The sequence below is a fragment of the Myotis myotis genome, unplaced genomic scaffold (genome assembly GCF_014108235.1).
Source record: "Myotis myotis isolate mMyoMyo1 unplaced genomic scaffold, mMyoMyo1.p scaffold_m19_p_9, whole genome shotgun sequence".
In the NCBI taxonomy this organism is placed as follows: Eukaryota; Metazoa; Chordata; class Mammalia; order Chiroptera; family Vespertilionidae; genus Myotis; species Myotis myotis.
In genome coordinates, this window is record NW_023416401.1 from 42001128 (window position 1) to 42144762 (window position 143635).

General features: G+C 47.5%; 1 protein-coding gene across 5 annotated transcripts; it reads left to right on the forward strand.

The window, feature by feature from the left end:
• Positions 1-15263: 15263 nt before the first annotated feature.
• ZNF516 (zinc finger protein 516) lies at positions 15264-101465 on the forward strand. Of its 5 annotated transcripts, none has more exons than XM_036322087.1 (6): positions 15264-15377; positions 54290-56184; positions 85120-86544; positions 92581-92685; positions 93509-93576; positions 98670-101465. In XM_036322087.1, exons 2-6 carry the CDS (start codon positions 54465-54467, stop codon positions 98727-98729), a joined length of 3378 nt encoding a protein of 1125 aa, XP_036177980.1. In that variant the 5' UTR covers positions 15264-15377; positions 54290-54464; the 3' UTR covers positions 98730-101465. The 5 variants fall into 5 exon arrangements, 3 of the variants coding, with proteins under 3 accessions (XP_036177980.1, XP_036177979.1, XP_036177978.1); XM_036322086.1 differs by lacking the exon at positions 15264-15377 and adding an exon at positions 15689-15782; XR_004969950.1 differs by lacking the exons at positions 15264-15377; positions 98670-101465 and adding exons at positions 18918-19015; positions 87261-87412 and having other exon boundaries at positions 93509-93525.
• The last annotated feature ends 42170 nt before the right edge of the window (positions 101466-143635 follow it).

Sequence of the window (143635 nt, forward strand, 5' to 3'; positions counted from 1 at the left end):
TTTGGTCTGTTTTTCCTTATCCAGGCACAAGCGTGGGGAAGCAAAGTTCTGGGGTGTTTCTATCTTGCAAGGGATTCCTTTACACTCCTCCGTTAGGAAAATGTGTCGATTTCTAAAATCTGAAGTCCAAACCACGATCACGGACGTGTAAATGGAAAAAGAGAGACTCTGAAAGGGCTCTCCTGGCTCTGCCTTGAAAAGAGGAAGGAGCTTTCTCAGCCAGGCTGAGTGAGGGCGCCCAGCAGAGGCAGCCAGCACTCCTGCCCCGCCTTTGGAAGGAGAGCCAGCCGGTGGGTGGGACCCGGTAAGAGGATCCTCCTCTCCCTGCCCTGAGCCCAGGCTCCCAAAGGCCTGGAAACCCAGCAGAGCTGCCCGGACAATGCAAAGTATCCCCATTGCTCCTTTATTCCTCCTCTCTCTCTCACTGTTGAGACAAGATTTCAGTGTTTTGAAAGAAACACAAATAAAGCACCAGCTCAACAATTAAAGTCTGCTGTTGCAGGCGAGAGTGCGAAGATTAATCTAAAATAGTTATGCAGCATTGTCAAAGCTCCCATGGAAATATTGAGTGTTGTTCCCAGAGAAAAGGGAGTTACTTTCTAGCGTTTTCAGAAAACGAAATTTGTATCCATTCCCCGAATGCTAGGCACATCTGCTTATCTGGACCTCTTGGGGGCTGCTGTTGTGAGGTTTGCACAACTCACTTCCTGTCCTCCCGCTTACACAACAGGACATTTAAATAACAAAGGCAACCCCTGAGAAGCCAGCCAAAAGGGGCTGCTCCTCACTTCACATGTGCCATTCTTCATTTCTTCATCCCCTCTTGATGGGTTCTGAGGTGCAGAAATAATTGGCAAACACAAGGACATTTTAGAGTACGGACAAAAACGGACCTGTGTTTATCCCGGGCCGCTGTGCGTTGCAAGGGGCTGTTTGTCTCCCAGAGGAAAAGCCACTTTGGCCCCATTGCTTGCGGTGTTCTGAGGTCCACTATGAACTCTAGATCAGTTTCCCAGTCATAATAAGCAAACACATGGAGGCACATGTGGGCAGATGTGTGATGCCTCCCCCGCAGTCCACCATGACACTCACCATATTTAACAACTTTTAGGCCTCATTCACTTCTTAAAATACACAGTGTGAGTTTTAAGCTCATAGTGATATAATGTAATTTCAAATGTACACACTCAAAATACTTGAGTTAAAGAAAACCTTTTCTATTAAATGAACATGCTTTCTGTCTCATGTGGATCATAGTTTCCTGGTTTGGAAATCTGAACTAAAAGGAGATCTTCACTGTTTTACTGCTTCCTTCATAGCAGCATGACTGCAGGTGTATTGTAAATGATTTCACCACCGCTATTGCCTTGCCATTAGTGTAAGTAACCAGGTGGTGCCTCTGAAACGATAGGATTAAGTATTTTTCTGACTATGCCCGAGGTGTCTGTGTGAATGACATTAGCCCATGCACATACTTTATGAGAATCACAGCTGTGTGCCAAGGACTATATTCAACTTGAAAACCAAGAACATGTTTACATAAAGAAAACTTAATTCTGTAGAGAAGATTTCCAACTTTGTAAACACCAAGGAGTTTCAAGTATCTTCAGTCATCACGGGAAAATTACAAATGCCTGACATCTGTATTTATAGATTTAACAGAAGTATTTCAAACAAATTATCACATTTTAACCTATGCAATACAACGGTTTGTTAAATGATGGTTTTTTTCATGTGTGAAATTAAATATGCTCTTGTGATGGAAGAAGTGAGAACTAAACGGGGGTAAAAATAAAACACTGATCCCCCATCACACAAGACAACCACGATACACATTTTGTTCCATATTTTAAAAAAATAAATAAATGCAATATTTTTTGTTTTCATAATTATTTTTATACTTACACATGATACTTTAAATCTGAATCATAGAATTCTACTGTGGGAGAATTTATTTAGTTCTGGCCTCTCATTTCTCAGATGCACTATCTAATGCTCAGAGAAGTTAAGTTACTTGTCAAAGGTCACAGAGCCACTCATGGCAAAGTTAGGGTGAGGAGCCATTCCTCCCATTTCTTTCCTCCAGATGCCATGCTGTCCCTCTTCACAACTGTGACATTGGTCCTTTCCAAATGACCAAACACCGAGGGAGCTGGGCAGGCTTGAGAAAAAATAACTTGTAATATAATTGAATACCTAGGGACAAGCATTGTCTTTCAGGCCAGTACATTCATTCCCTTTTGTGCATAACAGACAAAGACCATTGTTCATCACTGCCATTTTTAAAAACAACAGTTTTCCTGAGATATAATTTACATACCATACAACTCACCTAGCTGAACTGTACAATTTAATGGTGTTGAGCATATACACAACATTGTGCAACCATCACCTCTACTTTGTACCCAAACATTTTTATCCGTGAGCAGTCACTCCCCACTTCCCCAAGTTTTCCTGCCCCTGGCAACCACTCATCTGCTTTGTGTCTCTATAGATTTTCTGTTCTGGACATGTCATGTAAATACAATCGTACAACAGCATACTGCTCTCAGAGGCTCATCCATGCTGTAATGTGTACCAGTACGTCACCCCTCTTTAGGGCTGAATGGTTCTCCATTCACCAGTGGGTGGACGTCTGGGTGTTTCTACTTGGAGGCTCTTAGGAATAATGTTGCTATGAATATCCAAGTATAAGTTTGTATGTGGGTGTATGTTTTTACTTCTCTTGGTTGTTTACCTGGGACTGGAATTTCTTGGTCACATGGTAACTCTATGTTTAATCTTTTGAGGAGCTGCCTGTTTCCCAAAGTGGCTGCATCATTTGACATTCCCACCAGCAATGTATAAGGAGTTCACCACCTCCTTGCCAACACGTGTTATTAGCTATCTTTTGATTCTAACCATCCCAGTGGCTATGACATGGCATCTTACTGTGGTTTTGATTTGCAGTTCCCTAATGGTAAATGATGTTGAGTGTCTTTTCATGTGTTTATTGGCCATTTGCATACCTTCTTTGGATCCTTTATCTTCTAGTCATATCCTTTGCCCATTTTTAAAAGAGGGTTGTTTTTAAATTATTTGTAGGAATTGTGGAAGTTCCTTCGGTATACCAGATAGAAGTCCCTTATCAGAGATGACATATGATTTGCAAATACTTTCTCCCATTCTATGAGTCCTTTTCACTTTCTTGAAAGTGTCCTTTGAAGCACAGAAGTTTTTCATTTAGATTGGATCAAATTAATCTGCTTTATTTTGTGCTTTTGGTGTGATAGCCAAGAAGTCGCTGCCTAACCCAAGTTTGTGATGATTTGCTAATTATTTTCTTCTAAGAATTTTATATTTTGCCCTCACACTTAGGTCTGTGGTCTATTTTGAGTTGACTTTGGGGTATGTTGTGAGTTGATTTGGGGGTATGTTGTGAGGAAGGGGTCCAACTGCATTCTTATGAATGTGCAGATCCACTTGTCCCACCATCATTTGTTGAAAAGACCCCATCATTTTTAATGTGGCTTTTAGATGATTTTAACGAAGTGTAAAAGGAAGAGAATGTGGGTCAGAAGTAGGAATGGTACCACAGCTGTCACACACTATTCATGTATGAATATAGCGCAGTTTTTAAAAAAACATATATTTTATTGATTTTTTGCAGAGAGGAAGAGAGAGGGATAGAGTTAGAAACATCAATCAGCTGCACACCTCCTACTGGGGATGTCCCAGCAACCAAGATACATGCCCCTTGACCAGAATCAAACCTGGGACCTTTCAGTCTGCAGGCCGACGCTCTATCCACTGAGCCAAACCAGTTAGGGTAATATAGCTCAGTTTTAAACCCAGGCTTAGGCCCATTTCTCATTTATTTTCATTCCTAATATGTCAACTCCTTTTGCAGTGTGCTATTTTCCATTTACTGCTTTTTAAACACATTTTTGTTAGTTTTTAACAAAATTTTCTTTTTGTAATTTTTTCCCTAGTTATTACTCATGCATTTTGAACACATATATTCCTTCTGCCAATACCCAGTGTAATAAACTCCTCTCCCTTCCACCCAGCACAGCAAGAATCTGACGAGGCTTTTTGACGAGGCTTTTTCTGTCTCCTTTGGTCTTGGCATTTAGGGGGAATACTATTCCTGATAGCTATTATTAAACTTTTATGTCGGCTGGCATGGCTCAGTGGTTGAGCATCAACTTATGAACCAGGAGGTCACGGTTTAATTCCGGTCAGGACACATGCCCAGGTTGTGGGCTCGACCCCTATTGGGGGGGGTGCAGGAGGCAGCCGATCAATGATTCTCTCTTATCATTGATGTTTATATATCTCTCTCCCGGTCCCTTCCTCTCTGAAATCAACGAAAACAAAACAAAACCCAAAAAACTTTTACAACTAACCCTTATCAAAATGTAGCAATATGTTTTTCTGGTTTCTTTCGTCACCTGTTTCTTCTGTCCCTTTTCTTTTTAAATTTATTCTTTAGTTCCAATTTCTTTTAGTCTGAGGCACGGAAGAATGCCAGGCCCCAAGATTGGTGAAAATATAGAAGAAAATATAAGGTTCCAATTCTACAGTCTGAGGGGACTTCGTAAGTGAGGCAGCAGACCTAAAGCAAGATCTATTGCCTAGAATTAGCATCAGAGGACAGGAGGGCAGCTGCTGGGACAGGTCCCAATAACTTAAGACTCCCAGAGCACTCAGAATGGGCCTTGCAACCCCTGATCCAGTCCTGCTCCACTCACATGGGCTCGTGCTCCCCAAATGTCCACTAACGAGCACCCTGAGCATGAACGGATTTGTATGTTGAGCACAAAGGGCTGAGGGTGGTGTCCCAGATGATTGGTGGTCATTCCCAGCATCTTCTGTCTTTTCCATTTTGTCTGAACCCTCGAATCAGTAAACGTGCCCACCAACTCTCCTGCCTTCAAACAAACAGCAAGGACAGGAAGACCTCTCCTTTACCTGAGACCCTCCCAAGCAGGGACTGAAGCTCAGACTAGCGTCACTTTTCCCCACAGTTGATCCCCTTTTCCTCTGAAGCTTCTCTCCTGAGGTCCCACAACAGCCTGTTACTGAGTCCGATGGATGTGCAGCCGTACCTGACACCCTTGGCCACTCTGTCTTCTTCAGGTGAACTGCCCCACCTTGAAGGGGCAGAGCCCGGTTGGGCTGCCTTGCTGCCTCAGTCTCCATCGGTGCTGCCCTCCTGTCGGACCAGCCAGTGGTATGCAGGAGTCTGGTCTGCAGGCTCAGTGTACCTTCCCTCCCAGCTGATTTCTCTGCCACCACGCCCTTCTCCCACGGAACCAGAGGACTCTTCAAAAACCTATCTGAGCACGTCCTTTTCTTCCTGAAAACATTATGGTGGCTGCCAGTTGCCTTGAAATTTGATGACAGGTAGTGTGAACATCACACTGACAGAGGCAACTCCTTGTGGTACAAGGGGCCGCTGGATTTCAGGAACTATATACCCTTAGATGCACAATTCTTAAAAACACTCTGAATTCAAAATGACTCCGCTTCTCACTGACCACACCATCCAGGAAACAACTTTGCTCTGGTTTAACATTTTAAAATGGAGTTAGTAATTCTGAGCCATTTCACTTTGTGTTGTGAGCAGAACTAAAATAAAGTAAATGAGAAAGCACTTTGAGATGTAGTGTGTGTAATTATTACAATTCTACAGGACAATCCCTCTACTCCTATTTCAGAGAGGATACAATGGTCCTCTGTTCCGATCCCAGCTGGTGTGGGGACACACAGACACAAACAACTGTGCCTTGGTCACTGGGAGAGTTGACATTTCACCATTAATGCACTCATTTTAGTGTGTGTGTGTGTGTGTGTGTGTGTGTGTGTGTGTGTGTGTTTTGACATGTAAATGATCACCTATCATTGTTCCTGCCTTCATATCCATGGCATTCTCTACGTTATCTTTGACTTAGACAATAGGTTCTCCACACACAAAAGAGGGGGGCAGTTTTACGAGTGCATCCTGATCAGACGAAACTCCCATCACAGTTTGGAGAGAATTATTTGTGCCGTCTTCACAGAACAGAATTTGTTTTTTACATGGTTTCTATGTTTTCTCGGGGCATTAGATAACTCATCTTCCCCAGCCCCCTTACACAGCTGTCCACTGTTTACTCTGTTTAGTTAATCAAACCCCAGTGGCTTGGATGAGTGGGATGTTTGCACCATTAACTTCCCTGTAATTCTGCAGGGTGAGGGGGTGAAGCAGTTCTGCACAAAAATGAGGAGTTGAGGAGGGGGGAATACTCCCCCATGGAAATGATGCTGCCACAGTCCTTCCAGAGCAGAGCTCGGCCCTGAAATCCTTTCTGTGCTCTCACTGACCCCGAGAACCGCCCATCTGACATTTTAACATGAGGGTACATGTGAGCACGCCGTTGTCTTTGGAAATAAGATGGTATTTCTGGGCTTTGAAAATGTAACAGTCCTCCACATAATGCTTCACAAGTAGGGCTTTTTAAAATGGGGCTTTTGTATTGTTGCAAGGAAATGTTTCCTGCTATTACAAATATCAGTGAACTATTTCCTAACGAACATAAGGCCTAGAATGGAAACTTATCAGTTTGCCTAACAGTCACTTCTCTGCTCCATTTAGGTTAAGTTCCAAAATAAACAACTGGATAAACAGCGACTGAAATGAAAGAAAAATAAAAGAGGTGTGGGGGAGGGGACGGAAAGTGGGACTTGTTTCTCCCTCCTGCAAGTTTGGGGTGTTCATGCTGTGGGAAAAGGGGGGCATGCAGGAAACGACTTCAGTTTAAGGATTCCTTTATTTTGACCAATACCTTTCATTTACTCAGAAGCAAATTATACGAACAATATGAAGACAATATTACCGGCTCTTCCCGTGGGCCCTACTTCCACACGGAGGCCGGAGTGGCGGTTCTCTGCTCCGAATTTCCTTGCTCTCGTTCATCCATGCACTTTGTTTAAACAGAGTTTGATGCTTAATGGACGATTGTATTGCATTGTAACTTACAGTGTAACACAGCCTTTCTGTATTTATTTCACAGAACGACTTTCTACAAAGCCAAAGGGTTTGAACCATAGGAAATAAAGAAGTAGAAATGGCCGTCTCGAACCTCTGAGGTTGGTGTCTCTAGGACACCTCGCCGTCCACACACCAGAAGTTTCTGCAGACCCAGGCTATCGGAGGTCTCACCGGTGGCAGGAGGCTGGTTAGCTTTGCAGTTTCTCAGGGCAAAACAGGTGCTGACCCAACCCGGACCGGGAGGGTCAGTGACCTGAGAATGGAGCTGAATCACAGTGACCGTTCACATCGGCACTGGGAACACAGATGGGGTCTTGAATGCAGCTCTGACACCTGTGATTTTGGGGTGTGACCACGAGATATGACAAGGTGGACCATGCCAATGGCATCCCATGTAAACAAACACATTTCTTCAAACCAATGACAAAAATATGAATGGTTCTAGAAATGTCCTCATTTTAAGAGCGCCAATACAAATTGGGATAACATTTCTGATGCCTTCAGATATTTTTAAACAATGTATTAAATTAACACATCATTTTATAATTTGATTACATCAGCAATTATATGGCGAGGGAGAACCTGTATATTAAGAAAAGAACTTACAAGGCCCTGGCTGGGTAGCTCAGTTGGTTAGAGTGTCGTATGCCAAGGTTGTGGGTTCGATATCCAGTAGGGCACACACAGAATCTATCAATGAATGCATAAATAAATGGAACAATAAATCAATGTTTTTTTCCCTCTCTCTCTCAAATCAATCAATAAAAAAGTACTTTGTTTTCCCATACAAAAAATACTATTAAAACAATTTTAAGTAATTCCACCTTTTCATTTTTCTTGTTCATAACAACTGTGATTCCTACTTTGTAGATATGGTAATTAATATAAATGCTTAGTAAATTCTAGGCTGATAGTTTGCCTCTAAATCACAGTGAGGTATACTGTTTGAATATGTTTGTTTGGTAAAAATATTGTTGGGAATATAATGCATTACTTTCCACAGTCTCCCCCCCCCCCTTTTTTTTTAGAAATTATAGGAGAAATTTCACTTAGATAGCAATACTGGGACATCATGCTTTTCTTTGGAAGGATGCACTTCTCATTTTATAGATAGAGCAAAGCCGGTAAAGAATAGTTTCCCTCTTTGCTTTGGATGCTAGGAAGCTCAGAGGAAATTCCAGCACCTCTAACAACACAGCACCACTGGCTGTGCATCAGTGTGCACTTGTCTCAAACGTCTTCGTGACCCTGACTTCTTTACTTTCTTCTCTTACTTTTTCTGAGTAATTCCTCCCACTGCTGTGCTGTCCTTTTGTATTTTATATGTTTTTAAAACCAGTTCAAATCCTTTGAGAAAGTAAAAAAAGATATTCATAAAGATTCTCTAGCCATCAGTTAGCAGGGTTCCCTGCACAAATATGTACCACATATCATGGGGACAGAAAACCAACAGTGCTTTGTGGTAAGTGACAAATGTGAAAGTCGGAGGATGTGACTTGCCCAGGGAAGACCAACACCACACAGATGATAACTGGATGCAGGAGTTCACGTTCCTGGACCTGTTATGAGAAAACTCGGACTAGGCTTTTTGTCCGTGTATAAAATCATCTTCATTCAACTGAGGCTGTGGTGTTCTGGGCTGGCGATGTGGTCCAGGGGGTTGCACCCCGGGCTGCTGGCTTCACACCCTGCCCCTGGCACGTGCCTGCCTTACTTTTAAAATTAGCACTTAACCTAGGGCCTGGTGTGGAGCAGTATATGTGGAATGAATGAACGAATGAGGCATAGGTATGAAATATTAGAATTTTAAAATTTGGTTAGCTTTAAATAGTGACTGCCTATGTGAAATATTTAAATTTTTTCATTCTATTGAATGTTTTTGCAATCTAATATTGTTTTCCCACATTCCCCACTTGTCACAATTACATACCCCCTGCCCCCCCCCCCAAAAAAAAAAAAGAAAAGAAAAAAGGGAACTCATGGAAATGGACAACAGTATGGTGATTGTAGGTGTGTGTGTGTTGGCTGGGAGGGCGGGTGGAGGTAGAAGAGGGAATAGAGGGGATAAATGGTCATGGAAAAAATCAAATCAAATCAAATAATTTTTCTAAATAAAAAAAGTAGCAATAAAAATGGCATTGTTTTCTATTTGCAAAGCTCCTTCATATCTGGCTTTAAAAATACAAAGCAAAACAAAAGCACACACAAGTGCACCTTTTAGGGGTTCGGCAGCTCAAACTGTTTGTCTTTCTCAGAAATCCCATCATGGCCCACCGAAAATGGAATTTTTGAAAGAGACAACCAGTTTGACATCTCTTTATAAACCCCCTCCATCCATTCTACAATTGAAGGCCTGCCCATAGCACAGCAGTGGGGTCCCAGGGACGCACACCTGTGCTAGTTCTGTCCCCAGGAAGGTAAATTCTCTTAACCAGGGCTTTTTCCACGGGCCAGAAGCGTGGGGTCATCTGAGTGCCCAGCCACATGAATTAACCCACCTTATGAGGTTCATACATCCAATTCCCCATGCCTTTTTATTTATTTCAATTTTTATTTTTCTGATTTTAATATGTTTTTTCCAATGTTGGGGGAAACAGTCTGGTTAAAAGTCATAAATAAGCTATGAAAATACTGGCCAGAGAGTACTTCATTCAAACGCAGCTTCTGGTCTGCTCCCTGCCATCTTGCTGCCCTGGTCTCCTTTTGGGAAGATGGGCTTTCTTCATTTTCTTCTGAAACTTATTTATATGGAGGCAGGGACAAGCAAAGACAGCCGGGTAACAAGATCATCCTAGGTAACAGAAGACAAATTCTTGAGGTTGTTTTCGTTGAGATTACACTCACATCCTTAATTTATTTGGCAAAGTTATTGCCTCCATTATCTATAACCTCGAGGCCAAATCAAACCTCACTACACACTCCAGCAGGGGTGAACTTGGAAAACATGCTGAGTGAAATGAGCAGACACAACAGGACAACTACTGTCTGATCCCACTTATACGTGTTCCCTGGAGCAAACTCATAAAGACAGAGGCAGAGGGTGCTGGCCTGGGGCTGGGAGAAAGGGAATGGAGTTCAATAGGTATGAGTTCAGTTCTACAGGTTGGAAAGACTTTGGGGATAGTGGTGATAATGGTTGCACAACACTGAATATACTTAACATTACGGAACTATATGTTTAAAATTATAAAAATAGCCAATTTCATGTTATGAATATTTTACCACAATAAAGATGTCACCAAAAAAAGTACCTACTCTCCCTCAAGCAAACATCTTGACTCCTTAATTATGACAACCACTTCCTCATATCCTGATCATGTCTTTCCCTACTGTTCTGATTCTGACACCATAGAAACTTCTAAATGCCAAATTCTGCTTCCAATGGTACTAAGTGATGTTCAAGTTTGACCTCACAAAAAGGTCTTTGAGTGTCCCCCCTGCCCCTGTCCTCAGTTTCATTACTAATGTGTCCCACCCACCCACAGGGAAGGAGGTATTTGCTGGTTCCCTAATTTTAATTTCTGTTCTGTTAGCAAAGTTAGCATTGTCTGCACAGGTCACCAATTGGTTATGCATGGTGAAACAGCATGAGATTTGGGGGCAGAAAAAGTCAATGGTTTTGCTGCTGTGAGAACATGGGATGTTAATAGGTCACAACTCAATGATTAAGTAATTAGCATACTGTAGGATTGTAGGAAAAGGTAGTAAACAGACCCCCCTCTTCCCTCCTGGGGAAATCTTTCAAATACAGTTCCTTGTTGAATGTGTTTCTCCTTAAATGAATTCTGTTCTACAGCCTCGTTCCTTTATTCTTCTGACCAGAATGAACACATCTGTGGAATTCGCTGTGAGCTATTCTGCAGCCAGCTGTTGCTAAGACTTTTATTCCGGTTGAAATTAAGAACAGATCCAAGGACCCTCTACCTACTGTGAAGGTCTGATGGAGTTACCTAAAACTGCAAATGGTGAGACAATGTGGACTGTTCATATAGTTTCTACAACACGAATCTACACTTACTCCGTTATCTTTGCTACTAATCAAAAATAGAAGCAGAGCCATCAGTGAAAGAAAATTTGTGTACATTGCCATAATAATGTACTGCGGGTCCTCGTGGAGGTGTCCTCTGGGCAGAAAGCAAGGACAATTGTTAAAAAGGCTGGTTTCCTGGGAAAGTTGTTCAATTTTCGGCCATGAGGGAAAATGAGTAAGGCATTCTCTTGTGTCACACTCGTGGGTATGTTTGCACGCGATCTTGAAGGGATGCTTTGCTGATTATTGAACTGTTTAAAAATTGAGGTACAGCTGCCTGTTGAAGCATCTTCAAACTCAGACACCGTGGAGAGAAGAAATCTTCATAAAAGTGTTTCGAGCAACATGGAGGTCCTCACCATGACCAAACAAGCCTAAAGCTCAGCCAATTTGACCTTAAATTATCCTACATGGAAGAGAGTTGCCGGGTCAGACATGGGAGAACCTGGGTGCAGAGCCCACTAGAGCAGCGGTTCTCAACCTGTGGGTCGCCTAAGACCATCGGAAAACACATATATAATTACATATTGTTTTTGTGATTAATCACTATGCTTTAATTATGTTCAATTTGTAACAATGAAATTGGGGGTCACCACAACATGAGGAACTGTATTAAAGGGTCGCAGCATTAGGAAGGTTGAGAACCACTGCACTAGAGCTAAGCATGTGTGCCTGTGTTTATAAGAAAATGTATATTACCTACTTCATGACTAGAGTACTCATCACCCTCAACAGAATGAAAATTTAGGAAACAGAGCTGAGAGAGTTTCCTACACTGAGATTAAGAACATCCTATTAGTGAAATTCAGATTCAAGCAGTCTTGAAACTGTTTTGTAGAGGACTATTTGAAATATAACCACAACTTTGTCTCCTGTCTTCTCAGGGGATTTTTATGTTGAAAATGTACTGTGTCCCTTCCTCCATCATCTCAATACAGCGTATTCTCTGAGTGTCCAAATTCTGTGAAAAGGAAGGATTTTAGGGAAGGACAGCACATTAGCATTGGGGTAATATTTTTGAAACCGTTAGTGATGAAACAGCCAGTTTCCATGTCATAGTGGCATGGTTACTTACACTAAACAATGGAAAGGCAGTCAGCAGCTGTACTGCTCCTACAAAACTCTTTACCTAGAAAAACAGGTTGACCGTTTAAATCAAATTTGTCCCTAATCCACTCTGAAATCTATAATTTAAGTTAGTTCAGGGAGCTAAAGATTATTCCTAGACTTAGCAAATATCATTCTCCTTTCTCAGGTATAATTTAGAAAATCCTCATATTTATATGGAGATAGAATTAACATTAAATATTTACTAATCAGTAGTGCACTTACATTTTTGAGCATGCATATTTAATTAATATGCTTTAGTTTGTCTTGGAGTTCATACTATAGTTCAGAAAGTTTCACTTCCAGCTTTCAGAAAGAACAGGCCTTTATTTTTGAGGGAGGATTCTTCTTGTTTGCTTTTTACTGTAGCTATTCTTGAAAGGAACCTCTTAAGAACCTTTCTTATCTAAACGGCCACCCATCACACTACCGCCTAAGTTATACAGACAGGCCACTGAACACTGTTTCACTAAAAGGCCATTTTCCTTAGCTCGAACAAGCAGAGTCTCAAATGCTGAACAAAGAATTCATTAGACAATAACAAGGGGATATGTGTTTTCTTCTCCATCTGTTTCATGAACCAGAATTATTGTAAAATTATAAATTTATAAACAGCCAAATATTTATTCAACCATTAATCCATTAATATTGCTGACTTTTCTCCACCCAAATATTGTAATTTACCTAAATATTTCAAAATAGGAGAACCTCTGGGAGGTTTCAGGAATTTGTCATTTGTCTAGAAAGTGTCCTTAATCTTGAGTGGTTACTTTAAACGTCTGAAGATATTAAGCAGTTGAAATTTTGGCAAGGATAAATATAATACAGGAATAGTATGGGAACCCTTTTACATATTTTGTTTTTATATCAATTTTCCCCTGGAACATGCTACGGATGGTGCACTGACAAGTGAACAATGAGCAGTGACTTTGTGTACAAACAATGTTCAGCACATTTTGCTTGTCATGAAAGGTGCTCTCTCCTCAATAACAAAGCCGGCTGGCCCTGCAGCTGCCATTTTCCAGAATGTAACTCTTGCCCATCTCTCATATTACCTTCTCAGATTCTGTATGCATCGTAGAGAACCATGGGAGGAAGGAAATTTTCTAAAAGCACAATATTACTGTAGAAGAGCCATAGCCCTGAGTGAAATCACATGTGGGTGATTCAAAGCCTGGAGAAAGGAGGCAAGTCACAGAAATCACCATTTTATATGGAGGAGTTTGGAAGTTGCTCGCCCTTTTGTTGATCTAACTTGTCAATGTTCAACACATGAAAGTTACTCATGCAATACTGTAGTTTTCAATAGACCCAAGTATGCAAATGAGTATAGATTTTTACCATAAACTCAAATCCACTTGAAAATACTAAAAAAGCTATTAACATGTCAAGTATTCCAATTTTAATTTCTGTGGTTGATAACATAATATATCTATGTCTATATATACCATTTATATACTTGTGGTTAGTTGAATTAGAGGATACTTTTATTTGTGTATTTGTACTGTGCATTGTAATAAATTGTGGGCACTTGAATACATTACTGTGAATCAGACTTAAATCTGATTGTTCAAGAATACATCCACTGCGGGGGGGGGGGGCGTTGGGGAAGGAATACATCTACTGAGGTGGTCACACTGGAATCAGCAACAATTGTCCAAGGCAAGCCGGCTCTCCAGAGCAGTGCAGATCACGGATCACCAAGAGAGCTTACGAGTTAGGATTCTGGATCTTTCTCTCCAAGGTTCTCCTCCCTCTTGCCCCCTCCCTCATTGAAACACACACATCACAAGCATGCACGCGCGCGCACACAGTACAGACGCAGAATGGCCCTTGTGTCTGAGTCCGGCTCTGCAGGAACAAGCTCCTCCCTGTGAGCTGTCTGTAGTAGTTTCTGTTGTAAATGCCCTAAGTTGGAGAGGCCCTGAGCTGCAGCTGCAGTGAGTGTTAGCGCACATTAGGGCACGGAGAAATGCCACCGCGGAAGGTAACACATGGGCTGCAGCGCGGCTGGTGGAGCAGGGCGAAGTCGGTGTCTTGGACGGAATCCATCTCCACTGCGGAGTTATCACGAGGGGAGAACAATATGGCCAGGAGCGGTGGGAGAGGACGCCCCCCCCCCCCGCCCCGCCCCGGCTATAGCTCCACGCTGCACCACCACTGAGGCGGGGCGCTCCCCTCACTCCCCCTCCCTAACCCCCCGCGTACCAATAATGCTATTTTTTGGGAGTCAAATTGGGATTTTTGTTCCCAGACTCAACTTATTGCAATTAAGTACCGGCCCAGGGAGAGTAGTTGGTGTGAAGAAACGAAGTTTGAAAAACAGAAAAATTAGAGAACTTTTCAAGTATAATCAAACAAACAAAACACATAGTCATTTTAAAATTGCCTTACAGCAGAATCCGCGTCCTGAAGTCTTTCCAGACTGACCCTTTGATGTTGGTTCAGGACTTAATGCATTGATACTCAGCGTCTGAATGCCCCCAAAAGCATTTGCCAGGAAGTTGAGTAAACGCACCGCCCCCGCCCCCGGCCCCAGGCTGTTTGTAATGCACATGCACTGAGACCTCCCGAAGGAGCCCCAAGAATCGCTCTGGACTCGAGGCTCAGCGCTCAGGTGCTCAAGCCAGCTGAGATGCATCCCCGACACGTCTGCACGTATGGATGCGTGCGTGTATGCGGATCTGTGTGTGCGCGTAAACAGCTTCTCATAACTGGAGCTGCGGCAGCGGAGTCCTTGGAAGGAAGGGGCGACGACGAGCCGTTGGAATCGTGATTCAGGACTATTAGGGAAAGAATGAGCTGCTTCTGAGTCATCGCGAGCCTCCAGACTTTCCCCGCAGTGTGGCAGAACTTTGTGCTGATGAGACAATAGTGAAGCGTGTGCGTTTCCTACAGGGCAGACCATTCCGGGGCTGGGGGAAGCCTGGGGCCTGCGCCGGGCCGCGGGGGCCTGGCCTCCTCCCCGCGCCGCGCAGCTCCCCGAGCCCGGCGGGTTTCGGAGTCCCCGCTGGGCGGGCGCGTCCGGGGCGCGAACGGGCAGCGCGGGGAGGAGGACGGGCGCGTGGCGGGCACCGCGCGCCCTCGCGTGTCCCCCGCGCCCGGGCGCAGCTGGCGCGGTCGGTCTAGTGCAGCGCTCGGCTCCGCGCCTCGGGCGCTCGGCTTCACCTTCAGAGGCGCGGAGCGTGCGCGTCCTCCTCCCCGGGCCGCCGCCTCCCCGCCAAGGTAGGGACCGCGGTGGGGGCGCCGCGGGCCCGCGGGGGCGGGAGGCGCAGGGCCGGGGCCTGGGAGCTCCTGGGACCTCTGTGTGCGCCGCTGTTGGGGGGCGCCGGGGAGGGGCTCCCGGGAGCTGAGAGGGCGGCTAGGCTTTCCCTGCTGGTAGTTGCTGGGCTCCGCAATTCCAGGAGAGGGAAGATGCAACTTCAGGCGGCGAGGCGAGCGCCGGGAGGTGGTTTTTACCGCAGTGGAGGGGCGGGGTGGGGGCCGGGGTGGGAGCGCGGAAGAGGCTCTGGCTTTGTACATTTCGTCAAAGGCGACGCGGGAGGAGGGGAGCTCGGATGCGCTCTCCATCCATTAGGAGACAAAGAGCAAATTGCCTTACTTTAAAGTAAAACGCTCTGGTTAATGAAGGTGAGTGATGGGGCTGCGGGGCCCGAGGAGCCGCTTCAATTATTAAGGGTTTGGCTGATGGGATCGATGCGGTGGGTACCGAGCGCTGCTGCCTTGGGGAAGTGTTAGCGTGAGGGGGGGTTGTTTGCCCTCTCCCCTGCCCTGTTTGCCTGCCCATTAGCTGGGAGCATATAAGTGATCCTAACATTAAAGAAGTGAGAGCCTGATAGGGAAGTTAGGGCAGGGGTGGGGGCGGGAGTGGGGGCGAGGGTTCCCGCACTGACTCGGACAGGGGTGGGAAGAGAGGTCCGGATGGCTAGGACTCCTCGGAGAGGCACCCAGCCAGGCTGGGGCAGGGACTATGGTGGTGGTGGTGGTTGGGGGCGGGGGGCGGGGGGCGGTGAGGGTGAGGGTGGGGAAGTTACTTATCTCAATGTATACATACCCGGGTATATCCAAGAAAAGAATGCTGTGGATGTGTGTGTGTTGTGTGTGTGTGTGTGTGTGGGGGGGGGGGGGGGGTTGGAAAAGCGCTTAGTCTGCTATTTCCAGAGAGAACTAGCATACTGAATAGCTACGACCAGTGTTTTTAGATTAAACCGTCTCGTTAAGTTTTAAAGAAACTTTGTATGGATAAGTTCCCTAAAAGCCAGAGCGTTGGTTATTTAAAACAGGAGGAAGGTTGGTGCGGTGACAATCAGCCCCAGTGGGCTGGGAAGGCAGTAGACCCTGCGGTTAGGAACCAGCGAGACCCAGCCTTTTACCAGAAAATGTGGGTCTGTAAGTCAGCCCCATTTATTATCAGCCTTAATAAGCTCCCTGCAGCAGACGGGAGCTTCTGGGCTGTTTGTATGTTACTCATTCCGCTGGGCTTGTTGGTAAAGAATTACTTGGTCTCCGGGTGTGCAAAGATTAACTTGCTGAGGCCCCTTTTAAAATATATTCATTCTGTGCCTTATTTAATCCAGATGCACAAAAAGCCATTTGCTGCTTCATTGTTGGTTTACATTTTTTTTTGAAAAGGCGACTGGTGTAACCTGTGGAATTTGAAATGCAAATAAAAGCCTGTGGGAGTTGAGGCAGAACAAATCGGCGTTTATAAAGTGAAAAAGATTTAATGTCTTTGAAATCATTGCAGAGGAAAAAAAAAAAAAACACGGGAGAGGGGGAGTCATTTTTCAGGGAGTGAATTGTGACGTCAGGTCTTTTTGGAAAAGATATTTTTAAGGTCTGAAACCCGGGTATGTAAAGTGCTTACAGGAAAAACAGATTACAAGATTAACATCTGTTAACATGATCATTTATCTCCAGCCAAAAATAGGTCAGTTCTTAAGGAAACACGATTGCTGGCGCATACTTAAATAAAATTAAAAGAATGAATTCTTAAATTAGGACCAGTGTTTTTTATAATCTGACCTATGAAAAGACATTTTTTATTTCGAGATCAGTGAAAGGTCAAAGTTCCTTTTGAATGTTGAGAACAGCTCTTCATCCTGCGTCCACCCCTCCCGGAGGACCCCCCTTTCTCCTTACTCTGAGCTCTCTCTTCGCCCCCTCCCGGGATTGCTAATTTCCCTTTTCATCCATTGTGGAAGTACAAAATATACTTAAGTGGATATTGTCTGATGCCCCCTCGTTAAAGAAGGAAAACTCTCCCCACAGATGGCTAACTTTCAGAGCTCTGCTGTTCTTTTACCATTAAATGAAATGCGGGGGTGGGGGGTGGGGGGAAGGAAACAGCCTTGTAAAGTTTCCCTGCCCCTGAGTGAGAATGACGGCTCTGTTGGCCAATCCGTAGCGGCTTTTTCCATCCCGGAGGTAATTTGGGGTGTGAGTGTGTGTGTGCGCGCGCGCGTGCATGCGCCCATGTGTCTGCACACTGTTAAGTCCCACTTAGCCCCGCGCATCCGCAGGCTCCTGATTTGCACAGCTGTGTGCTGTAGACGTGGACACACTTTCATTCTAGTCTGTGCAGCTAAATGGGCACACTGCAGTTCAAATGGAGACCCTGCCTCCTCTGAGTGTCCTTCTGTAAAGAATGGACATAAGAAGCGCTTTCGGATTCCAGTCGAAACCTGGAGAAGGGGAAAGAAAAGAGGAGTGATGTGATTATGCTTCTCAAAAACTGGGGAATCGGCTCCTTTGGTCTCGTTCCCACGCGGCAGGCGCGCCCCAGCGCTCTTGGGGTGCGGGTGATGGAGCCCACTCGCCCGGCTCAAAGTGCAGAGAACGAGAATTGTTGAAACTGCTGCTAACTCCGCACTAAAATGAAGGCAGCATGTACCTTTCGACTTCAAATTTTATTTCTGGAAGTTGATACTTGGTCCTTGGCAAATTCTAGAATGTGATCTGCTCATGTTCAGTGAAAGTTCTGTGGCTCGCCGCGTTATGAGTGCGGAGCACGGGCGATGGGCGCATTCACGGGCGGAGAGCGTCACGGGCAGCCCCACGCTGCGTATGGGCATGATCTGGCACCAGCTTCCCTGGGAATGTTGGCAGTGATGTGTGTGGAAGCGTGTGGACCAGACCTGGTCTTGTAGCATCTGTCACTGTTGGAGTTGCTGGGCTGCCTCACTTCTGGATGGATGGTGATGTTGCAGTGCAGGGGTTAAGGACCCATGTGTGCCCCCTCCCTGCCCAGAGACCCCTGCTGGGAGATTCCTGGGAGAGACCCGTGTCCCGGCTGCCGGGCCGGACCGAGGTCACCCCGAGGGCCTACGGGCGACCCCAGGCGACCTTTGTTCTCCCCCTGCAAGAACCTAACTCGGTTAAGAGGCGGTGTCCAGCCCCGCGCCTCCAACTCGGGCCATTTCCGCCCCCCAAGGCGGAGCTGGATCCGATTCTGCCTCCCGCCCTCCCAGTGAGCTCGCGGGTTGAGGAATGGGCAGCAAGGGGGAGGTGTCGCGGGATTAAATCATTCCTATTTCTGTATCTCTAAGCGTTTCGGCGCTGGGTCTGGGGCGCCGCTGGGGAGGCTGGGGGCGGGGCGGGGGCGGGGGGATTTACCTGCCCGCCCCGGGGGCGGTGGCGGTGGCGGTGGCGGCTTGTTGCTGGGCTTCCTGGGGGCGGGCCGTGGGCGGGGCGGCTGGGATAGAGGTGGGGGGAGGGCCCGGCCCGCGCCCCCGCCCCCCGGCGCCCGCCCCCCGCCCCCCGCCCCCGTCATGTGGAGCGGACGTCACACGCCTGCACTGTAACCCAAGAAGTGAAAGAGACGGGGACCCACGGCCCAACTTCGCACCGTAACAAAGACGGGGGTCCGTGCGGGTCGGAGGGGGACCAGCTGGGGAGGGAGAAGGCTGGAGGATGGGGGGAGGGGCAGGGGTCAGGGAGTGGGACGGCTGGGGAGTGGGGGCCTGTGGGGGCGGGGTGGGGGTCTTCGCGGGGCTGGGGAGTCGAGGCCAGCCCTGGCTCGGGGTCCGTTGCGGGGGGGGGAGGGCGGGGTTCTGCGCCAGGCCCGGGGGTTTGCGCGGCTGCAGGGACCGCGCTCCGGGGCCCAGGCGCCAGGGAGACCAGGTAATTGGTTTCTATTTTAAACTTCACTTTGTTCTGGCGGAGGTGGGGCGGTGGGAAAGGCGTGGCCCCCAGGACGATTACATAAGTGTTCACACCTGATTTGGTCTGGGGCCCGGGACCCCGCTCAGGTTTGGGTGGAAGGCGCTGGGGCTCACCGACCCGGGCACCCGGAGAGGGGCCATTGCGCGTGGGTGTGTGTCCTGCCGGGCGACCTGACCCAGCGGGGCGCTCGAGAAGCCGGGTGGACCAGGGACCGCCTTGGAAGCCCAGATGTGCCCGATGTGCCCGTGGGCGTGGGCCGAGCCTGCCAGCGGGGTCCACCGAGTAACAAAGGGCAGGGCTTCGGGACCCCGTGCTGACCTAACAGCAAGTCACAAAAGGAACTTTAGACAGTGGTCTTAATTAAACATTAGTTTCCCCCCGTGAACCTGCCATTAAGTCTCCAGTCCTGATTAAAGATGATTTAAAAATGGATGTATCTTCACGCCGTGGCTGTGTAGTAAATACCCTTAAAGAACTGACCAACGTCGAAGCAGGGCTGGCTTTTCCCCCAACAGGATCTTCTCCAGATTATTTTCCAAGCCGCCCCCGGAATATGATTTGGGTATTTTGGTTGAGGAATGTAAGTGCTACTTTAAGGAAGGAGGCATGTGTACTATTCAATAGGCTACTTTCTCCTGCCGCGTTAAAAGCTCATTTTATCATTTGTTTGTTCCTCCTTCATTTTCTCTTGCATTCTTTGTGGCATCGAAATCACTTGTTATTTATATTTACATAGACCAGCCAGAATTAAACATACCACATACCACATGCTACTGCTGCGTGTGAATGGAGAGTTTTCCCCTCTTGGTAAAATTGGAGAGAGTTGAGCGGAGCGGGGGGGTGGTGCCTGGGTCTGAGAGTTGGATTACAGGGAGGACATCTTTGGTTTCACAAGAGAGCCGGCCATGCCATCTTGAATGGGCCCTGGGAGAAACTGAGCTCTGGGCAAGGCTCAAGTCTTTGGGGAATGGAATTAGAATTTGGATGTGCTGAGATGCAAACAGTGTGACTCACATTTTTCTTAGTTCATTTCTAGGACTTTGTTTTCTTAAACTTGCTAATTTGCATACGCTGAAACATTCAGGGCACTTTAACATTCTAAACAAATAATAATCCCCTGGGTGTGTGATAGAGCTAACCAGGAGGCCTGGGAGTGCCTCTCCGAAGTGAAACCAAACAGCTAAATGCATATTTGGTAGGGACAGGATTCAACAGTCCAAAGGCAGGCATTTTGCTTGTTTCTGTTTCTGAGTCATCTTCCCAAAGACTTACTGTACTGAAATGCACTGGCTCAAGAACTTTAACTTTGGAATGTGTCACTGATGATCTGGGAATACTTTATACGACAGGAGTTAATCCCACTTATTTGTAAACAACTTTTAAAGTTGCCTGACTAATTTAGAGATTAATCAGTCTGAAGGCCTGCGTTTCTAACTTTACAAGATGTTGTCCCAGAAACCAGCCTTCAGTGAATAGAATAAGAGATGGTTGTGGAAAGAGGTCAATGTTGAAAGTATGTTGTCTCCACGTCTACAAATTCAGTTGCACCTTTATTTACCTGACTTGTTCCTACTTTTGGATATTTGAGTCTTGTAGGTAAAGCATTTGATGTTAAGATTAACTGAACAGGGAAAGGAGGCTTCTTAAAAAGAATGCCTCAAAATGAGGTGTACTTTAACAGATGGTTTTCGGCCTTACCAAATGAATGATAATGTGACCTGCAAATGTAAGTAGGGCTTAGTCATGGATTGTTCTTGAAAAACCAGTACTCAATTTATTGGGTTGTTGTGGATTTTTATTTATTTGATTTCAGGATATATATTGCTCTTATTTATATGTTATCAGAAGGAATCTTTTTAAAATTGGGAGGGAGTGGCTGCAAGTCTGACTGGAGGTTGTGTTTAGAGTTTCAGCGGCATTATACCTTAATGCCATGGAAATAGGAAACTGAAATATAAGCTGATTACGTTCAGCAGGAAGGAGCTTGTCCAAACCAGTGCGCTTTCCTGATATAATATGCTTGCTTTAAATGTTCAGGACAGTACTCTGTTTTGGTTTTTATTCTATTTTCATTGGCGAAAAGGGCATGTGTTAATTATATTATTAAAAATGGAATTTTGCTTATAGTGTAACTAGATTTCTGAGTGAATAAGGCTTCTCTATTGCACGGGAAGGAAACAAACAACTTTTTCATTGGCACTTGAAGTCCAGTTCAGCTGGAGACATCTACACTAGGTGATAGGCATAGATTTAAGCAGAAGTCATAGAACTAATGGAAGAAAGCAGAAGAATGTTAAATTTATTTGATGAGATATTTGCATTATAAATACTTAAATGCAGAAGTAGCATTCCTTCTTCAAAGGCAGACATCTTACTGTTGTAAGTGTGTAAACATTTACAGCAGTAAATGTGTATAGAGCTAATCTGACACAATTAGTCCTTTCAAAAATGCATCTTTTGGCTTTCCTGACCCCTCTTCCTCAAGAGTCCTGGAGGCTGTGGGAGAGTCTGATGAGCCCTCCTCTTAGTGAATATAGTCCAGACAATACCTTTGGGCCCTTGGGCACCCTGGGGGGCCTGGTGTGTGCTGGTCCGGCCCCAAAGCATGCTTCTCCTTCAGTGTGGGCTCACCTGCTGCCCAACTAGCACCCATCACTTAGAGCTGCCTGGGCTGGCTTACCACGTGGCACCTTTGATCGCTTCCAGAATTATTAATATCTAAATGTGAATAATTAATTGCATTACTGTCTTTAGCTCCCAGACCCGTACTCTGGTGGAAACTGCATGTCATGTGGGTTTGCATTTTTCAAGTGAATTGCAGTGTTGGGATGTGGGTGTGTTCTGAAGCCTGACCAGGAGCTGGTTGGAAGATATGTCCATGTGGTATGGAGACGGATGACGGGATGCAGCTTCTAGGAGGGAGATGGAAGTGTGGACGACTGATTTGAATCCACGAGCTTTGTGCACTTCGCCAGAAAGTTTGGGGAGCAGCAGTTAGTTGACTTCTTTCTGTGTTGGGCTTGGTGCTAACTGGGAGCAGGAGCTAACCCAAGTGACTGTGGTCCTCTTCTCCCTCCTCCCCTCCCTGGGGCTCTCACCCCCCAACCTTTCTATCTAATGGCCAACAGCGAGTGTGTTGGCAGCAGCCTGTTAAGGACTGAATGTGTCTTGGGAGTGACAGCATTTTCCAGAATCAGGCCTTGACCTCAGTCTTTTTTGGCCTCAAGGACAAGTGAGTTTGGGGTGCAGGAGGTGGACAGTTCTCTTTGATGGAGGGATGACCTCTGCCCTGAGTAAGGTGAGATCATACCCCCTCCCCACTCCCAGAGGTGGGGGAGTGATTTACAGGGGGAGTCCTCTTTATCACTGGACTCTAGCTATGAATTATCTTAGAGTTTTCAGGAATATTGGCAAATTGTCAAAAAACCATTTTAAGGAAGGAATCACATCAAATGTTTATGAAGAATTTCTTAAAATTAACCTTATGAGAAGACTGAGGAAAAACTTTATGCATTTGAAATCTCATCTACTTCTTTAAAAAGCATCTTTATTTAGAATTAATTTTTTTCAGCAGAGGACCATTTTAGGGGCATGACGTGGCTGTAGGAAGGGTACCTATAAGGGCGCCGCGAATGCACTGCTTGTGTTTGAGATCCGAGAGCGGCTCAGGCCTATCAAGTGTGTCTGAGCGGGGAAAGGGGCAGTTGTAACTGTCCATTTGTGCAGTCTTTGTCCCTCGAATCTGGCTACACGTGATTTGAGCAGCTGAAGCGTTTCTTTCCGAAGCTCGCCTGGCTGTCATATTTATGTACAGAATGAGATGTTTTCTAGTGGCCTGCATTCGAGTGGTAAGGCAGTGTGATTCGATGGCTCTGCACTTCTCTTAAAAGTCATTTTTCAAAAAAGATGGGGCGTTTAGACTTCACTTCCAAAGGCACTGAAAATGACAAAGCAGCAATAATTAGACATGCAGCTGTTTTCAGCATGCACACATATGAATATCTGTAATGAGCAGAACACTACACAGGGGAATAGAAAAATAAATAGTTTAAAAAGCAGCTATGTCAGATATAGATACATTTTTCTGTTTACTTCATTCTGGTTGATTTTTTCCTCTGGTGTGTGTGTGTGTGTGTGTGTGTGTGTGTTCAGCAATTTAGTTGCTAAGTTCTCAAACCCACTTTAAGAAAAAGATATTATACAGAGTGGGGCAAAAATAGGTTTACAGTTGTGAGTACACAAAACACAGTTTATTCTTGGCTTATTATGTGCTATTATTTTCCCTCCAAACAATTGTAAACCTATTTTTGCCCCACTCTGTACATGATGGTGAAGTTTAGATAGTTCCTGGATGGAGTGGTGAGAATAGGGTGAGATATTAGTATGTTTTCAAGACAGAATGAATCTGGTGTTCTATTCCTTCAGAAGCAGGTAGACTTGTCTCTCACCGTGTGGCACCCCAGGGAATTGCTGATGTCAGCTCAGCCCTGGGGTACAGCTGTCCTCCTATTTTCTTGCTCATTTAGGGGATAGTGAGTGCAGGCGACATGTGGTGTTGGCTTTCAGCGCCCCGTGAAAGGGAGACTTAGAAATTTAGGCTGTATGTTAAAACGCTGTAGTTTTTTCTTAATGGCTAAGAATTAGTAAATTTTTTTTCAACATTATTTAGTAACCCTTGACAAACCCTTTCCTCTTCACTCTTCTCTGTCAAAGGAAAGGGTGTTTGTTTAGGAATTTTTCCCTTTGTTTCAGAAAAGGGCAACATGTGTCTGTCTCTGCCATATGGCACTATTTAACCTACGTGGCTCAGGCTGACTCGGCACTGCGCTTGCCTTGATTTATTTCAGCATTTGAGAATGTTCTTTGAAATGTACAGCGCAGGGTGCATCGAAAGTTGTGTGAGAGGCTGTTCCTGGCTTTAGCAGTTTCTTTAGCTGATATTCAGGGGTAGTGAGCTGGTCTCACTGTTTTTGTTCCTGCATTAATTTTTGTGGGAAATAGTTGAACATTAAATGTTGACTGAGTTAATTCTGGAAAGCATGGAGCCCAATGTGAGTTAAAATTTGCAATCTGCTGATTGCAAATAGGCTGAGGCTGGGTTGGTAAGGAGGGACCTTCAATAACTACTTCCTTCCTGATTACTCCAATGATTTTAACCTAGAGCTTAAAAATACGTGTGTTTTTTTCCTTAAAGACATGGCTATTTTTTTTTAAATGGATGGATGAGTCAGTGAGCAGATCCTATTTCATAGTTTTTAATCTTTTATTTTTCAGTTATAGGTGACATACAATATTATATTAATGTCAGGTGTACAACCCAGCGATTAGACATTATATAACTTACTAAGTGATCATCCTGATATGTCTTGTGCCCATCTGACACCATACCAGTTGTTTCAATATTACTGACTATATTCCCTGTGCGGTACTCTACATCCTGTGACTATTCTGTAACTGCGATCCTGTTTCATAGTGTAAACTTTTGTGGTGCTGTTCTGGAACTATCTAGAGCAGCGGTTGCCAACCAGTGGTCTGCGGACCACTGGTGGTCCATGAGGTCCAAAAGGTTGGCAACCGCTGATCTGGAGGCAGATCTGTAATGTGTCCACTTAGGGATTCTTTTTGTTCACACATGGTATTCCGTTTGCTTTTTGGATTGACTTGTATTTAATTCACAAGGGGGGGCTTCTTCAGCCCTATCTTGGGAATCAGTGAATACAGAGCATTGTAGAAGATTCCGCCTTCATTTTTAACATCCTGCAGGACTGTGGCCTTGCTACCCGTGCTAACACATGCCAACCCATACGAACCCATGCTAACACATGTCAATACATGCTAACAATGCTAACACATGCTCATGTGCCTCTAGGCATCTCTCTTGTTATCTTTAATTGTGCCATTTTAAGGAAAAAAAGTAAACATATTTGTACTCATCCCTGTGAGTGCCCACAGCAGGGCCTCCATGCACAGAAAGGGGGGCTTGGGTGGCACAGAGAACTGCAGCCATGGGCAGGAGCACTGCTTTTGTTGATGCATAATTTATATTGACATTATCAGTGACTCAGAGAGAACACTTTTGTGCCATTTGAGAAAATATCACCATTGACATTGGTAATTATATCCCGGCAGATTTAGATTCATCACACCAAAGCTTTCTCTGTAGTTAGTGTGACCATTAGCATAATGGTGATAATTTGTCCCTTTGTAACGCCAAGCATCGTTAGATTCCCATGATTGTGGTTAAGTAGTACAGCATGGCCCAGGTGCTCACATGGCTTTCTTGTTCCAAAAATGGCTTTTTAAAGTAAGAGGCAAGAAAGATGATCTCATTCCTGAAGCCAGCTTAGAGAATATGACCCTTAATAAGTGAATCTTGAATGTGAAAGTACTTGCCATAGCCATGTAAACTTGGGGACAATTCTGTGGAGTCCTGGGATTTGTGGTAGGATTAAAATTGTCCCCAGTAAATTATCCTGGTGACAAAAAAGCAGAATCTATTGATGGTTTTATGGGAAGATTGGCTGATCAGTTATTTTCTAGGTTGATGAAAGATTATGACTTGCTTAGAATTTGAACTTTAGATGGGAAGGTTAATTTTCCTAGCTACACATTTTTCAATATCTGTAGGAATTGGTTAAAAAGGGAATTTATTGCAGTAAGAATTTGAAATTTTATGTGCCTGTGGGAGACGATTTACAGCCTGTGAAGGGACAGGTGCCAGTGTGCATTTCAGGCTGTCTTTATGGTAGGTCTACCAACTGTCCCTGGAAATTGTCAACCATTTAGGAAAATGCATTAGATCCTTTGGGCCGCACAAGCACCTTTTGGATGGTTCCAAAGTGGTGGCTTACATTACCCTTTGCCCGGATCAGAGTACATGTGGCCCAGATATAGATTTCATATCGGTTAGGAGTATTAAATAGATTCTGTGGAGCGACTGACTGTGGATTTCATATCGATTAGGATTATTATATTGATTCTGTGGAACGACTGGGAAGGAAAACATTGACTTTCATGATTATTTACCTTTCTTTGTGAATTTAAGTTATTTCAATTAGGGTTTGTTTTATTTTTAAAATATATTTTTATTGATTTCAGAGAGGAAGGGAGAGGGGGAGAGAGATAGAAACATGAGAGAGAATCTTTGATTGGCTGTCTCTTGCACGCCCCCTACTGGGGATCGAGCCTGCAACCCCAGCTTGTGCCCTTGACCGGAATGGAACCTGGGACCCTTCAGTCCGCAGGCTGACGCTCTATCCACTGAGCTAAACTGGCTAGGGCCGATTTGGGTTTGTTTTAGAACAGCGGTTTTCAACCTGTGGGTCGCGACCCCTTTGGGGGTCGAACGACCCTTTTACAGGGGTCGCCTAAGACCATCAGAAAACACATATATAATTACATATTGTTTTTGTGATTAATCACTATGCTTTAATTATGTTCAATTTGTAACAATGAAAATACATCCTGCATATCAGATATTTACATTACGACTCATAACAGTAGCAAAATTACAGTTATGAAGTAGCAACGAAAATAATTTTATGGTTGGGGGGTCACCACAACATGAGGAACTGTATTAACACCTTTCGTACCGCATAGAAATCTCTAAGACATATGCCAGGGACCGCACGTTTTTGGGCAAACTGCAGGTTATTTAAATGATCATAACTACAAATCATAATGCACTTTAGGTGTTGTTTTTCAATAATTATAACATTTTTATTTACAAAAACAATTAAACAAACAACTAAAGTTCCTAGTACTTTTTTAACGTATGGTACTGCGTAAAACATTTTCTAAAAGCGCCAGAAACTTGAAGACGAAGACTATTTGAATGACCAAAATACAATGTAACTGCAATGCTTTATGGGTTTGTGCAATTATATAGTTTTTCCTAGATTGACCTGCACGGTTTCCACCAATGAGATCGCTTCATTCGATGTGGACAAGACAGTGTGTTGACATAACAGATGGCGCGTGAAACACGAGAAAGCTCGTGAGCGGTACGAAAGGTGTTAAAGGGTCGCGGCATTAGGAAGGTTTGAGAACCACTGTTTTAGAAGCTTAATATTGAGTTCTATATATATGTTATAATGGGCAGGAAACTGAGAGTTGGTTTTTGGGTGAATCCTGACATTTTACAGGTACTGAAATAAAGGATTTAGTGACTCAGTGATGGACAGGGCTCCAAGCCAGCTTTCTTGATTCCCCCAAAGTTTACACTAGGCTGAACACACAAAGTCAGGTGAGGTAACAGTCCACATTCAAGACCAGGTTGTTGCCCTGGCTGGGTAGCTCCGTTGGTTAGATCATCGTCCTGATATGCCAAGGTTGTGTGTTCGATCCCCAGTTAGGGCACATACAAGAATCAACCAATGAATGCATAAGTAAGCAGAACAACAAACTGATGTTTCTCTCTCTCTCTCTCTCCTTCCTTCCCTCTTGCTCTCTAAAATCAATGAGTTAAAAAAAAATGAGCTTGTTAAGAGCTGGTCATTTTGTAGTATGCAGACCTGGCCAGTGATCAGGCATTTAGAAAGGAGACATTGTACTGTCCCCATATCTATTTCACTTCTAATGCTTAGCTAGAGCTCCAGAGAGGAGAAATGTTGACTAAAGTTTTGCATCTCTCAACGAGGATATCGTGTCCGCGTGAAAACTGGACGTATGGTCCCATTCGAAGGAGACTGCAAGGGCAGACCAGGTCACCAAAGACCCCGAAGCTGTTTGCACGGCGCTCTAGCTCAGCAGGGGGCTAGGATACAAGTTTTCTTGGGAAACCCTGCGCTGGCTGATTGGCATCTGGTCTGCTCCTGGTTGCTGGATGGACTCTGGCAGACAGACAGTCCCCTCAGCTGGCTCCCGGGGCATGGAGCCGGGCCAGGTGCAGTGAGGTTTTCTTCATTCAGCCAGAGGCCCAGAGAAAACCTGTCTCCTTTTGCATTCTCCGTGTGAGCAAACGTGGCTGACGTTCTAGGTTTTCTCTGAAGAGGAAAAACTAGTAAGCTGAGACCCAAATTTAGAATGCTTTCCCCTTTCTGAAGAAGCTAGTACGGAGAACGTTTTCATTATTTATCTGAAATTACATCCTAGGTAGTTTGCTACCTTTCCAGAAATTTCTCAAAATCATGGATGACCAAGTGTAAGCTAAGAATTGCCCGGATTGGTGCCATCAGTGTAAGACTCTGGCCTTCATCCTGTGTGAGAATGATGTGTGTGAGGGTTTTCGCAGGCTCATTTGAGTTCTGGGAATTGAAATCTTGCTATTTGCATGTGGTCGCAGCAGTTGGCTTCTGCGTACCGGTCTCATTCCATAAAGGACATGAGGTGCAGAGGTTACACGTTAAATAGACAGTAAAACAAAAATGAAAACCAAGAAGAAAATGGACTAACAGGTCACAACAGAGGGAAAATAGGACATATCCAGATCATAATGTCCCCTTCTACTTGAACCAAAATTTGGAATCTGAATTTCTGGCAATTAAAGCAAGAGTGAAACATGACCATTTATATGCTGCACTGATGAGAAGGGTAAAACTCACCAGTGATCCCATGAAAGAAAAGCCTTTTATAAGCTTGTAACCATAAGGAAACTTTTTACATTGATTTTTATACTGGCTGATTTTATACATATTTTTATATAGACAACGTCTTCAACAGTATTCTCAAGTCCCATGACACAGCAGCCTTTCAAAAGGTGGCAATTTGGATACAAAGAACCACCGGCAAACGAGCAAAATACGAGACATGGAGAGCTAGTTTTTGACTCTCCATGGCAGTATGACCCAAGTTATTGAGCATGACAGTTTCCCATTATGTTACAGGTTTAACTTTTTTTACTGATGACTTACTATAGGACTCAACCTTGGCGAATGCCTCAATAGCTAGTCCCACATGACTCTGTGAAGCTCACTCCCTGTCCACAAACACTGGTCAGATGCCTGCCTTTCTTTATGTTCCCTGTTTTTGGGCATCATTCCAGTTAAGAGGGTAGGGAGTCACATTAGTCCCTCTCGCCCATGGGGACACTGGGAACCCACACAGTTCAGCAACCTGGTCACAGTGCCATAGCTGGGTTGCCTGAGTGGCCCGTTCTTTGGGCAGTCGCCCTGAATTTGTGGTCTTCCTCACGCTTGTTCAAACGTGTCGAGTTATTTGTGTCTCGGTCTGAGCCACCTGGCATTGTATCACATGATGGAAGACCAGTGTCCCCTCTCTTGCCCCTTCCTCGCTAGGCGGCTGGGATCCCGCTGAATCACCCTGGAGGAGCTGGGAGCTGGTGTGTAGTGTTCCCTGAGCTGGGACGCAATCAGTATATGGCCATGTCTGCTCTGAAGATAAGCCAAGGTTTTGAGTAATCCATCAAGAAAGAGAGATGTTGAGGGTGGGGGGGTGGGAGGGGGAGTCTGAGAGTTTGAAGCAGGGAACCATCTAGCCTTCCAGCCCACTGGAGGGACTTGGCCCTACCCTGGTTCCCTGACCCTCTGCCTCTTTCTCCTGGTCACTTAGGGAGGGTCCACTCTCTAGGATCCTGAACCCGGGGTCTGTATTTCTAAAACTCTAGGGCAGGGGTCACAGACTTTTCCTGTAAGGGGCCTGAGAGTATTTGGGCCTTGCGAGTCCTCGTCTCTGTAGGCACCACCTATCTGTGGCTTGTAGCTCAGGAGGAGCAGCCCGACCCAACAGCAGCAACTAGATGCACTGCATTTATGGACTCAAACTTGAATTTCATATTATTTCACGTGTCGCAAAATATTGTTCTTTCGATTTGTTCCAACCACTTAAGAATGTACAAACCATTTGTAGCTGACAAGCTTTACAGAGACAGGTGTCGGGCAGGGTTTGGCCCACAGCTGCAGTTTGCTGACCCTCTGGGGCTGTGCTGCCCCATGGAAATATGAGGCACCTGTCATGGGAGATTTTTTCAGTGACCATGTGAAAAAAGTTAAAGAAATGGGTAAAAGTGATGCTAATATGTTTTATTTAACCCAATAGATCCAAAATTTTACTGGCACATGTAGATGACATGCCAATTATTACCAAGAAATCTCCATTCCCCAAGTTCAGCTATTTTTAAACAAGGATTTTGAGGGAAGAAATGTTACTTTGGAGCTATCTCAGTCGAATCCTAGCAATTAAAGGGAAAAAGTTCCTTTTACCACTCTGAGGTCTGTGCCAGGAGCCCGTGGTGGCAGTGTGGGGCACTGGGCAGGAGGCTGGGGTCCACTCTTAGCACGTCTGCCCCTGGGAGACCCAGGTAGGTTGACCGAGGGTGCTCTTAGATAAAAGACCCGTCCTGTCTAGGATTTTCTCTGAGTTCCCCGAGGCCAGACCCGCCTCCAATACAGCACCCGGTAATGAGCCTAACTCTGGGCCTGGGGTAGGCAGAGAGGAACTGAGTGAGGTGGAACCCAGCCTGCAGTCATGGTGCTTCTGGGCATGTCCTGGAGTCCGTGCCCTTCACCCCTTCCTGTAGAAATGGGCCAGGCCTTCCCTGAGGGCCAGTGATGGTGGCAAGAGTGCTCCGGGGGAACGGAACCAGAGTTCTTCACAACTAACTAGTTACAGACAGAGGCCCTTACCCCGAGAGTTTCGGAAAACAAAGTCGGATGGTTTGAGTTTATTCTGTCTCATCCAGTGATCATTCTAACATCCAGAATCAAAATTTGGTTATTTCTAATTTTTGCAAGTTAAAAAATATCATCTTGTTTGTTTTAGGAGAGATGAGGATTGTGATCTAATTGAATGAGCTAGATGTTATTTATAGTTTGGTTCACCTCACGGTGTAAAAAGCCAATTGACAGAATGTAGGCGCTGTTCAGTTGGCTTGGGTGTAAGGTATACGCCGGGAGAGCCAGGCAGACCTGACTTCTTGTTTTGTACGTGGTGGTTGTGGTGGCGGGATAGTAACTGAGGACTTGAGTGAGATGGTGGAGGCTGGGGTCCACCTCCCACATTCATGGATGAATGTGCCGCTGGCGTTTCTCCACTCAGGTCCCAGAGATCTGAGACGTGGGGGTCGTAGTTCGCTTCCAACTCTGAGTGACAGCCCAGGAAGGGCTTGCGGTTGGGGTTTTTACTTAGGAGGGCAGCGTGGAAGGCAAAACTGCCCCTCCTCAGAAAGGATCTGGGACAGATGTGTTCCATCAGGCCTTTCTAAGTAGGTCATTTAAATATAATAACAGGAATAATAACAAAAATGAAGATCCCCCCCCCCCCCCACACACACACAATGGGTAACGGTAATGGCTCAGAAAAGCTGTTTCTCAGAAGGGAGGGAAGTTAGTAACTTTGCCAAAGCAAACATACCTCCTTTGAGAGGATGCTTCTTTTTTAAAAAATATTTTTATTGATTTTAGAGAGGAAGGGAGAGTGGGAGAGAGAGAAACATCAATGATGAGAGAGAATCATTGATTGGGTGCCACCTGCATGCCCCTTCCTGGGGATCAAGCCCGAAACCTGGGCATGTGCCCTGCAGGGAATTAACGGTGATCTCATGGCTCGTAGGTCTGCTCAACCACTGAGCCACTCCAGCTGGGCAAGAGGATGCTTATTTTAAGGAGATGAGGGCTGAATGCATTGTAGTGAGTTTTTGTTCACATCCACAGTATTTTTTGTGTATGATTCCTGTATTGTTCCTGGGCTGCTAGGTATTATAGTGAGATACACAGAGGAACGTAATGGGTTCTGCCTCAAGGGCGTAACAGTGGACTATTTTGTGGGTGCTGGGAGTGTGTTTAGGGTGGCCTGGAAGCCAGGTGGAAGGGAAAAGATTCATTAGTGTAAAATTGTAAGAGAAGCATGTTGTGTTGGTATATTTAATATGTGCCTCAAGGTAGGCACCACACGCTGCCCTGGTTTTTAGGAGACAGAGCTAAGCTGGTCTTTGTCCTCATGTGGCTCAGGGCTGTTGGTGTGTTTGGTGGTTCGGTTTTGTCCCATTTTCAAGGTGAGACACAGTTAAGCTGCTTCCTCATTCGGGGGCTGGTTCTGTTCTTTGTGGCAACGCTGTGGCTCACCTATTCTTCCTGCCTGTAAATCTAGACGTTCAGCTCAACATGTTTATTATTGTGATTGAGGGTCAAGTTCAAGTTCCATTTCTTACCCTGAAATGTTCCTTCTGATAGTGGACTGGTGTTGAAACCGACCAGAATTCTGTTTACTGTCTTGCCTGTGGAATTGCCATATCAATGTTCACAGGAAACTTATCAGATTTTTATTTTTTAATAAGATCGACCAGCGTTCAGGTGTAATAGCAAAGTCCAAATCGGCATTGTTCAGCTGTGATAAAGAGTGCTGCTTATCCTTGAAAGTTTCAGTGGCTCAGCAAAGGGTGCTTTGGACGTGTGCGAACACAGGCAAATGGATATTTATGTTTGAAGGAGAAATGCGAGCCTTCGATGTAGGGATCGTGGTTAGTGTGTGACCTAAAATTCTTCGGAGAGTTTTGCAAATCCTACTTGTCTCACCCAATTAGATTCCATAAGTGGGCCTTTATCTTGAACATGATTTAAGCCTCCATCGCCAGTTACCCCCTATTGGCCATCCATGGGGGCGGGAGGAGGGGAACTTAGGTTTCTACCCCGTCATGTGAAATTTATAGGTGTTCAGTTGCCTGAGGTTCTGCTTGTCGGATGGCACTTGGGTATCACAGTAAATTAAAGTGTCCTGGTGAAAACAACCTTTTTTTACACAGACCTTGGCTGGTTTTGGAGGTTCGTGGAAAAGAGACACGGAACTGCAGGTTTACATTGAGTCACCCTGGTCAGAATTTATTTCTTTCATATTCATTTGAAAGTCACTTTGCTTAATTCACTTTGAGATGTCTAAAGTCCATGCTAATAATATGGGTGGTGTCCTGGTTTTAAATGACAGGAATCTTAGTGCTGAAACAAGCCAGCTCCTTCCCCCACCCCTGTGATGTCTACTTTGTTTTTTTCTGTGGAACTCTGTTTGCTGGCAAGGAGTTGAGCCAAATGTCATTATTCCAGGGAATTATGGGAAGCTATACAGTGTAATTATTGAATCAGAATTAAACATTGACAACAGGTACCCGATGTCTTCCATTGTCTGTTTCTCTTGTGGCAGGGGATAAAGACAGGCACGAGTATTACCTTGTAAGACATATACACAGGTTTTCAAAAGTAAGTTCTGTAGAAGTTCACAAACAGTCTAAGATACCACACTTCACCTTTAGGATCACAAAGGGGGCTGGGGAGGGTGGGTGGAACAGTAAGTGACGGATGCATCACTTCATTTTCACCAGTGTTTGTCTGAGTAATGTAGGTATAGCCAAATACTTCGGGGAGTTTGCCTGAATTGAACTCTCTTTTCAGATAATTATACAGAAGGCATAGTTCATGGACTATAGAGTCTTCATCATTGCCATAAAGATATTTACAATCTAAAGAGGAAATTGCATTTTGGAATCAAAGAACTTTTTTGACATTTCACAACATGGATTAGTTTTATTTTATGCAAGCTACTGTGTATTGAGTGCCTGCTATATGCGAATCACCATATTAGACATTTAAATACATTAACTTAATGACTACTACTAAGATTTTCAATATATATAAAGTTTAAAAAATAAAAATGTTTATGCACTTTAAAAAATGAAAGGCTCATGTGTCATGCCATCACAACTTACTCTCTTTTTTGAAAATATGTTTTTATTGTTTTCAGAGAGAGAAAGGGAGAGGGAGAGAGATAGAAACATCAATGGTGAGAGAGAATCATCAATCAGCTGCCTCCTGCATGCTATCTACTGGGGATTGAGCCCACAACCCAGGTGTGTGCCCTAATGGGGAATAGAACTGGTGACCTCTTGGTTCATGGGTCGACACTCAACCATTGAGCCACACTGGCCAAGCACAACTTACTCTCTTTAAGGGATGTGTTGAGGGCACTTGCTTGCACACAGCCTCAGTGTGGCCCAGTTCCAATGCATCAGGAAAATTTTGGCTGTGAGCAGCCAGCAGGGGAGTGGGCCAGCACCCTGGAGCTGACATCGACCAGAGGAAGCTGCCCTGTATTTATTCTGCCCCGTTAGGGGGTTGGGGGACATTTATCTTGTTAGCAGTTGTCCTTGTGTGCAGAAGGCATAGTTCATGGACTGTGATACAATATTGTGCTCTTGTGGGAATATTTCTTTAGGAGAAATTGAATTTTTGGAATGAAGGGGCATTTTAATTGATAATTCTTGTCAAATTTCCCAACTAAGATATCAAAATGACATTTTACAAACCCAGCAACAGTCCATGTGAGTGATGGCCTTGTTTTTGTCACCACTTGGTGTTATTAGACTCTTACGACTTAGCGAGCTTGAGCGGGAAACTACCTCACTGTATTTAAAAATCTTCAAGTGGTGTCGATCAATTCTTATGTTTCCTGATCATTTTATTTTTCTGGTGAATCACCTGCTCATTTATTTGGTCAACTTTTCTACTCAGTTTTTCTTGATTTGTTGCTTTTTAAAAATATTTGGTTTATTAGGATAATTGCCTTGCATTTTATGTTTGTTGCCTTATGTTTATCGTTTTGTATCTTATGTCATATGTAAATTGTTTGTGCTCCAGAAATACTCAGACTGCCTATATCTGAGCCGTTTCTCAAAAGGTGTCTGAATGTCAGTGATCTTTGTGCATTTGAGCGGGTGGAGGCATGTATAATAGTTCTCTCCATTTCTCACAGGCTTCTTGGTCTGCTTACTTTTTCTGTCAATTCCTGAGTAAATTTGGGACATTTATATTTTACCAGAAAATCAGTCATTTCTTTCATCCATATTATCCAATTTCTTAACCCAAAGTTTTGAAAAATATATTCTTTTAATTTTCCTTCTGTAGGTGGTCAGTAAATCTAATTTCCCGCCATCTGTGCTTTTTTTTTCATCAGGTCAGCTATTTATCTCATTGAGTTATCAAAGAACTAGTTACTGATTTTATTAATCGGTTTGTTTGTTTTTTCTGATGACCTTTTCAAGAGGCTATCATTGTGGTCGTTGCCCAGTTTGGGGGTTTGATACTTAGCTGTGACATAAACCTCCCTTTTTAATTCGAGTCTTCTCCTATACTTTTGCCTTTTTAATTTCTCAGGTTTGAGGGAGGTGTTTCGCTTCTCCCAGGCCATTTCCTCTCTGCTGATCTTTCCATGTGGTCACTGGTTTGCTTGTTTTATGGATTTTATTCTGCGTTATTGGACATAAAGGTTTAAGACAATTAACCTTATTTGTGATTTCTCCTTTTTACCCTTAATAATTACACTGTGTAATTTTAATGCCTTTTAAAAACCATGCATTAAACTGTTAATGGTATTTTTACTTTCACTATTGCTTTTATTAATATTTTCCTGCTTTATTTTGTCTGCAGGTCCAGCTTTTCTGAGTTCCTTAGTTTTAGGTATCTTTTGTAGAAAAGACATAGTTGGATTTAGTTTTTACCCTATCACAGAGTCTCTTTTAATAAATAAATAAATAAATATAGTCAATTTATATTAATGCTAAAAGACTTATTTTGTCTTCTTTTCTAATTAAAAAACACACCTTTTATCTTTTTTTACTCTTTCTCCCTTTTCCCCCCTACTTATAAGTCTCTGACTTGCCTCCTCTCTTTTAATTTTTGAAATCAGAAGGTCCGTAGACAGTCTAATGTTTATAGTTCCTCTAGTGACTATATTTATAACTTTTGCTTAAACTGTGTTTCACAATTTATCAACTTCGGTAACTCTAAGCCAGCTTCCTCTTTAAGGAAGATGAAGAAATTAGTGCCCTTCTGTTACCATCTTCTTCTGTCTTCATCTGTCTCCTCTCCCCGCATTCAACTGTAATTCCTTTTTTGAAGGTTGTTTTAGCCTCCTATGGTTAAATTATTATTTTACATTATAGATATTTCCTTACAAGAACTGTGATAATATGTTTATTTTACATGTACATCACGGGTATGTGGATTTTACTCAGTTTATGCTTACTTTGTTTACTGGGTTTAATGATTGTTGCCAGATGCTTACATTTTTACTTTTTTGCTGTGCTTTCTTTGAGCCCTCTTGCGGTGACCTGATGACCTTTTCACATAGATTGGGAGGATGGAAGGATGAGTGCGTGAGGACACTAGTCATGTGGACAGTCAGCCCCCTGAGCCGGGAGGTTCTGCGCAAGCATCTGGGTGATGGAAATGGTCCCAGCCCAAGAGCAGAAGTTTGGTGTGTGTGTGTGTGTGTGTGTGTGTGTGTGTGTGTGTGTGTGCAGGGTGGCAGGCAGGTGAGGGCTGATGTCTGTGAGGTCACCAGGACAGGTCATCAGGACTGTAGATGTGGTAAGGACTCCGGGTGGGATATTCTCTCAGCAGAGTTGAGGTGCATGTTCTGGGGTCCCTTCAGGGTCTACAGTGGGGGCTCCCAGTGAGTGACTGAGAAGAGGCTGTTCAGGGGAGGTGGCCCATGGGGAGGGTGGTGCTTGCCCCTGGATGAGTGGCCATGAGACAGGAGAAGGGGGACCGGGGGCTGGGTCACATGGAAAGGTGATGTCCTAGACACGGTGAGAGATGGAGGGGTCCAGTGTGGTGTCGTGTCCCTGCGAGGGGCTGCAGGTTGTGGGACATAGGCCAAGGGCTGAGGGCAGGCGCATGTGGACATGGTGAGTGTGGGGCCACCAGGCAGAGGTGCCACCAAGACCCGGATGTGCTTCGAGAGCAGCAGTGTCACCCAGCCAGCTGTCACCAGGGCTGAACCAGGATCTCAGAGCGTCTGCTAGGGGTGGGATCTCCTGTCAAAGACATAACACAATCCAGTGAGGCCGCCGACTCGTGCAAAGAGGCCTGACCACCTGGCGTGGAATGTTCCAGCCTTGGTGGCCCAGGCCTCCTGGGCCCCAGCAACACTTGGTGTGGCTCCCATGGAACTGTGGTTGTGGGAAGGGACAGGTCCTTTCTGGCTGCCCAGAACAGGCACTTGGGTCTCACCTGGAAAAGTCAGGGGAAAAGAATTCAGCCTGCAGAGTTGCGGCCCCTCCTGTAGTTCAGGGAACAGGGCGAGGCTGGGAAGCGCCCTGTGTGAGGGTGTCGGGGGCACGTGGAAGCAGCTCAGCCTTGTCACCTTTCGGGGGGCGGGGACCCGAGTGGCAGTGCCCTCCTGAGTTCAGAAGGTTGAGGGTTTGCTAAATGTCGTAACCCGTGAACTGATGATCCATCCTGCGTATTGATAAAATTGTTCTTTACATGTTTTTAATAGTAATATATTTCTAACTCTGTTTCCTTTTTCTTCTGGCCAATGGATATGGTGAGGAATAATGGAAATCAGCATCTTTGATGTGAGTAGAATAAAACATTTGAAAGGTGTCTCTTAACTAAGCGGCTTACAAAAATACGTTTAAGGAAGGAAGACTGCTTAGGAGGAGAAAGGAATATGGAAGGAATTTTAAAAATCAGTTTTCTTGAACTTGATGGAAACATTTTCAAGGCCAGGGTAAGCCTTGCAAGAGGAGGGGCTTACAGAAAAATCACAGATCAGACAACCTTAATATGAATTAGGTCAGAATTCCCTGCGTTTGGCCCGAGAGTGGTTGTAAAATGAAATGGATTAAAAGTCTCAGGATACACCAGAGAGCACAGTGGGGTTGGTGTGGGATTCCCAGCCGGGAAGCAATGGGGTGTTCCAGGGCTGGGTTATAAAAGAAAGGGCTCCTTGGAGCCCACACCACAGTGTCACGTAAACGCTGCATCTAAAATAACTTGAAGTTGGAATTTGTGGAGCAGCTAGTGCGAAAGGAGGAACCCTGTTAAGCAGGTTTGTGCTGGACAGAAATGTACCCTTTCTGGACCTCTTCCTTACAGCTACGGGTTAGAATCATATTCTCCAAACTTTTGATTTGGATCAAGAGCTAAGTGAAATGTTGGGGGGTGGGGTAGCACAGAAAGGGACATTTTCTGTAAGTTTTTTGGCCCAGAGAACTCATAGCAGAGAACGCGAAGTGGAACAAGGTAATCCACCAACAGGCTGCTCTGAATTTGGCACAAGAAAATTGGCTGCCTCATCTAGAGAAGAAAATTTTTTTTAACGGTTTCGGATTCCAGTGATGGCCTTGGTCACATCGAAGTCTAACAGCCGCATTTGGGTTATACTGTTTGATGAGTAACATATTTCACTCGGCTGGTGTGCTTCAGTGGTTGAGCGTTGACCCATGAACCAAGAGGTCACCAGTTCGATTCCCCGTCAGGGCATGTGCCCAGGTTGCGGGCTCAATGTTTCTCTCCCTCTCTCTCTCTCCCTCTCCCCCCCCTCCCCCTTAAAAAAAAATAGAGTAACGTATATCATGTACTTTTCATAATGGGTTATTTACCTAATGAAGCCTGTAAATAGTATTCATTTATATTTTGTGTTATGACTTTTTTTTTTAAAGGTGGTACAGTGTTAAAGTATTTGAAATGATTGCAAACATTTAAAACCTATAGAATTTTACTTTGAATTTTTATTGAGGTAAAAAATATCCAACATAAAATTTGCCATTGTGACGATTTTTAAGTGTATAAGTCAGTGCCTATGTTGGTGTTTATAATGAATGAACATTCGTTGAGAGAAACATTGGGCAGCTGTCTGAGGTTCTGAGTACAGTGTGACTTAACCTTTCAGAGTTCTGGGCTGGGAATGGCACAAGGTAAAAATATCAAGTGAAGGCTCTGTTTAATCCCAACATGAAATTTTATGTTAAAACATATTAGAGTTTCTGTCTGGTCAGGAGACTAAAGTTACCATAATCCCTTTTATCCACAGTGTGGATCTCCTCCCTTGGCCTTGCCCAGGAATTTTACTGAATTTCTTCTTACACTGAAAGAAGGCACTCTCCCCTCGATGCAGTCGTGGAAACTCTGACAAGGGTCTTGGTTATTTCAATGCAGAAGGGAAAACATGTGATCTAACATCATGAGTACTTTCTTTTAACTGTCCACTCTGTATAACACATGCATTCATAGACCTTTACTACAACTTACTTTTAAAAAGCCCACTAAATATAAAGATATAATGAGTTTTCTTATATATATATAAAACAGGACAGTAGGTCCTTAATAATAATAAGTTTGGGTATAATTTTGGGCTGGTGACTTCAGCCCTGCACCATGGTTGCTAATTTTACGTTTTGCTGGGAGAAGGGAAAGGCTGTCTTCCAGCCAGGGCAGCATTAGCACACCCTAATTTGACATGTTATTTATATTCAGGCATACGGGATGAAACATGTGGAAACGCTAAAACTTCATTTAAAAGAACACACAAAACTATTCAAGAATGGACTTTAACTGCCGTTAAAATCAGCCTAGGAAGTCGGTGATGTGACTGCGCTTCCCGACCTCAAGACCCTTCCAATACATGTTCTTTGTCAGTGCTGCATGTCCACGGTTCCGGATCTCTCTGATTCAGAGGCACGTGGATGTGTGCAGCGGCGAGAAGACAGTCTGTATACCCAGGGCTCTCCTTTGATTTGAGGGCTCACCCATAGCATTAATGGGAGCATTGTCCACCTTGCTATTTGTGCTCCTGTGAACGTTTTTGCTGCAAAAACAGCTCCGGTGATGGATGGTTTTCCCAGTCAGTGGGCCTGGGTCTGCCCAGATCACCAGCGTGGAAGGGCATGGCCATTCCTCATTTTGGTATCTCTAGTTTCAGATAAAGCAGCACATTTCTGTGAAAGTGGGAAGCGGGTTCCCTGTCTCTGTCAACCTTTCGGTCCATCAGAGCCAGCTCCGGCTTTCCCGTTGTCACATGCAGATCCGGGACCTCCCCTTCATGGGGAACACCTGGTGTCTGCGGACACTTCAGGGTCTGTTGGCAGGTGCATGTGGGCTGGGGTTCAGCATCACTGCAGGAGTTCTCGTCCCCACGCGGGGCTGTGGGCTGTGCTGCAGTCACCCTCGAGGGCGGGCTGAGGACCGGGAGGGGGAGAGACCAGGTGGAGAAGCAGGCCACGCTCTCCAGTGATGACTTGGTACTTACGTCGCTGCCTCCAGAGTCTGTGCTGCTGTTGGCTGTCACTCACAGATAGGACGAGAAGCCCCTGTCTGCAGGCACTAACTCTAGGTTTTTGCTCGTAGCTGTCCTCTGGGCGCTTCTATTTATTCTGAAGACATCTCGACTTTGGGTGGTGGGCACACAATGCGATAGACAGACCATGTATCATAGAATGCACACTTGAAACCTATATGATCTTATTAACCAATGTGACCCCCCCATAAATTTAATAAAGAAACCAACCAACCAACCAACCAACCAAAAAAACAACAACACAAAACAAAATGTAAAACATCTCCATAGCCCCAGAAAGGCCTGGTGCATTCGCATCCATTTGCTTTTTTCTTAAAGGAAAATAATTAGCAAACTTTTCTTGAAAAAGTGATTACTTAAATATGAACTTTGCTCATTTCAGACTTGGGTGGGGTGGGGTGGAGTGGGGTGGGTGGAGTTCTCCCTGGTCCTGAGCGTAGCAGCTTTGAGGGGGACAAACCTGGAGGGTCTTGTTACTCATTTACACGTTCACCGGAAGGTCAGGTCAGGTTCCATGAGAACGCCTTCCTGTTAGTATTGCAGACCTGGGGTGGAAGCATCGAGTTAAAACAGTTTTCCCTTGACCTTGGGGCAGGGTCGCTTTTCCAGGCATAGCTGGAGAAGGGTTTTGTGGAGATGGATGATGAATAGAAAAAAAACTGAACAAGAACATTCGTTGTGAGGCCTCCTGTTCCCCCTTTTCATGAGCTCCCAGGGTCATGGAGGGAATTAGAGCCAGCTCCTTGGAACTTTCCCCTGAGAGACGAGACGGCTGTGTCAGCAGATCTGAGCTTGCACTTTCATTTTTATTATCTGGGAAGGAGCTGGTGGAAGGGTATGAGTTTGCATATAAGTAAAACTAATGCTGTTGTCCCCCCCCCCCCCCCCCCCCACACACACACATACTCCCGCCCGCCTCTGTAGTGATTTTGGGCAGAGGGCTGCAGAGATGCAGGGAGCACCCTGTCCCTTCTGGATGGAGGTGCTGCCTGGGGACAGGGCCCATGGATCACAAACCTTTGAGTGTTCCCTCCTTCTTGTGTGTGTGTGTGTGTGTGTGTGTCTCTCTGTGTGGGTAGAGGGGCAGAGGGAAAGGTTTTGGTGTGTGTTGGGCAGGTCTTTCAGGAGCGAGGTCACTAGCCTGTCTGCATACCGCGTATTGCCAGTTGTGTGTGGCTTCTGAGTTCCTGCCTCAGTGGACATTCTGGAAGCTTAAGCGTGTTGGGCTCGCAGCTCCTTATAAGGAGAGGAACGGTGGTGCAGCCTCCTCCTGCAGTGGTGTGCATTGTCATTCGATTACAGTGGTGGGATGGTTTGACTTGCGTTGGAAGGAAGGAGTCTCTGAGCTAGAGAAACGGCCGGTGGCCTTGCTGTATGTGTGGCCCCTCCCAGCACCCGGCCTGGGCAGGTCATGGTGGTCACGTCATGTGGAAAACTGTTCCTTTGTGACAAAAACACGTTCAAAACAAATATAGAAACCGGAAGGAAAACATTAAATTTGATACTAATGTGAAAGCTATTTTGATGCTAACTAGGGTCAAAAAAGAAAGCTTATATATTTCATCTCCAAATTGGGTGACAATCACTTGACTTTAGTGTCAGACCAATAGGGACAGAGAATCACCTGCAGGGATGAAGTTGGCACCTGCATTTGCAGGTGCAGGTGCCCAGGTGAGCCCACTGGGAACTCGCCACATTACATGGGGTGACCTCGGGCTTCTCAGAGGAGGTGTGGCCCAGGCATCGGGGCCACTGGCCCCTTGGTCCTCTTTGTGGTGAGAAGGCCTCAGCAGCCTTGTCCACTCGCCCACGCGTGCCACATGGATGGTCCTTTTTTTAATGGACAGAGAGGTGGGAAAGCACAGCATGTTCCCTGGAGGATGCTGTCCCGTTGATGTTGGGGACTGGGTCCCCTTAGAAACGCAGCCTGTGCCTGGTTCTGTGGTCCTCGTGAACCATCACTGGCGCATCAAGTTCAGTAGGTTGTAAAGTCAATTCTTGCCTCTTTGTTACTTTCAGAAAAACACAAGAATAAACATCCCTGGTGAACAAGCAGACACATGGGCTTGTGGTTGGGGACGTGTGTCTCTTTCTTTCCCTGTAGCTTTTTTTAGAGATCTCTTTCTTGGGCTGTGCTCAGACACGGTAGATTGGTTATGCAAATCTGGAAACTCTCGCCCCGAGTAATAACGGTGACCGTCCACTGTGTTTCATGAGCTCTGCTAGGCTTATTCAAAGGAGAGGAAAGCAGTCCATCCGATCGGGCCCCAGTTTTTGTTACTGGCTAGCAGCCGACCTGCCCAGCTGCCAGAAACCTTGCCTCCCATTTCAGGATATGGATTTGGGCTCCAGAGGGTCATGGTCCTCCCTGCTTGGCTGATGGCGATGTTCTGATCACACTTGTGGCCCCGATGTGATCTTGTACTTAGGGTGCAGCCCTTTTACTGGGAGGTCGCAGTGTAGTTGGTAACTTCTAAATGGAAGTTCAACGTCATTCAACATTTGGGCGCAGTTTGCCACCTGCTTTCTAGGAGGGTCATGTTCACGGCCCGTGTGACCTGCACAGAAGCTCAGGGTGGCTTTATCTGGGTATTATCACCTCACAGTTGTTAGTGGACTCGTTCTTTGCCTTACACTGATCGTCGTGAACAGAGGAGGCTCTAGTGATTTGGACGTGATTTCATTTTTGGGGACTGGTGGCAGGGCCCCCTTCCCCATGTCTTTATTCACTCGAATGTGGTCATCTGCTGGGGTCTCGGCACTTTGCTCCCACCATCCTCATCTTAGACAACACAGGACTGCAGTTGCCAGGACCTCCCTGTTCGATACAGCCCCTGCCCTCTGAGAAAACTGTTGCTGTCCCACACAGCGTCCAGCCCTGGTTGGTGTTCTGCAGCCATGCGAAGCCAGGTTGTTCCCCAGTGGCATCCTCTCAGCCTGAGGCCAGAATGCTGTAGAGCAGTGGTTCTCAACCTGTGGGTCACGACCCTTTTGGGGGATTGAACGACCCTTTTACAGGGGTCGCCTAAGACCATCAGAAAACACATATATAATTACATATTGTTTTTGTGATTAATCACTATGCTTTAATTATGTTCAATTTGTAACAATGAAAATACATCCTGCATATCAGATATTTACATTACGACTCATAACAGTAGCAAAATTACAGTTATGAAGTAGCAACGAAAATAATTTTATGGTTGGGGGTCACCACAACATGAGCAACTGTATTAAAGGGTCGCGGCATTGGGAAGGTTGAGAACCACTGCTGTAGAGGGCAGCGACAGGTCGTGTGTGTGGAGCGTCCTGACGGTGTTATTTCAGACCCGAGGGAAGTCAGTGCCGGAACATGCTGAGGGAGGGCGGAAGGTGGTTTTGCCCGTTAGGTCCCCGAGACTGTGCAGACAAAAGGGAGGGTCCCGAGTGGGGCAGATGGGCTGCTATTTCTAGGGGTCACCAGCTTGACCTGCAGGCCCTTCCTGAGCTGGTTCATGGGGTGCCTGTGTGCATTATTGGTGGCGAGTGACCCCGTGTCTGGAAGGGTGGACAGCTGTCCTTAGACAATACGGTGGACACCATCAGTCCTGGCTGGGTTCAGCAAGGTGCTCCGAGCATGCTCTGAGTCCACAATGGGCAGGTCATGGGCAGGGATGCTGTATGCGGGGCCCAGAGGGCCAGTGGCCCACGTACTGGAACATTTAGGAAGCCGGTGTTTCTGGGAGGAGGGTGTGTTTTATCAGGGGTGGTGTTGGAACTGGACACAGTGCTCCCTTCCATGTGTGGTGTGTTTCTGAGCGAGTGGGTTTTTGGGTTATACAGCCGTGGGCAAACTATGGCCCGCGGGCCGGATCCGGCCCGTTTGAAATGAATAAAACTAAAAAAAAAAAAAGACCGTACCCTTTTATGTAATGATGTTTACTTTGAATTTATATTAGTTCACACAAACACTCCATCCATGCTTTTGTTCCGGCCCTTTGGTCCAGTTTAAGAACCCATTGTGGCCCTCGAGTCAAAAAGTTTGCCCACTCCTGGGTTATGCACATGCCTGTACATGCACACATGTGCACAAGCACTGCCGCCCTTGGGAACCGCCCTCTGCCTGCCCGCAGTGCCTGGCAATCTGCTCCCTGCATTTGCCTTGAACAAACCTGGGAAAGGGGACCTGGATTTGGATGTGTGCTGTGTGCTTGTGGGGGGGGGGGGGCGTATGAGAAGAGTGAGAGCAAGGAAAGGGACAGCAGTGACAGAGTGAACCCCTAGGTGCATACCCACCACCATTCCGACTCTGATCGTCAGTATGGACGTAGCTGGAACTGAACGGATGACGCAGAGGTAGTTGCTCGATCCGGGCCATGGTCTTCGGGTCTTTGGAAAATGTTTGCAGCACCTGGCGTGGCTGCTGCTGCTCTCACTCTGGTGGCCACCGGACGTGCTGAGCTCGTTAAGCGCACACTCTGTCCCCAGACAGTCCAGCCTGGGCTGGCTGGCAGATTGGAAGCTTCAGGGTCCTTACTTGTCCTCTTCGAGGACCAGGGGTGGGGTGGAAGCTTTGAAATTCAACAACGTGCCTCATTGTATTTTATGTTTACTTTTACCAGAAGCTGTTGCTGGGTAAGATGCTTTCGCTTAGGAAAAGTCCCTTCTCGTTTCTGCAGGATCACTTCCGGTGTAGTAGCATTATCTTAACGTGGATGGCTGAGTAACGCAAAACCATGACTATAGGGAATGAGAGTGGAATTTTGCTTGTTGATTCTGTTTTGTTCCTTCGGAGAAAAGTATAGGCGGTCTGTTATCTTCAGAAGTCAGGACTGGCAGCGATGGGCCACTGACGGTGTCTGAAAATACATTGTTAGACAGCCAGGCCACATAAATCCTGGGGCAACGTGACATCGTGTTCTGTGAGGAGCTGCTCTTCGTAAACAGGCTCTGATAGATCACTGTCCTTCGGAGGCGCACAGCCCAGCGGCTTTCACAGGTGCTGCGTGCATTAGTGATAACCTGGGTCACGTTGCAGTGGTCACTGGCGGTAGTGGGTCTAGAAAATTTAAACTGGCTAAAGTGTATGCATGCTGTACACTTTGTATGAAGGAAGGCATCTGGGGAAGGTTTGTGACCTTGTATGCTTTTGATCATCTGAAAGTATTGTTTGGTGTTTGTACAGTGGCAAACAACATCTTGAATAATTTCTTGCACGGTTTGCCTTTCAATGAAAATAGACTCAATTCAGGGTGTCTTTACAGAAAGCGTGTATGAGCTGTTGGTTAGACTTCAGCGAGATTGGTTATTGATGTGTTTGCGTTTCCCCTGCGTGCTCCTGATGAAGGGGTCTTGGGGGCCGAGTTCTGCGCCAAACAGTGTACTGGGGAGGTAATGTTTAACAACGGTTTATGGCTTCCTGCACATAATTATCTCTCTCCGTATTCGCAGGCACAATTCTTTCTTTCATTTGATGGTGGGGACTTCTAGGCTCTTTCACAAAACGCACAGAAGAAAGAGATAATGTGAGATTGGTATTAATTGCAGCCTGTTTTCTTATACTGGGAGAGAAACGTTGGTTTTGGGTAAGAGGCTGGAAAATAGGTCAGCGTGCCTGTGTGAGGGGCCAGTACAGCCTTTTGCTTTGTTTACATGGAATAAAATACAGTTTACTTATAGAAAGAAATTTCAGTTAAAATATGTTTTGCAGTCAGCTAATGGGAATTTCAAAAAGATTTGTCCAGTAGACCAGGAAGTGTTGCATAGTGAGGAAATATAGTGAGTGTCTCCATACATGATTGATTGTTTTCACTGCTGGTAATTTAAGAAATTAAAAAAAAATTATATTAGATACTGAATTGGTGATAGTTTCAGCACTTTTGGGTTTAGGGCCAGAAAAAACCTCTCAGCCACTGTTCAATGGGATTTCCCCCCCTGAAGCTTATCTGAGGCCTCTGGCCTTCCATGCTTGTTTTTAAAAATAGAAATTTACCCACCTTCGTTTTCACTGGTGTCCCCCAAATTTTCAGTCGGAATGTGGCTGGTGGCTGTCATCATCTTGGTGCAGGACGTAAAAGAGTCAAAACTAGAAACTCGCTGCTTTTGTGGTTCATGGAGGGAGCAGCCAGGGATGTGTTCTCTGTTCGTGTGAAAAGCTGAACAGCCAGCCTCCATGACGACAGTCTTCGTTGGAGCTGCCCAGTTTTGGGGAGATGCAGTGGTAAGCTTCTGGGAAATGGGGCTTTTAATAGGACCGTTGCCAATATCATAGCACTAGCCCTGCCTTCCCTCCAGGGAGCAGGTGTCCCACCAGGTGCCAGCTCTCCTGGCCGGCCAGGGTGCCCTAACAGGACAGTTGCTGCAGAACATGAGGAAGTAAGCTCTGGATCCTTCCCTTTTGTGATAAAGTCGCTGCTTAATAGGATGGGAAATAGCGAAAAGTAGGTGACCTGAGGCATTAATTTTGAAGAGCAAAAGAAAAGCAAGTACAAGGACACTCCTTTTGATATAAAAATCCCCTCCTTTATTTTCACATGGACAGCTCTTTATTAAAGTCTCCCTAATTCCATAACGGGATTTTTCAGGATGTTGTTAATATCTGGGGAAAGCGTATTCCCACATCCTCCCTGGTTTGTTCTTGGACTTTCTGAAAGTGAATAGTAACTATATTGTGCACTCACCTGCCTTTTTTTTTTCTCCGTTAAGGTCAGACTGGACTGCCAGTCTTTGTATTTAATAAAAGGGCATTAGGACAGCTGCTGTGTGAATGCTCATTTATATTTTCCTTTGGAAATATATTGGTCTACCTTCTTCTTGTCCATAAACGTCCTTCTGTTTGTACCTTCTATCTGGAGGTGAAGATGGAGCCTTTCTCTTCTGAGCCAGGAATTTCTTTGGGTTCTTGACAGACGGTGGTCAACAGCTTCATAAAGGGTAGCCCGCCTGCAGGATCACGTTGAGGTCACCCAGGCGTGTTTGCTGATAAGTGAGCGCTGAGTCCAAAGCTGTGGTCTGAGGCTCGCAGCACCGAGGCCAGTCTTGCGTACGTGGTCAGGGAGTTTGGGTAATCAAACCTGATGGTGGACAGGAGTCACCGTTATACTTGGGGACTAATGTGAGGTTTGCTCTGATTTACTTGGCAGTGTTCAATAATTAAAGGAGACCTTTTGTTTGAGAAAATGGAACTTTGTCACCGTCCTGTCCATGGTTCCTTCCCAGTACCTCTTGTCCTGAACAAAAAGTGTGCGAGACTCACCCTTACAGTGTTTTTGGCAGAAATGCGGAGCACGTTGTTCCCTGGGAGCTGGGAGGTGAGGCCGTTCTGGGCAGTGTGTGTCCTTGGGCCCCGGGATAGTGGGTTTGTGTCCTTTTCTTTTCTGGGGGAGGTGAATGCGGGGGAATCTGGTAGCCTTTTATTCATTTCTTCTTATTAGAGTGGAAATGTAGTTTGCTCATAATGGATTATTGATTGGTCTGAGCGAGGCGGCCTCAAGGCCCTGTCATCAGGGTCCTTACTCTCCGGGCAGTGAAAGCCTCACTTCATGGAGCCACTGGGACCCTGGTCTGGGGACTATAAGCCTGGAATTGTTAATCTCGGGCAGATTGGTGTGTGGGGAGAGGAACTCCTCATTGTTGTTCTGGAATTTCTCCCCATTTGTTCAGAGAATAGGCTTTTTGTCTCAGCAGTTGATAAGCTGGTGCAGGATGTTAATGATGTATTTTAATTCATGGCTCATAATACTACAGTGTAACCAGTAAAGCTCGCTTCATTGTCTGCAGAAGAACAAACGCCCAGTATACTAAGCACACTGGGCCCCCAGCACTGGGCATGCCCTGTGGCCAAAGTCCCCTTCAGAAATGCACCAGGCCGAGCTGGAGACTTCTCTTTTTATTCTGTGGCTTGCCTTTGCAGCCATAACACCCCTGTCCATGTCCTGAGCCGTCTGCCTGTCTGCTGCGAGCAGTTTTCTCTATAAGGGCATCACTGTCCCTTCCTCCCCCATTCCCTGCATTTCACAAATGCTCCTATTACCAGTGCTCTGGAGAGGACAGGTCCCCAGGCCCACTGCCTCTGGCTCAGACTTTGCCAAGTCTGCCCATTGTCCCCCAGCAGGTGACCAGAGGGGGAGAGAAGGGAAGTGACCACACAGCTTCGAGGAAACCCAAACTATTTCTTACTATCATGCTATGGTTAATTAATGAACTGGAACTAAAAAATGCCCACCTGGAGAGCTCTTTGAAAAACCACACGAGCTTCGGGTTTGCTCCCTAAACTGAAAAGTAGTGAACTTGGTGCAGAACTGTGCCATCCCCTGTTCCGACGGACCCCTCCTGCCCGCACCCCCCCCCCCCCCCCCCCCCGCTGTGTCTACTAGTTCTGCTTGGGTTGCTTTCAGGAAACTTGCAGAGTGGCTTTGCAATGAAAATTACTCTGAATGTTAGAGGTTATTTGAAAATCAGCCTTCTGGTTCCCTGGATAACATTTTGATAGAATTGGCTTTGATAGTTTTGGGGAAATCAGTACAAAATCCGTCGGCTTTGGCTTTGTGTTGGTTTAGTTTACAGAGCAGAAGATGGCAAGATTTTGTGTAGATTCAAAAATATGCTTACTGTTTAAAAATAGAGGATATTTACCTTGTCTTCTGATAATATCATATTTAACTGGTTGGAAAATGGTGGTTTAAAATATGGAAGAAAACCCTCAACAGCATTGCTGGTTTTTGCCTTGGGAAGCTATGAAAGGGATCCCAGTGAAGGCCCCTGTGAGCATGGCTGGTCCAGTTTGGCTGGTGGTAGTCACACTGCGCTGTCTGCAGCTCTGGAGCTCGGGGTGGCTTCCTTGATGTCTCTGGGCGAGCCTGAGACATCAGCAAGCAATCTCTTAAAATAAAATCCTGCTTTGCTTTTAAACAGTTACTTATTACTCAGATGCTTTTACTTTCTTTGAATTTCACACACTCCAATGAACAGAAGGTACTTTCTAACTGCATTGCTTAGAGCCCTCTGAGCTTCCTGGGGGCCTCTGAAGGGAGAGGGGGAAGTGGGTGTGGGAGGGATGGGGGAGTGGTGGAGGAGGGGTAGGACAAGTTGGGGAGGGATGAGAGAGGGGTGGAGGAGGGGAAGGGGTGGGGGTGGGGGGGAGTGGTGTAAGTTGGGGAGGGGTTAGGGGTGCTGTAGAGGTGGTGGAGGGGGAGAGGTGGGAGAAGGGGCCCACAGGGGTTCTCAATTGTGTTACTCGATTGTGTTACTGGGGTCCCAAATGTGAGTCATTTTGTGTGTGTGTGTGTGTGTGTGTGTGTGTGTGTGTGTGTGTGAAAAATGTTAAAAACAATCTGCAGAGTAAAATAGAAAGAGTAATAGACATGTACACCCCTGACCGGGAGAGGCAGCAATTTGCTTTCTCTCTTTTGATGAACTGTCTGTAAAGTACTTCATCACAGGCCTCCAAAAAACGAGCCCATTTTCCCACATTAGCGACCTGGCATGAGACCGGACAGAAGGCATGGTAGCTCTCAGTATCGTCTGCTGTCCCATCCAGTCCACGGTGAGGTTAGTTTTTCTGCAGGTTCTGGAGCTGGGCCTGCTGTGATGACTGCAGCTGCTGGTGGAAGACTTGGTCCTTGTGTTGAAACCATTTGTGAAGCTGTGGGCCCAGGTGTTACTGGAGAGTGTTTCTGTGCTCGCTTCCTAAGCTCTTAGTTTGCCCTTTTGAATTGATCAAATCAAATATTGTCATTGCCAGTGACAATGTATCTTTGGGTACTGAATTGACATTTCATTCATTTATCTACAATTATTAACTAATTATAATACCTGGAACATTTACTGTGTGTTAAACACTCTACCTTGCTTGCATTAATTTAAACCTCACAAAATACTATAATATGGATACCATGACCATCATTTCCATTTAAAGATGAAGAAATGGGCTGGGGAGCAGAGAGGTTAAGACACTTGTTCAAGGTCACACAGTTGATCCAAGTGAGTGGCAGAATGGGATTCCAGCTCAGTGTGTCTGACCTTGAAGCTCAAGGTCGAGACCTTCTTTCCCAGCACTGAGGCCCACTGTGTGATTGGTTCTGTGCTAGGGTATGGGATTTAGTGGGGAGAAAGCTCGATATTTTGTGGGCCTGCCCTCACAAAATATATTGTCTCACATACGAGTGTGTGAGGGATTAAAGAAGTGGGAATAGTAATGTGTCCAGATGTGTGTTGAGATAGGGCTAGACCAGGGGTGGGCAAACTTTTTGACTCGAGGGCCACAATGGGTTCTTAAACTGGACCAGAGGGCCGGAACAAAAGCATGGATGGAGTGTTTGTGTGAACTAATATAAATTCAAAGTAAACATCATTACATAAAAGGGTACGGTCTTTTTTTTTTTTTTAGTTTTATTCATTTCAAACAGGCCGGATCCGGCCCGCAGGCCGTAGTTTGCCCACGGCTGGGCTAGACCCTGCAGAGTGCTGGGAAGGGCCACTCCAGGGGCCCGACTCAGTCTCATGCTAAAGGGGCTCAAGTGAGGCCCCTGAGAAGGTCAGTGACTGATGTGTGGCAGGGCCCAGAGGTACTGTGAGTGTGTGTTCTGCTGGGGTGTGGGCAGGACACGAGGTCACGAACTGGGGGGCCAGGGGACATGTGTCCTCGGTGCAGGATACAGCCCTTTAAGCCCAGGTGGGGAGTGTGGCCTCATCCGAAGGGTGTGAACACCTGTGCAGGTTGCTGTCTCAGGCTGTCCAGACGTGCATTCTGGAACTGTAGTTTTGGCTGAGATGGGAGGGGGTGTGGATTCAAGGCTGAATTGGAGATACAGCGAACAGGATGAACATTATTATGGGATGCTGGGAGACAGAGGTTAGGGCTGGGGAAGACCTCGAGTGTTTGGGGTTGGGTCCTTGGGACTGGGCAGTCCTTCTCACCCCTAAAGTTTAGCTGAGACCATCTATTCCTAGACTCCCCTGGACTCCCCTGAGAGGACCAGCCAGGCTTTGCCAATGCAGGTCATCACTTCCCTCTCTACCCTTCCGGAAACTTCCACTTGCCCAGCTGGGGCACCGCCAGTATCCTTTTTTCCCCACTGTGTGTCCTTTCTGACTTTTGGGTTCCTCGAAGCTAAGCCTGTTTCTTAGTCACCGTTGGTTGTTAAATTCCCAGACGTCACCTGTCGCACAGTAGGCCCTCAGGGATTGTGATGAACCCTGTTGTTCAGTGTGAGGCTGCAGGCAGCACTGGGCCTCGGGTCCTGTGGGGATCAGACGTTGATAGAGGCTGCGTAGGGTTCCTTATAGGCCCTCTGGCTACGTTGCAGTGCTTCTCCCTGTGGTGTGTGTCTCAGGTCTTAGCTTTTCGGGACTGGCTCTCACAGGAGTTCCTAGGACAGGTGTGGGAAGCAGTCCCCGTGCAGTGGGTCACCAGGGCGTGCTGCTGCAGGAAGTGACCTCTCTGGGCTGAGGCCGAAGATGCTGTTCCCAGAAGGGTTTTTTGGTTTTTTTTTTTAGTTGAAACAGTTACCCACAGATTAAATTTACCTACATTAAGTGTTAGCAGTCTTGGGAAAGTCTCTTTATTTCAATTGTGCTCTGCAGTCCAAGAAGGTAAGTCTCCAGGTAGGGCGGCAGCCTGACATATGCACGCGGACCTGCCGCTGCCTTTCTTTGTGCACTCACATGCTGATTTCTTAAACATGTTATTTTCATGACTTCTATGTTCTGTCCCCCGAAACCCCTCCCCATGCCCATTAGAATGCATTCTTATGTTATGAACACACATAACATTCTTATGTTATGTTTTTAGTTTCTTTAGTAAACATTTTAATTTTTTCAATTTTTATAAATATTAAATTAACTTTTTCAAAATAAAATCTATTTTGAAAATTACATAAGGCATTTTCAAAAAGTAGCTTCCAACTCTTTATTCATCTCTAGAGAAACACACACACACACAGGAACATCCATTGGAAATCTATTTTAAAACCCTAATCAGCAAGCCATTTTTATGCCTAAACAATGAAATTACAGTCTCGTCTGGCAAGTTCCCAGTGACAGCCTTGGGAAGAGTGTGTCAGACAGTAACAACAGAACTCTGATTCATTATGGGCAAAATATGTGGTCAGCGGGGCTGTGCTTTGTGCTTTGCGCATGTCTGTGGTGACTTGTCACATGTCAGCTAAGACACATGGACGTGCATTGGCTCTCTACCCCCACCCCTCCTCGTAGTGTCTGTGTTACCTGAAGGTTTGGGAGTGCGAGTCACACCTCACAGGGGCCACGGTAAATGGGGAGAAAGCATTTGAGACCTCTCCTCCCCCCGGCTCCCAGAGGCTGAGGGGCTTAGAAAAATAGGACAGCAAAGCCCTTAGTGCCAGGAGGACTGATAATGTCCCCATAACCCTGTCACTGGGGTGGCTGCCCCGGGCCCATGTTTAAGTGCAAAGTTCCGAGGACAGTGTTCTTGTTCTTTTTTGGAAAAGAAAGGATGACTGTGTCTTAAATGGCAGTTTTTGCTGACAACTAAAAGAATGGCCACAGAGGTCTGTTGATTTGGCCACTGAAGTGAGCCAGCGGCAGAGAATTACGTTTTAACTGATTGCTAAAAGGTTTGCAAAAAACATCATCAGTGGACTGTGTGCATCGGGAGGGGCTGCTGAGTGGGCCTCCTTCAATGCAGGAGGAGAACCAGCCCTGTTCCAGGGGAGCCAGGTGGGCCCTCCGTCCCTAGCTAACCTGTCAGAACTCTGTCCTGAAACATGCGGTATCTCCCACGTGCATTCTAATTGGCGCATTATTTCTCTGTATTCTGCTTATCACAACTCAGAAGGAAATTCCTGTTTTTATGGCACATGGTTGCTTTTCAGTGTGGACTGTCTTGGGCCCATTGGTGGTGTACAGGTGTTTGGTTGGGTTTCCCACAGTGTAGAGGCTTGCCCACTGTGCGCCTTGGATTGTGCACAGGGTGCTGGACACGCCCAGGTGCCTGGAGGAGCGGCTCAGACCAGGGCCTGTCCGTCATTCTCTGGAAGGCAGATGGGCATGAAGGTGACAGTGATGATACATCTGCTGTCACCAGGGAGAGGTGGACCTGGCCTCCCCGGGAGGGCACTGTGGGGTCTGACTGTGGAGAAGAGGGGATGCTGCCCAACCTCCTGGAGTCAGCAGGGTTTTCTGCACCTAGGACTCAGCCCTGTGGCCAGAGTTTCAGGTGGTTTTGCAGATACAGCGGGGGTAGGAGTGCAGGGGAAAAAGGACAGGACCAGGATGGCAAGAACTTTGTAAGGTGGGCCAAAGAGTTTGGGCTTTTAAGAGGCGGCAAGGACCGAATGTTGCTCTGGAAATGCTCTTGTGGTCACACACACCGGGGGTGGTATCCGTGGGGTAGCCAGCATCGGCCACCCAGTCCTGGGGTAGTTGGTTCAGGGCACAGACCTTGAAGCAGCTGAGGGTTCCCTTTCTGCACTGCGTTGCTTCTCTTTTACTCTATCATCCAAGTTCTTAACTGAAGACTCGTTTCCTTACTGTCTGCACACCTTTGTAAGTGCTGTTCACAGCTGCACGGCCCAGCGGGAGCTCTGCCTCCCATCTTTGCCATCGTTCCCCCCTCATTTCACTTTGCTCCTTATTCCCACGCTCTCTTCTTTTATCGCTGTGTCTCACGCCCACAAACTCTCACCAGTCTTTTCTTAAAGATTTTATACCTTTCTGATAAAAATTATTTTAGTGCATAATCATTTACATTGGTTTGTTTTAATTATTTAACACGATCATTATCAATAATTAATTGCTTGATTGTTGATCTTTGAAAGGAGAGTAGCTGCTTATACATCTGTTTGAATTTTTGTTGGTGCCTCATTTCTTTAATTTGGATTGGATTGATGTTTTTAAGGAGGACCGTGTGGATCCATTGGTGGATGTGACCGGGTCTCTGTTCCCCTGCACACCTCCTTCCTAAGCTCTTCGCTGTGTCTTTTCTGTTCCAGGTGCTCGCTGCCCTCCACCATGTGCTCCAGGTAGGACACGCACATTGTGGTGGCAGGCGCAGCTGCAGCTGGGAAGCAGGAGGCTCCTCTGAACATGGAGAGATAAGACCTTGTCCTGCGGGCCTGCCTGACAGAGAGCCCTGCCACCCTGGCTGAGCTTGCCTGTGTCCTTGAGATGGATCGTCACCAGGAGGCCGAGATGGAGCTGCGCAGGGGCCCCGAGGTGGCCGGGGATAAGGCCCTGAGCCACAGCTGCTGCATTTGCGGCAAAAGCTTTCCCTTCCAGAGCTCCCTGTCGCAGCACATGCGCAAGCACACGGGTGAGAAGCCCTACAAGTGCCCCTACTGTGACCACAGGGCTTCCCAGAAGGGCAACCTCAAGATCCACATTCGCAGCCACCGCACGGGGACTCTGATCCAGGGCCACGAGCCCGAGGCCGGCGAGACGCGTGTGTCCGAGGGCCTGGACGGCTGCACCAGCCCCACGAAAAGCACTTCGGCCTGCAACAGGATCCTGAATGGCGCCACGCAGCTGGACAACAGCAAGATCCTGCTGAGGAGCAGCAGGAAGGAGGCGGAGGGGGCCGCGTGCTCTGCGGAGGACGGCGGCGCAGCGGCTCAGTGCTCCTTCTGCAAGAGCAAGTTCGAGCGCAAGAAGGACCTGGAGCGTCACGTGCACCGGGCACACAAGCCCTTTAAGTGCCGGCTGTGCAGCTACGTGACGCTGAGGGAGGAGTCGCTGCTGAGCCACATCGAGAAGGACCACATCACCGCGCAGGTGCCCAGTGGGGAGGCCTGCGTGGTGAACGGCAAGCCGGAGCTGCCGCCTGGGGAGTTCCCGTGCGAGGTGTGCGGCCAGGCCTTTAGCCAGACCTGGTTCCTGAAGGCGCACATGAAGAAGCACAGGGGCTCCTTCGACCACGGCTGCCACATCTGTGGCCGGAGGTTCAAAGAGCCGTGGTTCCTGAAAAACCACATGAAGGCGCATGGCCCCAAGGCGGGGAGCAAGAACAGGCCCAAGAGCGAGCTGGACCCCATCGCCACCATCAACAACGTGGTGCAGGAGGAGGCCATCGTGGCCGGCCTGGCCCTCTATGAAGTCTGCACCAAGTGCGGGAACCTGTTTACAAACCTGGACAGCTTGAATGCCCACAACGCAGTCCACCGCAGGGTGGAGGCGGGCAGAACTCGGGCCCTGAGCGGGGAGGGCGAACTCGGCCCTGCGGACTCCCAGCAGCTCTTCCTCCAGTGCCTGAACTTGTGCCCCGTTGGGACCGGTGCACCAGCCCACGGACAGACCGGGCAGCGGGTGGCCGAGCTGGACCCGGTCAACAGCTACCAGGCCTGGCAGCTGGCCACCCGGGGCAAGGTGGTCGAGCCGGCCGAGTACCTCAAGTACGGGACGTGGGACGAGGCACTGGCTGGGGATGTGGCCTTTGACAAGGAGCGGCGCGAGTACATCCTGGTGAGCCAGGAGAAGCGCAAGCGTGAGCTGGAGCCTGGTGCGCAGGGCCCCCCACGAAAGAGGGCAGGCGCACCAGGGGACCTTGCACCCGGGTCCCTGGACCCTAGGCCCGCCTCACGCCCCAGCCGCCGGGCTACCACCCCAGCCGGCCAAGGCAAGTCCTCTGAGTGCTTCGAGTGCGGCAAGATCTTCCGCACCTACCACCAGATGGTGCTGCACTCTCGGGTGCACCGCCGCGCCCGCAGGGAACAGGAGGGCACAGGGGACCGCGTGCCCCGCACCCGCTGCGGCTCACTCAGCGAGGGCGATTCGGTCTCACAGCCCAGCAGCCCTGGATCAGCCTGCGCAGCCACTGACTCCCCAGGCTCTGGCCTGGCAGAGGAGGGTGCTGATGAGAGCGGAGAGGAGGGTGCCGCAGACCCTGCACCAGGTGAGTGGATGCGCCTGTGCTGCCAGGTTTTCCCATGCCCAGGTAGTCTCGGCTCAGGTAGTCCTGCACCCAGGTGGCTCAGGCCCAGTATTCCTAGCTCAGGTAACCCCATACCCATGTGATGTGTACCTAGGTGGCCCCTTGCCCAGGTGACCCCATCCCAGGTATCTCTGAGCCCAGATATGCCTGGCCCAGTGTTTTGTACCCAGATAGCCCTGTGCCCCAATAGTTCTTCCCAAGGTATTTCTGAACCCAGGAGGTCCAGGCCTCGTAGCCATGTAGCCAGGGGGCTCAGGCTCAGGTAGTTCAGGAGCCCAGATAGACCTGATGCCCAAGTATCCATGCCAATATGTTTGGGGTTTAGATAGCTCTGAACCCAGGTGTCCCAGGCCCAGCAGCCCCAGAGCCAGGTAGTTCAATGTCCTGCACTAAAAACCTTGTGCCCAGGTAGCCCTTTACCAGGCACCTCATGCACAGGTAGTCTGGGCTCAGGTAGGCCAGCAGGGTGTCCCTGAACTCTGGCTGATGGTGCAGATGCAGGTGCCTGGTGCTCCCCTTCTGACTCCTTTTTGCTCATTGCCCATATGTGTTTGCATAAATGAACACCTTTGACCCGCTGCGTTGATAGTCTCTCTGGGACCTCAGTCATTTGACAGACCACAAGTGGCAGGCTACTCAGAGAGCGTGCTCTTTTCTCCCTGTGCAATCCCAGACCTAGTTCGCTCACCACAGTGTGCATATGGGAGCGAGCACACAGGAGCAGGCACAGAAGGCCCACCCGTGGGTGCACACACATGCATGCACACACATGTTCTGCCACGCCTCTTCTTCCCTGCACCAGGCAGCCAAGTAAAAGAGTAACTTCAAATCAGTTTACAGTTATAATTAATCTCCCTGGATTCAGGTAACCCTATGGGTTCAGAGGCAGCTAATTGGCAAGGCTTACTTTCCAAATAGCAGCTATGTAAACATTTAAAGATGCTTGGCTAACTTTGTTTTCATCATTTTTCTACTTTTTATAAATCTTAAAAGTTTTGATACTTTCTTCATTATTTGTGTTTTGGGTAATTTTTACAAGTTCCAGAACTTGCCACTTTCTAAAGATAGCCAGGAATGGTTTTTTTTCCTTCTCCCTGAAAACTGGTTAATGGATGTTGCCTTTACCTGAAAGGTCAGGGATGATGGAAACCTGGTTGCTTCCACAGGGCTATTTATGTTTTGTAGGGAGGAAAACACCATTTATAAGTGTATATACAGGTAAGTGGATAATAAAACATTATGCATTGACCCACATTTCCCACTCACTGCTTAGTCATTAGCCCTGGAAGGAGCAGGAGAATACATTGTTCTCTGAAAATGTGTTGCTTGTTTCCTGAGATTTTTTTTTTTAATTCTTCTATCAGTTACACACACACACAAAACACACAAAACAATAGAAAACTGGTGAACCCAATTGTGACCCCTGGGTGGCATTTTAATTTGTGGTGTTCCCTTTTTAAAATTTTTACAACTAGAGGTTTTACTTGGTCACATTCTAGTAATAATACTATGACTACTTTTTGGAGCATGGGTAAAATATTAGGCTAGACTTAAATCTTATTTATTTTTTACTTTGAAGACAGATATTTTGAATGCTTGGAAAGCTTTTAGGCCTGATCCCCACCTGTTATGATAGCAGTTAAATAATTAATCATAAGCTAATTCGGTAGTGCTTTTAGGAGCAAGATGTTGGAAAGGTCAAGTTATTTTCACTATTAGAAATGATTCTTTTTCTCTGGTTCACTAAATTTTAAAGATTATCATTTGCTTCTTACTAAGATGATATATATTTTCTCTGTACATAATCTATTTTTTGAGACATTTGATTCTATAACGAGATTGTAGATGGTAGTTGAATTTAACATGTTGACAGTAGAATGAACAGAATATTGTAGCTTATTGAGAGCTTGAAAAAAAAAATTTATGGCATGACAGAGGCATAAAATGGTGAAGAAGAGTGCAGGTCTGCATGTAACCCCAGAGGACAGTATCTCTCCTCCTAAAACCACCAACTTTTCAATCCTGGTGTCCTTTGATGGTTGAGTATAGCATTAAATTGCTGATTTGTGGATGCCCTTAAGGAGAGAGATGTGTGCTATGTGGACTTAATACTCACCAGACCTTCTCACTTGCAGAGTTTGGCTCAGGCTTCTGAAGAAGCTACTCTGAAAAAGGAGATGGGTATTTTGGATTCTCTATTATGATCTGTAGTTTGTGTTTGTTTGTTTTTTTTCTAAAAAAAGGCAAATAACTTTGGGAAATGCTCTTCTTTCCTGTTACTAAAAGATCACTTAGATTTTAAAACATCTCAGTGACTTTAAATTCTCATAGAACTTTGATGGGACGACTGGTTAAGATTGTTAGAGCGAACATGGAGAAATGGAGAGCCAAGATCACAGTGGTCTTCATAGGAGTGAGCCTGGCCAGTGGGGGCAACAGAGTTGACATCGGCATTCTGATCTTTGCAAGCCTTCCAGGGATCCCCATGGTGCGTTGTGCCATGCTTTTACCCAGAGATTTTTTTTTTTGACATCCAGGAATGGATTGGAATATTGCCTTTGCATCTGGGGCTAATTTTCTCTATTAGAGTGATTAAAAGAAACATATTTTTCCATGAGATATTCCCCATCTGTTGAGTGTTACTGCCTAGACCTTCTGAGAGCTCCCATTGTCACATTGCTTTTGTGTTCACTTAAGACTGGTCCCAGCAGTTCTCATCACTAAGTTCTAATAAGAAGAGCAAAGTTGGGAATGAACTAGAACATGTTATTGTAATGAACTAGAACTAGTTCAATGAACATGTTATTGAACTAGATTGAAATACTCCATTGAGAAAATGGCCGGGCCCAGGTAGAAAGTATACTTTTGGAGTTCACACAAATTAATTTTGTTCATTAGGGAAGAGGAGCATTTGCGAAGGCATATAATTTAAGTTTATAAAAATCAACATTTTCAAACAGAGCAGAATCACGTTCTTAGCGGTCATTGCTAGGGACAGTGACTGTTCCATCAGGCCCAGAAAGCATGGGGATGGATGATTTAGGGACGATGGAAGGCCACCTCACGCGGAACCTGTGCCCTTAGAGTTGGTGCCATGGTGAGAAGCACCTTCCAACGGCCCTGCCTGGTGCTGGGGGCCATCATAGGTGTTGAACCTGTATCAATGCAAAACTCCCAAGAGCCCGTCTCTACGATTTAGTTGCCTATCATTTCTGCTAAAATTTATGTGAATACCCCAGGTTTGCACCATTTCTTATTATTCTAACCTCTCCTATCCCATCGAATTCATACTCTATTGAGTTCGCCTCTGTATATATCTTTTTATAATCACCGTTACTTAATTGATAGTAAACCCCAAAGTTTTAGATGACATCGTGTGACTGTTTTCGACCGAACAAGATGCCAAGCTAGATGGCTCAATAGAACTAGGGCCACAGTACAAATGCAGTTGGAGCAATGAAGGAGATAGTTTCAGAAATAGACAGTATGTCAAGGGAAGGAAAGATAATTAAAGGGAGAAATGAGGTTACTGCATTTTCCTATTTCTCTGCCAGCTGCCTCCCTCCAGGCTACACTCCTGCACCATCTTAACTGAAAGAAGATCCAGTCTTTGGTTATAAAATGTTAGCTGAGTACATGCTCTATGACTGGCCACTTGTCCCCAATTGTGCGCTGGCCAGTGGGGAGGACCAGGGTGGGTCATGCAGCCAGCACAGAGGTTGAACAGCTACTGTTGTTTATCTCTGTGTAGCATGGACAGTCACCAGAACAGCTTAGGGGACATGTTTCTGTATGTCCACCCATTGTAAGAGGATTTAGAATGAATCTAGCTAAAAGTAGTAACTGGTGACGACAGTGTTCATGGTTTCACACTTCCCTGAAAACTGAGGAACTGATTTTGTTGGGAATAGATGAAGTAAGAGTAGAAAACCTTTATATTTAATTCTTATTCATTATCAAATGCAGAGAAGTTTCTTAAGAAAAACACTCAGATGTACTTGACTGTGGAGTGCAGAATGCCCGGTGGTTTAGTCGGCATCTTAGCAACCAGAAATGGCTCTCTGTCAGCATCGTAAGCGCACAGGCCCGGTGACGACTGTTTATGTGGCGCTGCCATAGCCTGGATGCTCTGAATTACCGAGGAAAATTGAGTTATGATGGGAACAGTGTGCTTCACTGTATCCCGATTCTCCAATGCTGATCATCTATGCATGGCCTGCAATCTAGTATTTGCTTGAACAGAGCACCATGTTCCCTGCCATTCCAGAATGAATTTATTCTGTGAAAGACATCAGACTCTAGAGATTATGCTTTGGGATTTTTCTCCCTGTCACCAGGAGGCACATATGGGATGTGCGCACTCAGAACTGTAAAACAAACACCATGCAAACATTTGGGTGTGTTAGCAAAATTCAAACACTTCATTTATTTTTTTCTCTCTCTCTTGTAATTTTTGTTGTTGTTAATCCTCACGCAAGGATATTTTTTCCATTGATTTTTAGAGAGTGGGAGGGAGAGGGAGAGACAGAGAGAAACATTGATATGAGAGAAACACATCCATTCTTTGCCTCCCACATGTGCCCTTACTGGGCCTGGGGATTGAGTCTGCAACTGAAGTACGTGCCCTTGACTGGAATCGAACCTGCAACCCTCCAGTTCACTGGGCTCTAACCACTGAGCAACTGGCTAGGGCTCTTGTAATTTTTTTGACACAATATAGTAGAATCATAGAATATTTAATGTGGGAGATGCAAACTCCAAGATGTTTGTTATGCCCCTCCCATTTTACCAGTGAGGAAACTGAGGCACAGGGAAACCTTATAATTTGCCCAAAAGCGAGTGGTGTATTTATTTCCGAAGGACAGTGTGGTTGGTGGAAGGCACGTGAGCGTGGATGCCTAGGTTGTAATTCTTTTTTTTTTTTTTTTTTTTTTTTGCAGTGAGTCTTCAGTAAGTCCTTCAGCCCTGTGAGTGTCCAGTTGCCATGGTGACAGTGTGGGGGGCATGGTGCTCATTGAAGGGGTTGTTGTTAACGTGTTCCTGTGTGTGCCTGGCATCCTGGGCATCCAGTAGGCACTCTTTCTGACACTAGAGTTAGAACCAGAACAGGTCCACAGGGCCCAATTCCCGGCCTGGGAAAGGGCTCCTGTACCCGTTTGTCACTGGAGGGTAGAGGCATATGGTCACAGGCTGGCCCAGCTCTGTCCAGGGTCCAGATCCCGTTTGCTCTCATGCTATCCACGGGCAGGATGGGATGGAGGCAGCTCAGCTTGCTCTGCAAAAGCTGGTCTTCTGCGTGGTGGGTACTGGTGTCATCCTGTCCCAGGAGGCTGCTTGTGGGAAACTCCGAGTGGCCATTCTCTAAAGGTGAAATTAATGGTTTTCCTGGATTCCAATAAAACACGTGTGCTGTGTTGACAGAGCCTTATTTGATGTGACAACGTTCCCGCCTTTGCTCACATACAGAATTCCTTTGTGTCCGTCTCCATGCCCTGCTAGACTTCGTCTTCCCCAGTGTGCAGTATGGGTGATGGGGCCGTGATTTTAGCTCCTTCCCTGAGTGTCACCTTTAAGTGTCACCTTTGCTATTATGTATGGAGAGGAGCACTTGACCTTCTCCAGTTCGGACTTGAACTTGTTACTCCTGACATGGAATGTCAGGACTCCTCTTTGTAGATTTTATCCATCAATAGTGAATAGAAAGAGCTGAGTTTGGGTCTTTCACCCCAGTCCCAAGAGGAGTGACCTTACCCGTGAAGGGGCGGATTGCGCCCGGTCAGGGGGTGTCTGCAGAGCGAGTTGCTCTGATCTCGCTTTTGAACCACGGGGTGTGAGGGGGGTTGAGGGTCAGCCCTGGAGGAAGAGGAGACCCTGCAGGGGACGTGGGCTCACGTCTGGTCAATGCAGCTGGGGCCCCTCCCGGTGCATTGCCCCTAAGATGATGCCTTGTCTCAGAGCTGTTCTGGACGGACACATGTCACTCTCACCCATATTCCCACCACTGCCCTGTCTGTGATTCTGTCTGTTCCTCTGTACCTGGGATGTGGCACATCTGGCTGCATCTGCTTCAGGCCATGACAGTATTGTTGAAGCCCAGACACTGTCAGGCTGCAAGAGAGAGTTCTGGCTCCTTACAGGGGCCCTTCTAGGAACACAGCCAGGGCCCTGATACCCCTCCCACCTCCCCTGCGGCACCTTCACTGTCCTCCAGTATCCCCTCTGGAATGCTCCACTTGCCCTCTGTGTGACCTGAGCATCCTGTCTCCATGGCACACATACTGGACACCTCTCCCGCCGTCTTGGCCGATCCTTTCCTCTGCCTTGTCACCCTAGAGCAGTGGTCGGCAAACCGCGGCTGGCGAGCCACATGTGGATCTTTGGCCCCTTGAGTGTGGCTCTTCCACAAAATACCATGTGCGGGCGCGCACGTACAGTGCGATTGAAACTTCGTGGCCCATTTGCAGAAGTCGGTTTTCAGAAAGGAGATAGACGAAACAAGTGTACAAGACGAGTGTGGATGGGAGAGTTGGAAGGGGTCGACCTCGGCGAACGTACCTCAATCAGATTGAGGACGTTTTTAGCAGCCCTCTCTGTTCCTGGGACATGTATGTCTGTTGCAGTTTTTGGGCATTTGTCTTGTGCCACGTCACCAGGGGGCCCTCGGATTGTCCTCTCCAGAGGGAGACCTTCTGTGCAGTGGGGAGAAACTGCAGAGACCCTTCCAGCCCCTGGCCCAGGTGACCTGTGGCCTGGAACTGAATTCTCAGGCTGCTGGGAAAACAGGCCCCCGTCCCTACCAGGGCCGAGCCCACTGCGAGTGGGAGTGCAGGGTCCAGGCCCAGGAACTCGGAAGGAAACCCGCCCCTCCGCTCTCGAGTTGGGATGCCCACCCACAAGCCTGGTGTTCTGGGGTCAGAGGCTCTGCTCAGTGGGCTGCTGTTTCATTTGCCTCCACCGTGGCCTGCTTGCTCCCAGGGGGTGCACTGAATTATTTAGTAAGTTTAGACTCTTCAAGCACTTAGGTTTTATTAGCTGAGTGTTTTTGTTGTGTATGCATCTCTGGCACATGTTTTAAATTTTTCACTTGGAAGTCTAGGGTTATTTTCTTTTTTGGTTCTTAATGTCCTGTGTACTGGACAGAATCTGAGGCTAGTTTTTCATGAAACCTCTGTAGGCTATCGCTGGAGCCAGTATTTGCATACAATTTGCATAAGCTCTGCATGTTAAAAGTGATTGTGGTTTTAGGTTCAGATTTCACTAGCAGTGAAAAGGCAAGAGGTGTATTCTTCTCTGGGTTAAAAATTAGAAGGCCATACTTCCCACTGCTGCCAGATTCCGTGTGCATGGTCAGCACAGTGGTGTCCAGTATCCTGGTGTATTCACACAGGCAGCCTTTGATTTGAGGGAAGAATTCTCACAGATTAGTAAGACATTTGGGCTGACTGCTAGCTGCCAAATATGTTCCCGTAAAAATGTGCAGATCAGAGTATTACTCATGTTCTTTCTCCTGACTGCAGAATAATGACTTTCAGCACAGTGAACAAACTGCATTCCAAATGTACTAGAAGTACTGTGTTCATCTAAAAATGCAGTTGGCTATTGAAATGTATAATTTGAAACAATAATTCAGCGGGACCCTCCGATGCCTTGACCATCCTCTAGAAAATTCCCTGCGTGCCTGCCTCTCATATCTGAAACCTGCTAGAGAATGGTGCCTCCATAATCGTTACCCAGTCCAGTGACCGAGTCCAATGTTAGCATTATTGGAGCAATTCATTCACTGGACTGACTGTTGGAGAACATCATGTTTGATTCCTAAATGATGGTCAGGTTTCCAACATGATGTCTAGTTACTGTGGTTCCCTTGATTTAAAACTCGCCTGTATTATTATTATTATTATTATTATTATTGTTGTTGTTGGTTAAGCAATGATTGATGCATGATTCATGAGATAGGATTTATACAGACTATTTTGGTATTAGACTAGCCGGGGGGGAGGGGGGGTAGATTGAAAATTTCTAAGAAATGTTCCTGGGCACTGTTTTCTTGTTTTTTGAGAAATGATGATGTTTGGTAGGACAGAGCAGAGCTATGGAGATTGGAAACAAGGCACAAACCCCTAAAACCTTCTCGACTGACAGAGCAGGGTCAGCAGTATCCCCAAAAATGCAGTTAAATAGATGTCATCTGAAGATGACTTGCAAAGTTCTTGAATGCCGGGGTGAGGGACTCCGTCACAGAGTTCTGACTTGGGAAGTTTGGAGGCTGAACCGGAAGCTTCTGCACAGGTTGTGCTGCACCAGGAGGAAGAGTCTGCAGTTTCCACGGTGATCGCCCACACGCCACCGAGAATCAGATTCCTGAGATTGTTTAGGAGCCCCAGTGACGAAAGGGCATGTGCTTAAAAGTTAGGAAGAGAGAAGATCGCCCAGGCTGGACTGCTTTCCCATTCTGGGTCAGAATTCCATGATTTTTTTTCTTAAGTTAAAGATCTTTCTCTTAGAACTTAAAGATCTGCTCTTTGGGGAGGAGGGTGTATTGCTGTAGATGTTTGTCATTTTCAGAGCTGTGCCACACACCTGTGAGCTACCTGTGCACGGCTACAGTGGAGATGAGGGCCTGGTCTTTTCCTTCCTGCCGTCTGTCCCAAGGCCAGAGACAGAATCTCAGACCGAGGCCCCTGGACCCAGGAGCACCAGGAAGGGTCACCTGAAGTTGCCATTGTCATCCTCACAGCCCTGTGCCCTGTCACTTCTCAGTTCCTTTGTTTGACATAATTCATCCAAATAATGTGTTTATTTTAGTTGAGAACAAGTTATAGGGTTGCCCGATTTGGTAAATAACAGTACAGGATTCCTGTCAAATGAGTAAACAATGAGTCCTGTTTCTTTTTTTATTTTTATTTAATTAATTAATTTATTTTTTACATTTTATTTTTTAATTTTATTGGGGTGACATCACTCAGCATGAACATACAGGTTTCATGTGTGGATTACTAATTTGCAACATCTGTATATAAGGACCACGTGCCCACCACCCAAAGTCAAATCTCTTGTCACCTCATATTAGGACCCCTTTCTTCCCCCACCCTCCCTCCCTCTGGCAACCACTATACTGCTGTTTGTGTTCATAAGTTTCAGTTTTATATTCCACATATGAGTGAAATCATATAGCTCTTAGCTTTTTCTGTTTGACTTATTTCACTTCGCATAATGTTCTCAAGGTCCATCCATGTTGTTGTAAATGACGCCATTTCATCCTTTCTTATGGCCGTGTAGTACTCCATTGTGTATATGAACCACATCTTCTTTCTCTAGCCTTCTATGATTGGGCACTTTGGCTGCTCCCAACTACTCTTGGCCACCGTGAATAATGCTGCAATGAACATAGGGGTGTGTATATCTTTGTGTATAAATAATACAAGTATGTCTCGTAATATTTGAGACATACTTATGCCCCCAAAATTATTTGTGATGCTTCTGAAATTCAGATCACCTGGCTATCCTATATTTTCTCAGGGAAGTGTTTCGGTGGTTAGGCCTCTGTGGGAAGCTTATATCACTTCAGGCACGTGGAAGTGTCTGGTCTTGTTGCCTGTCTATGGTTGGATGATTATAGCCTGTTGAGCAGTCCTTGGTGTGTTTACTGCCTACGGGAGACTCTGGTCCTCTCACACTGTGAGCGTTACAAGAACAATTAGCTGAGGAAGAAAAGGGGGAACTTTTGGTGGAGTGTCTTTTTTTCTAGTTTTATTTGCTAAAACTTGAAGTCCATATATAGACTCTGTTGAGGGTCAGTGCTGTGGAAAAAGAGATTCAGAAGAATAAAAAACTACCTTCAGTTTGGTTGCTCGATTAAAAAATAACTCAGCGTTTTCTAACAGTTGTACACAGTGTATCAGGGTGGTGTGAGATATCTGAGTGCTCTGTACAGCACCGAGGACCTTGACCTTGACGTTTCCTTTCGGTCTCTGAAGCGGGTCCTGGAGGATGATGCTATAGGGATGGCCTCCCGGACACAGATAACAGTCACTGGAGAGGAAAGGCCTGTCTTGTGCAAAATGTTTTAGGAATTGTTAATGAGTAACTTAAACTTGGTAAATGAACACAATTATTGTGTTAACTTTGATGCTTGAACTAACTACATGCCATCATTTCAGCTGATACAGATTTTATTTTTTAATATTTTACTTTCCAACTACAGTTGACATTCAGTATTATTTTATACTAGAGGCCCGGTGCAGGAAAATTCGTGCATTCCAGGGGGTCCCTCAGCCTGGCCTGTGCCCTCTTGCAGTTCGGGACCCCTCAGGGGATGTCCACCTGCCGGCTTAGGCCTGCTCCCTGGGGGATCAGGCCTAAACTGGCAGTCAGACATCCCTCTGGCAGCCCAGGAGCCCTTGGGGGATGTGTGACTAACACAGGGATGGGCAAACTTTTTGAATCGAGGGCCACAATGGGTTCTTAAACTGGACTAGAGGGCCGGAACAAAAGCATGGATGGAGTGTTTGTGTGAACTCATATAAATTCAAAGTAAACATCATTATATAAAAGGGTACGGTCTTTTTTTTTTTAGTTTTATTCATTTCAAACGGGCCGGATCCGGCCTGCGGGCCGTAGTTTGCCCACGGCTGGACTAACAGCTTAGTTGGACATTCTTAGGGCTGCTGCAGAGGTGGGAGAGGCTCCCGCCACCATCGCTTTGCTGGCCAGCCATGAGCTGGCTTCTGGCTGAGCAGCACTCCCCCTGTGGAAGCTCACTGACCACCAGGGGGCAGCTCCTGCATTGAGCATCTGCCCCCTGGTGGTCAGTGCATGTCATAGCAACCAGTTGTTCTGACGTTAAGGTCAATTTGCACATTACCCTTTTATTATATAGGATTAGCTTCAGAATAGTCATGGAGATGTAAAGTTCAGCATAGGGAATATAATCAATAATCCTATATAATAAAAGTTTAATGCTAAGTGTCTGTTCGACCATTCGACCAGTCGCTATGATGCGCACTGACCACCAGGGGGCAGACGCTCTGACCGGTGGTTAGCTTGCTGCTGGGGTCTGGCCGATTGGGACTGGGCGAGATGGGCCGAATACACCCTGGAGCCCTTCCAAGGTCCCTCCCCGGCCCTGATTGTGCACTGGTGGGGTCCCTCGGCCTGGCCTGCGCCCTCTTGCAATCTGGGACCCCTTGGGGGATTTTGGAGAGCTGGTTTTGGCCCGATCCCCACAGGCCAGGCCGAAGGACCCCACCGGTTCATGGATGCACCAGGCCTCTAGTATAATAACTATGCAAGGTGCTAGGAGATCGCTTTGGAAAGTTCTGTCTTGTTTGGAGTTCTGTGGGTGGCGTTTCTGAGTGGAGGCTGTTGGCCTCCCTTAGGTTGGTGTTGTTCTGTGCTGGATGCCAGTGTCCCTGGTATTTCAGAGGGCCACAGTTTCTCCCTGATATTTGGGACATTGGCAAATGCCCCCCCGAGTCAGGTAAGAGTTAAGGTGTGAATGAAAGACTCCAGTCCTAACCACTGAAATTATGTCACATGCATAGACCTCGCTCCTTAATCCAAATTAAAAAAAGTCCCAGGAATCGTACTTGACATATGGGCTGCCCAGACATAGAGACAGGTTTTGTGATCTCAGTGGTACATCCTCTATCTGTGGCTGAGGTTTTCTAGGACTTGTTCTGCCCACCCTCCCTCCCCTAGCAGTCTGAGGAAATCAGTGGCCCTATTTCTTCTGGTTCTAAATTGATTTTGCCTCTGGATGGCATATCCTTATGTAGTTTTGGTTTAAAAAACTGCTAAGCAAATATGTGCGAAAAAAATCCATGGCAAATCACTGTTCTCTTGGGAATCTTTGTCCCGTGCTTGAACTGTTGAAGAATTACTGACGTATTAGTCGTGGATTCCACCATGCAGACAGAAAAGTCATAAAAAAAGTGGCTCCTCCCACTCCCCCAGCCTGAAAACATGCAACCAGATCTCAAGTTTGCTGGCATGGATTGGTCTGTAATTGGAACAGGTTCTGCATCCTGGGGTCACTGGGAGATGCGGTCTTGGTGCGTCGGTTGAAGGTCCCAGCTTCACCTGGAAGTGGTCTGGAGGCGAGCCACCTCTGCCAAGGTACTTTCTGACAAGTCTTGTTGCTCCCCTGTTGTTTGGGGCCAATTTCCGTCAGTCAAGGCTAGTTAGCACCCGTGGAAATGTGCGACCTGCGTTTTACAGTGATGGTTCTTTTTCTTGTAGCTTAGCACTCACTGCCTTATAGATTCCCAAAGGGGAGAGGGAGGTTAATTACATTAAATGAAGTTCTTGCTAGAAGATTTGGTTTCTACCCTTCTTTTGTCACATGTAAGGATAATCCAAGAAACAGTCTTTTTTATCCTCTTTTTAAAAAAATATCTTAGGCCAGTGAATGTCAGGTAGAGATCTGGGTGACTTCTAGTGAGAGACGTTGTCCCCAGCAGCGATACAGTGTGTTGGGGACTCCTACAGCATTGGGAAAGAGCAGTTTAAAAATACTGTGATCTTACCGACACATTTATTTCACCAACAAACTGCTCATCCTTTGATTCGAAAAGGGCGCAGTTGTATTCGACCACTAGACTGAGGAACCTTTGCCACTTGGTAACTGGCAAAACTATGGGAGTTCACATTTAATAGGTAAGCCCTCCTTTGATTATTTAAATATCACTCTCTTCAGAGGTTGAGATGATGTAAATAAAGTTAGAAATTTCCAAAACTTATGCAGAACCTCACCCAGCAGTAATTCCATAATGGACTATGTATTTCTGGTATTAGGAATAATAAAATCTTCGATGCAGTATTTTCTCTAATTGAAAGCTCCCATGTTCATATAATTAATTACATCCAAAAAGGAAGGGGGGAAAAAAATCCTTTCTAGTTTTATTACTTCTTGGCTTTAAGTAGCAAAGCTTTAGCAGATGTAAATTCTAAGGCAGGTTTTTATGGAGGATTACTTCATGTGATAGGGTAAGGTAGTAAAAAATGGTCCTTGGATCTGGCACCTATTTGCATATTTTAACAAAGCAAGTGTTCCAGAAATTGATGCTCTGCTTGCAAATACCCTGATCAGGACAGAATGTCATGCATGTTTTCAAATCTGGTCAAGGCAGAAGTGTTTTCAGATTTTGAAAGTTTCTCCAGGTTCCCGGAGTCCTCCTTCGGGCTTCGGTTTCTGCGTTTTCCTGGGTTAATTAAATGCCGAGAGTGCCGGGAGGCACAGAGAGTGAACAGTTGAGGCTGGGTTGGGTCCCGGTCTCCGCCTGGCTGGGCTGAGAGCCTGCCCTTTGAAGTTGGGGACCAGGGACCGGATGAGCCGTCAGTAGTTGTTATGAGTGGAAGCCCGCGAGTTCAAAGCAGCTCCCAGAGAGCGCGGCCAAGTCGAATCTTGGAGCTCCATGGCAGCCTTCAACGGCTGCGCGCTGAGGAGATCGCAGAGTCTGTTTATTTCTGTGTCCTGGACCGGCCTGACCCCATATTCTCCGTTATTTATGGAGGTCTTTCGGGCCACGTCTGCCAAGCATGAGAACGGCTCGATATTCCTGCCTTTCTTTCCTCTTGGTTTGATTATTAACAACAGCTGTAATTTGGAATGAAAGCTCTTCTCCCCCTTTAATTTGGAGGCAGAGAGTGGAAAAATGAGGGAGTATGTGTTCTTTTATCTAGAACAGTGATGGCGAACCTATGACACGCGTGTCAGAGGTGACACGTGAACTCATTTTTTTGGTTGATTTTTCTTTGTTAAATGGCATTTAAATATATAAAATAAATATCAAAAATATAAATCTTTGTTTTACTATGGTTGCAAATATCAAAAAATTTCTATACGTGACACGGCACCAGAGTTAAGTTAGGGCTTTTCAAAATGCTGACACGCCGAGCTCAAAAGGTTCTCCATCACTGATCTAGAACCAACCCAGGAGGTAGGCAGTATATATATATATATATATATATATATATATATATATATATTTTTTTTTTTTTTTTTGCCAAACTCAAGACTCAGAGTTATACTTCAGCTGAGACTTTAAACCTTGGTCTCAGTGATTGTGGCGGTTCAGGTGTGTGGTTGTACTCAAGAAAGATGACCTTCCATTTACTACTCAGATGCTGCAGGTGAAGTCTGAGTGGTGAGTATTGTGAGAACTGCTGGTGTCTGTTTCTTGAACCTACAATGTCCTGATCTGGCCTTTGGGCTTGGATCAAGTTTTAGGGTTTGAAACTGGATCAGCTCTCTGAGTATAAGCCAAAAAGCCCAAAGCAGCAAGTGTGGATAACTTGTGGACCTTCTATTGGGGTTATTAATGGGAAAATTCATGGCTTTTGACGTTGGATAAAGCACGTTCAACGTTCCCCCGTCGGCTGTGCCCGAGGACATGTCGTGACATGGAGACGGATCTGGGGAGCGTCAGCAGCTTCTGTAAGGGAGAGCGCGTGGCCTGAGTGTGACAGTGCTGGAGTGTGACGCAAGAGCGACCGTGCTTCCTGTGGACGGGCTCCTCCAGGAGCGCCCCGTCCCGGCTCTGGAGCTTTTACCACTTTATAGAAAGCTGCTGCGTGGAGGCTTCATTCCTAAGTGACCGTTGCTCTTTGCTGAGTCTTCCCGCCCTCCAGTGAGATTGAGTGGCTCCATGTGCAGGCCGGCCTCTGGCCGTGTCTTCAGAACAGCGTGCATTTTGTGGGGAAGGACGGGCCGTTCGCGGCTGTTCCTGTGAGTTGGCCGGTTTCCTTCCCAGTGACTGAGGACAGTGGCTGCCAGGATCTGGACTCATTTGCAAACAGAGCTCATTGGATGTTGGAGCCGACGTGACTGTGTGAAGCTGCTCCTCTTCGGTGGGGTGGGTGCGAACTTTCGAGGAAGCGCCTTGTGAAGGGTCAGCCTTCCTTCCGTGCCCGCCTGGGAGCGGAGTGTGGGGACTGAGCGGAGGCAGGAGCTCTGCAGTGAACTCCCCTCAGGACGTGTTACTCACACCCCTGGCGCTGTCCCCACGGTTCTCTGTGCGGGTGAAATGACAGGTGTGGTTTCCCGTGAGTCTGTGGGAACGCTCTTCCCTGGGCGGCGGAGGGCCCGGCACACGGTTCCCTCCCCAGCGGCAGGTTCCTGAGAGCTTGGGGCCCGGCCTCAGCTTCAGAAACCACGGGGGCACGGAGCTGGGGGGCCTGCCTCATGGACCAGACGGATGGACGGACCTCCACTTCCCCCGACCTTGGCCATCTCACGCTGTAGTCCCTCGATGATGAAGCCTACTGGCTGTTGTCTAGGGCAGTGGTCGCCAACCGGTGGTCCGCGAGGTCCGAAAGGTTGGCGGCTGCTGGTTTAAGGAAACTTTTGGAGCCGCGGTCGCCAACCGGTGGTCCATGGACCTCTGGTGGTCCGTGAGGTTTGAAAGGTTGGCGACCGCTCGTCTAGGGTGATGGTGCAGAAAAGGGCTCTGGGTGGTGGGAAATGGACACGTAGTGGGCGTGGCTAGGTGCCCACGCCAGAGCGCGGGCTGCTGTATTGCATCAGGGTTAAGTGGCCAGCATGTGGATACCTGGGCTCATGTAACTGTACTGCGTCACACATGCCTTCGTATTCTCCCTCAGCTTTGCCTCGTTAGAGGCCAGCCCTCGCCCTGGTGACCTGATCCTCTACCGAGCGGACCTGTGTGATTCCTGCCCAGGGCTGGGCTCTGTGTGGGGTCTGGGATGCTGGGCAGAGCTCGCAGGGTGTGGTGTGCCAGACGTGGCCGAGCAGGAGCGGTTGGCGCTTGCAGAGAGCCGCTCGTCCTCTGCCTGTGTCCTCTCAGCGGAGCTGTGGTGTGGAAGTCACGGTGACTATTGCGTGTGACTAATACAGTTTTTCCCAGATTCTAAAAATAATAACCATTTCATTTTTGCAGCTACATGTAGATTTGGTGTGTGTGTGTTATATAATCATACAGTCCATAGAAGTCTGAATACAGGAAAAGATGGGACCCGTGTGTGTGCTGCTTGGCACATGTGGCCTGTAAGATTTGTCACTTTTAAGGGTATGGACGGATGCCCTCAGCTTTTAAAAATAGCCTTAACACACACACACACACACACACACACAAACACACACACTTTTCTCCTTCTAAAGGACGGTGTATTCCTTTGGTTGACATTCTGGACTTTGAAATTGGCTGTGGGAGAGTGAGCGAGTTCTCAGGACTCTGGGTCATGTGTGTAATTATCTGGCTGGACACTACTGATCCCACGGTCCTCCCTGTCTAAATCCTGGGGCTCTCTTGTGGGAAATTGTCTGTGTGCATGACTGTGTGTGCAAAACGGGTGTGCACCCATGCGACTTCCTGTGTGTGACTGCATTGAGATAACACACGTGGGACTGTGTGTGCACACATGTGCACACGTGTCTGTGTGTGTGAGGAGAGAAGCATCAGGACAGACAGGCAGACTTGGACAGTGAGGGGGATGAGATGCCGCAGGTTGGCGTGGCCAGTGAGCGTGGCCGTGATGTCCAGGTGGTGGCAGGATGACTCAGCAGCGTGGATCGCCGACGTTGTGAGCACAGTCTGTTTTCAGATGTGGTTTACGACTCTCCGCCCTGTGGTGCAACTCGGCCACCACAGCCAGCAGACCTGCTGTCCAGTCCTGTGTGCAGTCGTGAGCTGCCAGCATGTGTGGGAAATGAAGGAGGACAGGGACGCAGCAGCCTGATCCAGGTGTTTTTTTGGTTGGAGAGAAGACAGTGTAAGATGTCAGAGTCGCTAAGTGGTTGCTGTTCTTGAAATTGAGTTTAGGGAACAGCAGCTGCGGCTTTTGCAGGCACCTCCGGTTCTGCAGTTGTGCCTCTTGCTTGTTGCCTTAGCGACCTCAGTGTGCTCAGAGGAGCCGGGCCCCTGTCCCTGAAGGCACTGTCCCCTCACGTGGGGGCACAGGCAGAGCTCAGATCACACGGGTCGCGGGGAGGTATCCTGGATGTGGACGGTGGAGCAGGCAGAGCGAGGCAGTGTGGCGGAACCTTCTGGTAGGCACTGGGCCTGCTGCCTTCGTCTCTGGGAGGTCACGTTTGTTCTTGGTTATTTGATTAGCACCCGTCTCCCCCTGCGAGAACAGTCGTGTGTGCTTTGCTCACTGAAGTCAGCAGGAGGCGTTGCCCTGCCTTGAAAGGTTTTATTTAAAGAGCGAATTAATTAATTAGTATCAAACATGATGGCATCCTTAGCAAGTAGAAGATGGGGCTGAGATGTCCTGTGCCCTCAAAATATGTCCTCAGAGAGCCGCCCCACCCCCTGGGAGGGCCGCCGTCATCTCCCCCGCATGTATGTATCCACATATGCACCCTGGCACACGCACAGGCCCTGTGATGTCCTCGCTGTCCAGGAATCGCCTCTCAGTCAGCCTCAGAAATGCTGGTTTTCTTTGTCACTCTTCATACTCGGCCATGTTGACCCGTTGTTTCCTGGCCCCCGTGGTCCTCACCTTTGCCCCAGATAGCTCCAGCCCTGAGTTATTTCGGGCTGGCCGGCCAGCTGCAGGGCCTTCTTAGACAGCCAGGGAAGGGACGCCAGGCCAGAGGGGGCAGAGGGACCGGGCTGAGGGCACTTCCTTTTCAGTCCAGCTAATAGGATTTGTTGGAAAACCCTTCACATAGCTTTACAAACCTCTAATTCATAGATGCAGAGCTCCTGCTTAGCCAAGGCCTCCTGGAAAACAGTCACAGAAATAAGATTTTGCAACTCCTTCTCAAAATAGAACTATGACTCAGTGATTGAGAAAACCCACGTCAGTAGCTGGGGCTTTCCAGAGATGCTCCGAGCCTCCGAATGGCATTGTGGCCTCAGGGCTTGTGATTTTTCTGTCTTGACTTTCAAAACTGCATAAATTGGAGGGGAGCTACAAATTAGGGGCGAAACTGAAGATACACAGCAAAGGGGATACATGTATTGTCTCTTTAGATAAAGAGAGAAAACTAAGGGATGAAGACATTCACATACGAGAATGTATACTGGTATATGCTTGTTTTTTTGCGTTGAATAAAGAACACTGTAATTATAATCCTTTCAGCATAGTATGTGGCTTAGGCAGCCTGCCTGAGGTTACAGAAACATTTAGTGATGGAGTTGGAGAAGAGTTGCTTAAATTATTAAGTAAAATATATAAAGCAGTTCTTTCCACTAAGTGTCTCTGATGAAGTGGAACGTTTGAGATTTAATATTTCTATAATAGTTTGAACTTACCATGTTGGAGAGACAGAAAATCTACATATTTTATTCTCATTTATACGTTTACACCCATAAAAGGCTGTAACATACCTGTGCCTGGCCTCCTTTTGTGGGAGAGATTACTGGCCAGATATGTGGTGGCCAACCTGGCTCACAAGGCCCCACAGCCACTGCTCTGCTGACGGCTCTGCAGTGCTGGGCTGGGACCAGCCATGCTCTCCCCGCAGGGAGCTCTGACAGAGGGAGAGGCTGTCGGATGAGGCAAGGTGGGATGCTCCTTTGATCTAATTTAGCTCTGTTAAATAATAGTTTTCACTTTGTGGGCATGGGGTTAGCAAGTTCTGGCGAATGCTCAGAAGGGCTGTGGCTAGCACATCCAGTCCGCTTGATAGAAGATACACGTGAAAATACTCAAGGAATGAAAATAATTTCAGTTTTGACAAAGTTGTGTTTGTGAAGGGATGTAAACACCACACCTCACACGCCGTGTCTCGTGCACCCTGTGAAGTGCCCCGTCTGTGTTGTCTGTCACCGGGCAGACTGGAGGGAAGAGCCAGCTGGAGAAATGGCTTCCCTTTCCCTCCCTCCTCCTCACACACGGTCTTAAGTTATTACTCCTGGTTTTCTGCCTCGAAGCCCCGGGAGGGCTAGTAATGTGCATCGCTGGAACCGGGCAGAGTGTCGGGCACACGGGGGCAGCCCTCACTCGTCGAATGAAGGGACGCTCCCCCCGCTGGCATAACTGGATGAGGTGATTTCCCATGGTGGACTTGGGATCAGACGTGGCCCTGGAACTAGGACTCAGACCTACAGACTTGAGTCTCCCCATGACAGTGTTCTTTAATTAAACGAGTCTGCCTTCTTAGACTGGACACGGTGTCCACACCCCTGGAACATACCTGTTTTAACTTTGAGAGGAACTACTTTGAAGCCAATGTAAAAATACCTACTGGAAAACATGTTAAAGTTAGTTATTACTAAGTCACTAAAATGCTTTCAGGCAGTGACTAGAGTACTAAATTGAATAAATTTTCGCAGCTTTGCACTTTTGGAGGTACTATAATGCCGGTCCCCAAAGTCTAATGCATATGAATGTGTTATTTTTACCTAAACGGATTTTTGCCAGATAATTCCAGTACAGTGTATATCATTAATTTAAAGCTCTCCATGTTTTAATCCTCTTAAAATATTGATGAAGGAACATAAGACTCTCTGATGAACCGCCATTCTGATGATGCATGGCCTGAAGCTGTGTTTCAAAAGAAATACGCACGATTGTATTAATGGGTCGTAAAGCAAGTTCTTGGTGCCTGTCTTTCACTAATAAATACCTGTTGTTTAAAAGTAGATGCCTCTTCCATCCCCTTTCTGGAATCCAGGACCACCCACATAGCTCCAGGCAGGAGTGGGTTATACATTGTGCGCAGGCGCCACCTAGTGGCCGAGGCTAAGTATGGCGCCGGCGCCAGTGCCGCTGGGCTGGAGGCCTGCTGCCCTCAAGCTGAGCACAGACCCGTCCTTATGAAATGGCCTTTGTTCTGCAAGTCAGACACGTGCCTGACTTTAAATCTGAAGACTGTACTAGTAAGTCATCTTTTTTTTTTTTAAGGATCATTATAATTTCCATGTACATGCACAGAATTCGGGTTTTGTATTTTCGGATAATTAAGCAAGCAGAAAAACTTTGAAACCACAGATGGCTGGCTGTGTTGTGTGTGAACTCATCGTTGTCATGCTGGAGACTTACTGTGTTAACTTCTCTTCCAAAGTCTTTCTGGGCCCCTGGTCTCTTAAGGTCTGACTGCTCTCTCTACCTGTGCAAACTGGAACTGCCCCTCCTTCAAAGCATGGTTTGAAAATTTTTCCTTTTCTTTTCACATGTCTTTGCATTTTTTTCCCCCCCAAACAGCCAAGTTACAGTTTGCTATTAGATTTTGGGGGTGAAGGAGTGTGTATAAAACATTACAGCCGCGTTCAAAGTAGACTTGCGTTCCTTCACTCAGCCTGGGTTAGAGTTGGAAAACAACCCCGACAGCCCCGGTGATGTGGTTTTATGGTCCAGTCAATGAGGAAGCAATTAGTAAGTTCTAGGCTTCTAGAATGTGACTGTGTTTGATGGCGGGCGAACTACTGTTTAGTAACTGAGAGCTGTGAGTAGAACTGGGTATTTGATTAAACCTTTAAAAATGTTGATTTTGTAGTCACCGAAAAATGTCTTTCCCGGATTTTAAATTTTAGGTTTCCTTGTGTAACAAGGTTACTTTGTTTAGTTAGAAATTCAGTATTTAATTTGTAACTTTTTTCTTGAGAAATCAAAATATGACTTCCAAATTGATGAAATACTCATAAAGGTTTCTATGAATGTAAGTACTTGTATACTGTATTCTATTATACACAAGAAATAGCCGGAACAACTTGGGGAACAAAATACTCATTCATGTGTAAGCATTTTAATGTAGGATGACTCAGTTTTCACAGTGTGCTGATCCCATCATTTTTCTTATGACTTAGACTTTTCTCTTGTTGTTACTGTGGTTCACGTTGCTTGTGTTGTGCATGGAATGGTATATATCGTCACCTAAGCCAGGGAGCTTCGTTTCCTCATCGCTCAGACTTGATCCGCATTATTTTTGTAGTTTCCATTGCATGCAGAAGTGAGGGAACTTTAACACACTCCTTTAAGAGGAATTTTTCTGACCATAGGGCTGAACTATGGTACTGGATTATGAGAAGCAATTATTTTTCCATCCTCCCTGGAGACCAAAGCTGTCCTTTGCTGACCCTGCTGCTAGTTTCACTTTGGTGGCAGTGGGGCCTGGTCTGGGAGCCTCAGACTTCTTGTCTGCTGGAACCCCTGGGACCAGGAGCCCCTGAACGTAGGTCCCTGGGGAGCACGCTTCCCGGGGCAGCCCTCTGTGTAAATAGGGCAGATACCGAGTTTGGCTGGTTCCTTTTATTTCCAGGAGGGGAGCGTCCAGATGCAGCCAGCCCGGGGCGGGCAGTGTGGTTCAGCGTGAACTGTGTTTCTCCTGCACAGGAAGCTTTTACATCACATTAGTTAATGGAAAAGTCACCTGGATATCGAAGCCGAAACTTTTGCTGAACTAAATCTTGATGCCTATTGTTCTCATTTCTCTCGAGACATCAGACCTTTATTCTGGCCTGTACCTTTTGGTTACCAGTCACCCCTTCTAAGACAGCTGAAAAATTACAAAGGAAGGCTTTTCAGAGAAACACTACTTAAAGCTGTAATGTTCTCGCTGTCATGTCAAGCTTTGATAACAGGACATATTTGACATGAGTGGCTAGAAATTCACAATTACCAGAATTAACTGCTGACATCTCAAATTTCTCTTTAATCCCGTAGCTGCTAATTACGAGAGTTTTTTAGGTAGGGAGTTCATCTGGTAGACCTTTCTCAGAGAGTAGGAATGGTGTGAAGATGCCCAGTAGTTACAGCTCCTCTGGCTGGAGAACCGAGTACCCGAACGTGGGTTTGCTGTGAGCCCTGAGCCAGCTGTCGCCCGGGTCATCAGTGCGAAGGGTCCCTGGGGACGTGAATGGAGAGAGTAGGCCGCTAATGGAAGCTGCCCTGTGTCAGGAGGGCTTGGGGGAAGCATCACTTCCGACTCCACCTGCAGCCCAGCGGGGTCAGTGGCAGCGGCAGGAGGAAGGGGAAGCAGCGAGGGCCTGTCTCTGAAACGTGGGCCGCAGGAGGTGGTGGGTGGCCCTCCCCATCTGCTGCAGCGTGACCAGGGGAACCGTCCCTTTGCCAGTGTCCCCCGAGTTCCCCCAAGTTTCCTACAGTTCAGCCTGCAGGAAGCCTGGTGTTGGCGATGCCATGTGGGGTCAGCACTCTCCTGACGCCTCCTCCTCACCTCCTCGCCTCTCCCTCCAAGCCTTCCTCTGTGCTCTGAACCCGCTTCAGTGCCTCCCAGGAGAGCGTTTCCTTGCGTGACCTGGAGCATCCTTTCAGCCTCCGAATGCCACGTCCTGGGTGAAGAGTCATCGTCGCCAACCCCAGGGCCTTGTTGGCTGAGTCCACTTTGCCACACTGTTTGCACCTCATCTGGAAACCAGCTCTTTGTCCTTATATGCTGCTCTTTCCCTTTCTGACCTGTCTCCTCATTCTGCTGGGGACTGAGAACAAAGGGTGAACCTCACCTTTGTTGCACTGTGGGTCTCTGTGCAGAGGTGTCATATCTGAGCCCTCAGCTGACTTTTTGGGTCAAAATATAATTGTTTGGGGGGTTGAGTGGCATGCTCCCAACCAAGAGAGCGGGGAAAGCATGTGTTTTCCATGGTCCCTGGTTGCTCACTGTTTGCCCTTTGGGTTCAGCACACTGACCTTTGGCCCCACACTCACCACCTGTCCCTGTCCTGCCCTCCCCTGCGGCCTTCCCGGTCATTGTGTTGGAGTCATGGTGGCAGGCCCAGCTCCTGTGAGGTGAGGCTCGAGTTCACGTCAGAATTCATCACGTGTGTTAACAACCCTGGGTAAGGGATGGGGAACCTGGGGCAGGAGACGTCAGTCTCTGCAGAACTTCTGCGAACAGTGGACACAGAGCTGCTATGGACCACAGGGTGAACGTAAAGGGCCTACTGAGGGTGTTTGGAGACGGGAAGACCCACTGCCAGATAAAGGTTCATGGCTGTGTGCTCGGTGTGCTGCATTCGTGAGAAGTTCCTTTCTGCTTTTAGTTTCTATGTTTTAACCGAAAGACTGGGAATCTATGAAAGCATAATAAACACTAGAGGCCCGATGCACAAATTTTGTGCAAGAGTAGGCCTTCCTTTCCCCGGCTGTCGGCACCGGCTTTGCTCTGGCACCTGGGACCGGGCTTCTCTCTGGCCACCAGCAGGCACCTGGGACCCAGGCTTCTCTCACAGCCCCGGCTTCCTCAGGAAGACGTCCGGTCTAATTAGCATATTACGCTTTTTTTATTATAGATAAAAAGGAGACAAACAACTGTAGCAATATAATAATCGATAGACAAACTGAAGTGCGCTAGCTGGTTGTCCGGAGTGAGGTCGTGACAAGCGAGGAGTAGGAATGAGGCTCTTCTTACCCAAATGCCTCTTCCCACCCGGAACCGCCTGCAGCCTGTGCGCCTGGCCACGCAGCGACTGCTGCAGCTGCAGAGGGCTCCTCACAGTGAAGCAATGACAGAGCACTTTTAGAAAAAGTGTTTCCACCTCCCATCCCTCTCGCCTACCTGCAACACCACTGACGCATAGCCAATTGCACAGGAGAGAAATGACGGCATTGCAGGCGTCGTGTGCAACCCCGGGTTGTGGGGTCACTTCTCTGCTCATTCTCAGGCCATAGCGATGGAGGACTGAGACCACCTCACGCAGCGACGTGGACGGTCGGCCCTGTTCCTGGGGCTGATGCCCATTTCCCCGTGCCGCTCGGTGACAAGGGCTCGCTGGCTCTGCCGCAGTGCTTCCTCCTGGCAGCCTCGCCAGAAACCTGATCTCGGTGACTCTAGTTACTAGTATTTGTCCTGTAGCGACCCCAGCACCCCTCAGTCTTGGCCACAAGTAGAATTGCCCAGAGGTTTTTTAGAAAAGTCGAGTGAGCAGGCGTCTCCCCCAAAGGCTGGTTCTTGGTCTAGGCACCGATTTTGGAAATTCTTGTCGTTGATGGTTCATGCTCTTTCCAGATGACTCTGGTGTGCAGCCAGGTGCTGCCCTCCAGGAACCACTCATTTATTCTTCCGTCCACCCATCCACCTACCCATCCTTCCCTCCTGTCCTGAGTGAAAGGCAAAGTTTATGGCAGTCCAGCCCCCTTTATAGAGGAAAGTTCAAGTCCCTGCAGTCATTCTTCATATTTTTTTAAAATATATCTTTATTGATTTCAGAGAGGAAGGGAGAGGGAGAAAGAGATAAAAACATCAATGAGATATAATCGTCAGTCGGCTGCCTCCTGCACGTCCCACATTGGGGATCAAGCCCACAACCCGGGCATGTGCCCTGACTGGGAATTGAACTGTGACCTCTTGGTTCATAGGTTAATGCTCAACCACTGAGCCACACTGGCCAGGCCATTCTTCATATTACTTGGTTTCCAGAAATGCCCCCCCCCCCACCCCCCGGGGCAACCTGTTCCACACACCCTGCCCCTCATCTCTCCTGTCCTCAATGTGTGTGTGTCTCAGAGCTGCGTCTGGGCTCTTCTGACTACGTATGCTCATGGGTGCTCTTGCTTCCCTGGCTGTGGCTAAGGATGCTTTCTTTGGTTCCATTTAAAACCCTGGGCTGCGGCAGCTCCCTCTGAGCTTGTGGTCCCCTAGGAACCTAGAGCAGTGGTCGGCAAACTGCGGCCCCTTGAGTGTGGCTCTTCCACAAAATACCACGTGCGGTTGCGATTGAAACTTCGTGGCCACACTCAAGGGGCCATAGAGCCGCATGTGACTCGCGAGCTGCAGTTTGCCAACCACTGGCCTAGAGTCTTTTTCAAGCACAGCTTTAATGCATACCTTTCTCTTCCTGTACTTTCTGTTCTCCCTTATCTTGTTAGTTTTGAGCCTTTGTTCCCTGTTGAAAACTTTGATCTTTGATGAAGGTTTGGCTGTCCCTCTGAGCTGAGTGTCAGTTCTGGGTCCGAGTAGCTCGTCCAGTCCCAGTTTTTCCTCGAGGCCACTGATAAAAATGATGGCGGGCTGTGGGAGGACAGACCGTGTGGCACCCTTCAATCCATCCTGGGCGGGCCCTGGCTCAGCTCCCAGTTCTCCTCGGTGTTCCAAATCCAGCCATGTCCCGTCTTGTCCCCAAGGCGGTCAGAAGGTCCCCTGAAGGACCCTTTCAATAAATGGAATCACACTGTACGATGAGGGACTTTTGTACTGCTCTTAGGTTCCTCCCCGCCCCCCCCCCCCAAACCTGGGATAAAATATTTTGAAACTATTCTTAGTTTATAAACCAGAACACCGAGACATGGAATTGATCTAATCTGCTTCCCCAGCAGGTCAGTGACAAAATATGTTTTGACTTGTGTTACAGTTTCTGCAAGCTACTTGTCTTGCTATTCAGTGCGACTTAAGTGCCCAGTGCGGTGGTGAAAAGTGCAGGAAGGAGGTAGCCCTCTCACGCGGGCGTGCCAGCCTGCCCTCTGGTGTGGTGCACAGCCAGCTGCATGGCTCCATGTTCTGTTACGCGATGAAGGGCCTGGAGGAAAAAGACACGTGTTTGACCTGCGCTTACTGGGCGGTGGTAGAGGGGGTGTGGGCAGGTCTTGCTGTGTCTCCTTGGGTTCCCTGGCTGTTCATGTCCCCACGTCCCTCTGCGTCCTCTGAGCAGGACCCTGGCCAGGCGGTATTCCCAGGGGTGCGGGGGGCAGTCCTGGGGGCTCTGTGCTCACGGGTAGCCTGGGAGGTGAGTCCCTGGAGAATCCGAGTCACTGGGTCCAGCCCCCCACCCCCTCCTGCCACCTCCTTCATGCTTCATCACAATAAAAAAAGTTAATAAAAATTGAAAGGGGAGTGATTTTTCCCCCTGCCAGGTGCCGTAATCACCCTATCAGTATCTCTGGGGCAGCACTGTGCTTGTGCATTGGAGATGCTGCCTCCGGGGTTCCAAACATTGAAAGCTCCTAACTCACCCCCGAACCTCCGGGGCTGGTGGGGGTTCCAACGTGAGATGCGTGTGCAAGGTGAGCCCGGCACCCCCAGCCTTGGGATGTGGGTCTGGTCAGTGCTAAAACCACATCCAGGAAGGTCCTATTTAGAAAGAAATGGAGTAATGTAAGGTGTGTGTGTGAGTCACAGAAACTATTGGGCCAAAGAGAGAGCAGCCATGGAAAAACGACTGTGTGTGCGAGTGTGCATGTGATGTGCACGTATGTGATGCATGCGTATGGGGTCACACACACGCGTGCTTCCTGCAGGCTTGGCACCTGCTTCAGCACCTGGACAGCAGTGCAGGTCCTCTAGGTGCCCTGTGCCCACAGTGACTTGCGGGGCTTCCTGAGCCTCTGTTCTTAGGGTGTCACTCAGCCTCCCGGTGAAGATCAAGTGCATTGTCTGATCACAAGGAAGACGGCTCAAACTCCTAGCCGTCTTCCTTGTGATCTAATAAAGTGTTTGCTGCATGCCGCCTCTGAGGCAGCTGTGTGTTCGTGGAGCTTGGTGACCAGCATGAAGGGCTGGATGGCGGTGGGGGCTGGGATCCTGCAGGGAGGGGACCCTTCTGTGCTGGTGGGTGGGGGCCTGGCCTGCTTTTCGGTGGTGATAGTGGTGGTACGGAGTTCTTTGGGAAGTCCACCTTGCAGATGAAATGACCGTGAATAAAACTGGAAATGGCACGGAAGAACCTGGAGCAGCGGCCCTGAATCCTGTGAATCCTGTCCCCTGGGGGCCAGCAGGGCAGCACTCCTCTCCGCCTGCCCGGACCTGACGGTGCCAAGGGCAGCCCTTCGCAGCCCTTCTCAGCCCCTCACTTGTGGGTTTATTCCAGTGCCTTAGGGGCTGCTGGCTCGCAGATGTCGGGGGTAGGGGGAGAGCAGAGGGCAGGCCTTGAGTGCTTCTCTGAGCTGACCAGAGTCCGCTATTGAGGTCAGGTTCACCAGCCCTGTTGACCAGAGAACCTCCATGAGAAAGGGCCCTGGGAGTGGTAAGCGGGCCGCCTTGTATGAAGAAGCACATAGCTACCCCATGCCGTCCCCTCTCGCTCATTCTGACCTCAGATTACCCATCGTCCCCATTCCTGATTGTCCCCCTGGAGGTAGCTGGCCACTGGGGAGTAGTCTTTCTTCGGGTGACCAGTTTCCTTAGGTAACAGTCTGCCTAGCCTCGCGGGGGACTTGGCGTGTTACGTCTGTTATTTGCTGTCCGTTTCTTCCTCCGTGTCTCCATCAGAGGCACTGGGAGTTCGCCTGTGAGGTTTGATGATACTTTCTGGGAGCATGATGCTTGGGACTTGGGAGGAGCTTTGCAGACCCCCCAGAAGTGCACTGTCAGATGGCACAGGCCTCACTGCTCAATTTGGAGGCTCCACCAACAGCCCTCCCGTGAGTCCATGGTCCTTCCGTATGGGAAACACCAGCTTCCCAGCCCCAGACGCTGCTCTGTGAACATTTAAAAGTGAATTTGACACAACAGGCAGCAGCCTGAGTTAATCCAAGGCCAGCATGGTCCCCCCTTTAGTTCCAGGTGGAGGCCCCTTCTATCAGTAGGGCTTGCCAGGGCTGCCCACCTTCTGAGTGGTCACGGGTACCACTTGTGACAGACGAGCGCACTTGACTTTACTGTGAGCTTTTTGGAGCCGCAGAAAGCATCCCTCCTTGATTTGGCTCCTCGCCATTTCTGCTGATGACAACATACAGGTAACACTATGTTTTACGTGGACATAATCCTTTCGAATTGCTTGCGAGTGGCTCGCTACTTACCTCCTGGTTGGAAATGAGCCTCAGCTCCCAGGGCACGGCCTCTGAGAAGGGTGCTCTCCTGAGGATCCCTTCTGAAGAGCGTGGGGTTCCCACATCTCAACTCCAAGAATATACTCAGATACTTAAAGAGCATTCTGTGTAAGCAGACCCCTACATTCCAAGAGAGTGTTAAAATCTCCCAAACAGCCTGTGTCACAACTGACAGTACTGGGCTTCTCACGAGAGAACGCCTGATCTTAACCCATCCCCGTCCCACTGGCAGCAACAAGATGACATTCTTCCCAGGGAGGAAGAATGGAGGTTTAAGGGACCCAACATTTCTTACACCTTCTAAATGTTGACTCCTAGAGTTAAATAAACCCAGGGCACCAGTGCAAACTTAAGACGGGATTTTTCTCAAGTCCCGTTAAATCTACTTGCTCATTGTCAAGTCCGATGTTGCAGAAATTTTAAAACTTCAGCTTTGAAGCCAGACCAGCCACGCTCGTTCGTGATCTCGCAGTGTGTAGCATCCACCTGGGGAGAGACGAGGTTGGTCACACCAAGTCCTCGCGCAGAGGCAGGCGGTCCACGTGCGCTCAGGCAGGACCCTCCAGGTGCAGAGAGCTGGGACGTGTGCAGGTGTCTCCCCAGAAGGGTGGGGATGAGTGGCTTGACTTGCCCCTTTCCTTCATGCCTGTGCAGGAGAGCTTTGGTGTCGAGGTTTTGGACTTGAACATCGGACCATACAGGAGAGAGTTCTAGAGATCCTTTTGGGATCGGGCCAGGTTGTCCTGGCCCGATTTCGGAGGCAGCCAGGACCCCTTGGGCAGACGAAGCTGTTTTCCGGCTGTGCAGCGTGGCCATGGATTGCATATTGGCCTCTCTGAGTTTTCTTACCTTAACACAGCTGGCTGGGGGTGATCCTGCAGCCCCCCAGTAGCCCCAGTTCGGAGAGCCTGGGAAGTCTGTGTGTAAGAAAGTGCATTTCCTGGTGTTGGATGAACTAGTCACCCTGTTAACCAGTGACTCTGTTGTTACAGGTAACTAAATATCCAGCTATTTTATTTTCCTCTACAGTCGCCTAAATCATTTAAATCAATTGAAAAAAAGACGCCCCGCCCCAAACGTCACCTCGCCCTTGGTGGTGGCCAGCTCCTTGGCTCCTTGCAGAGTGCGGTGGGGAGCCAGCCAGACTCTGGAGCGCTCTGATTCCAGCCGGGCACCCTCTGATTCCGCACCCAGCGCCTGGTTGTGCTTCTGTACCTTGTTCTGTTCTGATGAGAAATGGTAACTTCACGTTTTACATTTGATCCTCAGGGGCAAAGCCACACAGCCGCCGCTTTTCCGAAGACGTGGCTCAGCTCCTGCTCTCCAATGGAGGCCAGAGTCACAGCCTTGGACGCACCCTGCCAGGACAGGACCCCGGCGGGCCCCGCGCGGAAACGGCAGCCCCCGTGTCCGCACGTGAGGACCGCAGCAGGGAGACCTCCAGGAGACCGGAGCTGCCTCGGTTTTCTGTGGACTTGAAGATGCCTGCGTGCCACCCCAAGCAGGAGGTCTGCGGCTTTAGGGACGCCGTAGACTTCCCTTCGAATGCAGGTCAGGCTTTTCCAGAAGGCGCGGCCCTGCAGCTATCCTCGGAGAGCCCGGCTGGCCACCCCAAAGAGAAGCCCTGTGACCTGCACAATAAGGAGCATTCTGGGGGCAGGAGGGCGCTGGCCCCAGACCTGATCCCGCTGGACCTGAGCGAGAGGTCGACCCGGGACGACCCCAGCCACAAGGAGCTGGCCTCCTCGCTGCAGGCGGCGCTGGCCGTGTACCCGTGTCCCTACTGCAGCCACAAGACCTACTACCCCGAGGTGCTGTGGATGCACAAGCGGATCTGGCACCGCGTCAGCTGCAGCTCCATGGCCCCCCAGTGGACGCAGCCCAACGGCTACAAGAGCATCAGAAACAACTTGGTTTTCCTCGTCCGGAGTGGACGCACAGGCCCCCCGCCTGCCCTTGGGGGCAAAGACTGCCAGCCTCTGCCCATTGCTAGGTTCACGCGCACCCAGGTCCCGGGTGGCGCTCCAGGGCCCAAAGGCAGCTCCTTGCCCCTGGGTGGGACCCCAAAGGCCACCGGCATGCCTAAGAGCCGGGAGGGCCATCTGGGGGGCCCCTGCGCTCTCTGGGCAGCTGGCTCCGAGGGGCCTCGGCAGACCAAACCAGGCCATGGCCCAGAGCAGCACAGCGCCCTGGCCCAGCCACCTCCACCCAGGCCGAAGCAGGAGGCCGGCCCCAGACCCGGGCCTGCGGCGGGTGGTGGCTTTAGCAGAAGTGCCACCCCCACACCCACTGTCATTGCCCGGGTGGGCTCCCAGCCCCCGGCCACCAGCAGGCTGGGGGACAAGCATGTCATTGCCCCTCTGGGGGCTGGCCTGGGCCCCCCAAATAAGCACAGTGCCCCGGACCCACCGAAAGCCAAATTGAGCCCTCAGCCTCAGGGTCAGCTGCAGGTGAAAGACGACGGGGGCCCTGCTCTACCTCCCCGAGAGCCCCCCTCCAAGGCCAGCCAGGGCTCCAGAGGGAACACAGCCCCGCAGGCCCAGCCCACCCCGCAGGCCGTCAAGCAGGAGCCGGCGCCCGAGGGCCATGAGAAGCGTCTAGACATCCTCAATATCTTTAAGACCTACATTCCAAAGGACTTGGCCACGCTCTGCCAGAGCTGGGGGGCCAGCGGCCCTGCGCCCGAGCACAGAGGTAAGCTGTGCTGTCCCTCCCTTCGTCCCAGCTGTGGCCCCAGCTGGCTCCCCCCGCCCTCCGGCTGGGAGTGCCCCTCTGGCTGGGAGTGCCGCCTGCTGCGGCGCCTAAGCTGTGGCCCTGGGGCTGCCTCCTGGGATGCTCGTTTGGAAACAGTTCCACCTCCTCCACGCTGATGTTGACAGGAGCAGGCCGCCTCCATGGCACTTCACCTCTTTGATATTTTAAGCAAAGTTTCAACAGATGCTCATTGTCCCTTGTTAAGTTTTATTATACGTATACAGTGGACCCTCGGTTCTCAGACTTAATTCATTCTGGAAGGCTGTTCAAGAAGCAATTTGTTCAAAACCAAATCATTTTTTTCCCCCATTGGAAATAATGTAAATTAAATTAATCTGTTCCAGACCCCTAAATGATTCCCTGTTTTAACCTTTCTTATTTCTATTACTCTGGAAAATTAGCTTCTATCATACTTTGCAATTATTTCTCTTTGAAGCTCTATCACTGTTTTCACAACTTTTATTTTCCCTTTGCTGCTATCACTAACCTTGTTAGGACCCACAGTGACTTCCTGTATATATTTAATAATAATAATGAGCAGCCACAAAAGCAAAAATACCCTGAAAATATTTCACAGCACAATTTCCTGAGATGCTAATAACGTGAGGTGTAGCGGTAAATTGACTCAACTTGTGCATTCTCTCCTTTGTTTGTAGCTTGAGAGACACGTGACTGATCATACAGGTATTAGCATGAAAGGGTTGTTGGGTCGAGAACCGAAGTTTTGTTCAACAGCCGAGACATTTTCCCCGTGAACAACTTGGTCGAGAACCGAATTGTTCAAGATGGGAGACATTCGAGAACCGAGGTTTGACTGTATATAATTAAAAAATATATATATATATCTCTATACATCAGTGTGCCAGCATTAGTAAGCAAAGCCTCTGTAGACTAGAAATGTTCCATGTAAAGTTTGGGGAATGGACTTTCGCTAGTTCTGGAAAAAATATTCCTTAAATGCCCGTTTCCTTCCCTGCCAGTCCCTCAGTGTGGACACCTAGCAGTAATAACAAGGAATCGCCAGCAGGTTTTCACGTGCCCCATTGGGTATGATGCCCTTGATCGTCAGTTGAAGGTCACGCTCACTGCGCACCAAGCACCCTGGGAAATCTGAGTGTTTCCCGTGTAAAACCACCCAGACAAACCCAGCCCTGTGGAGTCTGTCCCTGAGTTCTCACCTTGGGCGGTCCTCACCGGCTTGGACAGAAGTGTCCATCTGGCACCTGCACTTTCTCTTTTTACACCTGCACTTTCTTAAAGCAGATTCCTGAGTACTGTGACCTTTGAGAACTGGCCCCTCAGCACCCATTAAGCTGGAAGCACTTTGGGGGATGGGGCTCAGGGTTGGTGAGGTCATGTCAGCAGAGAGGCACCCCGAATCCACTGTGTGATGGTGCTGGGCAGACACGTGCCAGTTTAAGTTCCTGCTCTTCTCCTGTGACTTTGGGACCAGCCCCGGTCCACAGGCACCTGAGCCACCTCGGTCTGGCCGGTGATGCTTTACTTCACGTTGACCCTTAGAGAAAACATGGGGTGTTTCTCGACTAGGTGAAAACTAGGGCGTTGCACAGCCTTGGAGACTGTCTGGTGGAGCTTGCATTGCATTCAGCCTCGGCTCCCATTCTGAAAAGTATTGAGCCATGTGGGTCCTGCTCACATCACAGTCAGCACTCCCTGTGAACTTTGCGGAGTGGAGTCGAGGGCCTGGGCGCCCAGAGGAGTTGCGAGGCTTTATGCTGAGTGTTCGTAAGAAGCAGTGAGACCCCGTGGGTCCTGGTTAAGGTTCTCACCCTGTCTCCTGGCAGAGGTGCTCTGTGCCCAACACGTGCCTGGGCATAAGCCTCCTGGTAGGTGGTGAAACAGCGTCCACACAGCTCAGTGTTGCACTTTTTCCGGTCTCAGTTCCATCGAGCGAGCTTGACACAGTCAGCCATAGTTTCCACTCGTGCAGGTTATTTGCTGTGTAATGGATCAGAAGTACACAGGTCAGACTTTGGGATCTGATACTGGCCTCAGTTCTTTAGATACAAATTTTCTTGGACCCGAAAGTGAGACGCTCTGGACCCAGGTGACAGGTGACAGTCGGCGGGTGCCGGCCCAGTCCTTCCCCTACTGCACCCTCACGGCGTGTGAGCGACACGTTTGCAGTGTTTCAGTGACCTCTGCCCCGTAACCCGACCTGCAGTTGAGTTAGTTCCAGCCCCACGGCTGCACGGGTGACCCAGACCCACACCAATACACCACACCCACCCTCAGGTCTCCGGTGCTGCCCGGCGGCCTGCTTGTGGCTTTTATTGTTTCCCCCCAAAAAAGAAGTGAGTTTGAAGTCAAGGTTTTAAGAATTTCAAATGACAGAGATAGAAATACAAAGGAGCTTGACATAGTTTCCTTTCTCCTTAAAATTTAAAAATATAATTGGTCCTAAGGCTTAAAAAAAAAAGAAATTAAGTATTTACTTTTTAAATGTGAAAAGTGCTCAACCTTCCGTGAAGCACCTGTGCTCTCCTGGACGATCACCCTTCTCACATTCACACTGACATAGGCAGGACTGAGTGTTCCCCTTCGCTCTTACGGGGGTCGCTCAGGGGAGGTGTTTTCACCTCTTGAGTGCTTCTCCACTAACAAGTGCAGTTGTAGCATCAGAGCTTCCTGAGCGTGGGGAGGGGCCGAGATCCACTTCTGCAGGCTGCCATGTGAGCAGCCGCGCGGTAAGGAGGGACCCGCCTCCCCCAGGTGACCTTTTCCTCTGCTGGGCCCTGGCCTCAACTCGGGGGCAGATGAGAACCCGCCTGAACCCTTCCCATGGTAGTGCGCCGCCTCCTGCCACGGCTCTCAGCCTCTCCTGGGGCCCCGCTCCCGCCCAAGCACCCTAAGCTGGACCGGTTCCCACAGTCTGACCTATGTACTTCGCTGATTCCTTTTCCTCCTTTGCAAGTGTGTTTAGGAAGCTCTGGAGGTGTTTGTTGCTGCAGAAGGCAGCCCAGAGCCTGGGTGTGGTCTGACTGAGAGGTGAGAGGTCCCTGGGGTGACCAGCGTGTGAATGTCCTTGTTAGGGAGACTGCCTGTTGCTGCAGCTCGGGCAGGGGCGTCATCATAGACATGTCGCTTCACGTGCCAGTAACCGCCCCTTCTGAGGTTTGCTGTCCACTGTGGCTGTGCCCGCTCCTCCTCGACCTTGTGGGCAGTGGACCCTTGCATCCTGAATCTGGGTTCTCTCCTAATTCATCTCGAGTCCAAATCACGTTTATTCTCTGAGTCTGTGGGCACTCTGGCTCTTATTTTGTCGTCTGATGCATTCACTTTATGTCTCCTCCTGGGGTGTCATCTGCGAGTGAAGGTCACCCCTTGGCGTGCTGGCCATCGATTACACCTGTAGTGTCGCCTGCAGCCAGGGAAGAGAAAGCCTCGGGAGAGAATCTTCCAGGGGAGGAGAACTGCATTGTTGTGTCTGTGATGCAGTTGGCGCTGCCAGTGAGATTCTGTGATTTTTTTTTTCAGTGACGTTTCCATTCACACAGCACCTTGCTCTCAGGCGGGGTCTCGAAGACATCAGGTGTTTTCAGGAGGGAAGAAAGTTCTCAGAGACCTTTCCCCACACATGTTTCAGGTGGAAGATGCTTGTGAAGAAATGATAGTCTGGAAGTGCTGCCAAAAGAGGAAGGCGTTATGAGGAAGTGACGCTGTCCCTTCCCTTGGGCTCGCCGACTCACCTTTTACGAACGGAAAAAACATTGTTCCACAGAGTGGCTGCCAAGTCTGGAAACGTGACTATAACATGAATGGTTTCTTGATAGAATAGTAATAAAATAACAAATCATCTGTGTTTCCAGACTTGTGGCTAGCCAATGGTATATGATAGTATGGGTTTTAGAATAAAAAAACTAAAGCTAACGGGAATGACATAGTGCTGGATAGAATACTATGTAAGGTCTTTCTTATTGGCCCTTAAAAATGATCCCTTCTACCAGGGACGCAGTAATATGATGATTTGAAAGACTGTGCTTCCTTGGCCTGAATCTTTCAGACAAGGGTGAGCATCTGACGAGGGTTAGCGTCCCTGGAAGGCTGGCCAGGCCGCTTCCTCCCTTCTGACTCCACTTTGCACACCTCTGGTTTCGGGGTTAGAGTGTTAGCGCTGCCGCTCACCAGGTGGGCTTCAATTCTAACGAAGTTCATAACCTTTTGATTAACTCAGAATTTTGCAGTAGCTTTGGCATAATAATATTGACCACAAAGGGCAAGGGTCCTTTCTTTTACGAAGTAAAGATAAAATGCTCTGGCAGAATGCGCAGGGAAGTGTGTGTGTGTGCGTGTGTGTATGTGTGTGCACGTATGCTGATGCATCCTTAATTGAGGATGTAAGAATGGTGAGTAGAGTAGTAGTTTGGATAGGAAGTAGCCAGCTGAGAGATTTCCTCAGGGAAAAAGCGTTATAATGACTTGTGTTTGAATGTGACTTCAGACACAAGTGCCGTGCTGTCTGTCACCATCGTTAGCAGGTGTCTCGTGTAGGCAGGGACTGTGCATGGGAAGCAGTCTGATTGTACCTGGAAAAATGGGACAGCCACGGTGGCCGTCAGAGGAGGTTTCCATGGGAGCACCTCTGGGTGGTGGAAGGGAGTGGGGAACAGAGTGCTTTTTGAGCTGAGAGTTTCCTGGACCCAAATAAGGAAGGAAAGGAGTCCCTGAACACAAAGCCAGCGGTGTAGCCATTTTCACACTGGATGTGTGTACTCAGACTCAGTGGAGACATGGGGGTGTGGGTGCCAGCCCCTGCAGGAGGGCCTCACTCAGAAGGGACAGCCCTCCTGAGCTTTCCCTCCACCCATGCGCTTGCTGAAAACTCTTGGGAAGAGGAGCCCGCGGGTGACAGCTGAAGTTGCTGAGTCATGCTTTTCTTGTTGTACGTTGCACGGGCCCCTTGCCAACATTAGTGAGTGGTTTTCCATTAATGACAGTGGGACAAGTGTTGGTTATGATGTGTCTTATGCTTTTTGCGTTCCTGAACTGAGAACTGGGTGGGAAAGTTCTTGAATTTCTCTGAGGCTCGGGTTAATGACTTGTCAACGTGAAAAATCAGACAGGTCTGCCTGCCGGTTCGTGCCTGTCTTTGCTTCTTCTCTCCATGAACACTACCTGTAACGTATCAACGATTGTGTGTTGTTTTATCTGTGGAGGCATCTGATTTGGGAATCGTGACGTGGGTTCTGCTGATTTGACTGAGACCCTTTCACGCTAAAATATCACACTTTCAGTCCATAAACAGCTCACTGAGCTTCATTTAAAAATGTGTTGCTTCAGAGGTAACTCTAGTGAGTAGTTCCGTGTCTTGTTCCTCCATTGAGTTGAGTTACCATTGAGCTCAGGGAAGTCTCTGTGGAGCCACCATGCTGTGAAAATTAGCCTTTTCTTCAAGACACCGTAACAGGAAAGGTATTCAGATGAGTGAGCATATTGGCCTCCCTTTTCTGAGCAAAGCTGACTGCATTTAGGATCAGAAGGGAACTTGAGGCCAGTGCTTCGGCCCAGGGCCTCATTCCCAGGTGTTCCCTGTGGGCTCCGTGGGGACAGCGTGGGACACACAGGTGCGGGCCCAGTGGGTGAGGTGTTGATGGCTCGCCCCTGGCCCGTGGCCCAGCATATCGACCGGGGCCGGGGCCGGCCTTGCTGCCTCCGAGTTCTGGCGCCGGTCTGGCCACCCATGTCACTCCGATTTGCTTGGTGTGCCGCTGACAGAGCCAGAAGGCTGGGCGAGCATCCAGCTGCTCGGAGCCGCACACCTGACAGCCGCCGGTTCGGGCTCATCACGGGAGTGAGTTTAATTCGCTGTAATTCATGCTCGCTCGGGGCCCTGCCTGTGCCTGGCTCTGTCAGAGGAGCCTCAAGGAAGGTAGCTCCCCTCAGGTCGCATCAGACAGACTAATGATGGTTTCTTCTCCCCTTCCGCATCTGCACCCCTTGGCCACTGCCACCCAGGGACGCCCCGGACGCAGGCCCGCCAAGGAGACTTCGTCTGTGTGGAGTGCGGGAAGTGCTTCCACCAGCCCAGCCACCTGCGGGCACACATGAGGGCTCACTCAGGTACGGCTCGCCCTGTCCCTCCGTCCCTCTGTCCCTCCACCCCTCCTTTCCTTGTCCCCGTGGGGTGTGGGTGTCCTCTGCAGGGGATCATCGCCCCCCCCCCCCCCCGCCCACGTCATTGATATGTGGACACCTAGGTCCTTGTGGGGGGCGGGGAGAGGGTGACGCATCCCCTTCTGTGACTGTGCGCCAGACTCTCCTGAAACAGATTTTTCTTTGCATCAAGTGCCATGTGGTTTAATTTGAGATCAGCCTGTTTGCAAATGTTTCATTTTAATTAGAGAGTAGACTCCCCAGAAATGAATATGCGAATGAGCTATGCTGCCACCAGCACTCATGGAAATCAAAGCCGCTGTCAGTGTGACAGGCGCTGGGCCCCTACGGTGTGGCCGGGACCCTCCGGAGGCACCCGGGAGGGATGCGGACCCCGGGCCCATAGGAACGCGCGGCCCCGAGACCGTGTCAGGCTGAGAAGCCGTGTGTCACCCACCGGGAGCGGGAGGCTGGAGGGTCCGTTCTCAGAAGTGTGAAGGATCACAGTAAGCCGGTCTGATGTGAAATGACAGGGGCCAAATGGCAAGTGAGGCAGGAGGAGGGTCCCTTCCCACAGGCTGGTAATTAACGTTGTCAGTGAGGCTTTCTTCAGCAGCCGCGTCCGAATTAAAAAGGGCAGTGGCCCCGGGCGGCAGCATCACAGTCCCTTCGGAAGTGTGATGGTAAATCGGTGTTTCCCAGCCCTGGGCTCGGCGCTGGTGTCTTTTTGTGTGGAGCGCTTGATCTGTAATGGCCCCGATTGCCGCTAACACTCCCCTTGTTCCCACAGTGGTGTTTGAGTCCAACGGCCTCCGAGGTGCTGACGTCCACGCCACCTCCACGGATGCCCCCAAACAAGTAGGTCTCCCGACGAGCGTGACGGGAGGTTTGGGTTGCAGCACGGTCACCGGAGCATGAGCTGAGGTGCTCTCTCGGGACAGACGTGCAGACACCTGCTGGGCTTGGATGTGGAGCCTAGGCCTGCAGGACAGCCCAGCGCAGGGGACTGGAAACTGGGAGTGTCATTCCAGCCGCTCAGGGTCTTGTTGGGGCTGTGGGAACTGGGAGAGACTGGTGGGGCCCAAGACCTTTGACATTCGCACTCTCTCACCCCGGCTGCTTTTATATGTTTTCTTGAGAAGAAATTATGCTTAGCCTCCTCTCTCAAGACCCATATTTTTGTGTTACTCTGTGTCCTCCACATCACGCACTCTACCGCACGGCCGTGGTGTGTAAAAACATCCGTGTCCATGCATGTGTGACCATGCTCCTGTGGCTTTTGTATGCGAACCACTCGGTGTCTGCACAGCATGGCGGAACTCTAGGAACCAGCGGTGATGGGACTGTGTGCCTTGCTCTGCAGTGGGGACGCGCTCGACATCGTCATCGGTGGTCCCCTGTGCCATCCTGGGCTGAGAGCACGTGGTTTTGAAGCTCTCCTTCCTTGTTGTCCTCCTACAGAAAGTCACTGCCTCCCTCTTGTTCTCCCACCAGCATTTTCTGTGTAACATTCTTGCCTTAGGACGTTCTGAAACTGCAGACGCTCCCGTTGTGAATGCACAAGAGTGTGTTTGCCATCAGATAAACATCAAGCCCCATCAGGTGGTGAGAGGGAGGAAGGTTGCCCTGCCCCTGCCCTGGCAAACCCAATCATTGGAGGCATCCTGCTTGCTGACGATGAGGGGGATGGGATGTCAGAGGGACTGCAGGTATCCTCTAGTCTACTTCACTGGAAGAGAATGGCAAGAGGTGACAGGACCTCACCAGAACCTTCTGTGAATGAGGGATGACCTGCCCAGGGACTCCCGTTTTTAAATTTATTTCTGCAGTTTTAGAATTCCTATTGTTGTTCAAAGCCTGTCTTCCCATGTCATTGACAAAATGCCTTCCCGTTTGTTACCATGTTTTACTAAGTGACTTTTCTCTCTTTAATAAAACTATAGTTTTAGAATGTCAAGCAGTTATTTCATGATGCTGTGACAACTTATGAAATAAATAACAGCTTGCAGAATGCCGAATGAGAAGATTTCCCAACACATGTGACCTCGGCTCGAAGCACTGTCCTTTTTAACAGAAATCAGCCCTGGTGACAAGAGGCACCGTTGCGTCTGTGGCTGCGTCTCAGCGAGGTCATGCCATAATTGGAGAATTACATATTGAGATGACACCCTGAGTCAGTCCAGAGGGTTCCTGCATGCACAGACGACCCATTAAATCCACCCGAGACGTGGCTTTTCGATGCGTGTTTGACAGGGGTGGGAGCCCAGGCAGATAGGAGTAACACAGCGAGTCTCCGGGAACACACATCCATTTATTTGCTGCCTATTAATTCTGCGGGAGCCTCTTTAAAATGCTTCTGTCATGGGGAGAAGTAGCTCAGTAAAGCCAACCACCCGGCCTGTGTTTTAAATCATTTCTGTGTTGCTTATAGTTATGCTGAGAATTCTTAGCGGCGTTAGTCACCCTGGACTCTGACGGAGAAAAGATGCGTTTACATTGTCTCTATAAACTCCGTTCTGCTATTTTATACTTACTCCCCACTGACCTCCCGGTTCCTGCCCACAGTGACGCAGGGACTGTTGGTGGGAGGCTCTCATGATCAGCTGTCCTCCTCAGGCTCAGGACAGGGGCAGCTCAGGCTGGCGATGGGAAGGCCGAGCCGGGTTCACGTGCCCCTCCCATGCGGGCAGCTCTCTGGCTCATTGCCACATTCGAGATCCCGGCTCTGAGAGCACTTCGGGTCCTTGTGTGTGAAGTAGCTTTTGTTGGCTAATCACTGCCTGTTCTGGTCCTTTAGGGAAATTCCATTTTCCTTAACCTGCTTTGGAACTGAAGTGTCTGCCAGGATTGAAGTGTCACCCGAGAGATGGGGTGATGGCAGGGTCGGCCCTAACTCCGACCTTCTGCCTGTTAACTTCGCCCGAGTCTGCCATCTATAAAATAAGGACCACAGGGACACTTCCTGTATTCTTACTGTGAAAAGCAACATAGAAAGTGGGCTGTGCCCGGCACACTTCAGTTGTAGCTCTCGTCAGTTATTCTGAAAACGAATGACCGTCCTTACTAACGGGGGAGACTTGTGTGCAGGGTGAGTCCTTGGGGGCTGCGCATGTGGGTGAACAGGGGGACGCACACCTTTCCCTCTGGATGCGTGCCCGTCGCTGCTGCCGGACGAGCTGGGACTCCCCTCCATGCCGCTGTGCTTTACTGGGTGTCCTCGCTTGTCAGAACCTAGCAGCAGGCTTGGTCTTGTTTTGTTTTGCAGGCTGTAAGCTAGTTGCCCCTTATTGGAAGGGGACAGTGAAAGATTAGTTTGGGAACAGTGTTGTCAGCTTAGACGTCGTTTCCTTGCGTGGCTCTCTGTTCAGAAGACCGCATGTCGGTGGAGACGTCATCATTACATGGGCACCCAGAGGACAGCTGCCTTTGCCCTGTTAACACCTGAGTCTTCTGTGCTGGATAATTGAGACGGGTCCTCACACACCTGCACCTCAGTGAGACGGGTCCTGGCAGGAGGTCCAGGCACATGGGCAGAAACTGACAGAAGTCAGTCAGGTCAGAATGAACACGAGCTCTGAGGAGAGGTGAAGGGACTCCCTTTGGATGTGGTTTCCCCTGTGATTTCTCTTCTGTACGTCCTCTGGTTAAGCCTCTGCTGGGTTACAAGCACGCCCTTGGTGTGGGGCTCCCAGAAGTGTAGTCATTGCTTCATAACACACTCCTCTGATGGACAGTGTGGGAGGGTCACTGAGACGGAAGTTCAAGTTGTGGATTCAGTAGTGGGGCTGCCGGTGGATGGTTAGTAGGCACACTGTCTGTTCTCTGGGCATCATCCTTTTGCTCTGTTGTGAGAGGGCTTGGGCACTGGAGGGGAGGAGCTGTCTTTATGGCGAAGCATCCATAGCTGTGGGGATAATTCTTCCAGTTCTTGGGCATGAAGCCACTCACTGTGCTTGTGTTTTGATGATAATTCTTTTCACAAAGGTAGTCAAGAGTTCAAGCACACTTCTAAATGGGGGAGCAGTTTATGCCTGTTGTCACTTTGAAGATGCGTTGACATATGTTTAGCATGATTAATTTCTCATAATCACCAATAGTCATCATTAGAAAGAACCTTTGTGAAAATAATATGCTGCAAAGCGGGTATCATTGTCCTATGATGTTAGAAAAAAAAAACACAACTAAGGGTTTCTCAGTGTTGTGGAGAAATGGTTTTTTCATTATAACTGGTTGTGAAACATTGAAAGTTAAAGTTTAAAACCAAGAAAAAAATTAACCCTCTCTCCCCAACCTCCTGGGTTGGGGGTTTAAAAGACCAGACTGGTTTTTGCTAAAATGTGAAAACTGGAGTTTTGATTGGTTTAGATTCTTTGCTAAAGTTTAAAGACTATGATTAATACATGATTTCTTATTATTCTAAGTGTTATTTTAAAACAGTTAAGCTGGGGAAATAATTTCATTAATCAAAATAACAGGAAATGAGAAAACAATGGCAACCTAATTTGTCTTGTTTTCAGCGGCGGGTATTATAATGTGGACGATGGGACTCACGTAGGTTGGAGTGTTTGGACGTAGGCACAGTCTCTTTTCAGTATCACTGTTGGATTCTCAGATCCAATTCCAGAATTCAGTTCATTTGTCTTTGCAGTTTTCTTCGTCATAAAACCCAACAAACATCTTGAAACACACGGGCCGTTTTTCTCTAAGAATGACAAACTGCAAACGTCACGACGGTCACTGCTGAGTCATCCAAGGTGGCCCACAGTGACAGGAGCCCTGCCTGTGTCTGGCTTGTTGGGTCCGTGGTGCTGCGTGCAGACTCGTTAGGCAGCCTGACACCACCTGTGCCAATGGGCGCCTCTTCTGAAGGCCGACCGCCCTCTGAGGGCTGAGGGGTCCCTGTGTGTGCTGGGGGACAGGCTTTCTTGTACGCGTGCTGTCAACCCCCGACGTGAGCACAGACAGGGTCCCTTCCTTATAAAGACAGAAGGGGAGGAGCAGACCTCACAGAGCTCCAGAAGTCAGCATCCATCCCTAGAACATTAAAATGCCTCAGAGAAAGGTCGTATTTCTTTCAACAACACTGCAAAGACCACACACTGCAAAAGAGAAACACCTGCTTCTCTAGAAGCACTCTTCTCGTTCTCTGATGACTGTTTATAGGAGGGAAAAAACCCAAAACTATGTGTGCGTGCTCAGAATGCCCTGTGTCCTCTTTGTGCCTGCGTTTCTGACTCCTGACCCACAGCTGTGTTTCCCCCTTTGCCTGATTTCTCAGGTGAATTCCATCCATGCCTTAAAAACCCTGTAGGACTGCAATGTTCAGTAGTAAAGTGTCAGTTTTTGGGAATCAACATGTGAAAACGACTTTCTCAAACAATGAGATGCTATTTGAACACCTCCCTTCAATTATAAAGAGAAATGGGCACCTGTGCATCTAGATTTGGGGGCTAAATTTAACAGCCTCATTCCTCAGCTTACCTAGGTTCTGCAGTCTTCCTAAACCAAATGTTTGTAGCCCTGGCTGGTGTGGCTCAGTTGGTTGAGCATTGTCCTGTGCACTGCAAGGTTGCCGGTTTCATTCCTGATCAGGGCACATACCTGGGTTTTGGGTTCGATTCGTGGTCAGGGCACATGCCGGAGTTTTGGGCTCTGTGCCCAGTAGGGGGCATGCAGGAGGCAGCCTATAGATGTTTCTCATCAATGTCTCTTTCCCTTCCCCCCTCACTTCCTCTCTCTCTAAAGATCAGTGAAGACATATTTTAAAATGCATCCTTCTGGTGTGCAGGGAGCTACAGCTAAAGTCAGGGTCTTTGCCGACCCACCGAGGTTGCTCCGCGAAAGTCATGGTTTATGTTCTTGGGTGTGGGTAAGAAGATCCATGGGAAATACGCACTCAGAAACCCAAAGGGCAGAAATGAGCTGTTCTGTTGTCTCCTTTTCTCATCCAGGGGAGAGACCTTTCTAACCCAGATGCCGTCCAGACAGTGCCTCTCAGAAAGGGCACCTAAAGCGAACCCCGTCTCCAGCGAACCCCGGTGCCCATGACAGCCGTTCGCAGTCCCCTCCTGGATATCCCAGCTGCCTCCCAGCAGAGACCCTGACCGCCCGCGCGAGGAAGAGTGGCCGCCCTCCCCACCCGCCACCCCTCATCTTAGACCGCTGTGCTGGCCCGGAAGCTGCAGGGCCAGGCCTCTCCTGGCCGGACGTTGAAGAATAAATAAAGACGCTGAACTCTAGAACTCCATGCAGATGTTCCGAACGCGTATGCGTGCTCGTCGACCATGGTCCCACGCTTCCTGTGATAGACGATGGCGTTGGCAGGCACAGCGGGAGCACACGTCTGTGCTGCTCACAACGAGTGGAGACACTGGAAAAGAGCTGCACGCGCGTGTGGGACCGAGTGAAGCCGTGTGTGCAGGACTGGGGCGATGGCGGGGCTGGGGTTGAGCTGACAGTGTTACTGCTATGGCCTCTCCCCTCTTAGTGGGTATTTATGTGGTGAATGAGACAGGAAGGAGGGGGCGTGCAGGTGCTGTGCGTACCAGGCTGGGTGGGCTGGGGTGGTGGCAAACTCCCCCTGTCCCACCGTTAGGTTAGGCTGCCTCCCCGGGGCCCTCTGCATCCCCATTGCTCCTTTCCTTTCCCCCACGTCTGTGCTCAGCGTGTGGGTGGGGACATGGCCATGGGGATGTTTCTGTTCTGCTTCTGGAACAGAGCGAGTTGAACACTAAGAAAAGCAGGCTTCTTTGTTTATTCTCAGGACCTCTTGTAACAGGGCTACATTCTGCAAACTGCTCACAAAGGAAGGCTGCCCGTCTTAACGCCATCCAGGTCTGGACCATTTTGGTCGTGCAGGAGAGCCCTGGGAGACTTGGGGGCCCATCACCCTGAGCTGGTGCTCTGGAACCTTCTGCTCTCTCTCCCTGCCCCACCCCAGCAAGTAGACCTGTTTCTCCGCGGGCCTGGTGCCCTCCTGGTGCCCCCCACAGGGTGAGCGAGCATCCTCGTGCCCAGAGCATGGAGGTCCCCAGGCCCCTGGGTGGGGTGGGCGGCTCTATATACCTCTTCCTCAGTCAGGCAAATGTAAGTTTTCGTGGTGGGGTTAAGGCCCCCAGCAGAGGATCTTAAATCCTGCAGTGTACGCAGTGAAGATCCTAGTCCACAGATACAAATAGTTGCTTTCCTTGGTACCGTGACACTTGGGTGATGACGGTAACCTTTCTGAGAGTTTCAGACGTTTGCACATAGGATTTTATGCATTATCAAAAGTTACTGCTGCCTTGAATGAAAATGTTCTGTGAAATTTTTTGCAAAAGCTTTACTAGGTTTTTTTTAATTGTGACATTTTGTAAAGGCAGGAAGTGGATTAAAATGAGCATGCTACATATATTTTTCAAAAAAGCAATAATTTTACATGTACAGAAATTATCCTTAACCTTTAATACTGGTGAGAGCGACAGTTTACTTCATACCGTAATGGGTTAGCGCAGTTTTTGTAGAAAATGGGCTTCTGATACAAAGAGTTGTTTAAACACACACAAACACACACACACACACATACATACCCTAAAGTGTGGTTTTTTTTTTTGTTCTAATGATTTGTTGAATTATTATATTATTATTATTGTTGTTATTGTTATTAGTTAGTGTTTGGTTCTGGATTCTACTTGTTACTGAATTTAAATTACTTGACGGTTCAGGTTACTTTGCAACACTTGGAAACGATGCAATGTAACTGGCTAGTTTATATATATATATGTATATGTGCATATATATGCACATATATACAGCACATACACATATGTATATGTGTGTATGTATATCTAATTTTTTACTTGGTTTTCCTGATATTCTTACACCAGATATGTACCAGAATGACCTGTCTTGTCGGTGTAATTGGGAATGTCCTTGCAAATACGGTTAAGCGACTGTGACTGACTGTTCTGTAAAGTTATTTTGAGCAGATACATTCCTCTGTTCACCTTAGAAACCACCATGCCTTCTGTTGACTTATGTTGGATCATTTCGATACTTTTCCCAAAGTGATCATTTCTGCATTTTCTGGCTTTTTGTTTCTTGGCTGAAAGTGAAAGATGACAGTTTAGGAACACACAGGGGCTAGTGACTTAGTCCTGGTCTGTTTCTCTGAGTTTTAGTTATTAAAGAAAGTCTGTACCCAAAGTGACACGGAGGCGTCGTGTCCCTTCTTACTGTTGGAAAGCAGCACCCAGGAGCCCAGCTGGCACTCCGAGCGGGGCATGTCTTCACGGAGACTCCTCTCTGGGGAGCCTGGCGGGCTGAGGGGTGGGCGTCGGCAGAGGGTGAAACCATAGTCAGGGCAAATAATTGTGAGCTGCAAGGAGTCCAGAAATGAGGTTTCTACTTAATGACAGAGACGGGAGGGGACCCCCGAGGACGCCCGCCTCTGAGACACACCGTTTCCAGCCTGACTGTGGTTCCTTCTTCCACTGATCATCAGTATTGTATTGGTTTGTGAATGCCTTCCTGTCAGCCCTGCCGTAGTATTTAATATGATTTATGTTTTCTTATTTATTTAGCCAATGTGTTTCAATTTGCTTTCCTTCGAACGATGATTTCCGCGTGATCTCTCCTGTAAGTCACCTCTGACTGTTCCAGCCTTTTCTACTACCTCTACCGATCTGCTGTTTCCTCGATTCTTCACAGGATTTTACAGTGTTGGCGTCTAATGTGACTTGGACAATAAAGGGTTTGGTTGTCTACTTGCAGCTTCTCCGTGTGTGTCCCCGGCGCCACCAGTGGCTCCTGGCGTGGCTGCCACTCGCTCTGCTTCTCCCATTCATGTCTCCTACTCATTGTCGCCTTCAGATAACACACAGATGATGAGCTGATAGAGATCTTTCAGGTTACTCACTCGTACTCCTTAATTTGAAGAATGAACATTTCAGTTGCCCGAAGAATTGGCTTTTGGACAGGTCCACGGCTCGGTCACTTTTCCGCCTGCTTCCCGGGCGTGCGTAGAGCAATCTTAGGTGGACAGCTTCCACATTGGTCAAAACACAACACGCATTTTCAGGCCCACGTGGTTTTTGGCCATTTTGGTTTTGGAAAGCATTAAGTGCTTTAAGGGGTCCCCCCAATAGTTATTTATTTTTTGAACCAAGAGAGACACTGGTTTCCTGAGAAGAAGGTTTTCACAGAGATTGCACTGGGAATCCACCTGTGGCCACCTGGAGACAGAAGGAAGGTGGATCTTGCCCAGCTCGGCCGCTCTGCCACAGGGCCTCCGACGTCCCACAGACAGCCATGCCAAGGCAGGTGGGCCTACTAACTCAGCAGGGAGCAGGTGGCACCTCCCTAGGGTGCCGGCCGGCTCTGGGAGTGTTCCTTCTTCCAACCAAGAGAGAGTGTGGCTCTGAGGATGAGTGTGGGCCGCATCACAGAAGGGACCGCAGCCTGTCGGAGCACTTCCCGCACTTTCACAGACACATTCCTTCTTGAAAACAAAGCCCCTCCCACTTCCGCTGCCCCCACCACAGAGGTTTCAGGCGTGTGCCCAGGAGAGGGACCCTGTCTTTGAACCAGTCTACCTTCCCCTCTGAAGGTGTCTACCTGCAGGGAGCGCACGTGCTGCTTTGCTGATTTTGCCTTTGCCGAGTTCTAATTGCAGAATATTTCCTTCACTGAGCAAAGAAAGGAAACAGCAACAGGCCAGGGCGTCAAGGGAGGGTCCCCGCACACCCAGAGCCCCGCGTGCCCGTGGGCAGTGACGGGGAGAATGTTCATTCTTCATCAGTCTTGCTAATGATACTTTGAGGCAGTAAAATGCAAAAGACCATAGAATTTGTATTTCTTTTTTTAAAGACAATTTATAACATTATATTTTGTACTCTTTATATTAGAATTTGTAACTAGATTGATGTATTTAACTATTTCTGAAAAAAAAAGTTCAATGTTTCAGTTGTGTGATAAAATATTTAGATAAAACATATTCTATTGGAATTTGAAATCAATAAAAACATCTTGGAGTTCTTGAGACTTGTTAGACCTTTTTCCCCTACTTTAGGAGGTGGCTTAACTCCTCTGTGGTTTTGTTGTTGTTGTTGTTGGCTGAACATGCACTGAAGGGATAGTGGTCTTCCTTTAGGCAGATGCCTTTTCAGGATGACTCACAGACTAGTTCATCGAGAAGAATGCCAAGGTGGCCGGAGCACTTTCTTCAAGTCTTCTGTGGACTCCAGGATAGACACACGCTTAAACAGAGTTTTTGGAGGGCGACTCTGTGTTTCTCATTTTCCCCAGGCCATCTTATACCCCACACAAAGCCCGCACACGGCTCTTACACTGAATCCAAGGAAAAAGTACCAAAACCTTGGGGCGGGGCTGGGCTGGGGTTGCTAGGGTTCTCTGAGTAGAGAGCAGTAACAGGACTTGGAGGCCTCAGGTGAACTAACCGAATTTTCATTTAAATAGATAAAATGCATTTAAAAGGTATTATCTCTGTCTCAACTGGCAGAGAAGAGAAGGGCAAAGGTAAGTACTGGGATGGGGCTTCCACGGTGTCTGGGGAGGAAGCGGAGGGCTTGGTGTGGATAGCAGCCAGGCCTGTGCCCCAGTCTGCTCCTGTGCTGGCCGGTGCACTGAGCTCACCTCCACTCTCCACAGTGCGCATGCCTGAAGGCCTGCCACCGTGGGAAACGCAGAACCAGCTGTCCTCGTCGGGAGAGAGGCTACTTCTCCTGGGACTGAGAGCCTCTCTCCCAAGGAGGAAGTGGAGACACCGCGCCCTTTGTCTGAAACCCTGATCGCATGTGGGTGACAAAACAGAATCCCTGCCCAAATCGCCGTGTGTCACCTGACGCGGGGCATTGCTCTCAGGTGACGTGGGCCCATGATGGTCGTGTGTTCAAGCCCCAGCAGACACCTCCCCCAGTCCCTGGGGTCCTACAAGCACCATGCCCCTCCTTCAAGAAGGCAGTTTCCTTCCTCCCTGTGCCCCCTGGCCCCATGGTGAGCACATGATGCGTGGCCAGGCCCTGAGGGCCCCTGGCTGTTGGGAAGTAGGAGGAGGCGGCGCTGAGAGCTCCCTGTGTCTGTGATGTCAGGGACGGTGCTGGGTGCAAGCGTGGGCGTGGCCGTGGCCTGATGCACACAAACCTCAGGCCTGCACGCATGGGAGTCAGTCCACACAGCCCTGCCTTTCCCCTCCGCTGTCTTGTTGGAAAACAACAGTGGCATTTCTCATCTGTTCTAATGTGTGCATCCATCTTACCTTTCTAAAAGGAGGCTTGTTATTCAAGAGATAAGCACAATCATTGAAAGAAAAGGTGATGTGCCCTGGCCTCTGCCTGTGTGAGGAGTCCCTGTCCCTCCCCCACGGCCAGAGGGTGCCCTGGCCAAGTGGGCTCTTGGGTTGGGGATCCCCTGCTCCAGTCACACAGCCCTCCACTCGTGTCCTTGACCTGAAGAGTTAAGGCGGAGTGAAATGAGGATTTCGGGGAGAGGGCTCTCTGCTTTCCCCACATTTTCAAGAGAAGATCTTACAGAGAGGCTCCTCCAAGCCGCCGCTTCATGGGGCGTCTGCTGAGAGTCAGGCATCGGAACAATCCCCTGGCTTGGGAGCCAACAGTTTCAGCTTTTATTTTAAAAAAATTGTTTATTTATTTAAGAGAGAGGAAGGGAGCAGAGAGAGAGAGAGAGAGAGAGAGAGAGATTTGTTCCACATATTTATGCATTCATTGGTTTTATGTATGTGCCCTGACCGGGCATCGAACCCGAAACCTTGGTGTATGGGGATGACACTCTAATCAACTACCTGGCCAGGGAAGATCCAGATTTTAAAGGGCCAGAGGACTCTCACTTTTTTTGTACCCAGGCTTGTTAATATTCAGGTCACAACAGCCACGTCCATTTCTCTTTGTGCCTCACCATCTCCTATGTCATGTTCTGCCTGGCCCTGGAATTACATTGAAAGAGGGGCCAGAACAAATGAGAACGTTCCCAGGACAGGGTGCTGGGCATGGAAAGGGGGTCCTTTTAGGGAAGAGAGGCCCCGCACGGGCCAGGCGAGCAGGTGGGTATTTGCAGGTCTACCAGAAGCAGCAGCAAGTGGAAACTTGTGGAGGTTTGCATCACAGAACTGCGGCTGGTGGGTGGAAGGCACAGCTGTCTTGGGCTTAACACACAGAATTAGTGAGGACCAGGCCAGGCAACAATGGGAGGAGCTGCCCGTGGAACTGACCGGCTCCCTGCACCTGGGGAGGCCCACAGAAGCTCAAGCTCATTTTAGAGGAAATCGGTATCAGGGTCCTTGCCCGTGGGGGCCATTAGGAACCAGAGGAGCATGCAGGTCTCATCTGATCAAAGATTTCAGGCTTCTCTGAATTGTAGAAATTGTACAGAAGGTTTCTGACATTATTCGTTCATTCAACAAGTTCTGGGTGCCCGCCTTGGCTGAGTATGGCCCTGGGTCCTGGGATAGAAAGAGGACAGACTTCTGGAACCTGCTCTTTGTGCTCTCACCGTGGAGGAGCAAGGCAGACATCACAATGAGTTCCCGTTCAGATGGATGCAGGCTGCAGGGATGTGGCTGGAGGAGGGATCGTGCCCACTGGGGAGAGAGGTAAGGGATGCAATGACATCACCCAAGTGCCCAGCGTCACCAAGACCAGGTGCCACCTGCCTGAAACTTTTGAAACACTTTTATTTTATAAAATGATTTGGGTAAATACTTGCAATTAAAATAAAATTTGTACCTGATAACAAACCTTGCTTGGCTTAGATATTCTATAAGATCTTGATTTGGGTGAGAAAACTGACGTGCATTTCAGTGAGGAAAAGCCTGAGGAAATGTATTTTGGGAAACCCCTAGGGCACGTTTAGAACATATTTTGAGTTGTCACATCTGACAGAAGAAAGGGACCGAGATCATGATCAATTATTCCTTGATGACACTAACTCAAAGTGAGGCTTCAGGCAGAGAGGCCAACAGTGAGTATCAACAGGCAAGATAGAGTGAGAAAGCTCCGCATCTGCCCAGTGGCTAAATTGTGGAGAGGTGTGTGCACCTGCCTGAGCTGTGGTGTGCCCTGTCCTCACAGAGCCAGAGGCAAGCCGGAGGGGAGAGCCCAGGGGTGAGAGGGAACCTTTTAGTTAAGGCAGACAGGAAGGGCATGGTCATACAGAGGATCTGTACAGTGAAGTGTCTTATGTTTTTTACATTTTTAAAACTTGATTTCAGAGAGGAAGGGAGAGGGAGAGAGAGAGAATCATCAATGATGAGAATCATAAATCAGCTGCTTCCTGCACGCCCCCTAGTGGGGATCGAGCCCACAACCCTGGCATATGCTCTTGACCAGAATCAAACCCGGGACCCTTCAGTCTGCAGGCCGATGCTCTATCCACTGAGCCAAACCCACCAGGGCTAAGTGTCTTACTCTAGATCCGTGGTCGGCAAACCGCGGCTCGTGAGCCACATGCGGCTCTTTGGCCCCTTGAGTGTGGCTCTTCCACAAAATACCACGTGCGGGTGCACACATACAGTGCAATTGAAACTTCGTGGCCCATGCGCAGAAGTCGGTATTTTGTGGAAGAGCCACACTCAAGGGGCCAAAGAACCGCATGTGGCTTTCGAGCTGCGGTTTGCCGACCACTGCTCTAGATCAGTGGTTCTCAACCTTGGTTGCACATTAGAATCACCTGGGAATCTATTTAAAATCCTGATTTCTGGGCCTCATCCTCTGGAAATTCTGTTTCTTTCTTATGGGGTGGGGCCACATTAATAACAAAGAAACAGAATTTCCGGAGGATGAGGCCCAGAAATTAGGATTTTAAAAAGATTCCCAGGTGATTCTAATGTGCAGCCAAGGTTGAGCACCACTGATCTAGATCCAGTCTTGAGAGGTGAATTTGGAACAACCACAGGAAGCTAAGGGCTGCCTGGGTGCCAGGAACGGGGGTAGAGGTTCTCAGCTGTTTTATCCCTCACGCCTCACAGCACTCTTCAAAGGAGGCTTGTTAACTCACATCACAGGTGAAAAGTATAGAAGGTGAGGGCAGGGCTGCTCACCCAAAGGGACACAGCCAGTAACTTGCAGGCACACCACTGGAATTGAGGGTGCTGGGATTGCACCCCCTGCTCTTGTTCTGCTTTGAAACAGGGCCAGCAGGTCAGTAGCCATGGTGGTCTCTGGGTGACATGTTATGCTTCCAGAATGCCTGGACATCCATTACCCTGTGGATCACAGCAGAGGCCTGTGGGGTGAGGGGTGTAGATGCTGCCGCCCCTGCCCAAGAGATGGGCAGGGACCACCACTGCGTCAGGAGACGACTGGGACTTCTGAGCCCTGTGTCAGAGGGATCAGCGTTTCGCTTGGCTGACCTTCTGTAAGTTAGGAAGTAACATACTGGTTGGGATTCCTGAAGACCTGGGTGTGAGTTCCAGGCATGTCGCAACCTGAACGCATGGGTCCCTGAGCCAGTTTCTCCAGATTCCTTCTCTGTTTGGTCCTTTCTTTCATGCTTGAGACGTCCTCGTCCCCAAAACGCCGCCATGGACACACCTTCCTTGGGTCCTCTGATGCCTCCCATCAGTGTGTCCCATCCTTTGGTCCAAAGTCAACCTTCCTGAAAGAGTGGCCCACCATTGCTTTCTCCCTCCCCAGGCAGCTTTGCAGACCACCACCTACTTCATGGAAATGTCTCGTGTTAAGGTTAGCAAGAACCTATAGTTGAATATCATTATTTTTTCCTTTTATTCTACATTTTATTCTAACTTTTTTTCTATGGAAAATTTCCTCTCTCTCTCTCTCTCTCTCTCTCTCTCTCTCTCTCTCTCTCTCTCTCTCTCTTCATCCAGATTCAACAATTACAGTTTGCCACATTTGTTGTTACTTTCACTTTGTTGTTATGATTGTTTTGAGTTGGAATATTTTAAGTAATTCCAGACATGACATTTCAATGTAAATACTCCATATGCAATCTCTGAGTGTTATATATATTTAAAAACATAACAGGCATGTAGCATCCCTTATGTTCCTTGATCCTCCAATGGCAAGCAAGAAAACAAGGAAAAATCTAGAAGTTGCATACCTGCCATGAAATGTACATCGAGGTTTTGTCTAGCAATTTACTTATGTTCGTTTTAAAATCAGACAGATACAAAACTTGAAGGCTGGAAAACCCCCGAGAGACCACGCCCTCCAACATTCTCCTTATATGGAGGGAAACTATGGCCTGGAGAGGTCCGAGTCCCTTCCACAGGTCACAAGCACTTGGTGACTGTCTGCAGCTTTACTGTATTTTTTTTTTTTACTGTATTTTTATAATATTACCCAGTAAGTGTTACATCTGTCTTTCAGGTTTTGTACTTTGGGCATCTTTGCCACTTCTAGTGCATTCTCTTCACCTTTTCCCTCAGTTGCACACTCTTCATTTTTCTTAGTTCACTCCAACTTTCCCCAAATTATCCCTGGGTTTCTTTCCTAAGGAAATATGAAACACGCTGACCCTAGATCCTTGTTAAAGCTTCTGTGTGTGTCTGGCCCCTGACAAAGTCAGAAGCAAAGTCCTAAGATTGTCCCCTGAAGTGTGGACGCGACCAGGAGTGCACAGTCCTCAGGCGTGTGCAGTCCTTGGCACAGGACAGGGGATGGCATTCCTCCCTCCTGGACCTGAGGCCCAAAAGCTCACCCTCATATTTCACACCACGGTTTCTCTTCCATTCATCCCCTTTAACTCCCCAATAACGTGCAAGCTCTGGCCACACAGTGGTGGTCTCAGAACTCCCACTGCAGGAAGCAGCCTGGAGGTGAAGGACCCAGCCTACCTCCTGGGCTCTGATGAGCTTTGTCCCTGATGTCTCCTTCAGAATCTTCCCATCCTGAACTTGCTCTCTCCCGCCACTAGATGGCAGACAGTGGCCAGACGTGAATGCAGAGTGACTCCAATTTTGAATTCACTCACCTCATTCATTACTTTTGTCAGTAAACATGTATTGAGCACCTGCTGCATGCCGGGCAGTGCGGGCTTGCTTCCAGCCGGGGACTACCAAGGTAAAGACATGGGAAGGCGTGGGAAGGGTGTGGAGTCCTTGACATGGGACCGGGGATGGCATTCCTCCCTCCATGGACGTGAGGCCACACAGCAGTGGGGAGCAGGCTTGCCGGGTTCAGGCTAGGGGCTCCATCTTCAAACACAGTTACACTGAGGATTATAGCTTGAGGATACAGATTTGGGGGGACACAATCCAGTCCATGATGATGAGTATCTCCTTGAGAGGAGGCTAGAGAGTCTGGGAGGGGCAGACACTGGAAGAGGAGCGGGTGGCCCACTGAGACATGGCCCAGGGACAGTGTGAAGGGAAATGGAGGCAGGCAGAGGCACTGCCTTCCCTTGGCCTGGGGTTTGCTCTCTGAAGACCAGCCTTGACAAAAGCTGGGCCCAGCAGGTCCAGGCCGGGAGGCAGTGCTCCAGGCCCCCCGTCCCTGGCTTTGAATGACAGCGTGCAGGGGGCTGGGTTAGCATCCCCTCCACTGGGTGCAGAGTTGGTGTTGGCTTGACAGGGGCCAGGGGCCAGAGGGGGCAACTGACAGGCTTGTCTCGAGGCTTTGGGGCTCATCCCATCATAGTCACTCTAGAAATGTTTCATGGGGAATGTGTGAGTTCATGAATTGCATTATAGGAGGGGAGATGAGAATTGACTGTTGTGAATCAGATCTCCGGCACCAGGCAGGAGTGTGAGGCCCCAGCTTGTCTGCTCTTCCTGCAGGGCCAAGAGCGTGCGGCACATGAACTCAGACCCTTCCTGATGGGCCTGCCACTCAGCTCTGGTCAGCGACCTGGGACCAGTCGGGGCAGACTAGGTGAGAGCTTATAAGTCTCTCAGTACTTGGCCAAGGTAAGGCAGGAAGGACAGTTGGCATCCCAGGGCCACAATCCAGACATGTGGTGGAAGGTCCGGGGGGCAGGACACAGCCCCCTCCTCTGAGCAAGCCCATTCATCTGTTGTGAATGACGCCAGACACCGTGGGTTTTCTCCACTTTATTACATAATAAAATAATGAGAAGATTCTGGAAAACAGCTCTTGAAGAACAAGTCAAATGTAGGTGAGTAAGCTATATGGGCTTCCTAGATTTTCAAATTTAAGTATTTTTCTAGATTAAAGCTTGACAGTGACTCCATCTACAAATACAATTAATTTCACTTGTGCTAGAACTAGTGCTCATTTTGGGAAAGACATCTACTATTTTTGGTTATCACTTGAAAATATTGCTGAAGCCTCATTAAATCCTGTATTTTTCTCTATTCTGGTAAAAAAATATGCAGCATCATCAATGTCCTGGGCAGTGGGCTCTGTACTGTGGTGGATAAAATATTATCCTTGACCAGACGTTTGTGCCTCTTGGACTGTCTTTCCTAGATCTTTGCTCGGTTTGTTCTCCCGTTTCACTCAGCTCTCAGCTCAAATGCCTGCCTCTGAGGGGCCTCCCCACACTGTCTTATCTAAAATGGAGCCAGCCCTCATTCTCTAGAGCAGCGGTTCTCAACCTGTGGGTTGCGACCCCTTTGGGGGTCGAACGACCCTTTCACAGGGGTCGCCTAAGACCATCCTGCATATCAGATATTTACATTACGATTCATAACAGTAACAACATTATAGTTATGAAGTAGCAACGGAAATAATTTTATGGTTGGGTCACAACATGTGGAACTGTATTTAAAGAGCCAGAAGGTTGAGAACCACTGATCTAGAGTATCCCTATTCACTCACCTGCTCTGTTTTTCTCCATAGTGCTTACCACTATATATCATATATGTATACATATTTATATATGCATGCATATGTGTATATGCATACATTTATTGTTTATTGTATTTGTTTTCCACTAGGGTATCTATATCTTTTTATTTTTCATGGATCTGCAAATTTATTAGAGTAGGTTTGTCCTTTTTTTCTCTCTCTAAATTATCTCCTCTATGACCATCTTCTCCAGAGGCAGGGATTCTGTCCAGGAGGGGGTAAGGCCCTGATGATTTCACTATCACTATCATCACCATCACCAGTACCATCACCATCATCATCACATCACCATCATCATTACCACCACCATCACCACCACTATCACCATCACCACCACCAGCATCTCCAATCATCACCACCACCACCATCATCATCACCATCATCACCACCTCCATCACCATCACCACCATCACCACCATCACCATCGCCCTGGTGGCAAACAATTTGAGGACAAAACACCTTGCTCTTGGCCCTTTGCTGGCTCATCCAAAGGCAAATTTCCAAGTGGGATCTTCTCTGACTTCCAGCCCCTGTCTCCATCCCATAAATGTCACCTTAGTGCTCTGTAATGGAGAAGGAAAGAAAAGAAAATGGAAAGAAAAGAAGCCTTGGTTTCTGTTATTGCTCACACCAAGAGTTTCACCCTAATGTAGGAGGACCCATGGCACTGGCTGAACAACCCAGGTGTTTGTTAGGGGCAGGCCAGTGGGACTTCCAGAGGGTGAAGTTTCATTAAGGGGAGGATCTCCAGAGCTTTCCATCTTCCAATGTCATGGCACATGGGCATTCGTGTGGACACATGGAGATGGAGCTACTACATTGAGTGTTTTCTGGCACTCACTACACACTCTTCACTAAGCTCTCACCTGGATTGTTGCAAGGCCTCCGGGAGGTGCGGCAGTGGAATATTCTATCTGTCTTATGGCTTTGAAAACTGGACACGTGGGGACGGGGGCTTTGCTGACACAGCTCCTTGACCTGGAGCAGGGCTGGCAGGTTCCCTTGTTCTCTTCTCTCAAGTTTCTGCTCTGATATCACCTTTAAACCTCAGCTATGCCACTTTCCCGATGGATTGGCAGGTGCTGTTGGTTCTAGGGACCCATGCATAGCCAGCACCCAAGATTCAGTGAAGAGGGTAACTCATTGTCTGCACACCTCACTGAGGAGATGGACATGTTACATTGTGCATAGTTTGACATTCATGTCCATATCTCCCATCCTCCACCTATAGGGAAGGAAACTGTTTTGACTAAATGCTATGGGTGATGTGTATGACTCTTTTGAGATAGTGTGTCCTTGTGAAGCATTCACCTGAACTCAACCTGAAATAACCAAGAAGTAAGTGTGTAGCTGAGGCCATTGGTGCAACCCTCGGACCTTGGGATGAAAACCATGTGTGTCCTTCACATGTTGTCATACGTTCTCTGTTTTTCTCCCACGTGAGAGTGATTTGGTGCCATGATTGGAGCAGGACATCTCTCTGGAACTGGGCTAATGCTTTTAGGGGTTGGGATTGTCAGCTAACACACACAAGAACACACAAGTGGTGCAGACAGCAACACAAAGAAAGGCACCATCCCCACAAGGGGATCTAGGTCAGAGCTGCCCTCAGGTCTGCAGTGGGCGGGCAGGCTCAGGAGGAGTTCCCCGGGAAGAAACCCATGTCACTGGTATAGAGTTCAACCCTTTTCTCTCTTGAAAAATGATTCTTTTATAGGTTTGTCTTGGCAGCAACACTCAAACTGTGCAAGTGATTTTGGAAAAAAAGAAAAAGTGGGCATTTCCAGTAATCTGGTTCGGAGAAGCAAGATGACACCCGGCTGCTTTCAATTGACTCAACTTCACCATAGAAATGAGGTTAATGAAAGAAAGACTTTCACATGGGGAGATGTCATCAAAATGGCCTTAATATTGATGAGGTATAAGAGTGATGAGAGGAAGCTCGCCAGGCAGCCGAGTTCTCGGAGCGGAGCTGCTGTCACCAGCCCCTGCCCGCATGGCCGGAACCTTTGCTTGTCCTCACCTGCTACGTCAGGGTTCCCGGAAGAGGAACACCTCTCACACTGGGGAGGGGCCCCATCTTCAAGCACCACCCCGGCCCCGGGGAAGTCACTCAGTGTCCTGAGTGGATAAAGCACCTGGCATCACTTACCCAAGCATCTCCATTGTCCCGCCAGAAACAGCATAATCATGAACCCTTATGTGGTGGTTTTGGCGTCTCACACCCATGTTTACCTTAAAGCCATGTCGCCATGGTGAATGCTAGCCTGTCTAATGAATTACTGTGGTATAGGCGGTTGCCTAGTTTTAGATTAACACTGTTCTTTTAAATGAAGTGGTGGGAAAGAAACAATGGGAGAGTGTTCTGTGTGCTGTGTCTCTAGCTAACGACGGACAGTTCAACCCTCTCAATGTGCCTCTGGAAGTGGAGCAGCTCTGCATCCCTGTGGCCGCTTCGGCACCGCGTTTCCTATGAAGTTTGGAAACAGAGAAGGAGGCTGTGGCCAGGGCTGGCTCTGCACATTGGAAACACATGAACAGGCTGATCACCGATAGAAGGAAGGGAGCCCGTCCACAGCCACAGCCACAGCCACAGCTGCAGCCGCAGCCACAGCCACAGCCACAGCCGCAGCCACAGCCACAGCCACAGCCACAGCCGCAGCCGCAGCCGCCGCCTTTCTGCCTCTGGCCTCCTTTGCTCTGAGTTTGGGGCTCTCCTTAGTGTTTTCTCTCTTCTTTTTCAGTTTGCACTAGTGTCTTTATTTATTTTTATTACAAATAACTTTCCTTTAATATTAGACTAAACATGTTAGTTTTTTTTAAAAAAAGGTAATAAAGGAAGGCAAGCAAAAAGAAAAGTAGTAGTCTGAATCTGTAATCCCAACTGAAGGGGTAATTGTGAGCATTTCAGGACTCTAACTCCAAAGGGTTTTTATATGTAACGGGATGTGTTATATCCTCTGAAGGGTTCCATTTGGCACACCGTTTTATACTGTTTTTAAATCTATTGTGTGAGCATCTTCCATGCCAACCCATGCTCCCCTGCAGTGCCTGTGCAGTGTTGCAGAGCCTTCTGGGTGTGGGTGTGTCCTTTACGTAACCTGCTCTGTTTGGATGGGCCTAGAGGTTATTTTCCATTGGAAAATAATACGGTTTATATTTCATCCCTTCTTCGGTCTGTACCTGAATTTGAAACGGCCACCCTTTAAAAGGCAGTTGAGCCCCTGTCCACTGGCCCCTGAGAAAGGCTCTGTTCACCAGCCTCTGCTCTGGCTGAGGGTGGTGGCCCCATTTGCTCTCCTAAATGTCTCCCCAAACATTTCATGCATTTCCTTTTAAAGCAGGTTCTTTTTTCTGGGTTAACCCTCACCTGAGGATATTTTTTCCATTGATTTTTTTAGAGGGAGTGGAAAGGAGGGAGGGGAGAGAGAGGGAGAGGGAGAGAGAAACATCGATATGAGAGAGACACATCAATTGATTGGTTGCCTTCTGCATTCACCCCAACTGGGACCGGGGATCAAAACTGCAACCCTGGTATGTGCCCTTGACTGGGAATTGAACCCGAGACCCTTTGGTATGCGGCTGACACTCTCACCACTGGGCATGTCGGCCAGAGCAGAGCAGGCCTCTTCTTTTAAATTTTGTTTTTATTGATGATATCACGTATTGTTTATTTGCTGTTCTGGTTTTGGGCCATTCTCTCATCTCTGGTTAAAAACAAGAAGGTAACAGCTTGGAATGTAAACCAATGTGTGCGTTTTAGTGACCTTGAATGAGCCCAGCCCAGGAGCCCTCGAATGAGCTCCTTTCTATATCTCTGTCGCACCTTGGATCTGGGTAACCAAGGAGCAAGGAGCACATGGTCCTGTCTGCCGTCTCCTACCCTTCCACCCTTCACAGAGCCTTTCATTGTGCTCAGTTAAGTGTTCCTCAGTGCCTGCAAGTTTCCACTCTTTTCTCCAGGTATCAAATGCCCATGGCGCTGGCGATCTGAGCCTCTCCCTGTAATTTGTTTAGTGTTCTCTGCAATAGATTTCATTGGGAAAAAAAAGGTTTATTTGTTTTGACAAGCCCCGGTGCCACCATCATGTTGTGCCATGTCATAATATAAAATAGTCCCTGCAATTAGCTCAGTGGTACTATGACTTGGGAAATGACTGCTTTATAATTTTTGACAATTTGAAATTCAACCAAGTGCTCCCTACCAACACCCTCGTTTATGAGATGATGTTTCTTTGGTTTCAATAGGGCAGGAGCCAAGATAAACCTCCGTCTCTACCCATCACAGGCAGCAATGTAGAGAGCACCCCTGCAGGGGTTGGACACAGAACGTCCTCAGAAAGGATGGTGGGGTAGAAGGAGACTGCCCTGCTCAGCATTCTGATGCCTTATCTGGTGCTACTGCCCAAGAGGGACACCAGGAACCAGCCGTTGAAGTCCTGCCTCTTCCGTCTCTCAGCCCAGATTTGGACTTAGGTCTGAAATATATACGTACGAGGATTTCTAGTAATTTCTTTGAGAATAGTAATTATTTTGTGTATTTCTTGACATTTCTGGCGCCATTTTAGCAATCAGATGTTTTAAGAAAAAAATGTTAAGTTATGGGATAAAGATATAGGCAACAGCACATCTTCTCTTTTTTCTAACACTCCCCCAGGACTTTTGGAGGATGCATGTGATAACTTTGCAAACATAAATCACCTGCATCAGGAAGGAGAGGGAACAGCAACACGATTCTGCATTTGTTCTCAACCCCACAGAAACTCCGTGCTCTGTCAGACCACTAGGAGGCTTGCTTTACTTCTTTGCAATTGTTAAGTAAAAATAGAGGCCATGTATTGTCTGTGTTCGGTACATGTCTTCCTCACTTAACATGCTTGTAAATAAAAGCATTAACAATAGAGCAGCTGCATCGCGAAATGGCTTCTGACCGTTTCTCTCCCACCGAGTTCGAAGCTGGCTTTTCCTCCCTCCTCCCCCACTTGCTCTTTTCTTTTGTGGCATTTCAATGACTTATTTTAGCCTAAACCCTATTGTTGCGTTCTTCATAGACACATCTTCTTTATATCTACCAACAACCTTGGCAGCATGACGGTATTATTTGCACTTTGGAGATTTGGAGATATTAACATCTCCACTCTGAGGCTGAGAGAAGTTAACTTATCAGATGTCACCCAATTAAGAAGTGGCAGAACCGGGATTTGAACTTGGGTCTGTCTGGTCCTGGAGTCTGCTGTTCTAACGCTCTGGGTGCATCAGACTCCACAACTGGGACAGCTGGGCAGTCACAGGTCAGATCTCAGACAACGCGAATACTGCGAATGAGAAAGGTCCTTGCTAATAGATGCCGCCACAGAAGCCTTGCCCACTTTGCCATTTATTTTGCAGGCAAGTTCAATGAGCACCCACCACATGCCAGTCCTTGTGTGGGGACAGGGCGTCAGGCACCTGTAGGTAGTGGTGGCCCCATCCCTTCATTAAGAGACTGCATACATGAAGGTAAGAAAGATGCTTTTCTGACTCAGGGAGCCAAGGCTGCCGGTGGACAAACGGGCTTGCAATTAGTACAGGTTGGGATGTGTGGATGGGAGGGTAGGAGGTGGTGGGTTACTAGAATCAGCAAACCTCTCCAGGAAGTCTTCCCCAGAAAGGCTAACTGGTCAGGGGTGTGGAAGGGTGAGGGTTGAGCAAAGGTCAGCCATGGTGAAGGGGGACAGGTGGTGTCCCATTCTCTCTAACTAGTCTGCGGTCGTAAGAACACCGCAGGCCTCCAGGGCAGCCCAGCAGTCCAATGAGGTGGGCCCAAGCTTCTGATGAAGCAGGTTTTGAAAATCATAAGCCAGGGCACAAATGTCAAGTTGTTTCCTCTCATCATTACTCAGTGTAGCCATTTGAAAGCTTCAATAGTTGGATTTTGAGGAGTCCGTACACCCAAGAAGTTAGTCTAACAGTTCGAGCCTTTAGAAAATATCCATCAAAGATTTTGAGCAAAGCTCTGACTTCTAACATCTTTTTTTTCTTTGTTTGGTAGATTGTTTTCTGTAAAGAAGAAATAAACTCTTCTTCAAGCCCAAATACATCTTGGTACCCTGGTCGGCCCACTGGAGTCAGTCTAGGAACCTGTGACTGGACCTGTGTTGATTACCTTTATCTCACACAGGTGAGGGAGAAGATCCCATTCCAAGGATACTTTAGAATGTAGAACATATTCACACAAACTTCCAAGTAATTTCCAACTCAAACTGCTCGGCACAATTTTGCTGCACTTCCCTCCAATGCCACGGCCGCTGGCGCAGCTCCCTGAGGTGGGCGGAGAGCGCTGAGCACAGAGTGCGGATCAGGAAAGGATTATCCTCTTCCCTCGACTGGAGGCAGAGCTTCCTCTGATTGTTACTGTAGTTTTTTCGTATTTAATAAACAGGAATTTGACAAAGCACTACAGTATAATCATCTCATAATATCCACTTCACCCCATAAAATTATTATATGCAGTCTGAAAATGTTGAATATGTCACTATTAGAAGAGAGTAACATAAAACTCAGTGTATAATATTAAACCTCACGACGTGACACAATGTGATCAATCACACTCCTGGCGATATTAAACTTTCCCCGTTTTTCTTTAATTTTGCATTTTTAGTGTAACGGAACGAGATGAAAGCAGCAGGCTTTTGTTCACCATCTCCTGGCCGAGAGTGGCAGAGAAGTTACAAGTCGAGTGATGACACACACATCACGTGAAGCCCTAATATTTCATTACGTTTCAAGTGGACGCCTGAGATTTGAGGTCCTGAGCGGTATCAGCCTGGGATCAGTGAGGCTGGTCCGGTAATTCCAGAGCCTGTGCATGAAACCACCATGGAATCGATGGAAATGATTAAAAAAAGGCTTGAGTTAAACTGGAAGAAACTGAGATATTCCTCTTGGAAGTTTCAGTTTCTCTCTGTGGTTTTTTATGAACTCTCTGAACATTACATTTTAAAGGCAGAGCAACCTGTTAAATAGGAAACTATTTTTTAGAAAGCGTGTCCTGCACTTTTCTCGTGGAAGGTGGATCCCCTGTTCATGATTTGGCGTGGAGGGGGTAGCTTAAAGAAAAAATTAACATGCCATTTCTCCATTGAACCCTCCCACCCCCCCTCCAGCAAACGTATTGTAAATGATGCTCAAAGTTTCAGGATCCTTGGATTCTCTGGCAGAGGAATTCCAGTGAGGAGTCTGCAGTCTGCTCTTTGGTGGACCTCTGCCATAGTGACAGACACCTTTTCTAGCTTCAATTTTATACCTAAAAAATTCCCTCTGCAAACTGGCATCGAGATGACAGACCTGTTGGGCCACATGTGAATGCTGAAGGATGACAGCCTGGGGCAATCTACCCACTTGGCTAATGCACAGGCCAGGTGAGGACTCTGCCTACACCCCAGGCAGTGGGACAATGTCATTTGGCAAATTATAAAGAGATACTCATGCAAAATGGAGACTCCCGTGGCTGGTGGCCTGCTCCTAGAAGGGGACGATGCAGTAATTCAGCGTGTCCTTCCCAGTTCCAGTAAATTTCCACCACTTCACGTCCTACTGAGGCCATTCGATCAAGGCTGACTGAACGGGAATAGTTCCCTTACACAGGGACATATATGTGGGGTCAGATGGCCGAGGTAGCTTGGGTAAGTGGCCGCTATTAATGTTATTGGAAAGGTCCCCCTTGATTACTGTCCCTCGTGTGAAAGCCTCGCCCATCGGTAAAGGGTTAACTGGCCTCCCATGAATGGGACACTATCACCAACAAAGTAATATTGTTCAATGCACCGTGCTTTGAATTCAGAGTTCAGGCAGAGTCTAAAGGCCAAACAAATTTACAAAACCTCATGCGTCCTATGCAGGAGCATTTTAATGGAAGGATATGTAAATATGGCACTAATCAGAGGTTCTGGAATTCCAAATGCCATAAAAGGTTATGATCGGAAGCCCTATTAATATACGAGTGAGGGCGTAGACGAACTCCTTTTGAATGACAGCTAACATGGGGTGTTTTGCATAAAAAATAACCTCTAATAAGTGACCTCTGCTTTTTTCCTTTCAAATGGGTGACAGTAATGAGTGGGAAAGGGGGAGCTGCCTGCACCCCGTTGCTATTTACACCTTAAGCAGAGGAAGGCCTTCCTGAGGTTGGCTTCCGCTCAGGGAGATGGAGAGTAGAGGATTCATCGCAGGGAACAGTTTTTTCTTTTCCATTGTTTTCTTTTTTGGGGGGAGGGGGACGGGGCTTCCCAATGAGCTCCAAGTGGAAGAGACAGAAACTCAAACATGTGCAACGCCGTTAAAGGGGGTGTTTCATTTCCTAAAGCACCCACCCCATTCCGTGGCAGGGAGTGTGGACTCCCCGGGAACGCCGGGACCACCTCTCCCGCTCGGTCCATGACCTCTCGCCTGTCAGGTCTGTGTCTCTTCAGGGGACGGGATGTTTCAGCGGCTCAGAAGCCCTGCCAGGAGATCCTGTTTTCCTGGAGGCTGCTTTTCATGCACAGAAAGTTCTGGTATTTTCGCAGGTTTCAGCTGGATCAAAAAAACAACATTAAATAACGGAGATCTCCCCTCCTCTTCCCCCATCACGCGACTGTCTTTCATAGTTTTTTCTTAAAAAAATCAGAGTAAGCTCAGCTTGCCTTAGTAAAGGGTCCATCCTCTTTGCCTCTTGTTGCTCAGAGCATTTGACCTGAGCTTGCTTTGGTCTCACGCACCAGATTTAAGGGCAAGACACTCTCCTGGGTCCTGGTTGTGTCCGGAGGTTTCTGATGAACTATCTCGTGGTGATTGGTCAGAAAGTTTTTCTATACAAAATTTAAATCAGACCGCTACGAGTTATATCCCTTTTAATTTTATTTCTCGAGTTCTCTCCAAATCCAGTGTTTGTCCTGTGTCAATGTGTGTGATGTGTGTGTGTCTCCACATTTTCATTACCCCCCCCCCCCCCCCCAGACGCTTCTCTGTTCTGAGCGCCTGGCTTTTCCGGGCACCTCCTCCCGCTGCTGACATTGTCCGCATGCTTCCCACATTGGTGCTCGGGTTCTGGATGATGACAGTCGGCCTCTCAGATTTAAATTGTGACCTAAGCCCAACCGGCATGGCTCAGTGGTTGAGTGTCAACCCATGAACCAGGAGGTCACGGGTTCGATTCCCAGTCAGGGCACATGCCTGGGTTTCAGGCTCGATCCCCAGAGTGGGGCATGCAGGAGGCAGCTGATCAATGATTCTCTCTCATCATTGATGTTTCTATCTCTCTCTCCCTCTCCTTTTCTCTCTCTTAAATAAAAAAAATAAAGATAAAAATAAATTATGATCTAAGACCTGGGAGAGGGCGGGGAGGGCTGAGAGGGGAGAGTGGGAGACACTGTGTCCCGAAGTCCCGGCGTCACAAGTTTGTGGAGGAACACAGATTACTGTGGAGGCAAAACCGATGTGCGCACTCTCAGCTGGAAGAGCACGTTTCCTTCCCTGGGACCGGCACCTGGCTTATTGCTGCGGAGCATCCTGTGTCTTTCGGCTTACCCCATTGCCTCTCGGGCCCCAGGCTTCCGGGCCATTGCCACGCCTGGGAGATGGCCTGTGATCCTCCCACCTTTCAAAGCAAATTAGGGTGGGGTTTCTCTCTGCCTGTTTTTCTCAGCAACTAGATCCCCCAACAATGTAAACAAAAATAAACCTTTTCATCACCTCAATTTATTTGACTTGTAGTGTTTGATTCTGAGGCCTCTGAAGATTTTCCCAGCATAAGCCGGTCGAGTGGGACAGAAAGTAACTATGACAACAAGCACAAAGATCGCAGCTTCTATTCTCATCCCAATTTCCACAGATGAGATGGTGCTTTAAGTATTTGAGTGAATTTGAGCCCCACGCTGAAACCTGACTTTTCCCTTCGGGGCCAATCGACTTCCACACAGGTAAGGGAGGCATGGGGACGGTTTCCTCCAGTCAGGTTCGGAGCGGCAGAAGCATCTCTGTGTTGTTCCTCCATGTTTCAGAGACAGGACTGTCAGACTTCTGGCTGAAAAGCCAGTGGCCGCGCTGGCTTCCGTCATCGGCGACCCGTTCCTCAGGGAGAAGGGAACAGCCGCCTTGTTCTATTTGTTCCAATTTTTAAAACTTACTGGCCTTTATTGCTAGTACATCATCCCACGTAACATGCGAAACTTACCATTTGAGACTTACATTTTCAAGTCTGTCCGTTTTGAGAAAATAGATGACAATCGAATCCTCCGTCTGCAGGTGGGTGAGCTTTCTGTGGATGCTCCGCAGTGTGGCGACTGTTCCAGCCTCAGGCTTCCTCTTCTGGAAGACGGCAGTGTTTGCTTTGGACTAATATCTGCCAATTTTACCATTAGCGTCAGCAAAACTTCACTTCAATGATACGACTGCTGCAGAATCAGTACACCGTCATCTCAGGACAGAGAATCTGTGATTCTGCACGTTACCACTCTCCCATGTGAAAATTATTTCCCTTTCTCCAGGCCTTGAGGGTGCTTTCCTCTGTTTGCTTCTAGAAACTTCATACTTTAGCTTTTATGATTAGGTAGATGCTGCACAAGTTAATTTTTATGATGTAAAGTAGAGGTTGAGAGTCCTTATTTTTTACATATGTATATCCAACTTCTGCCAAACTGCTAAAAAAGAGGACTACGGTTTTCCATCTAATTGCTCTGATGTCTTTCTCAAAATTACTTACTCACACAAGTGTGGGTATATTTCTGGAGCCAATATCCTTTAATGTGATAGAGGAGGAGAGCATCAGAATTGGATTAACCTAGCTGGTGTCACAGAAGTGCTTGTTGTGGGAACCCCGTACACCTGATGCTGAAAGTGCTGTGATGTGGTTGTGGGCTGAGAGTAGGCAAAGACAGAGTTTTTCCTATCAACAATGAATTACATTTTTTTATACATGTACGTCTATCAGATGTTTGATTTCATTTGTGTTAGTTTGGGTAAATTGTGTTGTCCAGGACTTTGTTCAGTTCACCTAAGTTGTCTAATTTCACGGGTAGGAAGTTTTTTACTTTGAAACCTTCTTTAATTGTGATGAGGATAACATTTTAACACGTTGTATTTTTAGAGCCATTTTAGGTTCACAGCAGGATTGAATCTTACTTATTTTATGTTTAATTTGCTCTTCCTTTTATAGATTCTGAAGGTGAAATCTTAGGTCATTTATTTTTAAACCTTTCTTTTTTTCCAAGAAAAACTTTTAAATCTATCAGTTTTCCTCTAAGCACTGCTTTAAATTCATCTAACAATTTTTGATCTGTTGTATTTTTTATCATACCCTTGAAAATATCTTCTAATTTCTTTTTATATTTACATTTAGTCCTATTGGTGTTCTCCAGAGAAACAGAACCAGTAGAGAATAGAGAGTCTATTATTAAGTGAGTAGTTTTCACTAAACTGGGAAATTTTCACACATTATTTCTTACTCCCCCCCCCCCCTTTTCTTTCTGGGAATCCAAGTACATGTATTTTGAACCACTTGAACTTCTCCTTCATGTCTTTGAAATCCTATCTCTCTGTTCTCCTTTTCTATTACTCAGATTGCATTATTATGTCAAGCTGTTTTTAGTGTACTGAACCTTTTCTCTGCTCTCTAATCATATTCAGTCAATTTTTATTTTGGTTACTGTAGTTTTTAGTACTATGATTATTTTAATAATATCCCTTTCTATGCAGTGTTTCCCCATTTTTATCCATTCATTATGACCATTTTTGTAATATCTGATTTAAAATTGTTTTCTGCTCATGCAAACATTTAGGTCACCTGAAAGCTGATTTTTATTAACTGCTTTTTCCCTTGACTGTGGTCACATTTTTATGTCTTGTCCTATTCTACTATCAATTTTAAATTCTCTTAGGCTATCAATAGAGATTTTATGGAATTCATTAATTCAAGTGGAAAAAATAGCTAAGTGATTTCGCTTGGTCATCCAATTGATTTTTGCTGAGTCATCCAATTGATTTTGCTGAGTCATCCAGAAATGCACATAAGGAGAGAATTAATAAATCATTCAGGACAGAGGTGATAAATTGGAAAAATTTCAAGAGTTTTCCTAATAAATTATAATACAGAATTTTTCCCCTACTCTACATTAAATGATAGAAATTATATCTGGAGCAAAAATCGAAGGAATTTTTAAAAACCAGATTTACATAGGAACCACTATTAAAGAAACACCTGACCTAACAGGTTTCCTGGTACTGGGGAAGAGCCGTGACCAAGTTTACTAAAGGAATTCTGGATCCTCTTGGAGCGTCAGTTTCATTTAGTCCTTTTATATTTTTATTTTTTGAGCTCCCCAGCATCATGAATTTTGATTAGAGAAAGCCTCACTGTGTGTGGCTGCCAATTAAATAATGTGATTAAACTCTCAAAATGTTTGGCAAAAGTTCTGAGGTTAGAGCCTAGCTGATGTGGCTCAGTAGTTGAGTGTTGACCCATGAATCAAGAGATCATGATTAGATTCCCAGTTGGGGCATATGCTTGGGTTGTGGGCTTGATCCCCAGTAGGGGGCATTCTCATCATTGATGTTTCTGTACCTCTCTCCCTCTTCCTTTCTCTAAAATCAATAAAATATATTTTTAAAAATGTCCAAGGTAGAAAAACTATCATCTTTGCCATGGCCTAATCCCTAATTTTGAAATGAATAGGTATTCACGCCATTAATTAGAGAGATGCTACATTGTAGCACAAGGAGATTCTGAACTCAGGTATACCTCCATAGCTTTGGTTTTCTCGTCTGTAAGAAAGGGCTCATCATTTTTATCTCACTGGGGATTTCTTTGTGACAAGCTTTAATGGGGAAGCTGCCTTGGAAAGGGTGGAGTGCAGGACTTCCCCCAGGACTTAGGAGGCCCGAGCCCCAGCAGAAGGTGGTATGATTGGGCACCACTGGGACCCGCTGGCACAGAGCAATCAGAATGGGAGCTTCCTTCAAGTGAGGGAGAGGCCAACACACATGAATCTAAGAGATAGAAATGTCAAAAGTTACAGGTCTCCCTGAGCCATCTCATAACACAATTTTCCATTTATTTATATTTTCTTTTATGTCTGTCTGTAAAGTTTATATTTTCTTTAATATAGGTATTACACATTTCTTATTAGTACTATTTCTAGGAATTTGTAGTTTCAGTTGTATATAAGAAATGAATCATCTTCCTTGTTTCTACAGTGCCTGTTTATATGTTGCTGGTATATATTAACTTTTATATTGTCACATAGCAGGACCAAGTCAATGACTATTAATATTTATCATTCTGGATTTACTGGTAAGGATACTGTGAGTTTGTCTTCCGTTGTCTGTATCTCCTTTTTCCCCATTTTACAGCATAAAACTAAAAAAGAATATTGGATAACGGTGGTAATGGTGGTATCTATTTTGTTCTGATTTTAATGGAACATGGTGTGTGTGTTAAGTAGGACTTTTGCTTTGCATTTCATATAGGTCTGCATTGTTTTTTTATTCAAGTAAAATGTCTGGGGATGGTGCCCAGGAAATATATTTTGGGGAGCCTCTTTAAGTGGTTCTAATGCATAGACAGTTTGCGAATCCAAAGTAAGAGACATAAAATTTAACCCACCAGCAGCTCAGCTCCAGCTTGTTTGGCTTTTCTGGACTTGAACAAATATTCACTTGGAGCAGTTTTAGAAAACAAGGCACATACTAGCACATGCACATGCACATGCACATGCACATGCACAGTTCCTCTAGAAAAGATCAAGGCCACTAAGTGGAAGGAGAAATCTCATATTGGGGAGCGTGCTAAAAACTTCAGATTTAAATACAGTACTTACACTATTATCAATGTTTGGTCCTCTCTGAGGCTTATTGGTATATTTTTCTGTCAATCAAAGGATATGGTGCCATTTAGGTTCAGGGTCAGGTCAAGAAAGAATTATTAGCTGTATGACTTTGAGCAGGTTCTCAGCCTCAGTTTCTCTGTAAAATGGGATCAAATGGACTAATTTACAAGTTATTGTGTGAATTGAAGATGGCAAGCAAAGCACCTAGCCTATAAGAGGCTTTGGAAATGACATTTTTTTGCTGTGTATAAACACTAGGAAGTGAATTAACTTTCCTTCTGTATCTTGACCCCAGATAGAACAGCTGCTTTTTCTGTAAATAACCTCTCACAGGTGCAATTATTTACATATCTGGGCCTGTTATTTAAAGAATGTGTACACAAATAGTTATTTGTAGAAAGAGGAAATCTACCCTTCATTAATACAACACCGATTTCCTAACGTTCATCTCTAAGGTTAAGAAAATAGTTTCACTCTACCTACTTCAAAGAACCACGGACAACTGGCATGGAAACTCTTTAGGAGTGACAATTGGGTAAGCAGTTTTGAGAAGAACCTGAGAAAACCGCTTTAGTTTATGAACTGGCTGCGATCATTGCAAAGTTTTCTCATCATAATAAAAGATTTTGAAAAGAAACCAACAAGCAAACACTTTTAGTTAAAAAAGGAGAAAGAGGAAAATAATTGTGGAATATTGAGTGTTAGTAAGATTGGGAATGTGCTACCAGGGGAAATTAGAGAATACCCCTCTCTAAGGATCTTCTGAAAATACTGTAACGTCTTGTATACCTGGGATAGATCTGGTGGGTACAGAATAGTTCTATCTGGATAGAGGGGTAGGAGATTCCAAACCCATAGGCTGGCCAATTCTGTATTTTAATAATTTTGTTCAATGTGCTTTATACTGAATGCTTCCACAGAACCAATAGAACCCCGAGATAAATACTGAGCTCCAAGTCAGCCATTGTTGGCACCTACGGCCATTTTACTTCTTCCATCCCATCCTCAGAAAAAATCCCCACTGGCCTCTGCTCTGAGGTTTACTCTTTGCCCTGCAGTGGCCTTTGCCTCCACCCCCAGCCTCAGGGCCTCAGATCTGGTATCCTTTTCAGAGCCTTTGAGGCTCAATGCTGGAGTCACATGCTCACTGCCCAACTCTACTTGATGGAGAGGAGACCATGAGAAACCCCATGGGGGCTCCTGTCTCATGGGTCACTTTGACTTCTTCTCTTCCATCATGTCCTGAGGCAGCTCTGGATTTCTGGATTGGGGCCTTGATTCTCCTTACCTGGGTACCACCTGTAGTGAGCTGAGAGTTGACTGGGCAAGACGATAGGGGGATGCTTATTATTATTTTTAAACGTGTCCATTCCCAGAAAGAATACAGACATCATCATAAACTCACCCTACCCTAACAGAGAGAAGTGGTTTTGGTCTTTAAAAAGATACCACATTTGGGATGATTTCTCTGCCCCACCTCAAGCTGACTGCTGGTTCAACCTGGAGGGGCCATAGGCAGAGGGTCTGGCCTTCGCTAGCATTTCAGACTCACAGATGTGTACCAGGGGAGAACTCTCTTCCTCGGAGCACATTCCATCAAGTGGTAATTTTTCTTCATAGAGGTCAAGTTCACGTAACATAAAACTATTCTAAAGTGTTGAGTTCAGTGGCATTTAATACACTCACAATATTGTAGCTACCACCTGTATCACAACAATCTCATATCCTTTATCTTCTGTTCATGCTTTCATGATATTTGACCCTAAGAGAAAGGACCTTAGTTCTGTATGAGTATATATGATAGAATGCAGAAAAGAGGTTTCTAAACTCAGAGTTTTGCCTCTTACATGTAGGATTTTGATATTTTTGCATTTTTGTTCCAATATCGTCTCTATGGTGATTCCATGTTTATTCTGCCAATAGTTTCATTTTCAAATAATGTATCTTATATATGACAAATATCAGAGAAGTCCTGCTTTTATCATTATTTTCATTGCTTTTGTTTTTGCTTTTCTACTGATGTTGAATCAGTCAAGTTGTCCTCAAATTTAGCGTAGGCTGAGATGTTTGTGCTAAAAATATATGCACTGAACAAGTGATGAACTGCTTTGTCCCTGATTATATCCTTTCTTTTTAATGTAAATGTTTATATTCCATGCAATAATTTTCTTATTTTCAGATTTTAATATTTAATTAATTGAATCCACTACCCAAAATTTTTCGTCTGTGAATTTTGCTCTTTCTTGGACCAAACTTATTGAAGTTGAAGTGCCATTGCTCTCCCCCTCCTGTGAAACTCATCCTGTGGAGAGACGCTAATGAGACATGACTGAGGAAGGGTGCACAGGTGTGCTCTACGGGCTCAGATTGGCAGCTCTCTGACACACACTGCACAGGCGCACACGCACGCTCGCACACATGCACAGAGAGCCCGGCCTGATCAAAGACTTCCATTTGGTTGAACTTGGCAATGATTTTGAAATGTTGACAACTGTCAAATTAAGATCACCCAAGCCATTTCACAGGCTCAAATTTGGATGCAGGTCTCAGAACAGAAGGAGATAGCTACTGGCTACTGCCCAAGTGACTTCACCATCTATCATCCGGTGAGCTGTGCTTTATGAAATGAAGCCACGCAGAGATGGGGGAGGTCAGCATTCGACTTAGAAAGCATTTCTTTCCACATTCACCTCAGTCTGAAGGAAGCAAAGAGATGAATCCTTTATTGAAAATTTGCATATAAGGAGCTTGGTTAGGGTTGTTTAACTTCTCTTTATAAGCCCTCCTCTCTCTTCCTGTCCTAACCCTGGAGGAGCAAGAGTGTCATTCAATGGGGTGGGGGTGGTGTGGTGTGTGTGGGGGTCTCCAGTCCTCCAGAGGGTCTCATTTTCCATATTTGGTCATGGTGATGTGTTCTGTGGCTATGCCTCATGCTCATGCTCACTTTTCACTGTCAGTCCCAGTTAAAATGTCCATGTGTCTATGGTCTTTTTCTCAATGCTAAGCTTTTGAAGAGTGATGACTATATCGTCTCAATTCTGGTCAGTATTTTAGCGCCCCGTGCATTCTGCACAGAAGAGGGGCTTCTTAACCAGCGATGCCCATGCATTGAGAAGAAGCGAGGGTGTTGGTGCATGGGAATTAGACATCATTTTTCTTGAGTTGCCATATTTATTGGGCCCGATAGCAGAACAGAAAGATTTAAATGATTTACTGAAAACTGTTTCTTTGTAATGCTTAATTAGTTATCTATCAGCACATTACTCAGCTAACATTTGAATGGAATCTTTTTAGTTAGAAAAATGAACATTCTGATAGTTTGCAGGAGGGGTTCTCGTCTGTGCCGGTAGTCCAGACTTCAAGTCCAATGCCTGGGAAGTTTTCTGCACGCATAATAGATGCCATGGACAGGGAAAGGGCCACCTCAGGCACTTCTCAAAACCCCTTTATCCAGGGACTAGTTCCAGTTTATTAGTAAATTTACATGTAGGGTATAGAAGGAATTAAACCAACCACCAACTAAGTTCTGGGTCAGTGGTAATTGTATGAAATAACTGAGGTCAAAGATAATAGCCAGTATGATCATGGTTCTAACATGTGGTGTGCATCACTCAGGCCTCTAAGCTCCTGTAAAAAGAAGCTGCAACACCATGTGGACGGCTGGGCGTCCAGACCACAGACAGTGGGACGTGAGAATAGAATGCATGGAAAATTATCAACATATTGGGATATTCTTGGCATTTCTTTTATGGTTGTGGATTAGAATATACTTGAGTGCTGATATAATAAAATGACCATGCAATTGGCTAAACAGTTGTCAACATTTCAAAATCATTGCTAAAAGCAGACCATTCTATTAAATATGCAGGCCTTCTTGCCTGTGGGGCATGAAATGATAACTGAATACCCACTGAGAGGCTATTTGGGGTTACTTGGGCAAAGGTCTCCTGTGTGTAGCACCCAGGGGAATGGGTGGACTCCTATACACTGAGGCTCTCCACTGCCGGTCCCCAGACTCCAGGCCATTTCCTGCTGGTTTCTTCTTCGAAACCTCTGCCTTTTGTTTTTGTCTTTTAAAATTTGAATAGGGAAGAGAGGTCCCCAGAGGCACCCACTGATGACAAAGGTTCCTTCCTCCTCCTTAAGGAGCCTGCAGACCAGTGGGAAGTAACCATATAGAAAGAGAGGAGTCTCAGCATGACCCAGCCCCACCAGGCTTCCCCTGGGTGTGGGGTGTCAAGGTGGAGTGCAGAGGGTCAGAAGCTGCTGCGGAGGGTGAGCAGGTTGTGTATGCGCTTCATCAGGACAGGCCATCTGCTTAGACCGGGGAGGACCCTTTCCCCGCGGCACAGGGTACACCTGAATCCCCATCTGTGGGGGCAAGGGAGGCTAGACCCTCCTCTTGGAGCTCCTTCTTGAATTTTCAGCACTAGCTCAGGTTTTTTTGCATCTAGAGCAGCCCGGACCTGCCCAGTGGGTGCAGACTGGATTGCCCTTGGGCTGCTGAGAAATAATTTGAAGTCAGGAAGGGGTGCCAGCTGCAGCAAGAAGGTAGGGAGGGTGTCTAGTTTTGTAAAATTTTAAATTTATTTTTAATTACAGTTGACATACAATATTATATTAGTTTCAGGTGTACACCCAGTGATTAGACATTAGGTGATCATCCCAGTAAGTCTGTACCCACTCGACACCATCTATAGTTAATAGAATATTAATGACTATATTCCCTAAGCTGCACTTTACCTCCCCATGGCTATTTTGTGACTACAAATGTGTACTTCTTATCCCTTTACCTTTTTCACCTATCCCCCAATGCCCCTCCCATCTGGCAAGAGTCAAAATGTTCTCTGTATCTATGAGTCTGTTTCTGTTCTGTTTGTTCATTTATTTTATTTTGTACATTCAATTATTGATAGATATGTATTTATTGCCTTTTTATTGTTCATATTTTTTATCTTATTTTTTTCTTCTTCTTAAAAAAGACACTTTAACATTTCATGTAATACTGGTTTGGTGGTGGTGAACTCCTTTAGCTTTTCTTGTCTGGGAAGCTCTTTATCTGATCTTCAATTCTAAATGATAGATTTTTTGGAGTAATCTTGGTTGTAGGTTTTTGCTTTTTATCACTTTGAATATTTCTTGCCACTCCCTTCTGGCCTGCAAAGTTCTGCTGAGAAATCAGCTGACAGTCTATGGGAGCTCTTCTGTAGGTGACTAACTGCTTTTCTCTTGCTGCTTTTAAGATTCTCTCAAGGCCACTAATTGCAAAACTTCAGAGATAAATTCTTTCTTTTTCCATTTACTCTATTAAAAAAAAAAGTGGGAATGGAAATGGGAATGTCTTCGTTTCCTACCTTGAAAGATGGTCCTGAAGGCAAATTAAACAACAGTTATAAAAATGCCTACAATGGAAAAATCAGTACAGCCAAAATGATGTGCGATAATAATTATCCTTGGTAATAATGGGCACCGATGCAGTGTGTTTAGCGGGTCAGATTTGAAAAATCATATGTGATCAAAGCAAAGCAATTTCATTTGTATTCAGGACCTTGGTGGTTCCAAACATGAAACGTGGTTTCTTGAAAAGAAATGCATTATAATATTTGCTTTCATTACTAAATAATATTACGTTTTCTGAGCATCAATGACTCAAGCTCCAGGCAAGAGTTCATTGCTTCAAAAATCACCCCTTAAAATCATCTGAATAAAATGGAAGTGCTGGGAAGACGCATGAGAGGGGAACATGAGCATATACCATTGGCATCTTTCATTCATCCGAGTCTGGGAAAATCCTGCTTTCTGCATACCTCTGAGGACACTCCTAAACTGGCAGGCAGTGTTTCCCTGTCATGCTTCCTGTAATGTTTTCTTTACAGGGTTTATTTAGCCTTCACAAATATTACCTAGATTTACACCGAAAAAGAATCTTTTTGTATGAGTTTCACCAAAGGGCACAACTGTAATTTAACAGCAAACATCACCGCCACTTCAAGGCTTTTGGTGGGAGAGAAGCTGGCAGCTGTGGGAGTGGCCAGGCTCAGCCACATGGCGGAGAGAAGTCCCAGTGGGTGCACTGGAGGGTGCTGGCAGTGGTTAGCAGAGCCCCCAGGTCTCTCTGCTGATGTCTGAGGAATGACAGGGCTTGAGGCTGTGACAGCTTGTGTCCTCATGGTGGAGATGTGGGGAGGGCTGTCGCCTGCTCTAGCCACAAGATGTCACTAGCACTGCTTGGTGACCATAGGTGACAGCAGCACATGCTGCTCATAGGATTAGCCGATTGCCTTTACTTTTTTATGCATAGTTCTAAGGCATCTTAATGCCCGATGACCACTCAGGGTGCAGAGGGGGCCCCCTTTTCTCACCTAAATCCATGTAAATTATAATATCATTTAGGAATTCCTTGATACCTGGAAACCCAGATGGGGGAGTAAAGCTGCACACGAGGATGGGGCAGATAAACACAGGTGTGCTCTCAGGTTGTGGGGCACAGGAGAAACTTGTGCACTTGTGTTAATAAAATTTAGGCAACGTTGTCTTACCCAGCGAACTTCAACTGTTTGAATGGTTAAGTGGTTGGAGTGTTTATGACATCTGGGCATTTTGTCCCATTAGAGTGTCACAAATACAGTGTCATTATCCTCCAAATATGAAATCTCCATTAAACAAAACAGCTCCTAGGAAGGGTTCCGAGTGCCCAAGAGAATCTTTCCTGCTTTGGAGGTCCTAGCTGGTTCAGCTTCCTGCGTCCTCCATCCCTTCCTGTCCCTCCCCCTGCATTCCCAGGCCTCCTTCCCACCATCTCCACGCTCCACCCTGCGGGGATTCTGGGTCCAGCAATAATAGGCATTTTTATTTATCTCACACGAGGGGCACAGTTGCTCAAGGAAGTGCAAAAGAGTGATTTTGTGGTTCAATAGCTGTGCATTTCTGTGGGATCTGCGTACAAGGTGCATGTTCCCTGCAGTGGGGTGCCCCTCAGCGCAGGTGGAGGCCTGGGGGCTGGAGATATACTCCCCTTGTTTCCTCTCCACGATGCACATCCTGGTCCCCTGAGCGCAGGAGCTTCTTTCACACTGACAATCAAGCCAGATGTTCAAGGCCACCCTGTAAATGTATCACCTTGATAGAGAGGTAAACTCTTGAAAGAATGGCTGCACACTTACCTGTGTATCTCTCCAGGTTAGGGGCGGGGGTCCGGGCCGTCGGGGTTTAGGGCAGATAGGCAAGACACAGGTACAGTGTTGGGGTGCAGGGTGACTTCCTTCCAAATGAGGAGCTGGTTAGAGGGGTAGGCAGGGTGCTATGTAAAATACTATGTAAAATTGTATGTCATAATATTATTAAATTACAGAAGGCTGTATATTTTGTAGGTTGAATCTTTAAGTGGTGTATTCTTACTCAAGTTTACCAAACTATCAGGGCCATGAAGTAAAGTTTTACCTAGTTATGCTTTTCTTTTCTGAAGATTTTCATGCACCCAGAGGTGACCGTTGTTCTGTGGAACATGCAGCCCCTACGTCACCAGTTACAAGTGGTGAACGCCAACTGGGAATTGATTGGGATTCATTTTGCATGAAAATTATACAATTTTTAAAACCCTGGCAGATACCTTCACCGAGCACAGCATGGCCCTAATTTTATAATTCCCCACTTCATGGAGCCAGAGAGCTGCCGAGGCCTCAGAGCTTCCCCAAGATACTCACAGGTCAGCCAGAAAGGGGGTAGTGTGCCCAGAGGACATGATGCACTGGGAGGCTGCCCGCCTCCAGGCCCACCCCCTCCGCTAGGGCAGCGGGATAAAGTCTCCAAGGAACTTAGCTTCCCTGCTGCATGGGGGTCTCAGTGCAGCCAGGGCACGGAAGTCGTGGTTTCCCTGCACGGGTCCACGGTCCGCTGCTAGCATTCGTAACAAAAGCCATATGTGTGCTCAGAGCTGGTGACGAGGGCCGTGGGGTGGCCTGGCTCCTCTGTACCGGAGCCGGCTTCCCTCAGTGCCGGAACTCTTCCCTTTTAGCCCAGGGAGGGGGCGGCTGCTGCCTGTCTTCAGATGTCCGGGTGTTGTGGGCCTGGCTTGTGGGATTCCCCACCAGTGACCCCCTCCAGCTTGTTCCGTGGATTTCACAGGGTTTTCGTTTTAAGTGGGATGATGTGATTTTTCCTGGGAAACTGCGGTTCTCCTGCCGCCCCCGCTGCACAGCTATCATCCTCCTGGCCTCCTAATGGCGCTTCAGAGAGAGATCAAAGTCTCCCAGATAAGTGCTCTTTTACACAATGTTCCTGACACTCCATTTTGTAAACAGTTTTTTCTCTTTTTTGGTTGGAAGAACATATAAACATGCCGAGTGAGATGGATGGACTGTCACTTTTCTCTTTCATTCTCTCCTCTTTGACTTCGGTTAGTGGGCAGGAAGTCCAATCAGCGCTTCGCTGACACCCCAAACCCGACCTGTCTTTTACACATGCAAAAAAAAAAATAAAAAAAAAATGCTCAGAAACATGTAAGAAAAATCGCTGCCTCAAATTTCCATCGCCTTTCTCCTGGGACGGCAGGCAGTCGTGTTTTTCTTCTCTTTAGATACATTTTGTAAGGTGAGGACTGAGGGGCCTCTCTGCTCAGTGCCCCCAATGAACAAGGAAGCCACCTCCACCGCCCCAGCGCTGAGCCCTCTCCCAGAAGAAAACACAAAACAGACCAAAACACAAGACTGAAGGGAATTGAGTGTTTGCCTATCTCTGGTCTAGTTTCTCCAAAATACGGGCTCCTTGTGAACACAGATATAAAACCCAAGAGCTCCGCTTAGCACCACGAGCTCAGGCCTTTCAGTCTGTTCCTCTCCCCCTACTTCAGTAATTGCAAACAGATTTCGATGACTGCTGCTAACGCAGGTCTCACTTCCCGGGCACTGGCGGCTGCCAAGCTCTGGAGCGTGAGGAGGACTGTGTGCCGATGAGGCCTCTGCACAAACTTAGCAGCTGTCCACACGGTCACCATGTGAGGGCCCGTTCCCAGGAGGTGTTTTTTCTTTTTCATCTGTAAAATAGCAGCGGCTTCCTTAGCTTTGGTGAAATGCCTGTTTTGGACACATCCGGGTGTGAGAGGCTATGTTGGAGCCGACCTTTATGTAGGGGGACTTCACTTGATCTGGGGTGTAGTCAGAGGGTTCTCTAACCACCAGGGCCTCTGGGAAGTCTTGCTTGTTGTGGTCCTTGCCCTGCTGGCTGTCTTGTGTATGTCACTCTCTACCAGGGGTGGGGAACATCTGGCCCTCAGGCTGTATAAGTCCCGAGAAATCATGTGGTCTGGCCCCGCCAAGACATTAGGGATGAGTTCATTAAATGTTTGACCAAATATAGCAGGCTATTTTTTAAGTTGATAATTTTGTATGGCCTGTGAGTGGAGTTATAAATATCTAAATGGCCCTTATTCCCCACCCCTGCCTAGACCCTGGGCCAAGGCATCAGCTCCCTAGATATTGAAAGACTGAGCGGGGTTCCCTGTGGGGGAAGGAGGGGAGGTGAGCCCCCAAGGTGTGTGCTGCCTCCTCCAGGGCTCCTGACTTCCTTCTCTGCCCTGATGTTCTCACTGCTCTCACCTGCCTTGCCAGGACAGAGGCAGGAGCTGGAGGACCTGGACTGGAGTCCAGGCCTCTCCACTGCTTTGCTGCTTCACTCCCTGAATTTCATTGGTTTTCCGAGCATCCTTAACTCAATGCTGGTAGTTTAGGTACAAAACGGCATGGCTTTTAGCCTGGTTCATACGACTGCCTTACTCCTTTGCAGACTCTGTTGGCCAAAGAGAGAGAAGCCTGGCATATTCGTGATGTCTGCGTGGCCGTTTTGAGGTGCTCTGCTCGATTCAAAGTGAAGTCCAAAATTCCAGGCTGACACCCGCCCCTGCCTTGTTCCTGTGGCTCTGGTGAGGCCCAGCTGTTGCACCTGAACGGGCCCTGCTGCCTCCAGCACACAGATGTCTATGGGCTTCCCGTCGCTGCTGCTTCCCTGGGTCCCTGCTCCTGATCATGCAAGAGCTGATCCACGTGTCCGCCTCAAAGAGCCTGTCTGCTATTTTGCATAAAAATTTTTCATTAAAAAAAAAACAACCCAAAGAGCAGAGTTGCTGAGTGAGCAAAGGAGAAGGGGCCTCTCAGCCCCGGGACTCCCGCAGGCCAGTGCGCGGCCCTGAGACAAATGAGTGGCTGGAGTCAGCCCGCCCCTGAAGAGCAGCGGTGGCTCACATCAGAAATCCGGACACGCACAATTTGGCAGCCTCCCCACCAAAGCTTGGCACTTCCATGTCTGAATTGATGTGAACTTTGGAAGTTTCTTTGACCTTCGAGTGTGAGGAGGGGAGCAGGGGGGCGGGAAGGGAGGTGGGGTGGTGGAGAGACACTGGGCTGCCAGTCTCTGGAGTTCCTGGGATGGGGTTCTCCCAGGAAGGAGCCCTGGTCCTGTCCACCTTCCCTGGACATGGTGAGGGTCCCTGGAGGGCGTTTTCCTCTACCAGAACCCCCAAAGCCAGCGCGGAGCCAGGGCTCCTCCCGGAGGCCCCAGGCACAAGAAGAGGCCCCCATAAGCAGGCATAAATCCGGGCGTCCGATGAAATCCGGCATGGATGGCAAGTAAGTTATTAGCCCCCTGTGAAACTAATTGTGATACGGATACACTCATTTTTGCAATGTCTTTCAAACACCAGTTGTGATGGGAAACAGCTGTTAGATCCAGGGGAAAAAAATAAAAGGAAAGAAAGAAGAGAGGAAAGCTTGGGATTCACAATCATCCTAATGTCTGTCTTCTCTCTTCCTGCTACAAAGGCGCTCATTCCCCTATTATCCCCCAGACAATGGTCCCGGCGGGGGGCGCCCAAGGAGCCAGGCCTGCCCAGAAAGTTCATCCTTGGAGGGGAAGACAGAGAAAAAAGGTTCCCTTCTCCTACCGTGGGGAAATGGCAGGCGTGTAAAATAGGTTAGAGATTCGGTTAAAGCCGAGAAGTCGCAGGGAACAGGAGCAGAGGCGTTTAGGAATTGTCCTTTGACTGCGGGCTCCTTTATAAGGGCGCGGTGCGTGGAGAAGGGGTTTCAGATCTTATTTAAGGAAGCCATGAAGGAGATGATTAAAGGGTTCGGAATAAACCAGAGTCTGTGATAAAACCCTGCAGGAACCGCTGGAATCTGCCTCAGGTAGGACTGACTTCTGACTTCTGTCCTGTCCAGGGCCCTGGTCCAGCGGTGTGATCCCTCCCTGCACCCCCTGCCCTTCGTCCTTTGCCTTCTTGTTTTTATCCTTCTCTGGTCGTGGGAATCTGGTCCATTGTTAACACCTCATGAAAATAAAGGGACTCAGACCCCAGGAAGTGGCTCCCCTCCCCCAGCACTTCCTGGACTCCAGTTCCTTCTCCAGAAACGTTTATTTACAACATCTTAGAAGACCAAGATGTTTTTTCCATTTGTAAGGCCCCTGTCATTACATAATGGGTCATAAATGATGTTGCCTGTCCTGGAGAAACAGGAAGTCATTGCCCCCACGTGCTGCTCACAGGCCACTCTCAGACCCAACCCAGGAACCTCTGAGGAGCTTGGGTGTCTCTCCTTCTCTGGTCCCTAAAATTCAGTGGGTTTAGGATGGGCTGAGACCTCTGTCTTGCTCAGGGAAGCTGTTTTAAGGCAATAAGTGAGCTCTCTTGTGGACCTGCCTCCCTCCTGCTCAGAGAGTTCTGCCTTCCTTCCTGGACTCAGGATTCCTGAGCGTTCCCTGGAGAGGCTCCCTCCCCTGACAGAGCCCCAAGGGCTCTGGCCCATTTGTGGGTCAGCTTCCTCCAGACTAGTGTCATCAGGGGTCACCAAGACACCTGCGTGTGTTCACGTGTCTGTGCCCCTCTGTTTCCAAAGGACAGCCTGTAGAACATGTACACAGATGGACATGAGAGAAGAATAAGGATTCTCATTCTAGGCCAGTGTTGGCGAACCTATGACACGCGTGTCAGAGGTGACATGTGAACTCATTTTTTTGGTTGATTTTTCTTTGTTAAATGGCATTTAAATATATAAAATAAATATCAAAAACATAAGTCTTTGTTTTACTATGGTTGCAAATATCAAAAAATTTCTATATGTGACACAGCACCAGAGTTAAGTTAGGGTTTTTCAAAATGCTGACACGCCGAGCTCAAAAGGTTCACCATCATTGTTCTAGGCTCACCAGTGTTTTCCTTCTCTTTACATTCATTTTAAACAAAAGATCTAGCTCGCCATCATTCAGAAAACAGGGCCCAGACAGAAATGCCGGCCTTTGCGCACCGTGCAGCAGTGGGGAGCGGGGTCCTGGGTGCCCTGCCTGTCCCACTGGGCTCTCCTGGACCTTGTCCTGAGTGGCAGCCTGGCCGGGTTGGCTGGAGGGCTCATTTCCTCCCCAGATGGGGCTGCAGGGCTTCGCACACAGGTTTTCCTGAAAACGTCTTTGAAGGACTCAGCTTCCTGCAGGAGGGGGCTGGCCCAGGCTTCTCTGCACAGGAGTTTCATTTTTTTACTGGCCACCACGTTCACCCTTTGGGCCTGAAATCTGAGGACTAATGGAAATGAGAGAAAAAGCTGAATCTGACCAGCATTGTTCTGGAAGGCTCTTCTCTGAAGTGTGGCATTTAAAGCGGAAGGCATGTTTGGATGGGTGAGCCCGTGCTGATCCTGAGTGGGCATCTGCTGAGCAGTGACGGGCGTCCACTTTCTGGAATGTGTGGCCTGAGAAATCCGGTGTATGAACAGCACACACACACACACGTGGTGCAGGTGGGTGTGGGCTGCAGAGGGCTCCCCGGGCCTGGAGTCCCAGAGGGCGGGCCCTGGGAGCCTGCCTTCTGGGCTGCCGCTCTGTGACACAGCATCGGGCAAGGAGCCTGCATCCTAACTTTGCCAAACACTCCCATGCTTGATGGTGACAGAGGATGCCAATTTCCCCGTATGCAGGCCAGACCAGAATTCAAATAAAACCCAGGAAAAGGAAGGGGATCTAAAAAAACAAAGTTAATTCTCCTGGAATTTCATTTTATTTCAAATATTTTCCAGTGTCCACCTCCTTCTTTCCAAGGGAAAGAGAGTGGCGTTTTGTCTTCTGCTGGCAAATGGGGGGGGGGGGTAAATATTCGCCCTGGTGAACGTGGAGAACTCACGCGCGTGGGTGCTGCTCAGAGAGCCCATGTGGACGTGGGGATGGTGCCTCACAGGCAGCCGCAGAATCCATCACGCTGGCCCCTCCATGACCTCAGCCCAGCCTTGGCCAGCCGATGTTCAAACCAGAGGGTATTTTTACTCTCAGGGCAGCGGCTACCCAGGGATCTCCTTGGCAGCAGCATGCGAGGTCTCTGTGCTCGGTGTGTGTGTGTGAGTGTGTGTGCCCAAATATTTTTTTAAAAGACAGCAACTTGGCACAGCACGTTACAGAAATAGCCCTGTTAGAAAATACTGTGCTTGGAAATAGCACTTCCTATTCAAACCAGGGCGAGAAGCAGAGGGATCATGAGGCAAAATGAGCCCTGTGTGCCTGCGTTTGCGTGTATGTATGTGTTCGTGTGCGTGAGTGTGTGTGTGTGTGTGTGTGTGTGTGTGTTCGTGTGCGTGAGTGTGTGAGTGTGTGTGTGTGAACCTTGAATAAATGACCTGGAGGCTCAGTGGGGCTGGCTGTCCTCGGTCCTGGGTCTCTGGATCCTTTCTGAGGGTTAATGCAGCTGAGGAGCAGGGTTCCCAGCAGATGTTTCAGCTGGTTCCTGCCAGGCGGCTGTGGTGTGTTAACCCTCTCCTGCCTGAGCCGCAGGCTGGCCATAGGCCTGGTGGGGCCGGGAAGGGGTTGGGATTCTCATAGGAGATGCACAGTGATATAGGTTCGACTTCTCTGCCCACCTGTACTGCCGCTGCGAGACACGGCAGCTGCTGGAGGCCTGTGGGGTACACAGCCAGCACTTTGGGATGAGTTCAGATGGCTTCTCCGCAGCGGACGGCAGGTGACCGTGGCTCTGGGAAGAGCTTCATTCCTCAGTGTTAGGAAGATGCGCATATGCTCCGTCTACAGCACACACAGGTGTGATGCAATGCTTAGGGGTTATCAGCAACCTGAAATAAATGGGATTGTCCCAAGAGAATCACACTGGAGATTCCTTAGGAATGTGTAGTTCTTAACGCTGTCTCCATTCACCTGTGTCGGTACAGAACTGAAAAGCAAGTCAGAAGTGGCTCGTGCTCCATCTTCCATTTGTCACATCACCACTGACTGTCGGATTTTAAGCCATCATTTATACCTTTTAGAGCTTGTAATAACACAGTACAAAAATGGGTGTGTTTACTGTTTCTTAGGGCCAAGAGTAAAGTTTTACTGCATGGGTCTCGCCCTTCCTATTCTGTTTTGCTTCTATAACTTGAAGGGCATTAGCCTCGTTAGCAGGTATGTTTTGCTGACTCTATGTTTTGATACTATCATTCCATAAACACTTCCTCCCAGCTTCACAAACAGTCCACCCATTTGCTTCAAGGGTACATAGCTAATGACACCAAGCCTCAACCTCCTGTGGGTAACACCAGCCTGAACGTTTCCTCTCTTGCTTGGTTTGTAGAACATGTCCTGTCTCTGAAGATGAGGGATCTATGCTTATGTGAACAGCTTCAGCAATGTCGGGATAGAGAATCACAAAGAGCTTGCTCAGCACCACAGACTTGCTGGTCTGTTCCATGTCTGTGTGAGGTGACAACACAGAGCTCCCACCAGCCAAGGAGAGCATGGCGCTCCCTGACTTGCAGCCTCAAAGTATCCCATTTTACTTTTACTGATGGTACAAGTAACTACGAGTTTTTTCTGGCAAAATAGTCCAGTGTCCACTTTCTTAAATGCAATAAGAGCACAGGTAGGTAGAGAAGCACAAAATAAGCATGTAAACCATAAATAAAGATCTCATTTGACTCCAAAAAAGTGCAAAGTAGAGAAATATACGAAGTGTCGGCCAACCTCCAAAGCTGCTAAATTCATGCAGGCTTTGAGAGGCCTTCCTGCAAAGCATCACTTGTCATCAGTTTTCTCCATGGTTTTTCTTCTCATTTATCTATTTTGAAATCAAATGACCACTTCCTCACTCACATTTCAAATGTTCAACGTCTTTATAAATCCAGGGAAATAAAATTCTGGAAACGGCAGTAGAAATAGCCAATTTTGTACTGTGGCTTATTGGATAAGAGCAAAGGTAATCTGACTCAATTTCTGAGGCGTGTTTAGCACAGGCATTTGGTGCACGGGCAAGATGGCTGGAGTGACAAGATGGACCCTGATGACTTCAAAGGGCCAATAAAACACACTCCATGAAGGATTCACATGACAGACAGTAACGGGCTTCTTTGGACTTGTTATGGTCTATTGGGTCAATAATAATCCGCTTTTTAAAGAGTGCAAAAATGTGGATTTACACAGCAGACTACAATGGCTGCCGATCTATCAGGTAAATTCTGTGAACTATTGGAATTTGTCCACGTGCCAGGTGCATGGGCACCTAGCAGAATGCACCGTTGTGTACGCACCCTGTGTCATGCAGCCTCCTTTCCAACTGCCGATGAAAGAGATGGATGGCAGTGTGGGCAGTGAGAATAGGTGTTACCACTCAGAGATGTAACACCACCACTTACATTTCACCTTGAATTGGCTATATTTATAAATATTCTAGATTACTTGCAACAACATAAACTGTTTTCCATAAAATGAAGTTATTTTTAATCCAAAACACATTTAAAATACTTTGATTACACAATTTTGCAGAGGGTTGATGCATAATAGTTAATTTGCACGGTAAATTACTCTGTATATTTATTCGGTCTGTATGAAAGCAGAAATTCCCGAGTACACAGCACCGCAGCCACACTTAGCAAAACAGCCAGATTCCATCCAGCAGGTGGAGCCATACACAAGAAGCTCTGGAAACAAGGAAAAGATATATATTTATTCTCCCCGCCCCCCCGCCCCGCCCCCAGCTGGCACTGACATGTAGGGGGGACATACCTACAGACGGAAGTGAAAAGAATCATTTCCAGTAGAAACGGTGGTGCAACAGCTTCACCTGATAAAGAACCCAGAGCAACGCTGGTTCAGGGACTCTTCTTGCTGTAAACGTTCTTCCCTCTTGGCTTTCCTTCTGCTGGAAAATTTTCCAGAAGAAAAGCCTCACGAGTTATTTAATAAATAAAATCTATGAAGACAACCGTGTTCAAAGACTCCTCCCTAATTCCCTCCAAACACGTGGTGCAGTGGATGCCCTGCCAGCAGCCAGCGCGTCTGTGGGTGTTTGGGCCACAGGCTGTGATGGGGCTCCCACTCATGTGCCCGCCTGCTCACCTTGGAGAAACCCTGGCTCCCTCCTTGCCTGTTTTACTCGCTGCAGATGTGTGTATGCCTTCCCTTTGGCTAAACCCAGTGATTTCTTTGTTTTTTTGTGTGACTGCTTATATCTTCTTGCCCGAGCACTAAAAACAAAACAAAAAAATGAGAATTTTAGGCACAGAGTAACTAGAAAATTCTGTGTCTGAAAATCTGGCTTTTCTTGAGGTAGAGAGATTTGTTTCAAAGACCACTCCTTTTCAGGACAGACTGACAGGTGTCCTCTGTCGTGGACAAATGACATGTGGAAGAAATGCGTGTCCACACAGTCTGATTTGTGTCCCGGAAGGATATGGAGGTTTTCGGGTCTGTAGTGTGATAACATGATACAACAAAGCACAGGTCTCACCTGGCCTAACAGGTCTCACCTGACCTAACAAGGAGCTGAGAGCTGAGCCTGATCCCCACCCCCACCCTTTCCCGGGGTCTGTTTCCTGCGCGTATCTGCCATCTACAGTATTGACTGGTCTATCAGGAGGCAGGCATCTCTATCAGTCCATCTGGAATTGTCATCCAACAGGAGATTAAACACTGCCTGCCTCTTTCCTAGTGATTTTCAGTCTCCACATTGCAAAGTTTTCAATCAAATTTCAGCGGTGTGCATTTAGCTTACAGAACCCCGAGCACTAATCTTCCCAATGCAGGGGATTTAGACCATGTTTACCTCCTATGGTTCCAAGATGTCACCCTGCAAACCTGTCTACATTTAGGGTCTTCCCTCCACCCCTCTCTCTTGCTTTTTCTAGTTCCCTACACACCTCGGCTCTTGGCTGAACAATGATAAACAAAGAATCTGAATAACGGACGAGTGCCAATTTTCAAAGCAGTTATTCCAGTGCGGCCTCCTCATGCCATTAGTTCCCAGGATGGAGGAGCCGCAGCTGTGGACAGCATTGTCATCCTTGACTTTCTCGTTTCATCTTCAGGAGCCCCTGATCCCCACCAGCTTTCGGCTCATGAAACAGCCAGACCAGAAGGGGGATGTCAGCTGTGCACATCGCTGGTTTCACCATGGATACCTGGGAGGAAGCTGTGGTCTGGGAGGGATCCTAAGAAATAAACGTTGCCTTAGTTTAGGATGAATTCAGAACAAATCCCATGACACTGATATTTATATTGCGTTGAGCCTATGCAATGCTTGGAATTCCCAATAAATAGATTGATGAGATTTCGGATAAAGAGTAGCCAGAGGGAAGGGCACATGCGTTCTCTCCAGAATCCTGAAGGGAAATCGGCCACAGACAAGCCAGACGGAAATGGATGAGACACACTTCCTGCTACAAACAGGCGGAATGATGGTGATTAAGACCATCTACAACTCAGCCCATTATTATTATTATTGTTATTTTTAATGAAATGCTCACTAATGAAACTCAGCCCTGTGCCATGGATGGGGGTTGGGTTTGCATGTGGCGGGGGCATGTAAGGAGAAGAACTGAGGCTCTTAAATGAAACAACCTATTGAAGAAGGCATTGGGAATGTCAGCCCACAACATTTAGTTTTCAGCTTCTAACTTGGCCTTTCTCTATACATGTATTTCTCATGTAATGTTTTATGGGCACACACAGAGGAGCGCACATTGCTGAAAAGCCAAACGTCATCTCCTGCCAACCCTTTGGAATTTAAAAACCTAAACGATAGCTCAGGCCCATGTAAATGGGAACCCGACTGGTGGCAAAAGGCCTAATGGCCACGGCTCTTCTATGAACTGGAACTGAGGTTGAGGTTTTGTCTGTTATCCGGGGCCTGTTAGTCCACTGATGCTCCTACTCCTCAGGATCTGGCTCTGTGACTGTATGGGGCTGGGATCACGCCCAAGTGCTCACAGCCCTATCCCAGCATGCTCAGGGGTGAAGACGAGGCTGGCTCTTTCTATCTAACAAAAGGCAATGGAGATTGAAAGAGGCTTCTTTGGTGCTGGGAGCCACAGAGAGCTCGGGGCACAGGACCATTCTGCTTTGCGTGTACATTGGAGACCCTGCTCTCCTTCCTGTGACATTGGAGCACAGCCAGTCCCTGTGGAGCCCGAGATTGGGAACGTCCCATCCTCGCCAGGCCCTGGGGGGACGGGGCCTGAATGGGACTTTACTGACAATTCAACACCGAGGTCACTAGGCTAAAGATCAACCTTCTCAGTCATGTGCCCATGAAAATGCAGGTGCTGCAGAAGGTCCTTAGTGCTTTCTGGAACCCCAGACCCATTGCCCACACGAATAATCTCACTGGCATTAGGTAGAATGACTCATGATACTGAGTGTCTTAAATACTCCATTTTCAATATCCACAGTTAAAAAATGTAGCACCTAAAGGAAAAAATACTATCATTTCTTAAGGCTTTTGCTCATTGTGGCAGACTCTGAGGAGGCTAAACCATAGACAATTACCACAAAAATATCATCAATTCTATCAAGCTTACCCCCTTTAGAATGAGCAGCGGTGTGATGAATTAACAGCTCAGGAGAGCAAATGGACTTGAATAGGGTTACCCATAGTGAAGTAACATTCCCCACACACCTTTCTACTTAATACCTTAAACTCAGGCTAAGAGAAGAAGATAAAGTTGGAAAGTTCTTTGAAGCGACTTCACCTCTTGCTTTTGGATTTTTATAGAATGTTTTCTATTTAAACTGCAGGTGCATCCACAGGAACTTGTGTTCAAAATATATAAATATTTAAAAATATTTTCTAAATTGCATAAACATGATCATCTATATATATAAAAGCCTAAGTGTCCATCTGTCCAACTGGTAGCTATGATACGCACTGACTATCAGGTGGCAGATGCTCAAGGCAGGAGCTGCCATGATGTGCACTGGCCATTTAAAAATAAACAGCACCTCGGACCTGGCACCAACAAACCAACACTCGACTTCCCCCAAGTGGGATACAGGTCCCAC

Excerpts from the sequence above, each read along its gene's own strand:
- ZNF516 (XM_036322087.1), top strand. The coding sequence starts at position 54,465 with ATGGATCGTCACCAGGAGGCCGAGATGGAGCTGCGCAGGGGCCCCGAG. Across the intron at positions 56,185-85,119 it reads TGCCGCAGACCCTGCACCAG|GGGCAAAGCCACACAGCCGC; the intron begins GTGAGTGGATGC and ends TTTGATCCTCAG. Across the intron at positions 92,686-93,508 it reads ACACATGAGGGCTCACTCAG|TGGTGTTTGAGTCCAACGGC; the intron begins GTACGGCTCGCC and ends TTGTTCCCACAG.